Source organism: Diabrotica undecimpunctata, chromosome 1, assembly GCF_040954645.1.
Source record: "Diabrotica undecimpunctata isolate CICGRU chromosome 1, icDiaUnde3, whole genome shotgun sequence".
NCBI lineage: Eukaryota > Metazoa > Arthropoda > Insecta > Coleoptera > Chrysomelidae > Diabrotica > Diabrotica undecimpunctata.
Window position 1 is genome coordinate 150,522,831 of NC_092803.1, and position 144,179 is coordinate 150,667,009.

General features: G+C 32.0%; 5 protein-coding genes across 8 annotated transcripts in view; all 5 read left to right on the top strand.

The window, feature by feature from the left end:
- Positions 1-1,809: 1,809 nt before the first annotated feature.
- LOC140440821 (uncharacterized) lies at positions 1,810-18,777 on the top strand. The gene is made up of 4 exons (XM_072531187.1): positions 1,810-1,930; positions 11,297-11,332; positions 13,494-13,664; positions 18,568-18,777. Exons 1-4 carry the CDS (start codon positions 1,864-1,866, stop codon positions 18,639-18,641), a joined length of 348 nt encoding a protein of 115 aa, XP_072387288.1. The 5' UTR covers positions 1,810-1,863; the 3' UTR covers positions 18,642-18,777.
- Positions 18,778-24,600: 5,823 nt separating this feature from the next.
- On the top strand, positions 24,601-31,469 carry LOC140440832 (uncharacterized). 4 transcript variants are annotated; one of them, XM_072531197.1, is made up of 4 exons: positions 24,601-24,725; positions 28,037-28,135; positions 29,250-29,357; positions 31,306-31,469. In XM_072531197.1, exons 1-4 carry the CDS (start codon positions 24,671-24,673, stop codon positions 31,374-31,376), a joined length of 333 nt encoding a protein of 110 aa, XP_072387298.1. In that variant the 5' UTR covers positions 24,601-24,670; the 3' UTR covers positions 31,377-31,469. The 4 variants fall into 4 exon arrangements, with proteins under 4 accessions (XP_072387298.1, XP_072387305.1, XP_072387312.1 ...); XM_072531204.1 differs by having other exon boundaries at positions 29,256-29,357; XM_072531211.1 differs by having other exon boundaries at positions 28,037-28,129.
- A 12,609-nt stretch (positions 31,470-44,078) lies between these two features.
- Positions 44,079-67,502, top strand: LOC140432362 (lipase member K-like). The gene is made up of 7 exons (XM_072520210.1): positions 44,079-44,296; positions 47,969-48,291; positions 50,073-50,319; positions 54,228-54,383; positions 57,078-57,162; positions 63,114-63,256; positions 67,187-67,502. Exons 1-7 carry the CDS (start codon positions 44,153-44,155, stop codon positions 67,472-67,474), a joined length of 1,386 nt encoding a protein of 461 aa, XP_072376311.1. The 5' UTR covers positions 44,079-44,152; the 3' UTR covers positions 67,475-67,502.
- A 6,836-nt stretch (positions 67,503-74,338) lies between these two features.
- On the top strand, positions 74,339-127,443 carry LOC140435877 (uncharacterized). The gene is made up of 14 exons (XM_072524591.1): positions 74,339-74,520; positions 78,106-78,428; positions 84,942-85,188; positions 91,438-91,593; positions 93,682-93,766; positions 94,960-95,102; positions 101,873-102,158; positions 106,694-106,932; positions 109,479-109,801; positions 110,652-110,898; positions 110,963-111,133; positions 119,604-119,688; positions 125,588-125,727; positions 127,166-127,443. The coding sequence occupies exons 1-14, from the start codon at positions 74,380-74,382 to the stop codon at positions 127,415-127,417; spliced, it is 2,838 nt and encodes a 945-aa protein (XP_072380692.1). The 5' UTR covers positions 74,339-74,379; the 3' UTR covers positions 127,418-127,443.
- Positions 127,444-130,688: 3,245 nt separating this feature from the next.
- The window catches only part of LOC140432363 (lipase 3-like), a 26,277-nt gene continuing 12,786 nt past the window's right edge, over positions 130,689-144,179 (top strand). The window contains exons 1-4 of the mRNA XM_072520211.1: positions 130,689-130,942; positions 134,677-135,005; positions 139,416-139,662; positions 142,240-142,410. Of these exons, the coding sequence (XP_072376312.1) occupies positions 130,781-130,942; positions 134,677-135,005; positions 139,416-139,662; positions 142,240-142,410 (909 nt within the window). The 5' untranslated portion in view covers positions 130,689-130,780. The remainder of the gene's footprint in view (positions 130,943-134,676; positions 135,006-139,415; positions 139,663-142,239; positions 142,411-144,179) is intronic.

Below are 144,179 nucleotides of genomic sequence, written 5' to 3' on the forward strand. Positions count from 1 at the left end.
ACTCTTCTTCTATTCTTCTTTTCAATATACGACCATATAACCTTCCCAGCGAGCTAGTTACGCTAATGCCTCTATAATTTCCGCATTCTTTTCTGTCTCCCTTTTTATAAATGGGGCTAATGTGGGCCAAATTCCAATCGCCTGGAATCGTTTGGCCTTCAATTAAGCATTTATTAAAAATATTCACTAAGCTTTCCAAAAGAGCATCCGGTCCATGTTTCACCAACTCGATGGGAATGTCTCCAGGCCCGGGTGTTTTTCCATTTTTCATTTGTTTTAATTCTTTTTTCAGTTCTTCTTTGTTTATCTTATGCACCTCTGAGTTTTCTGTCATTGAGATATGGTCAGGTCTTTCCATAAATTCGTGCCTACTTTCTATTAATAGCGTTTCGTAATATTTTTCCCACTTTTTATTTTGAATCAGGTTTATATTTCCCTCATCTTTTCTTTCTTTTCTAATACTTTTTATGAATTTCCAAGCTTGTGTCACTTTGGTTACTCCTAAGCATCGGTCCATCTCTTCGCATTTCTCTTTCCACATTTCGTTTTTTCTTTTAGTGACTTCCTTCTTTGCTTCCCTGTTGAGTCTGCTGTAAATTCTGCGGTCTTCTGAGTCCTTCGTGGATAGCCATGTTTGATAAGCTTTTTTTTGTCTTTAATTAATTTTCCTACTTCTTGGTTCCACCACTCTGGATTTTTTCTTTTGTCAGCTTCTTCGTACCCCAATGCCTCTTTGGCCGCCTGCTGAATGCAATTTTTTATATCTTGATATTCTTTTTCGGCTGTTTCTCTTCGAGTTAAGTGAGTTAGTTTTGAGGCTAGTCTAAGTTTGTAGAAGAATTGTACTGATTCTTGTTTAAGGCTATCAATATTATATCTTATCTTTGTGGAAGCTGCTACCTTCTCCTGTTCAATTTTGTTCTTGTTTACTTTCCTGTAGTGTACGGTTATTTTTGCGACCACCATATAGTGGTCAGATCCGCATTCGGCACCACGATACACCCTTACGTCATTTGTTTGGAGCCTTTTGTTTTCTGGTTGGATGAGATAGTCGATTATAGATTTTATCTTTTTCTTTGGTTGTTCCCAGGTAAATTTATGTATATCTTTGTGCTGATAAAATCCATTCATTATTTTAAGCTGTAAAGTTTCACAAAGCTCAATGAGTCGCTCTCCGTTGTTGTTTATTTTGTCTTCACCATATCTTCCTACCACATTGTCTTGTAATTTTTTGCCTACCCGAGCATTGAAATCTCCTAATAGGCATATTTCTTTGGATCGGTTTACATGGGTCAACACGTCAAGCAATTTGTCATAGAATTCATCCTTAACTTTTGTATTAGAATCGTCACTAGGAGCATATACTCCTATTATAACTATCGTCTCCCCATGTTTCTCAAGATCCATCATAATGATCTGCTCGTCTATCTCTTCCCAACTCTTGATATTGTTTTTGAGTTTTGTATGCACGGCTGTTATTTATAGTATAAATTTATAGTATATGGTGTATAGCAGTATAATTATAGTAAAGGTACTTCTATTATTCTGTAAAATATTTTTTAATAAAAAGCAGTTTATGAATTTTCGACCTTTCAACCAAATCTAATTTGGCACGTCGCCGCTTTTATTGAGGTTTAACAAATATTTTCCTTTAATTAAAGACTTTATCTCGGCTTTACCTGCTAACGCACATCGTTTTCCTTATAATACCTTAATGCAATCTAATGAAAGGTGGCCAATAAAACTATTTTAAGGCACAGATCTGAATAAATTACTCCTAAAGTTCTATATAAGCAAAGAAAGCTGGGTTTCTAACAGTGCGTAAAAAAGTTTAGCGAAGATTTTTTTGGTTGCTTTTGTAAAATGAAATTTTCTTTTTCGATTTGTTTTCAAGTAGTTGTATTATTGTTGGCTTTCATATGTTTAATAGGTAAGATTATAACTTTTAATTTCTAATAATTTATTCTGCTTATAAATGGAATGTCTTGATTTCAAGTAATCAGACAGTTCTAATTTTTTGACCTTTTGTGATAGTTTATGATTGTATTTGAGATTTATGAGTTACATAATATGTATACTATGATATATTGTGTGGTCTTATGATTAACTTTTATGTTGTGGTCAGCTCCAACAAACCAGTTGAAGCCCATTTAAAACTCTCCCTTCTTAGGATCCCTTTGCTAATAAAGTATCACATCATCACAGTCGTTAACATCTTAGCAGATGTATTGCGGTTCATTATTGAGCTTCAGTAGCTCGGATAGATTGATTAATATTATTTCTTTACTCTTATATTATGGTTTATCTCAGTATACTGTTTGTTGAGAAGGTTGTTCGTAATATCTGCCCATCGCTGTGGAGATCTGCCGAATTGGTGTTGACTCTGAGGCCTTCCTTGGACTACCAATACTTCATTTTGTGATCGCTTAGATATGACCAAAGAAACTTTAAAATTATAGAGTAAACAATACTAGACAGACGTTGATTGGGTTTAATTTCATCTCGAGCCGAGATATTCGTGTGGCGAGCTGTCCATGGAATTAGAAGCAGTCGTGTCCATGTCCACATTTCAAAAGCGTCTATGCGTCGCCTAACTAACTCTTTGACTGTCCATGTCTCGCATACGTAGTAAAATAAGGAAAAGACCATAGTTGAAATAAGTCTCTTTTTTTGATTTTTGTCATAGTAATGTGACAGTCACGCCGTATCCTGTTTAGTTCAGTCATGGCTGCCCCTGCTAGTTGTAAGCGTCTTTAAATTTCGGGTTCACAACTGCCTGTATTGTTTATTAGAGCTCCAAGATATATCATAGAGGAGACTACCTCACATCCCGCAATATTTAGGTATATATTTTGGTTTTATTGTAGGTGGTAATCATGTGTCCAAACTTAGGACTTTCTACTCCAAAATTTAAAAAAATACGTCATTTCTTCTGGAGTTAGTATAGTATGTAGCTCTAAAGTTAGTATTGTCTGCGAAACTCAAGTTTCCAGACAATCTTCCTGACACCTCTTAGGTTAACAACTCCCTCCCAACTATTCAAAACTCTACGTAATCTAAACTGTATATATATATATATATATATATATATATATATATATATATAGATATTAAATACTAAGTGAAATAAAACGCATTCTTTGCATAATCCCTCCTCTAAAGTAAATTCGTCAGATAGGCATCCATCCATTTGAATATATGCCAGGTTATCTTGACACAGTTTGCCAACAAGGTGAATCAAATGTTTGGGTACACCCATTGTCGTCAATATGTTCCATAGTTTATCCCATCTAACATTATCAAAGGTCATACTCAACAAAACATATAAATATCGGGATCTGATATTCTCTTCTTACATTATGATCTGGATGTTTCTTACATTAAGGATTTGTTCTCTAGTACCAATACCCTTTACAAAGTTAGCCTGCTCAGGTGATATTTGGCAACTTATTTGTCAAGTTTTCTAGACGACGTGGCAGGATATAGAGGATTAACTTACTGACGTGAGTTATGGGAGCCGGCCGTGTCCTATTCATTCTCCTAAGAATGATAATCCAGGATTTGTGTTCTAATGAACTTTGTAATTAGATTAGCTTGCATTTTTATGTTTACTTAATTATCATTATACTATTCCATTTTTGCTAGATATATTTTTCAGTCTGTTTGTAAACTTTAAAGAAGGAACATTAAACCTTTATATAAAATTGTCAGGATCTTTTTCGATTTTTGTAAATTAATTAATAAAGTAATTATTTTTTAAAAATAGTTTTGCCTACAGGGAAACTATAAGTCGTGTGATATTAGAGCTAGTAGTCGATAGTTGTTACGAATATTTATTGGACTATTTTTATCTAGAGGTATGATGGAATCTCTCCAATCTCCAGGCCAGACGTCTGTGTTTCAGATTTCGTTACACAATTAATGTAATCATGAATGTGTTGCTTATGTGAGTCCATTTCAAATAGGTAAAAGAAATAAATTAGACTTACCCACAATCAATTTAATTTTACTATCAAAAACGACCGGTTTCGCTTTCTAAAATTTGCAAAGCATCTTCAGGTCAAACGATACAAAATAAATTAAATGATTCCGGTACAAGAATTTTTATATAATGATTCGTGATACATAGTTCAAACTATCCTGTATTGCTGATAATGGGTGATCTTTGGTCAATGTTGTAACTATCTGACAATTAACGAGGAAGTTTCTTGAGGGGAGAGATGTTAACAGATGATATACGAGTAAGGTATATGTGACTGATTTAATATTTATTAATGTAATGTAATATATTAATATTAATTAATGTAATATTCTCACTCCACTTACCGGAAGATCCTTCAAGAGATTAGTAGTAATGAATTCATAGCCTGCTACTGTGTTTAAGTCTTTTTAGAGCAAGTTCAGCCTCGAAAAAAATTATGTCAGGTTAAGATTCTCATACAATAAAGTATACTACAAATTATTTGAAGATTCAAAATAATACCTGCTGTATTTTTATATAATTAATAATATAGTGTGCTCCAAAAGTCGTTGGTCCGACTTACGACTTACAGACAGGGTGATCGAAGCATGTGATGAATATAAGCTAAGACTGAATGCTACTAAGACAAAACACATCATCATCATAAGTGGCTCGACAATGCGTTGTGGATCTTGGCCTGCTCACAAAGAAGTCGCCACTCCTGTCGATTCCTGACAACTTCCCTCCATCTTCTAACCCTTAGAATCTATAGAAGACAAAACATATGGTTGTGAGTAAGACGATATAACCGATGAACATCAGAGCGTAAGAAATAAAGTTAGAGAGAGTCAACAATATCATCTGTTTGGGTGCCAACATGAACGATAACTGGGATATCAGCAAAGAAATATGAATGCGGATTGGGAAGGCGTGAGACGCCTTTATAAACTAAAGACAATTTTTATTATATTATATTTATATTTTCATTATATTACATTAAATCTTAAAATCAGAATAATTCGCTGCTCCACATTGCTGTATGCCATGGAGAGCTGGACACTTACAGAGACAATAACGAAAAAATTGAAGGCCTTTAAGATATACCATGTAGTCCTTATGTATGGAATACTTTCATTTTTGGCGTTATTATGTACTATCTGAAAAAAACCTGAAACAGGTCGATTTTTATTCTTAAATTGACAATTTACAGTATGAAAATATTATCCCCAGCCAGCACCCTCTTTGAATTATAAGAACCCCGTCGAAAATTTTGAATAACAAAGGGGGTCGTGTGGCACCTTGTTAGAAAGTGATTTTAGTCCTCTGTTCAGCGTTAAGTTTGGTCTAATCATAACTGAGAAAATTGATTTTTAAGATGAAAAATTTTGATAATGTCTCTATCACAAAACTTTAGGTTGAATGAAGATAATAATGTCACATAATATTTAGAATGTATTTTTCAATGTAATTTTCAATTAAATTTAATGTTCAAAATGACCACCATTCACTGCTTGACAATAACCGAGGCGATTTTGAAATCTTTTAAATCAGCAATACTGTTTGGTCTATTAAAATATACTTTAGATTTTAAATAACCCCATAAGATGTAATCGAGAGTCAAATCGGGGATTTAGCGGGCCATTCGATCATTCCACTTCTTCTAATCCACCTATTGGGAAAAACCTCGTTTAAATAATTTCAAACTATACGTGCAAAATATGGAAGAACTCGGTCTTGTTGGTAGTAAATATATCGATCTATCTCATTTGGATAATTAACATCAGGAAAAATCTTCGTAATGTCGGCACTAAAAAGTTATTCAAAAAATCTAGATAAACCTCACCATCAACTATGCCCTCAAGAAAATAAGGACCAATAATTTTATTGTTAATGATACCAGTCCAAATGTTAATTTTTTTAGGATATTGCGTGAGTCTCACACACCCAGTGAGTATTTCCTCTGAGTTTGTTAACCGTTCCGTTTAACCTTTTAAACGCCAACGTTCCCATTTTGGGAACACAGTAAAAAATAAGTTGGATTCAGAAAATATTGAAATATTTTCAAATATTGTAACAAATATGCTTTCTGTATGTCCCATTCTTACTTTCTGTTAGCTGAAATGTTTTTTTTACTTACGGGATTCATCTAGAAACCGCGCAAAATGACGTCCAAATTCATATCACTTGCTTTTTTGTGCTAAAGTTGTTACTGGGAGTCGATATGTACCAAACTGTGATTTATTTTTGAATAGAAATACAGTAAATGAATTATATAAAGGAAATATTTACAAAAAACACATTTACGTAACTTATTTCTAAAGATATCACGTTCAGCATTCATTGTTCCCAAAATGGGAACGTTGGCAACAGCGAAACACTGTTATTCAAGGTTCCCTAGAGAATGACCGCGCGTAATTGTAACGGCTTGGATTAGTCGTCACGACGTTACGACGAAGAAAACACGTGGTGTTTATAATAATTTTGAGTTTTAGTTTTATTTCAGTGAAAAAATGGATATATCTTTGGATCCAAAAAGTTTTTATGGGTAAGTTGGTGGCAACAAAAAAAAGCATAATACTTAGATATATTTTTATACACTTAGATCATCTATACGAAGGCATAGATTTCTAATACATGCACTCGACGATGTGGAAGCTTCAACGTCCGCAGAACCAGTGGATATTGTTATTCTTCCACCTGATTCAGCTGATCAAGGTACTGAAAGCGACGAGGATACTATTGACGATCAGGTGTTAGATATTCCTGATATACCAGACGAAGTACCCGGTGAAGTAGAAATTCACGCTTATGAATCTTCCGACGAAGATAAGGAAGAAAATGTATCGGTTCAACGTAAATGGAAAAAGAGTGAGAAGGTTGGAATTCAAGCTCAAGCTTCCACACCACCAAGAGTAGGCGATGAACACTTGGGCAAATCTGAGTTCGAAATTTTTTCATTATTTTTTACATCTGAAATAGTTCAATTTATTCGTCATAATACCGAACTCTACGCTCATAGAGATAAAAATATTCACAACTTTACTGTTTCTGAGGAAGAACTTCGTCAGTTTTTGGGGTTACTTTTGATAAGCGGATATCACCATGTTCCTTCTGAGGATGATTACTGGTCTACTGCAGATGACATGCAGGCTCCAATTTTTTCGAAAATAATGAGTCGGCAAAGGCTCCGACTTATAAAACGTTATCTTCATATTTGTGATAATGCCAACCTTCCAGTTGGTAATAAAGTTGCAAAAGTTGCAGAATTATATGATATGCTGAAACAAAACTTCAAAAAATTTGGAGTTTTCCATGAAAATCTCAGCATAGATGAATCGATGATTCCGTATCATGGGCATCACTCGGCTAAGATGTTCATAAAAAATAAACCAATACGATTCGGTTTCAAAATATGGATGTTATGCGGACAAGATGGATTCCCCTATAATTTAGAGATATACTGCGATAAAACAATAGATAGAAAGATGCCTTTAGGTTCCCACGTTGTAAATAAAATGTTAGAAGTAATTGAGAACCCCAACAACCATAATGTATTTTTTGACAATTTCTTCACCAGTTATTCACTATTGTCAAGCTTGTGTGATAGAGGTATTCGGGCATGTGGAACTGTGCGTGAGAACAGAAAAAATAAATGTCCATTGGTATCATCAAAAACAATAAAGAAGCAAGATCGGGGAACATTTGATTACAAATCCGATGGTACAGTTATTTGCGTCAAGTGGAATGACAACGCTGCAGTTACAATAGCAAGCAATCATTTCTCCATCAGTCCGCTCCAAAATGCGACAAGAAGAGTAAAATCTGAAAATAGAAAAGAAGTTCCACAACCAAATTTGATCAAGAAGTACAATTTTGGAATGGGTGGTGTCGACCTTTGCGATAGAATGTGTGCTAGTTATCGTCCAAGATTAAGATCAAAAAAATGGTGGTGGAATTTATTTTCTCACTCCTTAAATTTAGCGGTGGTAGCAGCATTCCGTTTCTACCAACACGTAAATCCTGAAAGTACTATAACTCATTTGGATTTTCGAAGAAATGTTGCTATGGCGCTAATCAAAGTTGGAGCAAGCTCAAGAAAAAGAAAAGGTGGTCCAACTTGTCCAGTTCTTAGAGATATACGATTTGATGGAATAAATCATATTTCTAAAAGTACATCACAAGGTAGATGTACTGTATGCCAAAGAAACACACGCTTAGAGTGTACTAAATGTGAAAAGCGTCTACATAAAAATTTTTGTTTTGATAAATATCACTCACCTTGCTAACATATTATTTGTAACATTAGATTTATAGTTTTATTTTAAATTTTGTTAGTTTTGTTATAATATATGGAATAAAATATGTTTTTACTGCAATGATATTACTTTGTTATATGTTGTGACTTATAGATGCCAACGTTCCCATTTTGGGAACATGGTTTTTTTCTCAAAAACAGCATTTTATTTTTTTTTTCACAAAACAAAATTATAAAAGATATCCCAATAACATCTTTTTTATGGATAGTTGAAATTTGTTTACAGTTTTTAATGATTCGGCGTTTAAAGGGTTAAATGAAATGTTGCTTCATTAGAAAAAACTATTATGTTTATGAACTGCAAATCTGCGTTCATTCTGTCCATCATCATTTCACAGAATTCTTGCCTTCTATCGGGATCATCTTCATTTAACTTCTGAACCAACTGAACTTTGTAAGGGTGGTATTTTTCTTTATGCAAAACTCTCAAAATAGATGATTTACTTACATCATTGACGGCGGCCTGTTTTCGAGTTGTCTTATGCGGATTTTCCTTAATCTCTAGAAGTACATCTAACTTTTTTCATCAGTAAATTTAACATTTCTACCTGGTTTTTCAATATTTTTTACATGTCCAGTATAACGAAACTTCTTTTCAATTTTTCTAACTGTAGACTGCGAAACTTGTTGATCAGGGTATTTATTATTAAACATTTCACAAACCTTCTTTTGAGTTCTTGTTTTATTACCAAAACCAATCATAATTAAAATATCTATTCTTTGTGTCTCGGACAAATGAGTCATAATTAAATTTAATACACGCTCAAATATTATACTGACGTCTTTTAGTAACTTTAAATACCTAAATGACAGCAGCCTACTAGATTCATATTAATTTTTTATTTGGCTTATTGACTAATATTTTATTATCTTCAAAGTTTTTTCCCTAATGTTTAGCAGAACAGATACGAAAATACCTGATTATTTCTAAAGTATATTTTAATAGACTAGGCAATATTGCTGATTTAAAAGTTAGGATACCGGAAGAAACTAACAAAATAACCCCCGAGGTCATACAAAATGTTGTACGAGAATTCCAAAATCGCCTCGGTTATTGTCAAGAAGTGAATAATGGTGATCAAGTTGAATTTAATTGTAAAAATCAATTTTCTGTGTTATGATTGCACAAACTCAAACTTTATATTGTTGAACAAAGAACTAAAATCCCTTTCTAACAAGGTGCCACATGACCCCCTTTGTTATTTAAAATTTTCGAGGGGGTGCTTATAATTCAAAGGGGGTGCTGGAAAGGGATAATATTTTCATACTGTAAATTGTCAATTTAAGAATAAAAATCGACCTGTTTCAGGTTTTTTTTAGATAGTACATAATAACGCTAAAAATGAATTTATTCCATACATATGAACCGCATGGTATACCTACCATCGAATACTATGGATAAGTTGGGTTGATCAAATAAGTAATGAAATAGTTTTACAGCGAAGGAAAAAGAGCACAGAAGTAACAAAACAATAAAAATTCTATTTCGGACATGTAATGAGACATACAGAGAGGTATAATTTTCTACACTTGATAATATAGAGCAAGATCGCCGCAAGTAGAAGCTTAGGCCAAAAAAGAACATCCTGGCTTTAAAATCTCCATGAGTGGTATCAAGAAACAACCGTTAATCTATTTCTACGTTCGATATTTGAATAGAGTACTGAAAGAAAAATATTGAAAGTACTCGAACAGATCAATTTATTTTTACAGTTTTTCACATTCTGGTAAAATTATTTGTTTATTTATTAATCCAGATCAAGAGATAAAAAACGATAGAAATGGCCAGAAACGCTTTCCTAAGAATGTGATCTTTCTTTGTAAATGATTTTAAGTTCATACTGTAATACTGCATAGTAACATCCTACCATATGACATGAAAGCATGAACATTAAAAATCAGTACATTGTGAAAACTGGAAAGCTTTGAGATGTGGATATTTCGCAACAAGATTTCTTGGATCGATCACGTCAGAAACGAAGAAGTTCTAAGACAGATAATCATAGATCAAGAATTACTAAAATTAAATTTGAATTGCTAAATATCGTAAAGAACGGAAAAAAACTTATGTTGGGAACGTACATAGGTAGGATAATTATAACGTCTTACCACTTATAATAGAAGGCAAGATTGAGGGCAGGCGAGGTCCTGGTAGACGACAAATTACGTGGCTAAGAAACATCAAGAATGGACTGGGTTAGACTTTCAATCACTAATTAGAAAATCTCAATTTACAAAAGTCATCGCCAAGCTTCGCTTCTTCTTCAAGTGCCATCTCCGCGGCGGAGGTCGGCAATCATCATAGCTATTCGGACTTTTGAGACGGCTGCTCTGAAAAGTTCATTTGATGAGTTTCGCTAGAAGAGGGCAAATTAAGAAGAAGAAGAATTGACATGCTAGTTTCAAAATAGTTTTGTTAACAATTATTTTAACACAGTTAATATCAAAATACGGTAAGCCGCTACACGCTAAATACACGCTAGAATATTTTGAGTTTTACACAATTCCTAAAACATGCATCATTGTACCCTTTGAAACTCCGAAACCGGTCACCCCATTTTACAACAATAAGTAATTCTTTTGGATTGTGAGTATCTGTCTATTCTTTGCTAACATAGTTAATTGTGGTCTTACACCAACAACTCTAATTCCCACTTTTTTTCAATGCTGAATTTAAAACAGTATTAAGAAACGTTCGTATATTTACTGCAGTATTTTTATTTAATTATTTTTTTATACTCATTATTATTGGCTGTTACATCTACTAGGTTTAGTGGATAATCCAGGGTGTCGTTTATCTAAGGAGGAAAAGGAAGCGTCTCTATGTCCCTTGTACCCAGCTCTAGCCGTTCAGAAGTAGCAAGTTATTGGACTAGCATTTATCTTGCTGAACCAGTAAATATTACTATTTAGGAAGTTTCAGGCTTTCTGTGTCACAAGTACTTTAGAAGAATAGATTACTATGACGGAAAGGTAGTTTTCTTTGTGAAATTGGAAATAAATATTTGTATTTTTTTCAGAAAGTTATCGAGTTAATGCTGAACCGGCCAACAGCGGTAAGAAAAATCTTATTAGCAATACATATTTAGTTCTAACATATTGTTCTGAAGCTATTTTTCTTTAGGCTTTTGAATACAATTTACTATTCTTACACAATTTTACTTTAAAATAAGTTTATTTCGATTTATATCTATAACGTTTCGATTTATATCTATAACTAATGGTTCACTCGGACTAGGTAACAGTTTCTCCTCAAGCCATTTCAAAAACATATCTGCATTCATGTTTTCATGGTAATCAGCAGATTTTGAAGAAAAAATCAAATCTGCGTTTTCTATAGAACCTTTTTTCCCTCCTGCATGAAGAATGATGTGTCTTTTGCGTTTGCTATCTGTGTATTGTATTGATTTTATGCTGTCGTCTTAACAAATTCTTTTTATTCTACCCTTTGCAAATATCCATGTCTCATCTAAGTATACGAATGTTGCATTTTCAGATTTAAGTCTAGTATATTCTCTCGAAAATTTAATTCTTTTGTGAACCACACTACTCCTTTCGCATAAAAGTTACCCATTATTTTCTTTTTTGAGTTCAAATCCTGAATCTCTCAGTGTAGTACCGTACCTATCTAAACTGACATGATGATTATTTTCACGCATTTGAAATAATTGCGAACTTCAAATTTTTCTCCATCAGGTAAGTCAATGCTCCTAGAATGTTTACGAGTTGTTTTCTTGTCTTCGTGATGCTCAGTCACAGTAAGATCTTGAACATCTCTTACAGTCTTCATTAGTTATTTTTAACTTACTTTCACTTATCCCAAGTGCATGACAAACGCTTTGATTTATACATAATAATGACTTTAAAGGTCCACCATTGCCTCTTTCCATGGTAAAGTATTTATGCACATTTGCAATTAATTCATCAATATCCAACTTACATCTAGGCATGATGGTCACTTGAAACTACACGATTGAATTACAATATACAGAGTTTAGATCAATATGACAGAAACTTTCTAACTGTTGTGCTTAAGAGGTAAAATATAATATAACCGCTTACAAAGATCCTAAACACATTAAGCAAATTAGCCTAATGATTATTAGGAATGCCGATTGTAATTTAATTATGTTTGATAAAAAGTTTAGAAATGCTTGGAAACCGTACATAAACAAATTAAAATGTTACACTTTAACAGATATGTGGTCAATCTAACTACCACTATTTAAATTGACAAAATGTTCTAGTTTACTCCGAAGTATTTAAAAAAAAATTAAAAGTTATATTTTAGTACTTTGTATATGTACTTTGAATATAATTTATCCTTGGCACGGTAGTATTTGTTTCAGAAAAAAGTTATTAAACAAGTAGGTGAAAGAAATTTACGTTAAATAACATTATGCAAGAATACTATTAATTAAAAAAAAATGTAACAAAATATGCAAAACTATAAACAACGGTTAGTGCCACATATATTTATTTTATACCTAAAATTTAGCAAAGTGTTCAACACTATGGAAAACACCAGTGCAGTTTACCGTGCCTTTTCTACAAAAAAAGGTTTTCTGCAAATTCCGTTAATCGTTTAGAGGTGAAAATTGGTAAAATGTACTGTATATATCGATATTCTTTGTTTTGGTAAAAAATTTATTACTACTTCATACTTAATATTATTTAAAACTTTTTAAGTACATGAAGTACAGGAATACCAGGGGACGTAGTACTCATTTGCTATTTAAATTAACAATTTTACAGATAATAATCAATTGCACTGTGAGTCCCTTGCTAAACCCAGCCTGTTTCTGTGGTTATCTATTTGTGATCTTAAAATATTTGACAGTATTTTGGTTAGGTAGTTTATACCTAAAATTTTGTACAATTGTGGGTCTGTAGTCCTTTAAATCACTTCTGTCTCCTTTTTTCAAATAAGAACATCCTTACTGTTTTGTTTCAGTTAACATCTTATTTGTTGTATACATTCCTACTTTTATTTTTGTGATGTTTTTTACCTCAAAGGCATGCATTTTTTTTATAGCGTTACCGAAAATTTCCTTTTCATTTAGTGTTTTTTCTTTTCTTTAATATTAAAAATGAATTGCTTTTTTGCTCTTTTTAAGTTTTTATATGTCTATACAACATACTAAAAGAGATATATAAAAGTCTCGATCGTCTTATACTTATAAGAATATATTAAATATTTTTTCTATATCTTATTAGATACTCAAAGCTACCATCCAAAAATGAGTAGAATTATAAGGGTTGGTCGAGCTACTCAGCCTAATAGAGCATACAAGAAGATGAGGATTTTTCCAAGGGTAGGAAGAACAGTTCCTTTAAACGAAGACGACAAATTTTCATTACCTTGTACATTGGCTGTTTTAAACTATGGTAAGAATTTTAGCACAATGTCTCTTTATTTTACCTTTGTTTTACTGTGTTTACCTTTGCGTCATCCTTCTTTGATATCTTCCAATCTCCTTTGTACTAAATCATGTTACTAAATCTCACAAAATAATATTTTACCTTTAATTTTTGTTATGCTATTTGTTGCGTATTCCAGAGCCTTCTTAAACTTTTTGTTCAAAACTTTAGCAAGATGAAACAAGGAGTTGAGCAGGTATTTGTATACCGATAAATTTTTGTCACAACTTTGTTGGAGGGGCCCGTAATACATATTTATTTTAAATACAGTGAAAACATAGTTAGTCCATAGTATTGATAACCTATAGTTTTTCTAGAATCTCAAGATTAAATTATCGACAACGAACTCTACAAAACACTTAACATTTATCCACAACATAAAAAAACACATTCCCACTTTAATTTAAAATTTATATCTTAAAATAATTAGCTATGTCTAAGTGAGCTCAAAAATCATACAAATCGTATTACATACTGTATTTATGTATTCTATTACTTAAGATGCGAAACAAACGCGAGCTCCAATCCTGCATCACCTGTTACTCCAACAGTTTATTCATGATACGTCCCGAGAAGGAACCCTATATGTTTGACCTAAGGTGCGCTGCAAATTCAGTACAAAAATTCAATTAATTTATGGGTTGATTATGTCGAGTGTTATGCCGAGTATATTTTAATAATAATAATATATCGACGTGTGGTCAAAAATGTATTATCTCTATACCAAAGATGGAGATGTGAATCGTCTTCATCTGATTTTGTGGATAGCTAGTTATACATTCAAATTGACGACAGATTATAACGACACTTTTCACTTTCAAATTTACATAAGTAGCTACCAAGATTGATAAGTAAATCTGAATTTTTACATGCACACTTTTAATTTTAACAAATATTAAGAATATTTCTGCATTTTAAAATCTCAAGCCAAACTAAAAAAGTTTTAACTTAACTGTAATTGTCTTAAATTATTTAAATTATTTGAAGTTAAATTGATCACAATTTTTTTAATGAATCTTTTTATCAAAATTAAAAATGTTTTTTCTTCTGAACACTTTATTTATATTCCAAAGACTTTTATAAAGATGTTTAAGTTTAGTTAATAAAAAGATATGCAAATGATAATTAACTATTAACGACAGTCTGATTTGTAACAAAATTATTGTTAATATTTATAAAATACTTTTTTCTTAAAAAAAAATGCATTGTTTCGACAGAAAAACTTCAAGATTCTTTGACTATTATCATTCTAATTTTCAGGTTGAAATAAAAGTCGATAATGGGTAAAAGTGGTAAAACACAGACATTATTTACATTGAAGAAAATAACATAAAAACGAAAATAATCCACGAACGGTATATTTGAATAACATAAAGATAAACTTTCATAAAAAAGTCGTAGTATTTCCGTGTTAAATCTAAAACATTTTCTTTTATGGAGCAGAAATAGCACACATTCTATATATATATATATATATATATATATATATATATATATATATATATATATATATATATATATATATATATATATATAATATTGTTTTACCATTCTTTCATACCAAGACTGAAATAAGAACAACAAATAAATCACAAATAAGCCACAAATTGATGTTAATTGAAAAATCATGCAATTTTACTCACTTAGTCAATGGAGTAACCTGCTTCAGGATCTCAAAAGGGGTATCTGGGGGCAGGGCTTTCAAGATTGTCGGTACCGAATTGAAGGGGGAAAAGACACCCTACCCCCTTGCCTGAGGAGGAGAAACTCCGTTTAATACGGGAACTCTTTACTCAGGTGGAGGAAAGGGTTATTGGTTTAGTAGATGCGGAAACTTTTACTGAGTTGGAACTCGGTGAGTCTGTTGGACGGATGAAGATCCGAAAGACACCTGGTATAGATGGTCTCCGTTATGACGGAGACAGTAAGACTCGCCGCACTAAGATACCCGCAAGTTTTCCTGAGATTGCTTAACAAACTGCTTGAACAACAGCAGTTTCCAACAATGTCGAAGGAAGCTAAGGTTGTCCTTATCCCGAAAGGTAGAGGTGAAGAGAAAGCCTTCTTAGTTCGATAGCTAAATTGTACGAGCAGCTTGTAAAAGGCCGCCTTGAGTAAAAGCTGGAAGAAAAGCATGCGCTGAGCGACCGTCAATACGGTTTTAGGACCAAAAGGTCCACCATAGATGCGGTCACAGAAGTAACGTCTTTAGTTACGGAGGATAAAAAAAGATGGGTAGATCTAATCTTGCTTGGCGTCAAAAATGCCTATAAATTGGCATAATGTGCAAAAATCAGGTCCAGGCTGAGAGAATTGGGCGTTAGTGAGTACCTGGTCAACGTAATTGACAGATACTTTACTAACACGTCCATAAGAAAAAAAGATACCAGCATCAGTTTGTCGCATAGTGTTCCGCAAGTGTTAAGTACTAGGTCCCATCGTGTGGAATGTCCTGTACGACGGGGTGTTGAGGCTAAAGATGCCAAGGGGGTGCACTCTTGTAGCTTATGCTGATAATCTCGCACTGCTTGCGAAAGCGAGTCAGAAAACGGACATGGCTAATGCAGCTAACACAGCCCTGCGTTACATTGGTAGGTGGATCAGAGAGAACGATCTATAGCTAGCGCCTCAGAAAACTGAGGTGTTAGTTTTCAAAGGGAGCCGGGAAAAATCCTCTCTTCGCTTTATAGTGGAAGGTGTGGAGATTGCAAAGGTTAAATCGATTAAGTATCTGGGAGTCTGGTTGTCGGAAGAACTAAGGTTTGGAGTACACATCCAAAAGACGGTAGAGAAGGCGAACCAAAATCTGGAGGCGTTGACACGGCTGATGCCAAACATTGAAGGCCCAGGTAGCACCAAAAGAAAGCCGCTAAATGGAGTTTTCCAGTCGGTGGTAACCTACGCTGCCCCGGTGTGGTGTAGCGTACTGAACACTGCAATATAGGCTATGCAGATGAAGACTTCGCAAACGTGAATGCTCCTCAGGGTATCTAGCGCATATAGAACGGTTTCAAATGAGGCTCTATATGTCATTGGAGCGGTGATACCGATCGTTTTGTTTGTGCAAACAGCGAGCGAGGGTCTATGTGAGGAGGATGGATCTAAATATAGATAAGAATGAGAGATAAAGAACAATAGTAGAGTGGCAAACAGAATGGGCGAATGATAGCGGAAAGGCAAGGTGGACAAAGGAACTTATTCCCGATCTGAGGCCGTGGTGGGAATGTAAGTTCAGGAAACTAGACTACTTCCCGAAGTAGTTTCTGACCGGATATGGTAGTTTTGGCACTTTCACAAATAAAATAGGCAAATCTGCCTCGGCAGACTGTACTGTTTGTGGGGTACCGGACGCTCCCGCCCATATTTTTTACTGCCAGAGATGGGCAAATGAGAGAGGTGATTTCGAGAGGCGAATGGGTTTCGGACTGGATTAAAGAAACATGGTAAACATAATGTTGAGAGGAGAGAAAGAATGGAGAGAAGTACCCTGTCTGATTACTGGGGTGATGAAGAAGGTTTATGGCCTAACGTCTGAAATATTCTCTTATTTACGGTAACAGGTATGGTTGTTTATAAGTTTTTAGTTTTTTATTTTTTTTTATTTTAGTTGTTTATTGAGTGGCAAGACCACCTCTTTGGAACAGTGGTTAAGGTTTTAGCCGAAACACGTTTAATCCGGCACTATCCTGGGGTCTTCTAGTCTAAGTCAATGAAGCTTTACAATTATTTTTAGTGCAAAAATAAACAGTAATATTAATATACCTACTTATAGAAATTATTACGAAATTTAAAATAAACATTTCTTTAAGATATTTAATCAATGCATCCATAAATTAAACATTTTCGGTTCAAATTACTATAATAAGATATGAGATTTACCTTCCAGTAAAGACTACTAGGAGGTGTAAGTAATCTTGTCAAAAAAGTAAGGCATTAAAAATCACAATTTTAATTGCTTTCTCAAATTTGTTGTTCTTTATCTGTTGTTTACAAACATCTCTTTACAAACAAAATGCGTTCTCGTGACAAGATAAAATCGGATAATTGCAATGGTAAACTGTTCGTTACATTCAACAGAATCAAGATGTGTTTCTTCCAACTTTACCAAACTTTCAGAAAGCCTATCACTGTGAACACTGTTGACTGATAAGACATTTAACATAACTAACTCTATTATTATTATTATTAAATAATACTATTATTTAATATATATATATATATATATATATATATATATATATATATATATATATATATATATATATTATTAATACTAGATATTATTAAATACAATAAATTATTAATTATTATTAACTTCGTTCTTCCCTTTTCAATTTCAATTTTTTATCGGAACAATAATCCGTTATACATCTCGGAACAAAGCATGTTCTACTGGTGTAAGCTTTTTTAAAACTCATATTTAAATAATATTAACCACCAAAACTAATAATCTTATATTAACTACGAATAATTAATTATTTTCGAAATGTATACATACACTGTAGTAATACTAGCACCCTTCTCTACACCAGCGCCACCCTAGCGACAAACTGAGTTTTGTTTACTAAGCTAAATCAGGATAGCATCTTCGATTTTAAGCAGAGTCGTTGTAAACAATTCGGCAACCGATTCATGTCACCATAAAATGTTTGAGACAAAAATATAGCATTTCTCACAGAATAAACAGTTTTTTTTTATTATGAATATTTTCTGTGGAGTAATGCGTATCTGAGTTTATTAAACGAAACTTTTTCTCTACATATTTATTTTATCATTTGTTAGTTGAAATTTGGACATATTGTAGTTTATTAGAAGTTTTAGTTCTTAGTCTTATACTGCACTTTTCTTATCACATATTTTTTATTTTTAGATAAGTCTGAGAATATGGAACCAGAAGATGACTTGGAAGCATTTGTTGGACCACCATACACGAACCAAGAATAACTAATTCTTTAATAAATAAAATCCGTTATTTCGCAAAGTACTTGGTAAATGTTTGTAAATTTTGAATAATTTTGAATAGTTTTCAACTGTTTTTGAAAAATAAAATGTTAATAGAAGTAAAAATGTAATAAGTTTATATATTTTCTGATGACCTTTATTTACCTATGCTTTATTTCGTGGTTGGTAATTTAAAGTCAGCTAACTGAATCTTATAGTTCTCTTCCTTTATCAGAGATCTACAGGGCAGACAATTTACAAAAGACAAACCGCGGGCGCAGACAAACCCCGCGCCCGCGCCATTTGTTTAAATACAAAAAAGCTAACTCTTATCTAGACATCTGTAAACAGTTAGGAAGAAGATACATACATATAAATACATACATTAGTGATTATGTGTAAAGCCAAACAAACATATGGTGCTTAATGGATTATTAACAGTGATTAAAATTGATTCCTGCCACCGATATTCACGTCACTTATATACAACCGATAATCATTATTCTTATTAAAATATTTTCCAAGAATATAGAGTGTTTGTTAAATAATATCAAATTTTAATCAATGGAACACTGCAAAATGTTGAAATATAGAAAGGAAGAATTGGTCGAATAATTAAATTCCTTTCATATATCAACATAAATCATATAATAGTTTTATAACTAAAGTTACTATAGGTATGCCGAATAACCACTACTGTTTTTATTTTGAAACAGTATATGTTTTGAAAAAATTAAACAGATCTCTCAATACTTATTGGTGCATAAATTCACCTAGAATATATTTTTTTCTCTGGAAGCTGTCATTAAGACCTATTTGAAACAAATACAGCTTCCCGGACCTTGGTCGCCTCTCTGCTCGTTCTCTTGGTTCTATTTATGATTTCAGAAAAGTTACTAGTTTCTAAGTAATGGCCGAAACAATCAATAAAGAGAAATTTAGTAATTTATTTATTAGATTGCATTAAAAACACATAAATTTAGATTTCATATATATATATATATATATATATATATATATATATATATATATATATATATATATATATATATATATATATATATTACAGTTTCTCGTGTGACTTCGCTGTTTCCAATACTTTTCTTCATTCTTCTCTGTCTTTGATTGTCCTTTCTATATTTTTAATTTTTCTTTTTCTTGCTTTTATTTATATCCAGTCCCCTCAGTTTTGCTTCGTGTTTTCTGTAATGCCTTTTTATCTGTTGCTACTATTGTTATATTGTCCGCATTGTATGAACAATGAATTCGACCAATCATTAGATAGGTGTCCGCTGGTATAAATGGTATTAAAAACGAAGTTATAGCCTCTAAAACGTTGCTATCATTTATAATCTTGTATTTTTCACTTGGAATTTCATCAGGACCAGTCGCTGACTTGCTGTTTTTACTATTTTCTTTACAATTTCATAATATTTTTAATCAAATCTCTATTTGGCAGCAGTTTTTGTAGGTGCATCTTTTTTAACATTTTTTCATGCTTTATTGCATTCGATAGTAAGATCTCTTTTACATTTTCTGTACAAAAATGATGACACATTTTTAAAATCAAAATACCAAATTATGGTCAGTTTTGACATTTTGTATACCTAACGGCCACCCCATCGTTGTTACACAAATGGAGTCTTTCGCTGTGACTCTATAAAATATGAAAATGTTTTACTAATAACTTTTTCTATCGCTTTTTAATATAATAGTCAAACTGATAATTGCAAAAATTCAACATTGTATTTATATAAAATTTTATTTATATCATCTGATAGTAAAGTAAATTATTATATAAACCAAATAAGATGTTTTAAAGTAAAAAGTTGTATATTAAAAAATATTTATTATTTAGTTATATTTGTTATATTTAATATGTATTATATTATTTATTTATTTTTTATATTTTAAATAAATTCAATAAATTATTGTTTGCTTCTAACGCCACCTGTTAACGTATTAACAAAACATACGTTGTTTACTTATGACAAACCTGTCAAATTCAGATTAAATATTAATATTACAATATAAATAAATATCATTTGATAGTAAATTTAAGTATAATATAAACTAATTAATATGTTAAAAAATTAAACAGATGATTTAATGCTGTTATTATTCAGGTGACATTTATGACTTATATTAAATTTTGACAATCGTTACGAATCGAATCTTTTAGTAACAGATATGGTTTAATTTTTTACTTCTCATTTAATGTCTATATTTTGTTAGTTATTTTTTATGCAGTTTTTACTTTAAACCTGCTTAGAGTAAATATATGATGACTAGAAACGAATTCATCGAGAGTAGTGAATCGATGTCAAGAACCACAATTCTATGATGCTACTCGTGACGACGCCGTCCAGTGCCGCCTACTCTATCACTTTTTTTATCCCCAAGATTTGGGACCAGTATGATCATGCCCCAGACTTCGTCAGCTATATGAAGTATCGCTTAGGAAACAGTGCATGTATGTACTCGTATATGGGTTCGCATAGTCTGAGTTCTCTTCCACGTCACGACTTCACGGAGCATAAATGTTTAAAATTGCTATCAGCATTAAGTTATTTTTTACGGGGATATGTCAAAAATATTATATATAACAAAACCTTATAATCTAAATCATTTTTAAAATATCGACTGACAAACCCGTTCATCTATTTTTACATTAGTCTATATCATAACGTTTTACAACTACAGTTACGCCTACGTTATTAGTGACGTGCCTGCAGATGAGCACAGCTTCGTAAATATTAAGAAGGTAAGTAATAACGGTATAATTGCAGAAACAACGATATTATCAGTTTTGTTTTTTGTTTAGTGTAAAATATGAATACAAAAAATAGAGACATGCACAGACCTCTCTTGCAGCGGGAGTTAGAAGCTGAGTTGCAATTGTACCTGGAAAAACTTTGGCTAGATGAATCGGATACCAATTCTGATAAATCAGAAAGTGGATCTGAAACAGAATATGCCGTTTTCATAAAGTTGCTTGCTATGATAGGCTGACTGATCCTGAACATTCTCGCCTGTATCTTTAAAATATCTGTATCTCGCATGTATATTTAAGATATCTGTAAATAGCTTGTGCTTTGAGTGAACTCAAGCTTATACGGGTAAAGCAAGAATCTTTTTGGGATGTACTAAATCCAATAATAAAGTTGGTATTAAATATTTTTTTTAAATATAAGGCCTTTACATGTAGCTCGACATTATATGATACACATTTTTAGTAGATTTAATATAACTTTTTCACATTTAAATCACACGCAAAATATTGTCTTTGCTGACATTTACCTCTACAGTAGTGTGACTCTATGCATTTAAGAGAAATAATAAAATTTACGATTAAACCTTTTTTGGCCTGAAAAAATTTTGTGTTTCTGTCTTCGCCTCTGTTCTCTCGAGGAGTTCCTCCAGTCTTGACAAACGTATTTTTAACAAACTCTTACTACGTTAAAAAACTCGTACTCTTACTATCATTAGGTTCTCAGTGTATAAAGCATTTGATTGTATGTTGTTTTTGTGTATTATTTTGGTTTTCTGGTCTACGTCTGCGAACATTTTCAATTGCACAATATTTCATAAACAGGGCATCTTGTTTAAGCTTGTCTTTAAATTCATAAACGACTTATGAAGTGCCATAACGTTTTTCATTGATAATGTAGCACATTGGTAAATATTATTGTGGCCACATGTTGAAAACACTGGTAGATTTTTGGATGAATATCTAAGAAAAATGACTATGTTACAAAATTCATATCATTAGCTGACTCATATTAGTTACCTCAAAATTTTTTTCTGCTAATTTACTTTCTAGTTTTCAGGCTCTCTAGAACGTGTTCTACAATAATTAGTTAGTGGTAGTTTAACAACTTGTTGTTCTATTATTATTTTGTAATAATCTATTATACGAATAAAATTTGACAAAAACAAATGCATACACTGTTTGTTTAAGTTATTTAAGTTATTATAAATAAACGTGGTTATAAAATAATATCATGTGCATCACAGCGAGATATCTGATTGGCTAAGAGGGAGATTTCCTTGTTTGAAAGTTATATTGGGAAAGTATTAAGTAATATATGAAAGGCTGTGAGTTAATCTGTACGTTCCGTAATTTAACTTAGTTTGACAAAAAATAGAGATTTTGAATCGGTTTGAGAATCGGTTTTGATAATAGACGACTCACATGATTTCTATATGATGAGATAATCAAATAAAAGTTAATAGTAGCACTAATTTAATGAAAATTTTGACCATAAAAGTCAATATAAAGCATAAAATTCTAACAAAAAATGTGTTTAATAATTTGTGTTTTCTCCATCACCATTAATTACAGCTTGATACTGCCTTGGTATGCTTAAAATAGATTATTAATTCCATTTTAAGGCAATAGGATCTATTCCTAGTATGACCATTGTGCAGATAAGGATAAATCAGTCTCTGAAGCATATCCCATACATGCTCAATGAGATTAAGATCTGGCGATTGTGCTGGCTGCGGTAAACGTGTAATATCCTCATTGTTAAACCAATATCTTACTGTTGCTGCAGTATGTAGCCTTGAATTATCCTCTATGTAAAGCAAATCAAAAACTGGAGCAGTGGCAAATGGAAGGACAACAGGATCTAAGATTTGATCAATATATTGATATTCCTTTAAAGTACCTTTCACAAAAACGGGAATAGTTCAATGATGAAAAATTATTTCAGCCCTATGATAACTTGTATACCACTACATGAAAAATTACCTTGTACATTCCTGAGTCTATCATGTCGACCAATTCTTCTCCAAATTCTCACTCTCCTTAAATCCTAGCTTCATCACTGAATAACACAGAACTGCATTCTTTTAAGCCCCAAATGCACACGTTGTTGTGCCTATCTTAATCCGAGTTCACTATTTCCATAAATGTGAACCTTCAATTGACATCTGTTGTGTAATCCAGCTTCGTGTAGTCCATTCCTTAAAGTTTGGTTACATGCAGTAATATTGTGGGTATTTTCTAATACCCCATAGAGTTCTTGTGCAGTTATATGCATAGTTCAATGAGCTAATCCTAGCACATATTGATCCTGTCAAGTCGTAGTTGCACTTTGACAACTTCCATGCCTTTCAGCGACATTACCAAACTGTTCATATCGACGCCACAATCGCCAAATCACGCTCCCAGACACGTCAAAATGACATATAAAACCGGCTTGTTAAAGACCAGCCTTAATTATATTCATAGCACCTTACCATTTGAATATTTTTTAAATGCCGACTCTTCACGAATATTGCTGCGTTTAATAATTTTATTTTAGTCAAATTTTAAGTAAATACTCTATCTTTAAAATTTGAAGCACGTTTTCTTTATAATTTGAAGCAAATTAATCGTAATAATTTGAGGCGCTGTTCATCATAATCATCAACTCGTCCAGTTCTGAACATAGGCCTCTTGCATGCTTTTCCACTTAGTCCGATTTTGCGCCATCTGAATCCAATTTGTAGTCACTCTGTTTATGTCATCTGTCCATCTCGTTGGGGGTCGACCTCTATTTCTGTTAGCTTGTGGGGGGGGGGGAGGGGTTTGCCTTAATAAAATAGTGCTATTGACAGATTGATTTTTATGACATACCTTGATTTGTTCTTGTAAAGAACAAATCTTCAAACCAAATGGTATGTATTAATAAAAAAAATTAATATATATATATATATATATATATATATATATATATATATATATATATATACATATATATACAGTTGCAGATACAGTAGCAGAATTTTAAAGCACTACAAAAAAACCGAATATTTTAAGACTCACAATATACCTTAAATTTAAACAAAGCGACAGGTTTAAAAATCCTTTTACAACGGTATCGTATTTCTACAATCATGCCCTCGAAACGAATCCAATCAAACGATCACTTTATATAAATTTGAGTAAATCGTAATCTATGCTGTCGTTCCCTGTAGGTATAAAACCGCTCCTGCTGCGAACTGGACTTTTATTTCTCTGAAATCTGTTACAGTGCATCTAAATGAAGTTTATAGAGTTTTACTGGCTTTTCCTCTTATTTATTGTCAATATCGCAGGTAAACTAGTCAAGCATACATTTGTTTTTAATTTAAATGTTTTAAAAAGTTGCTATATTTTAATTAATTTTAGTTAATTTTAACAATTCTTTAATAGATTTAACATGTTTTTGTTTTGGAATTCTACAGGTTTTTCTAAGGTTAATATGATTAGGAACTATCTTCTCAGCATTTCTTTTGATATTAAATAAATTCTTTTCTTTTCTTACATTTTACTCTTATTTTTCTCTTATTATTTTCTTTGTCAATTGTTGCTCATATTTTTCTTTTTATTCTTTAAAAACTGTTAACATTTTTCAAATTATCAAGATTTTTTTATTTCAATTTTTTTTAAACTACGATGTTTGCAATTATTTTTAAGAGCCTTCTCTTTGCCTTAATTTCTAAAATTTTAGTGACTCACATATATTTACTTCTCTTTTTTTAGTCATATGTTTAATATGGTCTCTTCTCCCTAGATTGCCGCCTCCCTACAGAGGTTGGCAATCGTAACGGCTATTTTTATTTTTAAACTTGCTGCTCTAAACAAATCAATCGATCTGCATTGATACTAATCACGAAGGGGGCCAACAGATCTTCTCCCTTGAATATTTCCCTAAAATTTCATTTTTTGGTCCCCTCATCAAGTGTCCTAGTTACTTCAGTTTTCATGTTTATATAGTGGACAATAAGTTCTGTTTCTTTACCTACCCTCTCCAGTACTTAATTATTTGTAGTTCGATCAGTTTATGATATTTTTAATACTCTGCAGTATAACCATATTTCGAAAGTCTCGATTATTTTTAAATTGCATGTTTTTAATGTCCAAGTCTTATTACCATATAATAATATTGCAAATATAATAACATTAAGTGGCGGAGTGACTTCATTCGTAATAATGTTGATCTGGCAATCTCTATTTGCCTGTTTATTTTTGGAGTATGATCATTGGTTTCATTTACCGAAGTTCCCTAGTATTGATATTTTTCTACTTGTTCTATCACGTTATTATTTATTGTCAATATGTTGTGTATATTTTACGCTCTTTTGCAATTAGCATATATTTCGTTTTTTAGCGTTTACAGTAATTCCCAACTCAAGTTGCTATCAACAAGTCCTCACAGACACTTCGTCTAAGCACTAGCAACCCTAGTCTTAAGTTGCCATGTAATCAATTCCTTTTGTAACTTAAACATCATAATTTTTAATTATCAAAAATGTAACTCAAAGTTAATCAAACAACATGTAAAGCGTTTTTACCCATGTATTTAGTGGCTTCAAACATGTACATTCAGATGACAATGATGATGGAATAGTTTTCCGAAAACGTTGTAGTCCAATATTGTTTTATTATTATATCTTTTATATAAGAATTTTTAAATAATTTTTTTATGATACATGATATACAGTCAACTACAGGAATTTAGTTTCCTTGTGGATTTTTTGTTTATGGTATTTTCATATATCTGTATTGGTTTATTCAGTATATTTAGCTGTTTTATTCATTTATTACATTTCATTTTTAGAACCTTCATTTAAGCTGTTCCCTGGTCGTTCTTAATGTTTCTTTTTAAATTTGCTACTTCTTTTCTTTATGACCTTTAATTTTTATTCTTATATAAATACATACCTACTTGTATATGTTAATCTTTCATTCTGTCACTGGCTATCTGGATGTACTATTCATTCTCAGGCGTTCGACATATTCTTCGTTTGCAACATGTTCTTCGGAAAGTCTGCAGCCAAACTCTAGCTCGCAGGGCAAACGAACTTCATGACCCCACATCAGGCAGGTTGAAATCTGGCCTGTAGTTTTATTCACGGCTTATCGGTGGGCTATTCGGAATAAATGAATGTGCTGCTACCATACTATTTGATGTTCGGATACAACTTTAAACAGCTATTTACTCATCATTCGGTTCATCTTCTCGACTATTTCATCTGATGGAGGATGAGAGGGTGTTATTCTGATCTTATTGGCACCAATCAATTTACAAACGTTTTGAAAAGGGTCAACGTAAAGTTTCACCCTTGGTCGGAGTAGATTTCCAACGGAACACCGAATCGCGTGAAATAAGTACCTCTGCAACTGTAGCAGCTTCTTAATTTTATATCGCATAGGTCCAGTACGTTTCGTAAAATAATTAATAACAATCATCTCTTTCTGGAAATGGGCCGGCAATGTCAATTACCACTCTTTTCATAAGCCTTCCTACATTGTACTGTTTCATGGGTGCTCTCTTTTTACTAACTGGACCATTACTGGTTGCACACAGTTTACATTTCCGACACTATCTTTTTACATAATCTTTACTGGACTACATGGACTAATGTGTTGCCAACAAGGTCTCTACGTCTGTTGACGTATCCAAGCAAATACCTTCTACAGAGCTTTTAAGGCCGCCATTGATCATTAATGGGCTCGTATCACAGGGGGGTTGCATGGTCTCCTTGAAAGAACATTAGCATTGAAATGAACTTTTCTAGCTTTGTTTTCATGTTTCTTTGGCGTCATGTTATGAATTACTTTCCGTATCGTTTCTTCCAGATGTTCATCGTTTTGTTCGTCGCCTTCTTCAGATGTGTGTACTCGATAAATCCGTGAAGTTTGACTAGCTATTTCATGTTCCAAGACAATGACGAACGCTTCATCTAAAACGTCTTGCTAGTCGTAAAACTTTCTGTAGTTCCCTGCCTCTCAACTCATTGATAAAGGTATATACAGTAATTTTTTCTAAAATGTTGTCTGTCGCCGGATAAGCCAACCATACTATACCATCAACATCTACTTCAAATTTTTGCAAATTCTCACTTGCTCGTGGAATTATAATTTTTATTTATGCTTTGTAGGCTTGTTGTAGATGGGCATCTTCATAGCGTTTTTCTAGTCGAGTGAAAAAGGTCTGGTAACATCACCTCATAAAGCAGCAGTCAGGGAAACAGCATTTTCTTGTTTGGTCCAATAATTGGCTGTCGCAATAACCAAACGTCACTAAGATTCTCGTGTATGAGTCAACTTTCTGCCGAATTGCGACCATTATATGGGATACGTCAAAGATAAGCTTTTTCATTACAATATAAACACATATATTTTATAATTAGTTTGCTACTTTTTTCCTGACCATTCTTGTTATTTTTTCTGTCCTGTGTGTTACATACAGGCATATATCATACATCCATGAATTTTATTCTAACATTTTTAAGATACTCTGTATAGTAACTTTTAGACATCTGTAAAGAAATATAAACGTCCTCAAACGTAATATGTGATTTAATTTATGGAACTTATGAGATTATTTATACCAACAACACGTATAGTAAGTTATTTTTAGGTAACTTGGCATTACCGGACCAATACAAGGATCTTTTCATGGTCCAGTTGGATAAGGAGCCAAGAAGCTTTGATGATATTCTAAACCCACAAGGTATAAGTAAGTCAATAAGAACGTTTAGTTTTTTTTTAATTAAATTTTAGTTTTTAAACCTACCGAGTCCTTCCTGGATGTATATGGGGTCAAGGTCAGTACTAATCCAAAAGTTGCAAAATACACGGAACTTATTCCAGCCAAAAATTACAGAGAATTCTATACAGAGTCGCTATAGCAGTGAAAAGTAAAAGGTTACTATTTTTTATGCCGTGAATCTGCTAAATTTTAAAGATTCGCTTACAAGTTAGATTTCAATGAAAACCAAAATCCTTGTTTTTGTGATGCTAACGTTTAGCGTTTATACTGTCTTTCGGTTTGTTTTTTAAAAGATTTTTTTATGTTAAATATTCATATTTGTCTGCGTTTGTTTACTTTGGTAACTATTTGGAGTAAATTTTGCATTTTAGCCTTGTTTAAATATTAATTGTTTTGTGATTAAACATACTTAATCTATAAAGGATTCTTCCCATTTTATTTGTTCGGCTCTTATTCTAACATTTATGTCGAGGTACATTTCTTTATTGATCTATAATATAAATCCTAGATCACTAAATATATGATCTTGAAATGAATTGTATTTCTAAATGAACATTATAAATAGAGTGTCAAAAAATGGAAACGTTATTTCCTTAACCTTCCTCTATTGATCATACATTAAACAGCAATGATGTCTACTTGGTATTAACATTTAGCCACACTATCCTAGTTCTTAATCCTAATTTCTTTTTATTCTCTTGATATAAAGAAAGCAAGGATTAATGCCAAAGCTCTGATGCAATATATTTCTAATACAATTAATTAGTCTCTTTTGATGCCCACAGTAAAACCCCTCACTTCAGAAGCAGACTGAAAGTCTGCTTCTTCTGCTTCTCTAGTTTCATATTTTTTTTTATTATTTACTTTTAATTTAATCTCTATATTATGTTATTATGTATTTTATTTAATTTTAAGTAATATTTTTGGTAGTTATTTATTATTATTTTTATTATTAATTCTTTATTAAACCATTTATTAAGGTTTTTATTATTAATTTATTCAAATTTATTTTATTACCGGGGTGTTACAATTTTTAACCGTCTATGTAATAAATCACGCAGAAAATGCTGAAATGTTCTAGTTCCAGGACATCAAGATGTAAAACATGTAATACTACGAATTGGTCGAAATTCCCATGCCTGGAATGATCTTGGATTTGGTATTAGCAACGATGTAAGAAATACAGAAGGTAATTTAATGTCTTTTCGTAACATTAATTGCAGGTTTTTATAGATTTTATTGATTTTACATATTTGTTATAAGCTTGAAATTTTCAACACATATTTTTTTAAAACGGTATAATAAGACACGACCTATTATCAAATCGTTTTCTTTGTAAGTTGCAGTGAAGGACAATAAAATGGGGTGAAATCCCTTTCATACTGTATCTCTTGAAGATATCAGTCAGACAAGGGGAGAAAAAGAAAATTTCAGAGTGTTAACTATTCTATATATTGCAGAAACGTTGCGTTTTGTGTTTACAAAACAGCATTAGTCCATATCTGTGAAGTATAAAGCTATCCTTAGAGGGAAAACAGTTCTTGAAATTAAAGGGAGAATGTCGATTTAAAACATGGTATCTCTAAGCAAAGTAAAAGTACCTTTTTTAACCTTTTTTCCTGCTTTATCACATTCGTTAGTAAGATCATTTTTACGATTCCTGTACAAAAAATTATGAAACATTTTAAAAAACAAAATAACAAAAAAAAATTCACACTATATTCGGTTTATGAGAAGAATTTAAGACAAAAATATGCAATTAAAATGGTATATTAATTTTTACACACGATTATTTTTTAAATCTTAATTAATATAAATCAAATTTCACTTTGAACTAAGTTTGGAAATTAAAAGAACCGTAGGTTTAATAAAATGTAACTTTTCTTGCAAAAGTATAATTTTTTGAAATAAATATTAAATTTATATTTATAAGTATTATTACTACCATAGCTCCTACCATTCATTTTAAATACTACAACCCTAGTTAGTAGCCAATTTACAGAATTTTGAGAGGTACAAGTTATTTTGAAAAATATTAATACATAGGTAGTGTCGTTCTATGGAATTCTCAGAATTTTGTTTTAAAAGAAAAAATACAGTTTAATCTTTCTTAAATTGACGAAAACAAAACATACAGAATATTAAAAATAAACGAATTTATTTACATAGTCGACGGAGTAGTCGACGGAGTTAAAATCAGGTGATCTAGGCGGCCATGCCTGAGACCTCATGTGTTCTATCCACCTATTTCCATACGATACATGAATATGTTAACGAGTAGCATCAGAGAAATGTAAGATGTCCCATCGTACATAAAGTACATACCTCGGGCGGCTACATTGGGAAGTAGATTCGGCAAAATGTTCTGTAAGAAATTCAAGTTCATAGCACCTGTCAACCGTGCATTAAATAAATGGGGCCCTACTAGTTATCTGTCTACTCCTATCCAAAAATTTACTGAAAATCTATACTGCGAATGAGATTCGGGTTATCGAGTAGGGATTTTCTTGTATGGGTCATCATACGAGTTTGCGAGTTATTTATTCCATCATTCGTAAATAGTGTCCTTCCTACATAATAAGCAATCAATATTAAAAATTCACCTAGCACACTGTAATCGTGAAATTTGATCTCCTAAATGTGACAAGGATGTAAATTATTATTTTTTAATGCTCTGTCAACTTTTAGTTTGGAAACACCTAATTGTCTGTTTAGTTGTCTATTAGTTATTTTAGGCTCTGCGTCGACTGAATATGTCCTCTTGTAAACAACGTAATGCTCATTTCGATTTTGATTTAGGAAACGATCTATTTTCTCCATAACATTGATCCATACGTTTGATGATTCGGGACTCGACATTCTGGAAATGGTCTTTGATATGCTCTGCTGGCAGCCCTGTTATCAAACATTGAACATAGTAACAAACATTTCAGAACAATTTAATGAGAACAATAATTTGAATGTGGTTATAAATTTCTGTGTGTATATGAAACGTTATTTTTTATGTCTTAGTTCGTTATAAAAATTAAAAAAATTCGTTCTTTAAAAAATTACTTACATTTAACATACATATTAACTTGGCTATATCGCTACATATATTATTATCTGTAATGTTAATGATTTATTTGTGTTTTTAGACTTTGCAATAATACCCAGACAGCGGAACTATAAAACCAGAGAAGAAAATGATATTGTTAGGTCAAATTAAACATAAATAATGTATCAGAGAACACAAAATCAGCATGAAAAAAGTGTAGTTTCTAAATTATTTATACTAAATAAATGTTGACGTACAAAACTTTTATTTATTTCACTTAATTTATGTTTCCTTTTAAATCCTAGAAACCGCAAATAGTATGAGAATTGAAAATCTCTTGAAATGATTTCTTGAAAAGTCTACATGAATTGAATTCGTTGGATATTCTCCTGATATATTTAGATTATATAGAAGAACCTATGTACTGATTTAAGTAATCGTGTTTTTAAGTAGTTCCAAGGGGTTCAAAGGGATAGTAATGCGCATGACAAGTTGTTACTTCCAGATAGCACTACTTAGCCCCTCCCGCTTAATTCCTATGCTCAATTCCAAGAATTAAGGATAAAAATTACAATAGGTGTGGTATTGGCCACATGTAAGCACCCTTAAGGTAAGAGCGCATTTGACCGAATCAGCCAGCAACGGAGCGTCTCGCTACATCTCGTAATTAAATTCTGTATTGTGCATTTATCGGCAAAATCGCGTCAGCTGAGCCAGTAGATTTACATATTTTATGGAAGATGAATCTTGTTATTAGTGTGTTTTGCGAGAAAGAGAAATAACAAAATAACGCAGGAAATAAGGCATAAATAGTTCTTCAAAAGGGTAGTTGAGCATAGAACTAACAATCTTACATTATAAAAGGCGGTCTTATTATAAAACCTAACAAGATGCCTCGGCATAGGACAGATATACGACGACAACCATAGCATAGAAAAAACAACATGAACACTGAAAGTTTTTTCTTCGCCTTAGGTTCAAGAGCTATTTAGCCAGACAATTGGTTGAATACGTAAAAACAATTAACTCCTACACTTCCTTTAAATTCATGACAATTTACTAAACGTTCGTTAATTCACTCAATTTACTAACCTTTCCATTGAAAACACTATTGGGTGACTATACAAAAAGGATTGAACAGGAACACACGCTTCCCGCTAAGGAACTTTTTTTTACACAAACAATACAGGCAACGGTTAAAGGTATATGACATAAAAGGAAAGACAATAGGAAATACAACAACTTACGTCCTACCATTTCGGATTCACACAACACTGAAAAGTCAGTTTAGATTTTCCGTTTGGTACGTTTGAAAAATTCCCATAAAATCGATCTAATAGTTGGATTTCGACTACCTAAATAGAGAATAGAAGCAACGTTCTGCGGCAGTATGATTTTTTGTTGGGAGATGGCTTGAAATAAAAATTTTATGGCTTCTTGATTATACCGATATTGAAACATCCAGTGGTTAAGGTCGTCATAACCGCCATTACATTCACATATATCAATTTCGGAAAGTTTTATTTTATATAGGTAAGCGTTTACTGTAGTATGTCCAAAAAGGCATCTAACGTACACAGTATAAATGTAGAGTAGATGGAAGAGTTGAATATATGCTGCAGTATGTATTTTTGCTACTGTTAGTAAAGGATTGCCACTCAATTCCCCAATTAAGTCTAACATGTTTCTTCCTCGCTGAAACTAAATCCCATTTGGGCAACTCGTTGTATTCTATACTCACTAAAGTAGCGTCTTTAGCCAAATGGTCTACTTTTTCATTGCCTGGAATATTAGAGTGACCTTTAACCCACACAAAGTTAACAATTCTTTTTAGAGAAGTTAGGATCCTTAGCTTTTCAAGCGCATCTACAATTAGTCTGTTGGTATATATGTGTTTAGAGAAGTGTCTTAATGCGAGGAGGACGGACTGTGAGTCAGATAAAATTATATATATCCTTCGAAATATAATGTGCTATTAATTATCCAATCCAACGCCTTGACAATGGCTACCAATTCAGCTGTGAATGTTGAGCAATCTAATTTTAATTTGTATTAAAAATAATCTTGAATATTGTCTATGTAAATGGTACAGCCAAAACCAGCAGGCAATTTTGAGCCATCGGTATAAATTTTACAAGAATGGTTACAGTCTTCCAGCTTGTTCTGTACTACTAAATCTTCGTGAACAAATGAAACAGATGAAGGAATAACTCCAGCAGGTTTATATTCATATAGTATGTCATAATTGGAGCCAAAGAATGTAATCTCTTCTCCATTGAATGAATATTGTGCTAAATTGGGAAAAGCAACAGCTAGAGTTGGAGTGTTTTTATTTGCCCACCATTTGTTTGTTAGATTTTCAACAGAGAGATAAGATATTTTTTGTAATAAGTTGTTTTGATTATTAAACTGGCATTTAAGAATACATTTTTCTGCCAAAAATAGACGTCTTAAATGTAAAGGTGGCTCGTTACATTCTACCAAAAGGGCTGGTGTAGGAGTAGATCTGAGAACTACTAAGAATAACCTTAAAGCTTTGTATTGTATTAGATCCAATTTAATTAAACGAGATTTTGTCACTGATTCATAGAAAAAGCTTCCATAGTCCAAAATTGATCTGGTAATTGCTCTGTAAAATAATAAGTTTATTTTCGGGTCTACTCCCCAATCGTATCGATTAACGGTCTTAAGAATATTAAGGCTTTTTTCACATTTGGTAATGCAATTATTATTATGCCCATTACAGGTTAATTTTGAATCCAAGGTAACACCTAGGTATGTAAAACTGTTATATACAGGAATTTCCAGCTGAGAGAATTTTAACGTACTAACTTGCTAACCTGTGTCTCGTAAAAAATACTACACCTGACTTCTTAGGTGAGATGTCAAGCCCGTGACTATCAAAATACTGTTTGCAATTAGACATATTTACTTTAAGGGCATTAATACATTCTTGAAAAGTTTTTTTCTCAACATAGAAACAGAAGTCATCAGCATATTGTAAAATGTTAATTCCCATAGTATGTAAGTTTAATGAGTACATAGTAAGTAAGTACATAGTTAAATAGTAAGGGACTAAGAACTGAGCCCAGAGGTAACCCTTTGTTAACTATCCTTGGACCAATCAGTGAATTATTTAAACAAATATGAACTTGTCTATTTGTAAATAGATTGCCTAGGACATTAGTTAGCACATTTACTAGGCATTCCTAATTTAACAAATTGATCAAGCAGAAGGTCGAGAATAGCGTTATCATATGCACCAGAAATGTCCACAAATAAAGCAGCTGTATATTGGTTTTTAGAATAAGTTAACTGGATATCGGTTGCTAAGTGTGAAATGCAATCCATAGTTCCTTTCCCTCTACGAAACCCAAGCTGACCGTTGGGTAAAGATTGTTACTTTCCATCCACCATTCTAATCGATTTTTCATGATTCGTTCAAATGTTTTCAATGTACATGACATAAGAGATATCGGTCTTAGGACATTGGGATCATTAGCTTTTGGGATAGGTATTACAAGACACTGCTTCAAAGAATCACAGTTATCACCTTTAATTAGAATATTGTTAAAAATATTACGGAGAAATTGAAGTGCTATTGTAGATAAGTTATATACCATACGATAATTGATACCATCAATCCCAGGGGAGGATCTCTTAGAATACTTGATATTAGCAGTTAGTTCATTGATACTAATAGGAGATGACAAAAAATGTTATTTAAATTTATCTTCAGTGGAAGATATTGATTTAAACTCTATATCTTCAAAATTTAAACTACTATTTGATAATGGATTCTGTGAAAATTGGTGAAAAAAACTTGTTAACATGGTAACTAATTAATGTTTAAGTGTTGAAAAATCATTTTGCAGCTCTTTTCCAAACTGGAAGACCGGTCCTGAACAAAAGTTAGTATTGTATTCTCGTTTAATGGGCGGGAAATTTGGAAAAGAATCACTAGTTTTTCTTTTTTTTTTGCAAGGGTTTAGGAGAAGATTGTTGATCATGTGTTGACCTAAAGTTCAATTTAGAAGAAGTATTATGGACACGATGTTGTGGTGTAGAAGTTTTTTTAAAGCAGGAAGTTCTATAAATGAATCAGTTAATAGAGCAAATTTATTTTTTTGTATGAGGCTAGAATAGGCCGAATTGTTAATAATTTTTTTCGGCTTCTTTAAAAGGTATATACAAATTACACATAACTTCCTTGATTCTAGTTTGCTTTTTAAATTCTGGACACTCCTTATAAGTAGAATTGTGACTATTATTTTTGCAATAATACCCAAAAAATATTGCATGCTTTGATTCATTTTCTGACTCACAATTTCTACACCTTTTCTTTCCCCTACACTGTGAATCGGAATGGCCGTATTCGAGACAACGAAAACATTACATAACTGGATTAATATAAGTTTCTACAGGGCATCTAACTTTATTAATATAAATAAATTGGGGAATGAGTTTTTTTTTAAACGTAACAATGATCATTTGACGAGGAACACGTTCCATATTGTTATCTTTTTGTTAACTCGAAGTATCAACTGAACGAAGTAACCCACGTTTTTCTACAAGATGGCGCGGAACATATGCAAGTTAATTATTTATTTCAAAGAATGGATCTTTAACTAATTTATTGACAATACTACCCGAATTTAATTCGATTTTTATACGATTGCGACCAACCGTGCTAATTTCAATAATATTTTTATTGTACTTTTTTAAATTTATTAACCTTTCACCCAATTTCATTGGATGTAATCTCCCAATATTTAATTCTAAATGTTCAACGAAAACATGAAACTATCCCAAATCGTTATGATTAAATTTGTTAATTGTTTTAATAAACGTTGTTTATCATAATACGAGCTTTTGTCGGATTCCAAGTTTTAGTCGAGTGTATCGGTACTAGATAATTCATTTAATTGATTAATATTTTTATTGTTTATGCATGAACTCATATTAATATCCACAAGGAAACTAAGTTCCCAAACAAATGTAGAATGTAGATTATGTAGAAGAAATCCGATTTTTCGGTATGATATTTTATAAAAAATTAAATCCTGTCTACTTGGTATAAATTTACTACGATCACTTGCTTTTAAAAACTGGGGTGCTGATTATTCAAGTTTAATACTTATTTACAAATCCATAATTCGATCAAAACTTGACTACGGAGCCATAGTCTACAACTCCTCCAAAATAACTCATTTAAAGTCACTGGATATTATCCAAAATAGATGTCTACGTATTTCTTTAGGTAATTACTACACAAGCCCCATTCAAAGTCTCTATTGGGAAAGTGGAGAACTTCCTCTTTCTTTCAGAAGACAATATCTAAGCCTAACATATGCAGCAACAGTATAATCAAACCGAAATAATCCAATACTGCATAACGTCTTTGCTGGTCGATTTACAAATAAATTTTAACAAACACATCAAATTGATCATCCTTTTTACTTTCGTACACAATCATACTTATCCAAATTATGATACCTCTTCAATCCATAACCTTGCACCATGGACAATATCTATCGACATAAGTCGATAGCAGAAATCAGAGATATTTAGTAATTGTCATTAAACAAAAGTTTCATACACTATTAAACAGATGTGGCAATACCTATAACGTATACACGATGCGTCAAAAACTGGAGACAAAGTTGGAGCAGCAATTTATTTGGAAGACTCCTCAGTTAGTTTCAAATTGTCGTCAATTACAACCATCTTTTCGGTTGAATTATTCGCAATTCTAAAATTTTGTTAATACAAAACAAAAACAAAGGAAGATGTATTCCTCACTGACTTAATTGTACTGTGACAACCCCCTTCTACTTTATATTAAAAAGTTTAAAAAGAACATTTAAAATAAGAACATCCAAGTTCACTTTTTATGGGTGCCTTCTGATGTCGAAGTTGAAGGTAACGGAGTTGTAGATAAACTGGCTAAAAACGCCCCAACTAACCCGATGTCCGAAGAAAGTAACATATTGGTACAAAATGATTTAAAACCATAATTAAAACAAAAAATAATTCAAAAATGGCAACAAACTTGGAACAACACTCCATCAAAGTTATACGACGTCAACAAACATCCGCATCTTTGGAAACCAAAAATAAAAGACAGAAGAGAGTAAGTGATACTTACCCGTCTCCGTATCGGCCATACACGACTTACTCATGACTACTACAGTGCAAAAACAAACCAGTGCGTGAAGTGTGCAACAGTGTTCTAACGGTAAAATATTTTTTAATACACTGTCCCAAATGTTACTGTGAACGACTCAAATATAGCATACCCAACTCCCTAAGAGATGCCCTAAAAGAAAACACAGATACCCAAAAAATATTTTCTTATCTTAAAGACTCACAACTATATCAAAATATCTAAAACATACATTGTAATACACATACACATTATTATTGTAAACTTCTGTATATACACTAACTGTATCAACTGTCACATTAATCTTAATACGCTAATGACCCTGCGTGGATGATGTGTTATTAAAATAAAAAAAAAATGTGTAATTAATTAATTTAAAATTTTAATTCTATAAAGGGTTAAGCCTTGTAGAGGTGCAATCAAATTCTTTAAAAGTTATTAAATTATTCTAATATTAAAGTTTGTATTCTAAAAAAAAAGAAACTGAGAACCGGTTAAGTGAGACTTCACTTCACATTGTGGTACAACTATTTAAAAAGAATAAAATAAACGGTTTAGGTTTGATTTCGTTACAGTGTACCACCATTCGCTGATATGCACATTTCTGCCTCTTGGCTTCATTTCGATTTATATTCTCATATTTAAAAAGAATTCTTAGTAAAATTTGTGTTATTTGAGATTGAAAAATAGCCATGACAAGAAAGATATCTTGCACGGACTGACATGAGCATCGGGAAGTCTATTCAAATTATTTTTATAAGATTTGTTAAGAGTAGTCAGTTAACTTGCACAATGTATATCTAGATACATTTTAATAAAATAAAATTTTTGACGTAAGAAAATTGAATTAGGATGCTTTAGTCTGAACGATACTTTTATTTTTACGTTGGTAAATTTTCGGACCACGTGTAGTTATTGAAATAATTAAATTCTGTATTATAAGTACATGTTTTGAACCAGTTGAACTATGTTAACACTATTATTTAACAAATTAAGATACCATATAAGCCAAATACTGATTAATAATTTAGTTTTCAGAAAGATGGCAAAAAAATGAATGTATTTGTTAGTTAGTAAGAAAGAGATGCCCATTTGGATATATTCTGACGTGAATAAAAGTAATCCTTGAGGAAACGATATATTCATTAAGGATTTTTTTATGTGATGCTTGCTCCTATTTTTGCTAGAGACGTAGTAAAATATTTTCAGGTGCATTTAAACTAAGAGGCCAGGTGAAAGCAACACACTAACGTTAAAAAACTCAGCTCAATCCCTTGGTACATTCGCACTGCAACTATACACAGTAACCTAGGAGTACCAACCATAAAAGATCATATAGCTTCACTACAATAAGGCCAAAATTGGTAATTAAAGGCGGTATAGTCATATTATCAGTAAATTAAATCGGCTATAAATGAAGAGATGGAGACTGAAGAGGTCTGGACTAGAAGACCTAGTTACATAGGTGAAAATAAAGAACCGTCGCTGGACGGTACCCAGATTGAGCTAGATGTTCTAGAATTACTAATAGCTTGTTCTATAGCACATACCTTGATAATACCAAATGCCTTTTCATAGTCTACGAAGGCAAGCTACAGGTAGTTGGTACTCGTTTGCCTTTCCTATCAGTGTTGTCATGGTCAGCAGATGATCTGATGTACTATATCCTTTGCGAAAGCAAGCCTGTTCAACTAGTTAGGAATTATCCATTTTATAAGTCAACCGATTGTTAATAATTCTCATAAACAGTTTGTATTCTGACTGATATAGGTCTATAATTCTTTAGGTCACATTTGCCCTTTTTTTTTGTAAGAGTATTACATTATTCATTAGTCTGGCTTTGCGAGCTGTACAAGGTTATGTAGAAGTCTTCGACTATCTTTGTTATTTTATATTTTTGTCCTTAGCTTTTTTATTATTGGTTCCTTTATTTTGATAAATTGTTAAACATCCAGTGTTACTGGATGTTTAACAATTAAGATATTTTAGGCCTCTGTCAATTTTAATGACTTGCTCTATTAAGTTCTCGTTCCATTCTTCTACCTCGCATTTTAGTTTATTTTTAATTTCTACGTATTCTTGAGTATGGCGTTTATTTTCCGTTAGTAGTTGTCTATTTGTTTAGTTTCGTTGCTTTTTTTGTATTCTTTGGTTCTTGTTTTCTTTGCGATCTGTAGTCCTGCTTCCTGCTTTTATTTATGTTGTTGTTAATGTCGTCAATTTGGTCTTGATTATGTGAAGAATCTGATTCAAATTGACCCGCTAAGGCCTTTTAGAATTGCTTATAATGTATTCTTACTTTGGAGGTATCTATCTGCATTGTTTTTTTAAAGATCCTTTTTCTTTAACTATAAGATGGTTACTACCAGTTGTTATACTGTTTATTGTTGTAATGTCTTAAAACATTCTTTTATTGGTTGAGAGAAAACAGTCTATTTAATTTTTGGTAGTTTCGTTAGGTGAGCTCCATGTCTATTTTCTGTTGGATTTCTTTTTGTAAAAGCTATTTATAGCATACATGTTTTCTTCTTCCAGAAATTCCATAAGTATTTCTTCACTTGCATTTCTTGTGCCGAATCCAAAATTTCCAATCTTATTTTCGGAGTCTTCAATTTTCTTCCAATTTTTGCGTTAAAATCTCCCATTATTATTATTTCAGGTTCTTTGTTGTTGTCTATAGCTTTTTTAAAGTCTTCATAAGAAGTACTTATTTCATCATCTGTTGTTTTTTTAGCTGAAACTTAAACCTGCACAATCTTTATTCTGGTTTGTGAATTTAGTTTTAAGGTCATGTATGTAACCCTGTCTGAGATGCTATAAATTATTTGAATTTATAATTTTCCATTCTTGTTGAATAAAAAACCTACTCTACCGTATGTATAATTCTCCCTGCCTTTGTAGTAGAGCTTGTTGTCTGAATATAAGTCCACATACCCTTCACCTCTTCTTTTAACTTCTGATAGTCCCATTCTGTTCCAATTCATGTTCCAAAATTCCTTTTCTAGTTTGTAGAGTTTTTCATCTTTTGCCACGGAAAGTATATTGTATGTTGCTGTATGGAGTTGTTTGTTGTTTTTCTTCTTCTTTAATGTCGACTTGCTCCCCTTCCACAATCCTTGGGACAGACTGTTGTGGGATTGTGGAATAAAATTTCTACCCACCTTGGATACCTATTTTCCGTGTGTTTGTTAAAATCGACATTTTTGATTTTGATTTTTTTTAGATGCTTTGGTCATATTCCACCACGATGGCCAGGCGGGTTTAAGGGGTAGAAAAATGTGTACCGTTGATCGTTGCAACTAAGGTTAAGTGGTTTACTTAGTTTAGTCAAAATTCCTGGGAAAAACGGGTCAGCACCACTTACTCTTAATGGAATTACATTTCCTTAATTCCAGTTGTTACAGTTACTCCGCTGATACTCGGAAGTCGTGATAACAGGGTTCAACAACATGAATAATAAAATCTTCATGAGTAAACTAGCCACAAGACAAATAGCAATGAAAAAAGCAATAATTGGTATACAACTGTCAAATAAAAAGAGAAACGACTGGGTAAGATCAAAATCAAAAGTTGAGGATATCACAACAAAAATTGCCAAACTCAAATGGAGCTTCTTAGGTCATACTGCTAGGCAAAAAGCCCAATGTTGAAACGCCACAATATAACATAGGAGACCTTACAAAGATAAACAACCAAGAGGAAGACCACAGATAAAATGAGTAGGCGACATAAAAAGAATAGCCGGAACAAATTGCTCAGTATGTTGCTCAGGATAGAGATCGATAGAAGGAGTTCGGAAATGTCCAAAAATAAACGATAGAATGCTAAGAAGAAAAAGAAGATCTGCCTGTTTATGAGTATATTGTAAATATGCATTTAAAATAAAATAAATGTTTTATAAAATATGGAATCAGTATGCTGCTTTAATTAATAAATTTTTTTTCGACAAAAAGCTCAGCTGCAGGCCCTGACGATATTCCCTTTATCTTTTTAAAAAACCTTCACCAAAATACACACGAGAAAATACTCCAACTGTTCAATAACATTTGGTCTTCCCAAAAATTCTCATCATTATGGAAACAATCCATAACGATTCCTATCAAAAAAGGCGATCAATCCCTAGACACGCTAAACTCATACAGGCCAATCTCTCTCACCTGTACATTATGTAAACTTCTAGAAAAAATGGTTAATAAAAGATTACTTTGGTACCTTGAACAAAATAAAATCCTCGACCAATTTCAATCAGGCTTCAGACCAAATCGATGCACCATGGGCAATCTTATACTTCTGCAATCAACAATTGCGACTGCGCTATCTAACAAAAATGAAGTCATTGCAATCTCCCTTGACATCGAAAGCGCTTTTGACTCCATACCGATTTCTGTAATACTAAACAAACTAAACCAGAACAAGTTATCCGGTAATATATATTCGTTTATAAAAAATTTTCTCACAGAGCGATCCTTTTAAGTAATTACTAATGGTAAAACTTCCTGACAGCACACAACCACAAACGGTATCCCACAAGGGTCTGTCCTAAGCAGCACACTATTTCTCCTTAGTATTAACGATATTAGTTCATTCAAAAACGACCCTGTACAATACGGAATATATGCTGACGACATAATATTATTCTGTCATGGAAAGGTCACATCCAGCACACATACTTTACTACAAAACACGCCAAGTAAAATAAACAATTGGGCCAGTCAATCCGGCCTTAACTTCTCCCCATCCAAATCCAAAGTTATTCATTTTACCAGAAGACAAAACACGCAATCTCCAACCCTTACTCTGAATGGAAATTTTCTTCAAGTAGTAGATCAAATAAAGCTTCTTGGCATTATTTTCGATAAAAAAACTTACTTGGAGACCACACATTCGAGAACTTAAGGGGAGCTGCCTTCAAAAAATGAATCTTCTTAAATCACTAGCTCATTATAGTTGGGGAGCCGATGAGGAAACACTACTAAAAATATATCAAGCTCTTATTCGCTCCAAACTTGACTATGCTAGTGTTCTCTACATGTCATCAAATAACTCATTACTACGTTCACTAAATGTAGTCCAAAATACTTCCCTTCGACTCTGTTTAGGAGCATTCCGATCCAGTCCGGTGGAAAGCATTCATGTAGAATGTTTCGAACCCTCGCTTCATCTAAGACGACAACAACTTCTACTGCTCTATTTCGCTAGAGTTTTAGCAAATCCCACAAATCTCACAAGAAACCTCATCTGTAATAAACAATTACCAGTTACTAATAATCCTAGAATGATACCGTCCACTATACAGATGTTAATTCCTTATTTAGATATCAATCTATTGTCGATCAGCCCTTTCACGGTCCCTCAAACTCCTCCATGGATATGTAAACTTCCAAATTTCAATATCGAATTAATTGAAATTGAAATATCACCTTTCGTTATCAAACAAAGATTCTATGAAATACTACATCAATGCAACTTCGATAAGATCCTTTACTCAGATGCATCTAAGACTGAAGAAGGTGTTGGCTATGCTGTTACAACGACTACAACCACCGTCAACTTGTTTCGACTCTCCAGAAATTGCAGTATTTATACTGCTGAACTATTTGGAATACTACAAGCGGTGAAAACTCCACTCAACGATGATAAAACTATAGCAATATGTACGGACTCTCTGTCCTCCATGCAGTCCATAAAAAACGTACATTCTATCCACCCAATAGTTCAAGAAATTCAGAGTATATGTAATCGCCTTCAAACTAATGGAATTACAGTAACAATATTGTGGGTTCCATCACACGTTGGTATTCCAGGTAACGAAAAAGCCGATCAAGCAGCAAAACAAGCATGTTCTCTTAACGTAACAACAGACATTCAAACATCATCAGATTTAAAAAGAATAATCAAACATAAAATAATGGACCTTTGGAATGATCATTGAAAAAGAAGCAATACCAAGTTAAGCGTTCTACAACCAAACATTTTCTACCACCAGCTCCCACCAATAAAAAGAAAGGACAAATCTATCATTCGAAGATTGAGAATAGGGCACACACGCCTTACCCATCGACACCTAATGAATTCCAGTAATCAGATTTTGTGACAGTACTGGAACAACAGCAACTATGAAAATGTATTAAACTTTTTAAAAAACACAAAGTTATACAATTTAATATAAAACAAAATGTATTATAAAAAATGTATTGTAACTAATTTGTACCCAATGTAAAGTATTAATCATGTAAACATGAATGTAAATTGTACCTGTGTCAATGACCATTAGCTGTCGAGACATATTTTTCGAAATAAAAGAAAATTATTAATTATCTTCGATGCTAGTTATCATGTTTTATAAATTGTATCTAAATAATTCTGTGTCGTATTTTACCTCATATTACCCAATACCAGCACAATATCCTGAAGTACTAAATTTGAAGACTAAATCGACAATTACATTTTCTGCTTTAATCGATAATTCTGGGTGTTAATCGAGCAGGGAAACATAAAATAAAAGTTAGAATGTTTTAAACACTCAATTCAAATAAAATTGTACTTTATTTTTAATCTTGGTAGATACTAAACAATGTTTGCAAATATCTATCTATCAAATTTTAATATAATAAACTGATTTTTATAATCTTATCACTAATGACTACAAAAACACATGTCAAACTTTAAGATTCCAGATAATATGAATAATTGATAATACTCTTAAAATCTAGCAGATAAAAAAAATCATTCATTTGTGAACAAGCTGCGTTCATTATAAATATTGTATGTGTTTTTCGAAATGTTAATCAAACATATTGCAGTAGTACTAATTTTAGTAAACTCTGTATTTTCTGAACCAGTCGACGTATATAAATATCTGCCAAAAGAATGGAGAGGTATGCTCAAGAATGTTAAAGTGCATTCGGATATTGGGATGACTATTGTGAGTATATCCACTTAGATGCATTAAAAATTACTTAGTTTCATTTTAATAGTATTTTCTGGTATGGGCTGAACATTTTACTTAGTTCTTAGTTTCAATAATATCCGTAATAATATAAGTAGCTTTCAGCACAAGCTTGCTATTGCTCTATACTGTATATTGCTATATACCATACACCCTATGAGAGGTGATGAAAGAGCCTTCACAGCACATATATCTCTAGCATGTTATGTCCTACAATAGTAAGAAGTATGGAGTTTATAGCGCCGCACGTGTTTGGACTTAAACAAAAGAAATGGCGGCAAATTGAAAATGTATATTTTGAATAATTTGCTACCAAAAACTAAACTAAGGGCAAGTGAATATAACCACAAAATAACACTTAAAAACCCCATTCTATGCAAAAAATGTATTCTTTATCTAAAAATATAGTATACACCATAGTACTAAGTAAAAAGTTGCTCTACTAGGGTAGTTTTATTAACCCTAAAACTAAGTTAAAATATAGTTTTAAAATAGTTCTAAGTATATGCCCCAACAAGTGACCATGCGGACCATGAAATAGAAGAACTTTACGATGAGATTACTTTAGGCCTAATCGATATAAAAGCACACTTTACCATAATATGTGGTGACATCAACGTTAAAATAGGGAGAAAAGCAGGTGAGACAGAAAAATCACTGGAAAAATTTGGTTTTTTATAAACAGGAATGAGCGCTGTGAAATTTTACTTAGTTTCCTGTTAAAAAAAATTTATTCCAAATGAACAGCTTCTTCTACAAACAAAAAAAAAACATATAAGATGGAAGTGGCAGAGCCCGAATGGAAAAACTATGATCGAGATCGATTTTACGATTACCTAGAAGAGGCAAATCTTTAAAGATGTTTACAGTCCTGAACCAACTTTCAACGGGTAGCGACCACAGAATGGTGAAAGGATCTATAGAAATTGAACTTGAGAAAGAGAGATACCGCACGATCAAAAAGAAGCTTACAACTATCTGGACAAAGTATAATACTATAATGTTATCACATCAATAGCATTCTCGAAGGCCATAGCTATAGAAGAAAGAAAATACACTGCTAATAGAAATCTCGTAATGAAAAAAGTCTCCAAACACAAGGATTAATGGAAGAATGGAGAAAAATGCAAAGAAATAGAAGCAAACAACATTATGAACTTAGAAAAATAAGAAAAATAATACAAAATTGTATAAGGATGAACAACCGAAAGCATAAAAGTAAACAAATCTAACAAATGATGCAAATAACAAGAGTCTCAAAGTTCTAAGGAGAAAATTGACAAATGACAAAAAATAAATAATGAAATTAAAGGAAAAAGATGGAAATATGATCACCAACAGAGATGAATTATTAAAAGTAATAGAAAATTTTTATACAGAATTACACATCAGTCAACAAAACCTTGATGAGCAACTAACAGAAACGATAGAAAATTCAGGAAAAAGATTCGTCAACCAAGGATCAGAATTGATGCCAGATATCAACAGATGAAAGAAGATAATATTATCATAGTAGCCGCAAAGATTGGAGGAAATAGACGTTTAGAGAATATAAAAAAATGTTTAACTTATGTGTGCACCAAAGTAAAATACCTTAACTTCTTAACTTTTAACTTCTTTTACTTCTAAAATTGACCAGGACACTCTTTTGTCAACTCAGTAGCTAACTCCTCTATTTGTATCTGCTCTCAAAAAAGTATCTCAATCTCATGTCCTAACCAAAATTCCTATCTTCTCTTGGATACTTAATACTCTTAGCCTAAGCTTCTACCGATGCTACGATGGGGGATCTACGATGGGGGAAAGCCCGGCGGTAGAAGTGGAACTCTTTCGGTGTCCCAAAATTGATATTTTCAGCAAAATTCAGCTTGTACGTATGATTTTCAGAGGTCAAATCTTTTACGACTGTACACTTACTTTATGTATAAATTTGTAGATTTACTGGGGCTACTGTGGAATTGCCGGGATATTGAGGTTGCCAAAAAGAAGAGTTATAGAAACTAAGCATTGGTAAAAAATACGGAACAATTTCTACTCATAAGTACAAGTCGGCATTTTACGGTTATCGGAGAAACCCGTATAAATATAAATTTTATACATTTCTATCAAAAATATGCTAGTCTAATGTCACACAATTAGAACCAGTAACCATTTCTTTCTAGCATATCGAAATGGAAAATGTACAAAACAGTAGATTGTGGTGTTGGGCCTTTCACGGTTTTTTCCCAACTTTGGTTCAGAATAACATTTTTCACCAAAAAAGACATAATACTTTTCACTTTTAATACAAAACTTCTAGCGTGACTAATGTTGAGATAGGTCGTGGTTTGCGACCTCACATATCGACTGGTCAGAAAATTGTTCTGAATTCTCCGTTGATTGAAAATAGAACCCTTTTAAATATGCATCTCCAAGTTCGGTTTATACTGTAAGTAAATCCCTAATTTAAAATATTGTGTAAATTATTAAATAAATTAAGGGTTTGTTTTCCTTATGTTACAAGATTGTATAAACACGTTTTTAAAAATTCCATCGCTAATTGCACAATATTTACATTCGCCGCATCCAGAAGAAGATTAGGGATAAAGAAGACTTTCGTCAAGTTCAAAAATTAAGCAGAGAAGATCGGGCTAATAACCAATGGAAACAAAACTAAGTACGAAAACAAAGATAGAATCGGACAGAACATCAATACCGATGACTTTAACTTTGAGCGTGTCAGAGAATTTAAGTATCTTGGAAAAACAATAAATGAAGATACTAACAGATCACAAGAAACAAACAATACGGTAAAAGCCGGTAACAATGTCTGTATGCCGTTCACAACTTTATAAAATCGAAATAAATATCAAGACATACAACTATATAAAACAGTCATATGACCCGTAATTATGTATGGGAGCGAAATCTGGACGATAACAAAGCCAAACGAAGATCGACTGTGTGTTTGGAAAAGAAAAATCGCAAGGGCCAATGCTTGATGGAGCAGAAGGACACTATAGAATAAGAATTAACAAAGAACTCAAAGAACTAGAGACGCAAATCTAATAAAAGAAACATTAGAAGGCAGGGGCAGGACACCTAAGAAGAAAACGAAAGAATAGTGAGGCTGGTATCCTGGGAAGAAGCTCCAACTGAAAGAAAACCACGTAGTTTACGGTGGAGAGCCTAAGGAGGAGAGCTTAACGCTATGAACGTGGAGAATTGGATGGAGGCACGTTGTCAAATCGGCTAAAACCCACGAAGGCCACGGAGTAAAAAAGTAAGTAAGAAGAATCTACATTTCAAACATTTCGATGTAATTCGGCATCGCTTCTAGTTGATTAGGTTAGAAATATTCTTCATTAAAAGCAATATTGAGGATAAAAACTCACTACTGTTGCATAAGGATATTTAAACAATTTACTCAATACAAAAACAAACTGTGCTAACTAAACAATTGCGTTTTCAATATTCACACTGCAAAATGAAACAAATATTCATAATTTAGTTTTTGATATTTTAAATATATTATTGTCTATAACTTCCAATTCAATCATTATGTATTCGCCACTATATTATGTAATTTACTACATATATTGAATTTAAATGTTCCAAATATAGACTTAGATTTTATTATTCGTATAGCTTTGTTAAACATTTTTTTAGTACGACTTTTTAAGAAGGTACAATTACCATTACGAAAACCATTGGATAAGTACAGAAGACGGCTACAAACTTCTTTTGCATCGGATTCCTTATGGACAGAATCAAAGTGTTTCCGATACAAAACCTAGACCTGTTGTTCTTCTTATGCATGGGCTTGGATCAAGTTCTATTAACTGGATCATCAAAGGGCCAAATGACGGTTTGGGACTAGCGTTAGCTGATCATGGATACGACGTGTGGTTGGGTAACACTAGGGGCAATCTTTGGTCCAGGAATCACGAACGGTTGAATCCAGATATTGATGCTGAATTTTGGGATTTCAGGTAGGATATTTTCTAGATTGAGACGTAGATATTAGCAAAATTACCATCTTTTAATGAATTTTAAATTTAGTCTATTGTTAATAAATGTTTTTCATGACTATATCAACGTGATTAGCTAGCAAAATTTTTCGATAATTAGTTTTTTATTTATCTGAGAGTTTTTTTATCTATTATATCCAAAAGCTTTATATTTGTCGGGAACAATACCCCGGTTTTAGTAGAGAACATTCCAATACAACCGTTTAATTGTAATAAATTCATCTGTGGCATATAAATCACCGGGACCACCGGTATCGGTGTCAAGGCATTTGACTAGGTCAAATTAAACGATTTATCCACTTATTGTACGCAAGAGAGATACCTCTAGGGATAATCAAAACGATCAAAAAAATATCTACCAAAACAATATAATAAAAGTTGAATTCTCAAATAAATGAACTTTAATTAAATAAAAAGCATATATCGAGCACAGTTTTTTATTAAATCTTGCCCAAGTACTTTTACTCCTAGAGCATATTCAGGGACATTTTGTAAAAATTATAGGCTATTCAAGAATTTGGTAAATTTACATTTACACAACACAAACAAACAGTTGACCACACAAACAGACAAATGACAAACAGTTTACATTTTTTTTTTAAATTGAAGAAGGTACGTAGTGGATGGCAGCAGGAAAGAGAATGCAATAAAAGTAAAAGTAGAAGATCTAACTGATCCTATTGAAGCTGGCAATGGGATATGACAAGGAGGTTCCCTTAGCCCTGTATTGTTCAACCGGATTATGGATAAAATTTAAAAAAAGTAACGATTAAAAAGGGATACCAAATGGAGACAAAAAACTCAAAATAATCTGATATGCAGATGACGCAATACCACTCTCTCAAAGTAAAGATAATTTACAAAGTATGCTGCACCAATTTAATATAAGCGCCAGAAAATTTTACGTGTTAATTTCCCCAAAAAAAGAAAAAATGCATGGTTACAACAGCAAATTTACTAAGATGTGAATTGGAGCTGGAGGGTCAGATAATAGAACAAGTAACGGAAGTTTAAATATCTAGGCATCATATTATATAACTACGGAAAGCTCGAAACAGAAGTAAAAGACCAAGTGAATAGACTAAACAGAGCCACAGGTTACCTGAATGAAACAATATGGAGAAATAAAAATATCAAAAAAAAATGAAAGGCAGAATTTACAAAACAGGCATCACAACAATAATGCCATATGCGGCAGAAACACGACCTGACACAGAGAAGACAAAAAGGATGTTAGAAACAGCAGAGATGAAAATACTCAAAAAAAATTGATGGTAAATTAATATGGGACAGAGTTACACATACAGATATACGACGTAGATGCAAGGTGAAGAACATCTAGGACTCTGTAAAAAATAGAAGAGTATAATCGAACCATCATAGGAAGACGATCAGTAGGAAGACCACGTAAATGATGGAACGACAACTTACTGGATGCACATTGAAAAACAGACAGAGTCATGTATACATAAAAAGAAAAAGAAGATATTTAGAGGGGTGGTGTGTATGGAGCCAAGTATGATATTTAGTTTTGATAAGAAAACCATACCCGTGCGAGAAATGATATTTAGACCTCTGCTAAGATTTTTAAATGAAGTATGAAAAGTTATATTTTAGGAGATTATCAGTAATGGATAATATTGGAATGTTTTGTGTCCAAACTAAGTGTTCAAAATATTGGTGTTTTTCTTTTTTTGACTAATTTTTACTAGGCGATTTTCTGATCGGAAATTTTTTTTTAGTTTTGAGCTTACTGGAAGGTATGACGTAGCAGCCAAAATCGACTATATACTTGAAAAAACAGGCCAAGAAAAACTTTTTTATATAGGACACTCTCAGGGTACTAGTCAGTTTTTCGCATTGACATCTTTAAGACCAGAATATAACGACAAAGTAGCGTTGATGACAGCTTTAGCACCCATAGCTTACTTGGAACATTTGAGTTCACCTATTTTGCGACTAATGGCCGACAATATGTCTTTATTGCAGGTGAGACTATGCATAGTTTAATTTTTATCATGAATATTTTCTTAACAAGCCGAAAGTTATTAATAATATGTGTTACAAAGTAAGAGGCGCGCATTTAGTACTTCAATGTGCAGAGTGAAAAGTGCTAAATCGTCCATTATTATGCATAAATGTTGCGTCGCCTCCACGAATAACTATATACGGTAAAAGTATCTATCTAGTACGTCTATTAGGTAACCATGCGCAGTCAATCTCCCATAAATTCTAACTATCCATGAGCCTTAGTTTAGCCTCCTTATGTCATACCACATCCTCAACCGAATGAAAGTCGTTTGGCAGTATCCTCTTAAGCGTTTCTCCGTCGATACACTCTAACAGGTCTGTCTGAGCCCCTAGGGACTCACTTTAGAAAATTTTTAATGTCTTGGAAAACAAGACATTTTATATAACTCTAAAATGGAACAATTTCTTTCTTCTGTATGGATTGTATTCAAATATGGCTTCTTCTTCTTAAGCTGCCCTGCATTTATGCGTAGGCGTTCATCGTACACTGTCTTATCAGGTAAGATGTTAGATTTTTTACGTCCTAGATCTTCTTTACCCTCTATCTTTCCCTCTTGTGCTAGTTGCTAAAAAGTGTACCATTTTCCTCGTTACACGTACTCCAAATATGCAGTTTTTTTACTTGTTACACAATTAAAAATTCTTAATTTAATGGATTAGGCTCTTCTTAATATTTCCTCATTTCTGACTATGTTCTTCCATGATATTCTAAGCATTCGGTGTAAGCATCACATTATAAAAACTTTAACTTTGTTAATATATCTGGCTTTAAGCAGCCATTAGCAGACAAACAAAGTATTTATATAGCCTGACTTACTCGATTTCGTCTCCAGCTACATATATCTTTGCATTTGGGTAAGCATTGCCACCTATAATCGTTGCTTTTGTCCTCTTGATATTGAGATTCAAATCCAAAGCTTCACGTGCCAGAGTTAGATTATTTAAAAGACATTTCCCACTATCGCTGTGTCATCGGCAACATGTGTTATAGACTAATGCCGTAAGTTTAGAAGCAATTATTTTAGACACATTTCTCTTCCTGTCGTGTTTACACAATCAAATAACTATTGAAGGCCCTATCGCATAAGATAAAAGTATTTTCAGTGTGTCTAAGATTATTGATCAGTTCTTTTCATCACTGATTTTCACTCCAAAGTCTTTATTTTGCAAAGTCTATTTGAAAATTATGTTGTAGTAGATATATAAGAGTGGGGATTGAATGCATCCCTGTATGTTGCTTCTTTGGACGTAACATTTGTCGGTTAATCTCCCATCGACTTGTACGATTGCTTTCTGATTCCAATACCAGTTTTTTATGACACGTAGGTGTCTACCAGCAATGTCTTTAGTTCTTAACCCTCTAATGCATCAATTTTTGTTGGAGCTGAAAAATTCAGGAACGTTAGATTTTGCACTTATAAACAAAAATGTACTGAGACAAAAATTGATATTACTGCCAGGTGTACCTTTAAAAGGAAAAAACAGACATCCGCCTTGAGGCGGAATTGTGCAGAAACCATGCATTAAGACAACAGCATTTATTTTTTTTTAATTTTCAAACTAAGCAAATAAAAACATATTGAAATTATTATTTATTATGAAAATCGTAAAAACATGTTTTTGTGGATGAATTACATAAAGATAAATTGCATTTTATATAATATTGTTAAGTCTTTATTAATTCTAATTTATTGTTCTTATTTTAATTTACTAAAACACGATAATTTATATCAATTTATTAAACCACTGTACAACAATTTATTTGACTAATAATTACATAATTTATCTATCGGACGTTACAAAGTTCCGTCATATTTATACGAAAACATGGTTTCTCGAACCACATGGTTGTTGACCTTGTTTGCTTCGAATGCACGGGCCTATTTCCGGAACCTTCGAATGTACCGGTTTTTTATTAGTTGGAATTTTTGCTAGTCGAAGGGTCGTAGAGTCTAGAACATATTAGTAAATAAACAACATGTTTACAGGTTTTTAATATGACTCATATTTTTACGTAACAATATGCTTGGGTTTCGAAAATGCATTTTGGAAATTTGCACTGTTTTTTACCAGTACAATCCCGAAATACACACCAGTGGCCTATTTGATCGTAACGGATGTCCTCCGTCGGAAAATATGCTCTCTTTGGTGCTCTTGTAGTGGTTTTACATGAACAACTGGAAGGTCGGCCAACAGGTCGTTTGACTGGAGCCATGCCACACAAGCAGAGCGATTCAGCTGCTTGTGTTCTGAACACTGGCAACTAAATTTTTTCTTTGTGGGGATAAATCCTGTGATACAGTAGGTAAGCGTTGATCACCGCCACATCTATGAGATGTGCCCAAGCACGCCCAAAGACGTATAGAAATTGTCAAAGTATAAAATGTGATTTACGAAATTTGGAATGTGCTTTGATAATCTAACCACAACATTCGTGGCAGCACCAAGATCTGGAGTGTCGTCCAAGATTATGTTGTCTCCTGCACCAGTGTAAATTTCGAATGAATACAAAAATCCAGAAGTGTCACAAAGGCAAAAAAATTTGAAACCCCACTTATGTGGCTTGTTGGGCATATATTGTCGGTTACTTCCAGTGATCTTTGTAGCGCACATTTGTTCATCTACGCCCAACCTAGAAGGTATAGGGACTGATAGAAATCTGTCATTGAAATGTTTCACTAGCGGACGAACTTTATGCAGAGGATCGTATCCAGGGCTACCCTTTCACAGCTACTGAGTTGTTATTATAGTGTAGGCACCGTCGTATAGATTCAAACCGTAGCAAAGGTATAGTTTGACGAATTGGCTCAAAAGAGTGTTTTCCCCAATATGATCGGACATTTGGATAGCGATAAACAGACATATATAGAAGAATGCCAATAAATTTTCGAATATCGTCGGACTGGATGCTGAATTTTGTCTGTATATTATTTTGCCGAGCGTACAAGTTTGTTTGCTCCACTGGATGATCAACCATTGTGTCGTCAAGAAAATAAAGAAAACATTCATGTGGAGTGGCTAATTTTTATTTTTTTCTGGAAACTGCTTTTCGCCTTGCATTTATTTTTTTTGCAATAACTTTTTATTCTTCCATGCATAATGCGAAGAAAAATTTTCAATGTGTAGCTCATCTGACTTATTAACCTACATTCGTCGCATCTTGTTTTTTTAGTCTGCTTTTTCGAAATTTCTATAAAAATAGGCTTAAGCCGTTCCTCAGTTCCTCATTAAAACGCCTAACTTATATAATCCTCCTTGTGTTGTCTTCTTTGTTTCATAAGGTCTAGTATTTCTTCCTTTCTCCATTGTTATGTCTTGAATATATTAGTTACACCATGTTCTTCTAGTATTTTGGTCACATGTTCACAAAATAATAATTGTCATGTTTTCTCAATATTTTCGGTTCTTCTCATGTCTTTCTTATAATTGTTTACATCATTTTCAATTTTACCTTACTTGACATTTGAAATAGTAAAATTCTTTTGCTGATGTTTTTTTTTTCATTCATTTTAGCCTGACTCTTGCATCATCAACAAAGTATGTCGTAAGTCTACTGATGGAGTTTCTAAACATTTTGTTAATAAGAGTGGTCATAGCTGTGGACTATAGTCATGATCTATGTCTGGTATAACTTAAAGCTAAATATTTCTTGATGAGTTTTTACAATAACCTCTCCTTTTAACCTAAACTTCTTTTTTTTTTATTTACTATTACACTAGATTTAAATATAATCAAATCAATTATTAAATTCTTTTCCTAAAAATTAATATTACTAGATTTAAATGTAATCAAATTAATTATTAAATTCTTATTGTTTATATATTACTTTGTATATTTTATTTATATGTTACTTTTGTTTTTTTCAGACACTTATTAACCTTTTTAATATGCATGAACTTAGTCAAAGTCAACTTACAAACCTGTTAATAGGCTTGGTATGTGCAAAGGAATCTCCTCTTCAAGAAATATGTGCCACGTTTACATATTTAACATCCGGCTTTGATCGTCAACAATTTGACAAGGTAATTAAGTTATTTGATCGCTCTTTTTTTAATTAGTTTTAATTATTTTAATTATTTTTATGACATTATTACCAATTTATTTTATTATGTTAATCTATGCATACAATGAAGTAATATAACTTTAGACATGGGTTACAGTATACCTCCCATAGTAGAAGATAAGTAATTACAATTAGCAATAATTTAACAGCAGCCTATTAGCAAACAATGAAAATAACCAAACGTATCTAAAGTAAATTCAACTTCAAGCTACGGACAATGTAAACAAATGCACGCTGGAAGCACGCGTTTGTTCAGGCCCGGACTAGTAAATTAAAGATACAATACAAACAGACAAACTTTGATAAATACAGATAATAGCACACCAATTTTTTAAATCTAAAAATGATGTACAAGATCAAGAGCTACTAACCGCAAAATAAAGTATGTATGCAGAAAAAAGAAGTTTATAAAATTATCGTATTTGCGTTATTAACTTTCAGAATCTGATGTACTGCTGTCATCATGAATGTTAATAATGAGAGGCTCAATTTAGGGTTCAATTAAATTGTCCAACTCCCACATTTTTGGCTCTACCTCTTCTTTTACATTCTGACGCAGATTTTCCATTTTTTCATGGTTACAACAGATATAGCTTCATGGAATAAATTTTTAATGGCAGCAAATTTAAATGTTGTGCTATTGGCAGTAACATAATTCTTGTCTTGGGCCCATACAAGTTCTATTGGATTGAGCTCGCAGTGGTACTGTAGCAACCTTAACACTATTCTATTTGTGCTTGTTACCAGTTCATCTATGTACTTATTGTATTCGCCTTTAAGTTGTTTAAAGATTTCTAGAAGTTGCACTTTTAATAGCGTTTCTTCAAAGGAAATGTTTTTTAAACGAAGCTAATTTTGAGTATTTCTCTTTTTTGTAGCCACAATGGAAATTTTTTCTAATTTTCTGGAATGATAAGGGGCATTGTCTATCACAGTTACGGCATTTTTTTCCAGTGTTGGTAAAATCTTTTGGAGCCAACTTTTAAATGACTTCCCATTCATCTCCTCATGATAGTCTCCACTTTTGCTCGATTTAAAAGCCCACAGTGCATCGGGAACAAAACCATTCTCACTTCCGATGTGACAGATTATCAATCTTTTACCTTTTCCTAAAAGTGATATTAAAGATAATAATCAAAAAAATTCAAAGTTAATTTTAACTCGAATTACCTGAGGGATTTTTAGCTATTGTTGGCTAAGCCAAGTAATAAATTGTTCTATTTTCAGCTCTATATTGTCTTATCTTTTGCAGATAATCTCTTCGCCATAACACAATTTTATTTTTGTTTAGTAGCAAACTGTTTATTCCACGTTTTTGAAGTTTAAAATTTAATTTTCGTAATAGTTAGTAAAGTTGTAGGAAGTTCATTACAAAATAAATATTGATGAACCTTTCTTCTTATAGCTGACTTATCAAAATCATCTACAACATCTATTGATTTTAAACGATTTTGATTTGTTTTAGGTGTAGATACGAGTAATGTGTGGGTTCTTTTATACTCTTTAATAATATTGAAGACACTTTCGTCGAACAAACTCCAACTTTACTTGCAACCTTTTGTTGAATGCCCGGTAACGCCGAAGTAGGATTATCTTGTAATTCACATTAATACGTATTAACCATTATTTCTTTGGTTATTATATCTACGTGGTTACTTTTTGCCTCTTTTCCTAGGAGGACTTAGTTTAAGCAGTTGCCAATTTTCATCCGCAGACTCCATATCAACTATTTTTAATAAATTATTATACTTTTTCCAACTAAAATATAAAAATGTGGATTTTAAAAATTTACTATTATAGTAGAGGAAAAACACATCACAAATTTGTATAGGCCGTTATTAGGTAGTTTTACCTTATTAATTCTATTGAATATCATCTGTAAATTTTTAATATACAGTATAACAGTATATCTGCATTTTAAAAATTATTTATTGGTTAGCCAATTTTGATGCCTCCATTGTTCTTTTCTAGTACCTCTAGAATATTTGTTCCGTGTATATATTGAAAACCAGTGGCAAAAAATGCAGCCTTGTTAAATAATGTTTAAAAATGTTTATATATTGACTCACCATATTTCCATACCTTATGTGGGCTGTTTGATTCAAATACCTATTTTTAATAATCTTGAATGTCCTTAATGTCAAGTCCTAAAAGATGTAATAGTTGTATTGGTCCAGGCGGGATCTATTTTGAATGTTTTCATTTTCCATACGAATATTTGGAATAGGTGAGACTATTTTTTATTGGAATCACGTCAGGATGTCCCTTGTATCGATAATCTCTAATCTGTCTAACTGTTTGAAAGGTCTCTGCAAGCTATCTAAGGTCTAAGCAAACCTTGTGCTAAATTTTTGATCTAACAAAGTCTGAAAAAAATCTAATATTATAATTATTGTATTTTGTCCTCTCCCTAATAATCCTCAGTGGTTGATGGGGTTAATAATAAGAAAAAGGATCAAGGGAGACAAGAGCTTTCAACTGATTTAAATTATTGAGACTATTTACAGTGTGAATCTAGTTATAATTAGTTATATTACTAAACATGATAAAACTATGAATAATTGTCTTAGTTAAGTTACCAAAAAATTTATGGATTAAACTTGTATGGTTTTTTGGCATGGATATCTTTGACATATTTAATATATATTTTCAGAGCTTTTTACCATTATATTTGTCACACGTCGGAGTGGGGATGTCAATTAATATGTTACTGCACTTTGGACAAGAAATTGAATCACGTAAGCTTACAATTTTTATTTTTGCTTTTTGATCTTACGTAAAGTATAATTACAGGGGTAGATCTTATCCTAATTGGTTTATTAGTAGCTATTATTATTATCTAATTAGATTAAGTATTTTTTTAAATTTAAATAACTCTAAATTAAACTTAATACATTTATAAAAAGGATGAACTACCTTTAATAATTTGGCACTCTTCAGCTGTTACGCAAAACATTCAAAAATGTCAATTTTTGTTTTAGCATTCGTAATTTCTAATATAAATTATTTATTTTTTTATTAGTCAATAGACATCGCATCCTTTTACACTTATTTCAAGGTACAGTACGTTAAGTTTTGGATTAGATATTGCAAATACATAAAGCGATAAAATCGGCTACATTGCCTCCTACGAGGTAGTTGCAATTCTCCGATCCCCTCCACTCCGATACCTAGACTCCTAGACAGAAAACGAGAAAACTATTTAGTAACAACGCAAGGAATATGCAACTCCGTCCGTCGATTTTTGTTTGCTTACGTACACCCGGTTCATTTTTTTATAACATAAGCTCAATAAAAATACACTGACCATTATAAGGCGGTGCATTTGTATCGGTTTTTATTAATTTGAACAATTTTTTGTAATTGAATTAAAAATAAAAGCGCATTTCTTTCAAAAGATAAAACTATACTCTTATTGAAAATAAAAAACAATTCCTAATAAAATAAGAAATAATTCTTAAATAATTAAAAACTTGTGAGGATAAATGTAAGAGTTTTTGCTGTAATATCATTGGAGACATCTCTTATTTGGTTTCTTAATTTATCCAAATTTTGCACTCTAGCCTCAGGATGATCGCAAATGATGCTTTTTAAATGTCCCTAAAAAAACAAGTCCATGTGTGTAGGATCTGAAGATCGCGCAGGCCACTTAATATCGCCTTTTCCATTGATAACTCGATTCGGGAAAGTATTGTTTCATCAATCAGCCAATCCCGTCCACTGCTGGACATAGGCCTCCCTCAGTTCTTTCCAGTGTTCTCTACACTGGGCCGCTTGTAGCCAAAAGTAAATAGTATTAGTATTAAAGTATTGTTTAAGTACTCTCTAATTATTCGAGCGTTGTGAACTGAACAGTCGTCTTGATTTAACCAAACATTCTCCAGATTTACATCAGAAAGATTGAGAATAGCGGGAAGAACATGATTTTGTAACAAATCGAGATATAGTCTACTATTCAAGTTGCCCTCAATAAAAAAATGGACCTATTATGTAGTCTCCCAAAATGTCAGTCCAGACGTAACTTTTTGAGGATGTTGAGTTCGGTAAACAACACTTCTGTGCTGTTTTTTCCGCGCCCAATACCTCGTAATGGAAGGACTGTGTCTTTCTACTGACGGAACAGAAGATTCATTAGTAAATAAAATGTTTTTAATAAAATTGGGTTCATCATTAGCCTTCGTTATTAAAATTTCACAAAAGTCCATTCTTCGAAAGTAGTCGTTTGGATAAGGCTGCTGCGTCTTCAAATATTTAAAATTATTGTAACCGTGCTTTTTCCACACTTTCGTTACAGTAACATTACTAACATCTTACTTCCTAGCAACGCTTCTACTTGAACGTGTTGAATCTACCTCGATTGTTGCATAAATTTGTGTATCCCGGTATTCTCTTTCCTCAACTTTTTCTAGTGACACTTTTTGAGCTTGATATTTTCTGCAATTTTTGAGGCAATAAAAACTCTCAAAATTTTTGACTATATTATGAAATGACTGCAAGCAAGGAATTGGTCTTCCCTCAAAAAAAAACCGAAAATAAATCTACATATTCTTGTCCAGAATCACCACCACAAAACCATTTTATTATTTGAACCTTTTCTGCGGGCGTATAAACAGACATGTTGTTTACAAAAATAAATTAAAAATCTACGCTTTTATTGCTTTAAACAATCACTGTATAATGACAAACTATTGCCGACGAGGCAACGTATGTTCGTGGAAAGTCGACGGCGCGCAGTGTTGCCATTTATAGTGAGTATATCTAATTTAAAACTTAAAGCACTGTATATAATTAGGTATCGAAAATAAGGTAACATATTTTCAACAGCACTGGCATGCTCGTTTATTTAGTTTGAGTTTCTGTTTCATTGTCAAAAGGAAATCTATGAAAAAAAAACCTAGTTAGAAAAATTATATTTAAATGACTGTATTAACAAAAAACAAAACATTTAATTGAAATTGTTAAGTATTTAGTTTAATCTATGATAATTTATATATTAAATAAACAAAACGCCTTCATTGACTATCAACACATAACCTAATATTTCTCAAAGGATATACATGTTAAAAATGACTTACCTGAAATGTAATATTTAGTTTTTCAAACTTCCGCGAATACAAGCAAGACACTTAAATGGCATTTTACTAAAATATTAAGTAAATGGCCCTTCAAAATTTGAAATCAAATTTGATTGTCATCTAAAATATGCAAACACAACGTCACTTCGTAAACAATCGTGAACTTCGAGCACGGTCGTGTAATAACAAGAATAAAAACGGAGGTATTCATGTTTAGGATGCTTTTTACAGCATTCACTTAGTCTATTTGTTATACGTCTTTGTTCATACGCAGTTAATCAAACTCACATTTTTTATACACATTTAAGAATATGAGAATACATTGTTAACATTGATAATCGCAGTTTTTGTATAAATTGCTCCAAAATATCACTACAAATGATAATTTTAATATGCGTGTCTTGTAAAATGTGGCTTAACTTTTTATTAAACAAAATGTAAAAAAAAATCAAAAAATTCGACTGTTTCCTACTTTTTTTGCATATATTTCAAGAACTGTTAGTTTTAGAATAATTTTGTATAAAATATATTTCGTATAAAAGTTTTATAACGAAATTTTACAGAAGACAATGCTAGTTTTAAATTTTAAGAATTATTATTATACTTAAAAAAATATATATTAAAAAACACAAAAAACAGGTAAAAAAGGTTTTTTTTGTGAATTTTTTTTTAGAACAAAATCTACTTAAAACCTTCACATTCCAAGAAATTAAACTCTTTCATATGTTCAATCATCACACAAAATTTCATTAAAATGAAACCCATAGTTTTTGCATACTAATTTTGCCAGCTCAATTTTTTTTTAAATGAATAATTTTCAAAATTATGCAGGTCAAAATTTAAAACTTTTAGATACTTGACATATAAAAGAGCATTCAAGATTTTTCATTTTTGGAAATTAACTTTGGTCGATCATCAGATCCTAGGGAATTTTTTAAAAAATTATTTAAATTTTAGGCTTATAACCAATTTGAATAACTTCATCAATTGTTGATCGATTATAATTTTCAAAACAAATATTAAAACTGCGTCAAAAAATGCTTAAAAAAAGGTAAAAATAAAATGATCGGTTTATTAGTTCTGGAGTTATGATTGGTTAAAGTTAACTACGATTTACAATAAAAGTATAAGGTTCTAAGATCTATATATTTTAAACAGTAACCTTTACTATGCAAAGCACTAATTACATATAAATTTACATTAGCTACAGTCTACTAGAAGTTGGTTGAAATGTCAATTTAAAGTAGTCCATCCGTCAAAAAATTGAGGAGACAGCGGCTATCGCGGCTGAATCAAAATTGATTTTTGCGTTCGAAATCGTGTCGCTCTTCAAAATTATAATTAACTCTGCTTCTATTCAATTTTGATGTTTTTTTTAATTGTGGTCTCGCGAGCTAAAAAAATCAAATATTGCATTTGCAAATACGTATAAATAAAGTTTCTAGCTTCTTTTAACAACCAAAAATTAATAAAGTGTAATGTAAAAGTAGCTATATTTATCGCATATATTTATTATAAGGATGCTTTGTACATAAAATTATTTCTTATTTATTGTTATTATCAGTAGTAATATCCCTAGGACATTGATAACAGACGAGATAATTTCATGACAAATTTCTCAAGCTTGTTGCTTGGTAACAGCACGAAGCCGAAGGCTGAGCCTTCGGCTTCGTGCTGTTCGGCACGAAGCCGAAGGCTCAGCCTTCGGCTTCGTGCTGTTACCAAGCAACGAGCTTGAGAAATTTGTCATGAAATTATGAGGCATTCATCAATGTCCGAGGGATATTCGGCGGATAAATTTTCGAAAAAAAAATCATAACTCAACATAACGAAACATTTATTTATTAAAAGTACAGTTAGTGAAAGTACAATTATTAAAATTTAAGTTAACATTTAAGTCGACATTTTGAAATTTATTTGGATGAAGTTGTCAAACTCGATCGTGTTGTCATAGGGATTGAAAATGGCACTGAGTGCAATTATCAGTCTAATGTTGACATGATTGGGTGAAATTGTTCCACATGACACAAAATGACGAAATTTGAATGGTTGTTAGAACAGTCGAAAAATTATAAATTCAAAAAATTGTTTAAACTTTAAATATAGGTATATATATTACGAAAAATTACTGACAACATTGAAAAGGAAATTCATTAAAAAATATGATTTCAAAATATAAAATTTATTTTACTGGTAGCTATAAAATAATAAAAGCAATAAAATAGGTTTTTACCTCAATTAAAAAATAAATACTTTCAAAAATATTTAAAAAAACTATTATTTTTATTATATCAATTAAATTGTATTCCATTATATATTCAATATTCCAGTTTAGCTTTTTTACAATTTTGCTGAGTATCGCATTCTTCATGAAGACGTACTTCATCGTCTATCTCTTCGTCTTCTAATTGAAAACTTGAAACTTCTTTTTCAAGACATTCTTAATTTATTTTTCTGTAACTATCTTCTCACCATAATCAATTTGCACCTCGACTAGAACATTTCAAAACCATATTTAACGCAGCTACATGTTTTGGAGCAGCCTGTTTTGTGGTTAGAGCTAATCGTTTTAAATAAATTTTCTGGTAGTAGCGGCTGTAATGCCCGGATATGTCCTAAACATTGTTTTCCAAATTCCAAACCAAATTATTACTCAGTCACTGTTGAACTTGATTTTATATTCTATAGATTCTGCTGTAGATTAAGTAGATGGAGGCATTAATAAATTTCCTTTTTGAAAAATTTAATAAAGTTTCTTTTCAGGCATCCTTTCTTAATAAAAAATAAATATGGGAGAGTATTAAATTCAATTTTAGAACTTTTACCCATATACAATGGAGGTATTATTTTAAAACCTGCCTTTTTGATTTGCTCGCGTAAAGCATTTGGATCTTTAAAAGTTTTCGCTTAATTTTGTGAATTAGTATCACCAAAAAGTAATTTGATAATTTTTTGATTTCCTTGATAATAAAAAGCTGAGAAGATATCGCATCCGGAAAAAGTATGCCTAAATGCAACTAATGACCTTAAACTACTCGCGCTGAATGATTTACAGTCATTTACAGTCAGTTTGATTTTTTACCTTCACTAGGTCTCCAAAAGTATATATTCATTGTACTCTGTGCTCATTCTCTCAGACACTTTTGCATATCTGGGATCTGTCGAAGTTTTTGTTTTTGATTTATGTTTCATATTCATTTTAACTAACACTTAATGGTCTTGTTGCCTTTATAGCGTATTTAATAAATGCAGTTCTTTGATCGCTCTTGTGTGTTTGGTTTGGTTTTGGTCAGAATAGATCTCAATGAATTGAATTTTTAGAATGCTGTTTTAATTTTGGATATTGTTAACTCTTACATAAAATTCATATTTTTTGGCAAACTGCGTATATGACTAAAAAAATTTTAATATCTAATGATGGTATTCTAGGTTTTAGATCATTTAGAACTTTTTTTAAAAAATGACTTTTTTCCATAAAACTAAAAATAAAAAAGTTTCCCATATGGTACCCACTTAATTTTCAGATCGCTTTATAGAGAAAAATTAACACCAAAATAAAAAAATTGTAGCCCTTGAAGCTATGGATGTATAATTTTGAGAATTGTATATTACAGATCATTTTCGACGATACGATTATGGAAGAGAAAAAAATTTAAAGCTATACCATACCGCAACGCCTCCTGATTTTAATTTATCTGCAGTTACAGCTCCAGTAGCTCTATATTATGCTGAAAATGATTTTCTTTCATCAGTAAAGGTAAGTTTTGTGATAATATATTTTTAAATTTGACGTGAAACATTTTCCATGTATATATGTTTAACTTTTAGAAATAAATATATGATGCCTATTCAGCACTAGAATTTTTCAAAAAAGAATTTCTCTTGATTAAAAAATATAATTTGAAAAACGCTTATATTCTGTTCACTGTTCATTTAGACCCAGCTGTTTCATGTTCTCTAGGAGGTTTTTGGGAATAATACCAGTAGTAGATAGAATAATAGGTTTTGTCTGGGTACTTTCCATTCTCCATTGTCTCCTGATTTGTATTTCTAGATCTCTGTACTTGGCGATCTTTTCGTTGTATTTAACACGTAAATTATTGGTGTTGGGTATCGCCACATCAATAAGTGTTGTTTTCCTAGTAAATTTATTAACTAATATGAGATCCGGTCTATTATGCGCCACTGGTTGGCCTGTGAGCACAGTGCGGTCCCAGTATAGCTTGTAGTTGTCATTTTCAAGCATTCTGTCAGGGACGTATTGATAATAAGGAAGATGCTCGGTTTGGAGAAGTCCCAGTTTGTCAGCTAGTTCTTGATGGATAATCTTTCCTACTGAGTCATGGCGTTCTTTATAATCAGTACCGACAAATGCCTGGCAGCCACCGGTAAGATGTTGGATGGTTTCTTGGGCTTGACATCCATATCGGCATTTGTTATTTTGGACTTAAGGATTTTTAATAATATATTTTAGGTAATTTTTTGTTGGAATAAGCTGATCCTGAATGACAAGTAGGAAACCCTCAGTCTCGGGAAACATCTTTCCTGATGCCAACCAATAGTTCAACGCTGTATTGTCCACATATTCGTAGCTGTTCTCATTGCGATGTCGCCCATGCAGAGGTTTACTCATCCAGGTGCACATTTTTTCTTGCTTAGTCAATTAGTTTATGCGCATTTCTTGTTCACTAAGTTTAAGCGGCGTTGTATCATCTACTGCGCAGATTGCTCGATGTAAAGTAGATGTTTCAGCCTGTACCTGAAAATAAGTTCCTAAATTAGCAATTTGTTTACCCAATTGCTCACCTATATCCACAAGTCCTCTTACCCCTTGAAACCGCGGCAATGTTGTTTTTACTACTGTACTGCGTGGATAATGTTTTTGCGCCTTTGTGAGAAGTGTTCTTACTTTCGGCTGAAGACCCTCTATATCCGTTTTTGACCACTTTATAATACCAAATGAGTAGCTTGCTTTTATTATTACTGGAATTTAATATATCCAAATAGAAGGCTATTTATAAGAAAGTTGGGAATGGAGCTAATAAAAGAACATGTGGGTGCCAGAGTCTCGACGTCAGGTTTACATTCATATATTCAGTCTGCAGTTGTCAAATACGACAACTCTAAAGCTCTATCAGATACCCCTTCCAATAAAAATAAAAAAGGACACTGTAGGTATTGCAAAAAACGAAAAATAAGACATTTCTGTAAGTTTTGCAAAAATTAGTTGTGCATGCAATATATTGTAGCGCGTTGAATAGACTGTGTAGACAAAATGACGTAAAATCATTGTGTAATTTAGTGCTACTGAATTTTTCGTACCAATCTTTATTTTGTTTATATTTTACGTTTCTTAATTTTATCAAATATATTTTTAGTCATCTCTAATTAAAAATTGTTAAATTTTTTGTTATTATGTATTTTTATAATTTTTTAAAATAAAAGTGTAAAAATAGTAAGGTTTTGGTATTTATTTTGTAGTATATAATTCGACTAGCCACAAAATATATTTCTCTCAATTTGTAATTAAAAAACTTTTTGTAAAAGATTACAATAAAATTTTTGTAATATATCTCTATTACAAAAAATATTGCGTCATCATCTTGAGTCCTGATAGACCACCGTCATGCACTAATATATTTTTTTAGACGTCGTGTAGCGTAGTGTTAGTGTGTCCTGGCCTTAGTCCGCATTTAGCTTAAAAAGTACCTGAGTTTCTGATCTCCAATACATTCCATAAAGCTAAGTTTTTGGTTCTACTTAATGTAGCTTTATTAGCCTTATCAATTTACTTGAAAAACTCAACTAGCTCATTAATTGAAAAAAAAAAAATTTTAATAGTTCTATTGTACGCTTGTTTCAAACCAATAATGTGTGTAACTTAATTTTATGCTCATAATTGCTTGTATGAATTTTTTTTAAACAAAAATTTAATCCTTGTAGATCTGTTTATCCTAAACCCGGCTTGATATTCTCCCAACAAAGTGTCCACGCACTCATTCATTCTTCTTATCAGAATTCTACTAAATACTTATTATTATTATTATAATGTGACAAGTAAGCAAATTAGGAAAATATATTAATCAGACCAGTTTACTGACATTTCTTCTTTATGTTAAATACACCCGTTTATTTTAGCTAATTGCTTTTTTAATAGCTTTCTACTAACTTTTAACATTTCCAAACTTACCCCATTTGGTCCATGGCTTTTATTGTTCTTGCCTCGAATTGTTTTCAATATTTCTTGTTCTATTGGTCTGTCATGGATACCCTTACATTCTAAAATCATTTGTTTGTCTTTGCGTACCGAACAAACTTTTTCATTCCTACATTACATGATCAGCCTTACTTAGCAGTATTATTTTGTTTAATCTCACATACGTACTCTTGCTCTGATTTTTTTTTGTCTTTCTTACTCCCTAGTAGAAGGAATTAATTTTTTTGTTTCGGAACTTTTCTTCGACATCTTGCTTTTTTTTTCATTTTACTCTTTTTTTTAACGCTCTCTTTGTCTTCTTCATATATAATAGTAATAATAATATTCCCGTTTAGATTAATGCTTTTATGATTCTACCATGTTTAATTTTTCTACACTATTCTACTTTCTATTCTCCTTTCCAACATTACGCACACCACTGTACGTTAAGCCGTTTGGACACTTTGAACCCAAGGTCCTTTTGGTAAGCCGCTATATCCGTTTTTTCTTTATTCGTCAAATTCTACCAATACGTTACTATCGGACCAATAGGAGCGAAGATACGTTTATTTACCTAACGTTCATACCGTCATATTTAATTTTTGTTTAAAGAGCTTCTAAAAGTATTTTCTTGTACCATTTTCAAGTTATACATTGTATGTGTATGGCGTTAAACCACAATTTTTTATAATACAAATTACATTTTACGTTTTTTTTGTCATTTAGATTTCCACTTCGGAAATCCTTTTTAAAAAAGATTATTTCAAAATAAGAAGTTGTTATAACCTACAGTTTCTTAATTGGCGCTTTATTTAACCAAAAATTAACACGTGACTTACTTGGTCTCTATCTTGTAGGCAAAGAGCCATGCTGTCAGTTGAAAATTCTGAGGGTGATGTCCTCTCAGAATGATATTAAAATCACATTTTTGGGTGTTTATGTGTTAATAGAACGTCAGAGACACATACAATATACACATAATTACACTAAAAATCATAATTTGATATCATTCTAAGGAGACAACAGCATTTTCAACTAAAAGCATAACTATTTGACTACAAGATCGAGGTCAAGTAAGTCACCTATCAATTTTTGGCTTAACCATCGAGCAAAAAGACAATTGTCTTTTTGCTCGATGGGCTTAACAAAGCTATAATTAACAATATTCGTATAAATAGGTTATAACAACTTTTTATTTTAAAATAACCTTGTTTGAAAACAATTTTCGCAGTGGACATCAAAACGTCTAAACAAAAGTAAAATGTAATTTGTATTACAATTAATTTTGGTTTGGTTTAATCCTATATAAACAAAATATTTAATTTTTGTTGACGCCAAAATACTCCCCTCCACTCCCCCTTCTAACGAGGCCATATACGTTACGATAAGACGAGTAGACGAGACTCCCACCACAAAAGAGTCAAAAATGACCAGAATAAATATTAACGTTTGAAGATGCCATATATGTTTTTTAATTGTTTTTATTTTTAGGATGTAGAGAGATTAAAAGGCGAGTTACCAAATGTTAACAAGACACGCCTCATCGAAAACAGAAGATGGAATCATATCGATTTCATCGTTGCCAACGACGTACATGACGTAATTAACAAAGATATAATTGCACATCAACAGACATTTATTGATGCTGGAGCTTTAAGACCAAGTACAGGTGAACCTATAAGTTCCACCACAGAAAGAACCAAAGGTAGTTCAGAAAGAATTATTAGTCAAAGTATATATACATTAATTATTACTGTTATGTTAGTATTATATTATTAATAAAAATCTGTTTTTTGTGGATTTTTAATTATTGAATCTTATTTTCAGTCAAATTCCTCCTGTATTAAGGGCCAAAACAAACAAATTTTTGTTTTGAAAAATATTTTAATATACAAAAAGAGAAATCAAACGATTTCTACCTGGCGAAACAGAATTCAAATTTTTACCACTGTGCCTTCTAAAACTTGCAAAGCAAACAGCTTGATAAATTACTCGGCAAGGGAATCTAAAATTGCATTCCACATGCCGTTCATCATGGTCAAAATAATTCAGTTTCTGGTACTCCAAACGGAGTAAAGTAATAAAATATAATGACGGTATTACATTTTTGTTTCGATACAGGGCAGCGACAAGCCGCTTATACGTAATGTAATACCGTCAGTATGTTTTATTACTTTACTTCGTTTGGAGTACCAGAAACTGAATTCACTACGAATTTTGACCATGATGAACGGCATGTGGAATGCAATTTTAGATTCCCTTGCCGAGTAATTTATCAAGCTGTTTGCTTTGCAAGTTTTAGAAGGCACAGTGGTAAAAATTTGAATTCGGATTCGCCAGGTAGAAATCCTTTGATTTCTCTTTTGGTTTTTAGATGGCGTAGTTACGTCCGTATATAGTTATTTTGATAACTATTGTCTAGGACGGGAAAGATTTTTGTTTTGGTTCGGATCAGTGGCTATACCGCTCTGAAGAGACTCAAAGAGGCCGAAATACGTATAAGCGGGTTGTCGCCGCCCTGTATCGAAACAAAAATGTAATACCGTCATTATATTTTAATATACCTTACTTTTAAGGTACATCGTAATATTACATTCCAAAAGTATTATCCGAAATTTTGGTACAAAACTGTCAAAAATTAAGAAAATAACAGTTAATTTTCCAAGATGAAAAAAAAGCTACTTTGCGGTGATCGTAACTTATACCTGGAGCGTCTGTTTACAAAAAACCAAAAAGATTTCGTTAGTTTATAAGTTTCTCTTGGTTGCAACATTGAGATATTTTTCATTTATTTTTTTGTTCGGTTTTTTAATTTTAAAAGTAAAAAAAAAGAATTTTTTAAATTTTTGAAATTTTTTTGTTAAAATTTGACTAACTTGATGTTGTAAAAATAATTATAACAACAAATTGGACAATAGCTCTACATTGCAACCTAGTAATTTGTCTACGAACAAAATGTGTAAGATTTAAGAAGGATCAATGATCAATTCCCTCCCCTCCTGGAATCTGCGGAGGGGAGGGAATAATTTACTTTCTCTGCTAGGACCATCCAATAGAATCCAAGGGACCCCAAAGGAGTTCCTTCCCGCTACTCACTCTTACAAAAACAACAGCATTAGCAATGCGACTGGCACAAGGGTCCATGGAAAGATCGATTTCCACGTGACAAAAAAAGACAAAATAAGGAATCAAGACCTAAGGGAACGAACAGGTATCACTGATGTCGTCGAACGTATAGCCAAGCCGAAATGGAATTGGACAGGTAACATAGCGAGACTAAAAGACTCAAGATAGACCAGCAAACTAATTGACGAGCGCCCAAAAGAAGACAAACGGATGGACGACATTAAACGAATATCCAAGAAATGGCAACATGACGCACAGAACCGTGGAGAGTGGCGAAAAATGGGAGAGATCTATGTCTAGCAGTGGACAGAAGAGGTTCCATGATGATGATGATGATTAAAATCAAAATATGTTAATACATACCAAATACTTTCTCAAACATTGGAAATATTGAATTGACAATTGTGTAAGTTTTTAAATAATATTTTTCTAATGGGTCAATTCGCCAACTGCGTGCTGTCATTGCAAGGATCTAAAAAAATATTCAATGTAGTAAGTTGATTTTTCATTAAAGCAAACACTATTGGTTGTGTAAATTGATCGTTATTCCAGTCATTTGTCATAGGTATATCGATATGTTATTAAAAGTAAGTACTAGTTTCATCCATTGTTTGATCTTAGTTTTTATCAATATAGAGCTAATTTACAGCTTTGTGTTTTTACTTCATATAGTCCCCTGGGATAAGAGCATATAATAATAATCAGTAGCCAAATTCAACAGATTCTAAGGGACGTTAAGAAAAGAGGAGGGCTACGCTATTAAATTTGAGGTAGGGCTTGTGCAACTATGTCCAGGTTGTATTACTTCATTTCACTGCAGGACAGGACACAAGAAATATTACAGTCATTCGGGGTAACTTTGATCCACAGGGTCTAACTTTGCACCATTTATTTTTTTTATATTAAAATAAACCGGAATAAAAGCAAAAACTGGCCAGCCTGATAATTTATATGATTTCAGGCTAACTTTGCACCACATTGAACCTGGTTCAAAGTTACCCTGACGATTTAAAATTGCGGGAAAATTTATTTGTTGAATTTATTTTTCTACAGCTATTTTCTTATGGCATTTTAAATTAATTACTATTTAAATGGGAATTAGCCACAATTAAAGGTTAAAATACGTTTATTGAAGTTTCAATTTCCACTTCGGAAATCGTTCTCAAAATACAAACATTAGTAAATTAAACAAATTTTGTTTTTTGTTACTTAGTGAAAAATTCTTCAAATAATTTAATTTTATCTGACTCATCTATATTGACAATTCAGACATACATTATACCTTTTAAAGTATTTTATAGTTCCTCGAAAACATGTTGGGTTTCAGACAAGTGAATTTTCAGAACTTGACAAATAGTAAATCAGCCAATTTGAGCGTGATAATTTAAAATATAATGAAGATATACAATGAGAATAAGTTATTTATGTTTTTTAAATAACAAACATATAAAACCGAAATTTGGTGTTTATTGAAGGTAAGACATACATTATACATTTTAAAGTAGACGACTTTAAAATGATATTGCCAATATTGTTGAGTTGCGTTCCTGGGACGACTTTACTTATAAGATAGTTCATTCGATTACATGAAATCAACTTTAACTTAAGAATATCTGTCAGAAAAGATCATAACATGTAATTCGTCTTTAAAAAGACAAATACATGCCATGATGACAGTAAAATTCTCCTGTTAGTGAGTCCATAGTAAATTATGAGGGAAAAACCAGGAAAAACCTCATAATACTATCCTGACATGGTAAGTATTTGATCGTGCATTTAGTTTACCTTCAATAAACACCAAATTCCGGTTTTATATGTTTTTTATTTAAAAAACATAAATAACTTATTCTCATTGTATATCTTCATTATATTTTAAATTATCACGCTCAAATTGGCTGATTTACTATTTGTCAAGTTCTGAAAATTCACTTGTCTCAAACCCAACATGTTTTCGAGGAACTATAAAATACTTTAAAAGGTATAATGTATGTCTAAATTGTCAATATAGATGAGTCAGATAAAATTAAATTATTAGAAGAATTTTTCACTAAGTAACAAAAAACAAAATTTGTTTAATTTACTAATGTTTGTATTTTGAGAACGATTTCCGAAGTGGAAATTGAAACGTCAATAAACGTATTTTAACCTTTAATTGTGGCTTATTCCCATTTAAATAGTAGTGAATTTAATTTTGTAATTTTGTATTTCAGGATTTCCCGAAATGCCGAGAAAACAGATACACAGCCTACATACTGGGGTCCGTCGGTATGGAACTAAAAGCCGATATACAGAGCAACACCTACAAACAGTACTACAACAGGTTCAAAGTGGAATGCTGAGTGAAAGGCAGGCCTCAAAACAATATGATATCCCGCGTAATACAATTCGAAATAAATTAAGACGAAATCATTCAAAAAACGTAGGAAGACCTACAGTATTTTCTCAAGAAGAAGAAAAGTCGATAGCCAAGCATATTATTTCTTTAAGTGATAATAGAATTCCAATATCTTTGTTTGATGTGAGATGCATTGCACAAAGTTACCTAAATTCTCAAGGGAGGAAAGTATCACAGTTTAAGGAAAATATACCAGGCTGGGATTGGAGCCAATTATTTTTTGAGAGAAACCGCATAGAACTTGGTCAAGGGTTTGAAACGAATATTTCGAGAAGGAGGGCTCAAGTAAATGAAGAAATAATAAGTAAGTTTTTTGATAACTTGGAAATAGAAATTTTTGATGTGGCACCCAACAATATTTACAATTACGATGAAATAGGGTTCCATGATGTTCCAACAAAAAAAAAAACTTTTATTCAGAAGAGGGTGCAGGAATCCAGAGAAAATCATAAATTCAACGAAATCTTGTTTTACCACTTTGTTTTGTGCAAATGCATATGGAGAGTTTCTACCTCCTTATGTAATAATGAAGGGTAGTCTGAAGTGGTCGGATTGGAGTTTTGGTGCACCTAATGGTACGGTGACTGGTTTGAGACATATTTTCTACCATACGCCAACAAAAACGAAGATACAACATGTCAGCACATATTTCAATAAAAACAATAACACTTATAAGGGAACATAATGTTCGTTTAATATTTTTCCCTCCAAACTCTACCCACTTACTGCAACCACTGGATGTGGGGTATTTTGCCAGTCTTAAAACATATTGGCGCCAAATTTTAACCCAGTGGAGAGCGACCAAAGGAGGAAGAAAGACAGTAGCTATGCCAAAAATCAGTATTTTACCAACTTCTCAAAGCAACCCTAGACCTCGGAAAGGACACTGCAGTTCGTAATCTTAAAAAGGTGTTTGAGGCTTCAATATTGGAAAAGAACTTAAATTATACGTAGAAAAGATTCGTGAAAATGATTTACAAAACGTTACGAGGGCAAACAAATTCTGTCTTCCCATAACTGCTGGCAAAAGTGTTTTAAGTCGAAAAAGTAAACCAGTATTATTAAAACAGGAGTTCAACTACTAGCAATACTAGAAAATCTACACCAAGAGGTGGACCGAACCCACAAGATGTAATAAAACCACGAGGTGGACTAAAAACACGATGTGGACCAAAACCACGAGGTGCACCAAAAACACGAAGTGGACCAAAAATACGAGGGGGTTATAGATCGCAAGAATCTATTACGACCAACAGAACTGTTGAAGAAGCAGAATACATACCTGCAGTTGAGGACAATGTGCAAGAAAATGAAGACGTTGACGAGGTAAATCAAGAACAGATGCTGGATTATGGAAATCTGCACGGTCAGCAAATTTTGGAAGAAACCAATATGACTGAAATTATAGTCGAGGGCTCAATTGGCTACAATTTCGACATTGACAATATGCCAGTAGATATTGTACTGGCAGAAAGGACAGAACAAGATCAAATCGTCAGTAATGAAGATGAACACATAGTAAGTAGAATGAAGGAAAATAAAGTTAAAAATTGCAAGGAACGCAAGAGAGAACAGAACAAAGTGGAAAATCGGCAGAAAAGGACTTCGCATTCCCCTCAATCATTTTCCTTGGGTGCAATTCAAAGCAAGAAGGATCTGGCAGAAGCTATTAATTTTAAAAATCAAGAAATATATTCTGGATTGTGTTATTTTTGTACTTTTAATGTTTCTATGCATTTATTAGGTATAAAATGTAAGAAGTGCATAAGAATATTTCATTTGAGGTGCATTAAAAATAACAAACTTCACAAATCAAATTCCAATATGTTTATTTGTGCCACTTGTTTAAAGAAACTGTGATTTACCTATATATTGAAAAAATTAATATTTCTGTTGGTAAACTAACGAAGAATCTTTATTTAGTATTGTTTTGTATGACTTTAGTTTCCTAATAAATATTTTTAAATTAATTTTGGAGTACATATTGTAGAATCAACCCATGAACAGTCATATAAAACAGAATGGTAACCAGGCCTGGGCTAAACATTTTGTGCTGTGTAACAACTGTGTAATTTTTGTACATCCGAAGTAACCTAATGCACTCTTGCAAAGTTGTCCTAACTTTGAACAATGACAAAACATTATTTTTCTTGATTATACTTGTTACTGTTGCAAATTTTTAAGCTTATAAGACATTATCGAACTATACACGGTCAACATATAATATAAAAGGACAACTAAGGAGGTCAGTATGGATGTACAGATGTAATGACTGTGTAGGAATGACGCTTTGTTATTCAATGTAGATTTATTGATACATAATAAGCACATATACACCATGTTAATCACCAGATAGGCGTATCACAACTGATTTATCGTATGGCGAGATTTGGGCATATATTAGACTATAACAGCTCAATTAGTGCTAAACATAAGATCCACTATCCATAGTCCACTGCCTATAACGATTAATAGATGTCCAACCACTAAGATTAACTTTCTAAAGCCATGACAAAGCAATAACAGAACTAAGTACCTATACAACTACTACAAAGAAATCTCGACTGCGTACTTAAAAATGTTATTTTATTTCATTTGGTCAATTAGAATAATTATTTTTATTAGGTACTACTTTTTTACTAATTAACTACCACCAATCTAAAGATAAATAAGAATTTTTGTATTTTGTTAAACATACTTTTTAAATTAATATATAGTTTATTTCCATTTAGTACTGTGCGTTCTGGTGAAGGGCGAATTTACCTCTGAGGACTTTTGAGCTAACTTGAATTATTAATGGAAACGCTAATAGTAGCTAACTTGTATTTTCTATGCAGAGAAATGGATCAAAAATATTAAAACTGACATAACGTTTTATTAAAAGTTGGTATCTACAGATATAACGAGTAACAAGTTTATCATATAAATAAAAAATACACTAAAATCCATGTTTTTCTAAATATTATGCCTACTTCAAGTACATTTTGAAAGGTATTATATACAATTGATTGTTTATTTAAAGTGGATATTTAAGTGTTATTAAATAGTTTATATTATATCTTTAATATCTTAGATATAACTTGCAAATACAAATAGTAAATAATCAGCTGTGTAGTCATAAAACTAATTATTATAGTGATCAGTTTTACTTACTTCTGTTACGATGCATCTTTTAAAAGCAATATTTATTACTTTATTTACCAGTGTAGTTAGCCAAAAATTTGATTTATCATATTATTTGCCACATAACTGGAAAGATACCTTTAAAGATCTAAAAGGTCTTTCACAGGATAGTTTTAATATTGTAAGTAGTCTAATGATTTTATTACACCATAAACAACTGTAGACAATTTTGTTTACAGTTTCTTAACATTGCTCTTTTTATATACAAATTTTATAATATACAGCGGATCCTTAAGTACTTGTACAAAAAGAAACAGTAGATTCTACATTTTGAAATATAACGATTTAAGCCAACTTGCTTTAATAAAATGTTGATATTAAGAAAGATACAGGGTGTTAAAATGAAAATTTAAAATTTTATTTTTCGCTATAACTATTCGCGAATTTAAGTATAAGAAATGATAATTTAATGCAAATAATAATGTAGTTAATAGAGGGCGCCACATATGCTACATATCTGTCATAAATTTGTACTTAACTTTTTTGCTCTTTAAGTTAGCTCTATTTGTGTCCAAAAATATTAAACATACATTATTTTAACAAAGAAAAGGTAAACTTGTTATTAACTTTAAAATTCAACAGTTTTCAAGATAATTTTACCAATCTGCTGCATAATTCTGATTTAACGCAATTACTACAGGTAGCGAAGGAAAAGTAGACAAAAACGTCAATACTTCTGAATTTTCATATAAAATACCTTTTTCTTCAAACGTCAAATAATGATGACATTACTTATCTAACTTGATCCTGTCAAAGTTTGATGTCTCCGCCGGCAGCAGTTTTTTTTCCCATTTCTTTACGGCGGAGGGAAAAATGTTGTCATGGCAACAATATGAAACATGTCACAAAGCAACAATACAAATGTCATTAACAACAATTAAACATAATTTTTATTTATAGTAATATTAAAAGTACAATTAGTTAATGAGGCATTTTCAAAATTGAAACCGTGCAAAAATGTTCCCGACTCTTGAAACGCATTGGTAATTGTTGATGATACTGATGGTCGAGAACAACTTTCAGCAATCATTCCCGATGTTGGCAAATCATGAGGGTTTAAAAATTTTTGAGCATTATCGTTCTTATCGGACTTGGAGGGCCCCAAACGTGCTACTGCATCATTAGCCACGGACTCAATTTCGTTTAGGTTTTCCATTTTCGCACTAAATTTGCGCTTGCGGTTGCAACAACAATAAGCTGTCTTTAATAATTGCAAACAACTGTCAAGCAACTGTAACCAGGGAGACGCAAATCCCACCGACGACTTAATTATTTTAATTTCTAACATCTAGACGACTTTAATAGTTGTCACAGTTAATTTCGAGTAAAAATAGCGTATGAATTGTACTATTTATGGTTGAAAATTGCTACGTTTGAAGAAAAAATAGTATACTTTATTCGGCAAAGAAGCGACTTTTCTTCACTTGCCCGATATTACGCGCCGAACGAAGTGAGGCGCGTAATATCGGGCGCGTCAAGAAAAGTCATGCTTCTCCGCCTCATAAAGTAATATACTATTAACAAACGTTAATAGTTAAAGAAATATTAAAATAAATAAATATATCCAGTAGTATAAATAATAATAGGATTTGACAAAATAATATAATAATAGGATTTTACATCAAACATTTTACGTAATATATTAAATTGAAGTCATAATCAAATCATTTTATTTACAAACCACATTAAAAAATAGTTAAACTAAATAACATTAAACTTTTTATCAAAGTAAGTGTTCGATATGTCCACCATTTTATTCAATGCAGTTATCAATGCGTATAAGTTATGTATATTGTCATTTTTTTAAATACTTATGAATATTGCATTTTAATTTGTATTTTATTATAATATTGAATTATGTGGCAGTGTATTTTATTGTATTTTTATATTAATAATAAAATTAACTAACCAACTACCAACCAACTAACAATTAAATAACTACCAACCAGTGGAACAGGCCGGATTCAGGAAAGGATACAGCACAATCGACCATCTACATGCACTTAAAAACTTAATTGAGAAAACCAATGAATACAACCTTCCGCTGTACTTAGCATTCATAGATTATGAAAAGGCTTTCGACAGCATTGAACAGTGGGCGGTGGAAGAAGCTCTGGTCAATAGTAGCATAGATTCAAGTTACCGACAATTGATACATGATATTTACCAAAACGCAACCATGACCGTAATACTGGACGACAAATTAATAACGGATAATATAAAAGTTAAACGAGGAGTCCGACAAGGAGATATAATTTCACCTAAACTGTTTACCTTGGCCCTCGAAGATATAATAAAATCAACAGATTGGGAAAACAGAGGAATATGTATTAACGGAAAGTACCTAAATCACCTTAGATATGCGGATGATATACTCCTGATCTCCTCGGAATGACAAGAACTAGAATTAATGCTGAATGAACTTCATGAAAAACCACTGCAAAAAGGCCTAAAAATTAACTTTAACAAAACAAAAGTAATGACAAACACGGAAGACCAAGAGGCAATAAAAATACAAACAGAAAAAATAGAACAGGTAAATGAGTATATCTATCTAGGACAAGCAATCAGAGCTAACAGAGAAAATCAAACAGCCGAAATATCGAGACGAGTAAGAATGGGATGGGCAGCGTTCGGCAAACTTTCTTACGTTCTAAGAAATCAAATAATCCCTCTATACTTATGAAGCAAGGTATATAACTCCTGTATAATACCGGTGCTCACCTACGGAGCACAGACATGGACATTAACACAGGCCAATTTGGATGGGATAAGGAAGGCACAAAGAGCGATGGAGAGACAAATGTTGGGTATATCACTTAAAGATAGAAAACGTAACCAGTGGATCAGAACCAGAACAAAGACAGTAGACGCGATAGAACAAGCAGCAAAACTGAAATGGAAATGGGCTGGACAATGGAACAATTCCATCGAAAAGTGGCGTCCATACAATGCAAAGAGATCAAGAGGCAGATCACAGATGAGGTGGAAAGATGACATCAAGAAACAAGGAGGTCCCGCATGGCGGAGAACAGCTCAAGATAGGGAAAGATGGAAAGAACTGGGGGAGACCTACATCCAACAATGGAACGATAGAGAATAGGTTCAAAAAAAAAATTAAATGAACAATGAATTTTACTGCAGAGTATGTGTAAAAAATATTTTGCATTCAACTCCTTTTATACATATATGAAAATAAAAATATATATTTTCATTAAAATATTGATTCAATTCTTCATTTACTTACTATACTATTACAGGTCAAATGTTTATATACAGCAAACGATGCACCATATACCTGTATACCTAATTATTTTTCTCTTTCTGCTTTCTTATACCTATAGTATTACATATGTAATGATTGTGCAGATTGACTCCCATATAAATTTGAAACGACGAACGCGTGTATAGAAGTAGAACTTCTACCGGCAGTCTCACCGTTTTCTACCACACCCGTTTTTTTTTTCATCTATTTATTTCATTTTCTTTTATAGTTGGATTATAGTAGAGATTTGAGAATGTATGTAACGTTTTTGTTTAAGAAGATAATAGTTTGACATACAGGACTGGATCAATCCGAGTCAAAAAAGAAAAAATATTTAAGTGTGAATAAGTTTTATGATTTTGTTAATGAATTCTTAAACTTATTTCATTCTTTATAAAATAATTTATCCTTAAAATCAGTGTCAATTTTATTTAATTCTAGCACACCTTGTTAAAAGACTTAAATTATCCGATTGAGAACCACTGGATTACTACAGAAGATGGTTATGTTCTACAAATTCATCGCATTAGTGGACGAAATCAACCTCACTTTACGAGTAAGAAGCAAAAACCAGCAATTCTTTTAATGCATGGACTTGGTGGCAGTTCCATAGATTGGGTGATTTGGGGACCAGAAAAAGGTTTAGGTCTTGTTTTAGCAGATGCTGGATATGATGTATGGTTAGGTAATAATAGAGGTAATCTTTGGTCAAGGAATCACATTCGCTTGAATCCTGATATTGATGAAGAGTTCTGGGATTATAGGTAGGTATATACAGTGATGAGTGTCTTACCACCCGGCTTTTTAACGTAAGAGATAGAAAACACAGTTACCTTGTGAAATAAAAAGAGATGAAACTCGTAGAGGTGAGAAATAATCGGAAAAACCTATAATTTATATTACATTACATTACCACTATCGATAGTCTCACACCTTTAGACGTTAGATTCGAGCTAAATCACCTCGGTCATAATTATTATGAGTAACGTCGAATGTGTGACATATTTCCATTTTTTAATTTCGCATAAAGTAAAAACTGATTGACCATAATAAAGCAAAAATGTGAAAAAAATAATTTAATTAATAGTGATAATTTAATCTAAAGTTTTAAATTATTAACCAAGAATAATTTCTACTATGATTTGAAGAGTTTCATACACTCTTGTCACGGAATAATTATAAATCCTTCGTGGAGTAGTGGTAAGAATTCGACATTGCGATATAGACATCGCAGACGATTGGAGTTCAAAACCCACATGTGGTTTTCTTTTTTTTTTTTTTATTAATTTGAAATTATGCAAAGATCGTTTTGCTTTGAATCACTAAACAAAACTAAACAAAAACTAAAGTTAAAACAAAAAATCTTATTGACAAAACAGTATCGTAGTACTTTCGAAAATAAAGTAAAAACTTTTAAAGAATGTTTAAATAAGTAAAAATTCTACAAATATAAAAAATTAATTATAAAAAAATCCATGGCCACTAATCAATCGATTAGGAAAAGTCGCACTGAGATATTCACTGACGATGCGAGAATTATCTGCAGGACAACCATCGTGTTAAAACCATATGGAATCGGAAGGTATTGGTAAATTACAAAGGGCTGGGACAATTTCATTTTGCATAAGTTCCAAGTATTTCCGCCCAGTCAACATACCGTCTATAAAAAATGGACCAATGACATGATTCCCTATTATGCCTCCCCAAACATTTACTTTTCGAAGACGCTATGTACGAGCGACATAAATCTGACGAGGATTTCCTCGAGATCAATACCTAACATTGATTGAATTGTGACGGCCATGCAATGAAAACGTACATTAATCGGTGAACAAAACGTTCTCTAAAAAATGTTCATCTTGATGTGACATTTCCATTGCAGTTTGACAAAATTCTAAACGTCTATATTGATCCCCAGGGAATTGTTCGTTGGATTTATGAAGTTTATAGGGACGGTATCGATGTCTTTACAAAATTTCACCTACTCTAAATCTTGGAATTCCACATTGTTCTCCGAGACGAGGTGTTGATTGGGTAGGATTTTGCTCAATACTTGCACAAATCAAAGTGTCCTTTAGTTCCAAATCTGGATTTACCTCCCTTCGTCTGCGAACTGCTCTTGGATCGAACACGGATCCATAAGTAAAAAAATTACGTATAATAGACTGAATTGTTGATCGTGCTGGAGCCGGCCTATTTGGAAACATATTTACAAATTGTTGTCTAATCATGTTGTCTGATAATCCATTCACATGCCAGACAACAATTTGCACTTTTTCCTCGACCGTTAAAATCCTTTTCACGAATTGTTTTACAATAAATAGTTTCTGTTTACCGTAAAAAACACTTCTCGATGTGTTATTATTTGATATGGTTAGCTATAAAGCAGGTAGCTGTTCGCGCGCATCCATTCCAATGTCGCCAATTGTTTTGAAAATCATTACCTGTACAGAGGAATTGATATTAACACTGAGAATTTAGTGATGGATTTGGTGAAAATTGGAATAAGAATAAATTGTAAATATTGAGTTTTTCGAAAACTTGTTACCTAATATGTATCATATTTTCTATTATTTTTGATTGAGTAAAACAAAAATTTTACCCTTGGTGTGAATTGAACCCCAGTCTTCTTATCAATAGACAACGTCTCTAACTATTACCCAAATCCACATACAACAATAATTGTTTTCGGACTGAACATACCTATTTAGTTTAGTGAAATATTTCAGTTGAGTTATTTTTATTATTAAATAAACTTAAAGATTTATAATTTAAAATCGCTACTAATTAATGTTTTTTACTATAATATATCTTAATATATTTAATCATTTATTCTAACATCAGAAATTATTAAAATAAAATATTTTTGAGGTCATCCGTATAATTATGACTGAAGTCAAATAGACACGTCTAATAACTAGCCTTATCTCGTACTATCTCACAACTTAATCTGTCTTCTATCCTTTCCGCTATTTTGCCGGGTGGTAAGACACTCATCACTGTATTTCTGTAGCTTGGTGCTTAAACCACTAACGCAAAATTTTTTTATTTTATATTGTTTTGCGCTTGATATTTTTATACATATATACATATTTTATACAAATGAATTTAGATCCAAATATAATGAACTATATACTAGATTGGAGTTTATTAGCTTTATTTCAGACATTTAGGATCATTTATTTTACTTTGGTAATTGAAAAACATTTATTTTTGAAAGCCTTTTTACAATACAGAACAAAAAACAAACAACAGGCATACATTACACTATAAACGAATCAGAAATAAAACAAATACTTAGTATAAGTAGTAAGTACTAGTATAAATACTAGTTAGATAAATAAAAAGGGAACACTGACAGAGCTTCTCAAAACAGATAAAAAACAACTTCTACGGAACACAGAAAAAAATATGGAGAATGATTAGAGGACAAAAAAAAAGAGATGAACGAACTGATAAGTACGAAACACATTTAAAAGGAAACATGGGTAGGTTGCTTTCGATTCCCTTATTCTGGTGACGATAAGGTGACAATAATGAACTACCAACACTAGAGGTGACGGCAAACAAAGAAATAAAGATTGAGGAGGGAGACGTAAAGGAAGCATTAAGGAAATTAGAAAACAAAAAAATCACCAGTAGGATGCAGAATACCGAACAAAACTCCTAAAGTACGGAGGACCAGATCTGACCAAACAATTACTAAAACTAAACCAAAAAATACCAGAACAAAACAGAATTCCTCAAGAATGGAGATCAAGCATCCTAATACCTCTCTTCAAAAAGAAACACAAATTGGACCTGGAAAATTACAGAGAACTTAATTTATTGAACATAACACTAAAATTAACAACCAAAGTAATAATAAATAAACTAAATGAAATTATAACACTAGCAAAAGAACAGCAAGGTTTTAGGTCGGGAATCATGCAACGACGCTATATTTATAATAAGGCAAGTGCAAGGGAAATCGTTAGAATAAAACAAACTCGCCTATTTTGTTTCGTGGACCATAAGAAGGCATTTGATCGGGTCAAATTAAAGGACCTTATCCACTTATTGTACGCAACAGAGATGCCTGTAGGAATAATCAAAACAAGCGAAAATATCTTTCAAAACTACACAATAAAAGTAAAAGTAGAAGAAGAAATAACTGACTCTATTGAAGCTGACAATAGGATAAAACAGGGAGATTCCCTGAGTCCTTTATTGTTCAACCTGATTATGGATGAAATAATAAAAAAAGTAATAACTAAAAAAGGATACCAAATGGGAAAAAACAGCTTAAACTAATCTGCTATGCAAACGACGCAATACTACTCGCTTAAAATTGTTCTGAAACTATTTTCTTGTGGCATTTTAAAGTAGATACTATTTTATTGGGAATAAGCTACAATTGAAGGGTAAAATAAGTTTATTGACGTTTCAATTTGTCAATGAACTTACTTTAACCTTCAATTGTGGCTTCTTCGTCTAGCCATTCACGTCCACATCTGAAGATAAGCGTCTTCAAGTCTTCCTTTCCATTGTTTTTTATTGTACGCTACTTGTAGCCAATTTTTCCCGGCAGTCCTTTTCAGATCATCTGTCCATCTCATAGGAGGTCTGCCTCTGGGTCTTTTGTGTTGGTATGGTCTCCAGGTTAAAAATGATCTGTGCCATTTGTTTAGATCGCTCCTAGCTACATGTCCAGCGTATTCCCATTTCAACTTTAATGATTTTTGCACCACATCGGTGACTTTAGTTTTCTGTCTTATCCATGTGTTTGTTTTCTTGTCCTTAAGTGATATACCTAGCATTGCTCTTTCCATCGCGTGTTGAGTGACTCTAAGTATATTCATATTCTTTTTTGTGATTGTCCATGTTTGTGCCGCATAAGTTAATATCGGAATAATGCATGCATCAAAAACTTTAGATCCAAGATGTAATTGAATTTGTTGATTTCTGAGTATATAGTTCAGTTTACCGAATGCTGCCCAAGCTAACTTTCTTCTTCTTTTTATTTCTTCAGTTTGAATTTCCATATTTATTATTATTTTTTGTCCTAAATATATATATTCTTCAACTTTTTTTATAACTTTATCGTTTATTATTGTCACGGTGTCTTCGGAGTGCATGACTTTTGTTTTGCTTAAATTCATTTTCAGTCCTATTTTAGAAGATTCGGTATGTAGTTCTAAAAGCATGGTTTGCATTTCTTGTATGTCAGTAGCTATCAGGATTATGTCATCTGCAAATCGTAGATTACTGAGGTAGCGGCCATTGATGTTTATTCCCTTATATTTCCAATTTAGGTTTTTAAAAACGTCCTCCAAAACTAAAGTGAACAGTTTGGGTGATAAAGTATCTCCCTGTTTGACTCCCCTGTTTAATGGTACAGGGTTCGTGTATTCATTTTCATTTGGGTAGTATGTAGCTGTAGCTTGGTTTATAGTTTCTTTTATTAAGTTAATATATCTGCTGTCTATTTTACAATTTTGTAATGTAGTGTCTATGGTATCGAAAGCTTTTTCGTAGTCTACAAATGCTAAGAAAACTGGAAACTTGTATTCGTTACATTTTTCTATTAATATTTTTGTGGCTTATACCCAATAAAATAGTATCTACTCTCATCAAGTGAAGATGATTTACAACGTATGTTGCACTAATTTAATATAATCAGAATTTAATTTAACATGTTATTTTTCCCAAAAAAAATTGCATGGTTATAACAGCAAATTTATTAAGATGCAAATTTTAGCTGGAAGGTCAGATAATATACCAACTGATGGAGTTTAAATATTTAGGCATCACATTATCTAGCTACGGAAAGCTCGAAACAGAACTGGAAGATCAAGTAAATAGAGCAAACAGAGCCGCAGGTTGCCTGAATGTAACAATATGGAAAACTAAAAATATCGGGAAAGAAACAAAAGTATTTACAAAACAGTCATCACACCAGTAATAAAATAAGCAGCAGAAGACAGGACAAAAAAGATGTTAGAGATAGCAGGGATAAAAACACTTAAAAAAATTAATGCTAAAACACTTTACATACGACGTAGATTCAAGGTGGAGAACATCATGAACTGGGTAAGAAATAAAAGAGTAGAATGGAACGATCATATAAGCCGAATGACAACAAATAGAGTAGTAAAGACAGCAAGAGACGGTTCACCAATAGGAATACATTTACTAATTAAATTATATCGTATACATATAAAATCAGTCAATTCATAAACATATTTTTTACTAATAAAGTTCTGAAAAGGACCGTTTTAACTCAACAACCCTTTCACCTCTGATTGTAAAGGATCCTCCTCCGCCGACACATCAATGAAGCCAACCACCAGTGGAACCCACACAGCAAAAAAACCAACAACCAAAGAAAAAAAAACAAACTACGTCCTGAAGAGGTGAAAAACCTAAAACAGGACAAGAAATCATAAAACGAGAAAACATCCAACCCACAAAGAAGGACCATTGTGACAATGCGACAATAGGAAGACGATCAGTAAGAAGACCATGAAAACGATGGAACGTTAACTTACTGGAGGCATATTGAAAAACAGGCAAAGTCATGTCTACATAAAAAGAAAAAGAAGAATTCTTATTTCATTTTGTATCTAACCGTTGATTTTATTAAATTAATAAGCTTATATCTAATCGATTCAATAGTCATTGCTATTTTTACTTTAAACATCAGAAGGTTTTGGTCGGGGTCGATATTGCCACCTGGACGAGCGGCAACCTTTTTAATAATATTTTGATATCTGTGATTAATTAACGTATAATTTATCTGGTTTCGTACTATTTATTTGGTTATTACTACTATCAACTTTGCCTCTTTCACCTTTATTATTAATTAAAGTCACCGAGAATCATAGTAATTCCTTTAGGTCTTAGAGATCATAATATACAGATCTGGTACATGACTGTAGAATTGTTTTACTTAATTGTTATCTTGTATAATCTCAATATACAAAAAAAGTTCGTATAGACTTTTATCTTACGTTTTTTTATTTTGTTGTTTATTTATTGTTTCTGTGAATCGAATTATTTTGAATTTCAAAATCTTCAATCTATCTTTAATCTGTCCGTTATTACAGCTGGTTTATCATTGATTTTTACGGTTGATCGTAATGTAGATGCGACCGTTCTTTCAAATTGATGATTCTTTGTTATTTACCGTGAACATAATTGCCAATCTGTAACTCTAGAAATTACAGATTGGTCTCGAAAATTTTACACATTAACTATGATCCAAATCAAAACGCAAATGCATAAATAATTTTTAGCTTTGAAAAATGCGGTTATTATGACCTACCAGCCACAATAGACTACATTCTTCAAAAAACTGGGCAACAAAAATTGTTCTACGTAGGATTCTCTCAAGGTACAAGTCAATTCTTTGCAATGGCGGCTTTAAGGCCCGAATATAACGACAAGATAGCATTAATGTCAGCAATGGCCCCAATTGCTTATATGGGACATTTAAGCTCACCCTTATTGCGCCTAGCTGCAACGTATGTAGAAGCTTTAACGGTAAGTATGTGTTTTTTAGTATTCTATACACGCAAAAATTTAAGGTGAAAGAAAGGTACTTTTTCAAACAAAGTGTAATTAATACCTGGTATTTTTGTCCCATTTTTTCTTCCATCTTGCCATCACTACGTTTAGATGGTTAAAAAACTATTACGTGTGTTATTTAGTTAAAACGATTTATTTTACAATATTTTTTTAAACAATTATTTGTTTATTGTAATAAGAAAACTTGACATTTTTCTCACAGTGCTAGAGATTGACCCTTGCATGATATACGTTTTCATCTCTTTTTCTTTAAGTTTACAGGAATGGAGGTGTTTTTCAAGATATATGCTAATTTGCCGAAAGCGTCCCATGCCAGTTGTGTTCTTCTTTTAATTTCAGCATCTTGATTTGGTTTTTCTAGTTTGATAACATGACCTAGATATACATAATGTTCCACATTTTCTATGGTATGATTTTGTATTGTTATATTTGTCTGGTCTCGGCTCAGTATTTTTATTTTGCTGTAGTTCATTTTTAAGCCTACCGCCCCTGAAACTGCATTTAATTGTTCTAATATTATAACATATCATTTAGTTCTTGGATATTATCGGCTATTAAAACTATGTCATCTGCGAATCGCAAGTGGTTTAAGTATGATGCGTCGACGTTGATACCCTTATTGTTTCATTCTAGTTTCTTAAAAATGTGTTCTAGAGCAAGGGTAAATAGTTTGGGAGAGATGGTGTCTCCTTGTCTTACTCCCCCGATGGTGTCTTATGGGATTAGTTTTTGTGCTTTCGTCCAGCTTTATCTGCATGGTGGCATTTTCATATATGTTTTTAATTATGTTAGTGTATCTTGAATCTATACGTGCATTTTCTAGAGATTCAAGCACTGCCCATAATTCGATGGAATCGAATACTTTATGGAAATCGACGAACGCCATATGAATTGGAACATTATACTCAGTGCATTTTTCTATCAGTGTTCTTACGGTGTGCAAGTGGTCTATGGTATTAAAATGTTTTCTGAATCCAGCCTGCTCGATAGGTTGATAGAAATCGAGCTTATGTGTTAGGCGGTTTATTATGATTTTAGTTAGTAATTTATACAGATGTGAGAGCAATGATATTGGTCGGTAATTCTCGATGTTTGCTTTGTCTCCTTTCTTGAATAGTAAAATGACTTCGGAGTTGTACCATTCTTGAGGAATCTTTCCTTCATCAATTACTTTATTAAATAAAATATGTTCTATTCCTGTTCCTGTTCTATTTTTATTCCACCGATTTTCAATATTTCGACTGTAATTTTATCCTCTCCCGGACATTTATTCGTTTTTAGTTGATTTAGGGTCATTCTTATTTCATAGTCGGTTATGTCCGGTATTTCTTCTGAGCCGGTGTTAATTATTGTTCGTTCAGTACGTCGTTGTTGTGGTTGTATATTTCTGAATTTGTTGTGCTGAGTATAATTTAGTGTAGAATTTTTCAATGGCCTCGCATATTTCCTTTCTGTCTCGGACGGTGACGTTTTTCTCATTTTTTATTTCTATGATTTTTCTTGTGCCGTTTGAGTTTTTTGTTTTGAGTACTTTCATATTGCAGTTATCTTGTATTATATTTTTTATTAGATTGTTAGTATAGTTTCTATGATCGTTCCTAATTTCTTTCTTCACGTTTTTGTTTAAACTTTTGAAGCTGTCCGAAGTTCGATCTGTTCTGTTTCGTCTTTGTTTTAGTAATTTAATTGTATTAGGTTGAAGTTTAGATGTTTTGGCTGTTTTCGTGTTTGAGCATATTTTCTTAACCGATGTTGTTACAGTTACTTTTATTTTATTGGCTAGTCCGTTTATATCCCTTTGTCTCAGTGTCTCTACTGATTTTAGTCTTGTGCTTAGCTCTTTTTGGTATTCTGTTTGTTTTTGAAATAGGACATCGGTGGTTGGGTATCGTTCTCGTTTAATAAGTTTGTTTCGTTCTACTCTCGTCTGTATTTTAATATTCGCTCTAACCAATCTATGGTCACTTCCGGTATAGAATTTGTTTAGTACTGTACTGTTTTATTTATTACGGTAGGTAAATAATATATCTGGCGGTATATACTTTTGTTGCTTTTGGTTGCAGGTGTATTTGCCAATAAGGCTGGATATTGCCATATGTCCCTTCCAAAGTAGTTTAAAATCGATTTTGTTCGTAAAATCTAATTGTTGGTATTTCAGCTTCTGTAAAACAAAACAAAAAAGTAGCTTTGAATTTTTGCTGCCCTCATGGTGGCAATTGCGTACATATTTTTTCAGAGCTCGCTGTAAATTATAATTGTTAGTTATAACCACACAGAACATACTGCACACATTTCTTATTGGGTATTTAACGTTTAAGATTAATTATAATAGAAACATCTAATTATATTTTAGAAATATAAATAAATAAACAGCAATCTACCAATGGATATTTTATTTCCAGTGACAGGCATCTTGATAAAATAAATTTAGTTACATGAAAATTATATGCGTTTTACACTAAAGTTTACATGTCTTATAATTGTAGATTTTCTTACCATTTGAGCGCCACCGCCACATCAAAGGTGGCGGGATTGTAAGCCTGAAAGAGTTAAAGGATCGTTATGTAAAGATCTGGTGTCCATAAATATTCTAAATGTATTTCTTCAGTGCATTGAATCCAAAATTTTCATTTTTTGTATTGTTTTTAAATATTTTGTTACTTTTTAATTAGGATATTCAATATTTTTTTGGTATTAAAGTAATAGAGTAAGATCCCAGAGCGATCAGACATAACTTATTTTCACACAGATGAAACCGTAGAGTCTGAGTAGCGTCTCGTGTGCTTTGAATACTTGCGTATTTATGAAACTTGCTGAGTGACACCTGGGCAGGTACCAGGTGAGAAAGGTAACTAAAAATAAGAGCTATTTAACTTAAATTTACACAACTGATTTTTATACATATTTTGTAGAATATTATTTTGAAAATACTGTAATAAGTGTCAGACACTTGTCATGGACCAGAACTTTTTTCAGACGCTTTAAAGCTCCACTAAAATTAAATGAACTTTACTTACTTTTACATGTCTGATTTTTAAATAGAGATGCAAAAATATTTAATCGGATCGAAAACAGTAAGTATTCTTAATGTATTTGAATTTTTTACTCTGAGGCTCATGCGCACAGCACTCTCGCGCTCATACTTCTGGTTAACTAATTTTTGTGTTTGAGGGATGTTTGGTCATTTTAATTTGTCTGACTGATTAAATATAACTTTATTATAGTTCCATTAATAACATATTTAAAAATCAGACATGTAAAAGTAAGTAAAGTTCATTTAATTTTAGTGGAGCTTTAAAGCGTCTGACAAAAGTTCTGGTCCATGACAAGTGTCTGACACTTATTACAGTATTTTCAAAATAATATTCTACAAAATATGTATAAAAATCAGTTATGTAAATTTAAGTTAAATAGCTCTTATTTTTAGTTACCTTTCTCACCTGGTACCTGCCCAGGTGTCACTCAGCAAGTTTCATAAATACGCAAGTATTCAAAGCACACGAGACGCTACTCAGACTCTAAAGTTTCATCTGTGTGAAAATAAGTTATGTCTGATCGCTCTGGGATCTTGGACTATAAGTAACTGTCAAGTAGCGATTAGTTTGGGGAATCTTCTTGATAGATTAGGTTAATTTAGGATAAAAGTACCGAAATAAAATATTTCCCATAAAAGTAAATTAAAATACTGCAAAAATATTTGAAAAATACGAAGGAGGAATAAACTTGCTATTATCTTACGAATAATACGTATTATTTATAATTTTTCTTAGATAAAAATACCTTTATTCGCAGCAAATATTAAGGCAGATATGTTTTCATAGCAATTTGCTCTTTTTAGTAGATTAGGCTAATATAAGATTTAAGGGTATTAGTAAGAAACTTACTACGAATTTTAAATTTCTACTTCTTTCCTACTGTCCCCTCCCGAAAAAGATTTTCTTAATTAGGCTAGTTTCCCTGTTCCAAGAGACAAAATAACAAAAAAATTTAATAAATAAAAAATAAAAAAAAATTGGGTGAAGCTTGATTGAAAGGTTGTCGTATTTCCCCTTATTTAGTATTTAGAATTATTCATTTTGGTATCAAATTGAAGAAAACAGGTTGTCCTGTGCTTTTATATGTGTATTTATAATGTATTTAATCCAATAAGTGATCTTCTTTTTATTGTGGCGTATATCCTTTCCGAAAGTTGACGATCAACATTGTTATCATTACTTTACTGAAGCTACTCGGATTAGTTTGTGTTAAACCAGTTTCTTGTATTTTAAACTCAAGACTTATTTCGTCCACACGGTTCTTTTTTTCCATACATCTTGTCTTGAAAAACAAGTATCAGCAAACATAATATTATCTAGATATTCAAATTTAAGCTCTTTGATTTTATGAATTATCTCGTATGACTTTACCATTTCACGTACAACAATATCTATTTATACTAAATTTGTTTCTGGAGTTCGATATTTTGTTGATTATTTATTTTTTTAACTTCATCAGGAACATGTTACAAAATTAACTAACAATTAGATACAAACATTCACAATATTATACCTTTCCAATGTATAATTTATTTTATACAGTGGTAAGGTATAGCCATAATTTATTTTATAAAGCAAATTATATGGGAAAGACACATGTTACTCTACGAACGTATAATAGTTCAGTCGTCACAGAGTTGATCCCCAAAAATCATACGAACAAGGTAAATTTATCCGAGAATATTAATTTTGTGATCCCAATAGAGATGCAAAATAGTTTACCACTTTTACCCCCGGGTTTCCCCGTAACACCGCCATCGTAGGGGGGTAAAAAACTCAAAAAAATGATGAATTTGCTCAGATAATTTTAAACAAAAATGTTAATTGGCATTTTTTGTGTAGAATGAACTGTTCTCTCAGAATCAATACTTGAAGCGACCGTCGATTTTTAATGTCAGTTACGCGCGCGAAATCAATGTTCAATAAAATTTGTATCAACTCGACGGTAAAAATTCAATATATTTTGATACAAGTGTCTTATCGACAAAAATCAAGATGCGTTTTTAAGGTAAAGAATGCAGCTTTGCTTAGAAGTTTCCGTATTTTGCTGAGAATAAACTCAGTTTTTATAAAGTTGTTAAATAAATAAACGCGGCGCGACTTTTGTCATTTTTTACGATTCTCGTGAGATCAATAAAATTGATCTATTTCATTGACCAGTCGTAGTAAAATTTTCATTTTTAGAGATCAATATTTAAAACCTATGACATGAAATTTCACTTTTGAGTTGTGGCAACAAATACGAGGCATTTAAAATATGAATAAAAAATGCAGAATTTAATGTTTTACATTTCAAACGATTGTACGTCACGGGAAATTCCTCAAAGAAGACGGTTTTGAATGAAGTTTATAGCAAAAGTTTATTTCTGGTGAAAAACGTACTAGTATAATTAAAAAAAGTTTTAAACGTTTTATAATGTTTATTATGGGAAAGTTTAAATCCAGCGTTTTTTTAAACATATTTTAAATGCCTCACATCTTGTGTCAAAACTAAAAACTAAAATTTCATGCTGTAGGTTTTGAAGGTTAGGTTCTAGTAACCAAAACTTATTAGTAGCAAGTCAATGAAAGGGATATATTGTATTAATCTCATGAGAATCATAAAAATGGAAAAAATCGTGCCACGCTTATTTATTTAACATCTTTATAAAATCTGAGTTTATTTACGGCAAAACACAAAAATTGAATACTAAAGCTAGACTATTTACTTTAAAACGCATCTTGATTTTTGTCGATAGGTCACTTGAATCGAAAGATATCGAATTTTTACCGTCGAGTTGATACAAATTTTATTGAACATTGATTTCGCGCGCCTAACTGACATTTACAATCCATGGTCTCTTAAAGCGTTGTTTGTGAGAAAACGGTTCATTCTACACAGAAAGTGCTAATAAACATTTTTGTTTAAAATTATCTTAGCTACATTTTTAGGGCCAACGAATTTTATTATCAAACCAAATGTTAGATATTTTTAGTTTTTCATTATTTTAAAATATTACAATTGATTTATTTGTTTTATAATTAATTGACATTTTGTTTTTGTTGATGTGGTACATTTCGAGAAATAGTCTTTTTTATAGTTGATTGATGATTTCCTTTTTTATTTTAATAATCCTTTCTATGTAAATAAAACTATAATAATTATATATATATATATATTTTTTTGTAGAAATTGACAGAGCAGCTGCATCTTTACGAAAGTAGTTCTAACGGTTTTATTTCTGAGTTATTGAGAACACTGTGTGCTAATGGTTCTCCAATACAAGATCTTTGTGTAACATCTATGTTTATAAACTCCGGATTTGATTCTCACCAACTTGATACGGTAAGATAGAACTTATAATTTATAAATTTTAGATCATTTATTTCATAAAATTATACTGAATAAAGTATTATGAAAAACACAGCTTATTTACAAATAGAAGGAGAAAGGTTTTGGTATCATTTAATTACAAATATATGAGAATCTTATGGATACAACAAGTCAGTTGGGCAGTAAATATAAAATTATTTACAGTTTTTTAATGAAGGTTTTAATTGGTACATGATTTTTTATTTCTGTTCTACCATACTTTCTGTAGTTTTTCACTATATTTGCGTCCCTCAAATCACGTAATCCATTAATCCATATCTTCTTTAAATTGTAGTATTGGTCACATAATAATATTCAATATTCTGGATTTTGAATCTCCTCTTGTTAATAAAAGTTGATGATTTGCCACTCATAGTACCAGCGATCGTTGATGTACCAGCGTTGAAGAAGAACATATTATACAGCACTCTGTTGGCATTACAAAAAGATATGATGCTTATTTCTACTTGCATAATCGGTCTAAAGTAGTACTGGTACTAAACTAGGACCTTTTAACCAGCGTGAAACAACAAAACTTTTTGGTTTTAAAACGTAAGATCATCCGGATGATCTTTGCACCTTGTAGAGACAGGATAAATGAAGAGTGGATGTTGCAGTTTTGCAACTGTATATAAACATTGTTAAAATACTAACACTCTTTTTGTTAGTTTTGGTATTTCCCGTAGTTAAGATTTCGGTTACAAAAACTCAGACACTAAACTACATTCGTTTTACATATTCCCATCCGTCAACAAACGCTCGTGAAAGCCAAACAGGGTCGTACTGAGGTATATTTTATTATTTTTAAAAATATTTACTTTTGAAACTATTAGTGTAAGAATTTCTTGAAATTTAATCACTGTGAGCAAAATTTAATGTTCCATTAAAGGAAAATGTGCTAAAATAAAATATTCATTAACTGAGAGATATATAACAAAAAACATTTTGAATAAAAAAGCAACACACTACAATTTAAATTTAAACAGACTGGCAAGTTTGAATCTGTAACATGAGAATCCGTCTGGCTTAAGGCAATAAATTGTATTTAATAGCCTCTTGACGAATGAGAGGGCGAAGATCAATACGTGCTCATGTTTACAGATGAGAATTTGTTAAATAAATAAACATTATCGAACAAATAATTTTTTGTTGATACAATGATGCAAACAATAGAGTGTTGATTTATATAATGTTGTTAACAAAGAGCCATAGAAAAACGAGTATATTTCGTTAAAAGTGCAGATCGCTTGGGTAATTATCTCGTACACGTAGCGCCCACTTGAAAAAAAAACAATTCATTAACCAACCGCCGTTTTTCAACGAGAGTAGTTCCATCAACCAAACCACATAGACGTGTGTTGGATTTCTGGGGTAGCGCTCAATACCTCGACATCTGTATTGTTAGACAATCTAGTTTTAGTTACGTGCTATTGCTCTGCTGTATACAAAGCCATTCTACATGGTAAAGTACAATACGACATATCTCGTTGCTGTTACACATCAAGTATTTTACTTGGTATTGAATTATTTAATATTGTGTAGCGATTTTAATTTTTTAATTGAACTTTATTTTAAACATTTCACTTTCGTTTTAAAATTATTAACTTTATAGTATATTTATGTCTTTGTTGCTAATTGTTATGCAACATACATCTATGAATAGTTTTATTGATATATATATATATATATATATATATATATATATATATATATATATATATATATACACATATATATATATATATATACACATATATATATATATATATATATATATATATATATATATATATATATATATATATATATATATATATATATATATGAACCTCATTTATCCTCTGTGACGCGTCTGATAAATTTTAGTAGTATTTGCTAAAAGTTCTTAATCATTTTTGAGTTCATTCGATTTTTCATTTCGTTTTTGTACGGACAATGTCAGATTGCAGTAACAACACAACAAAACTACTGCAATAAAATTTAAAATTCAATAGTTCAATGCATTTCAAAACTGTATTTTTAATGCAACAATGATATTATATAAACACTTTGCTTTTTTAGAACTTGGTGCCAATGTATATGTATACATCTGGAGCTGGAATGTCTTATAATATGCTAAAACACTATGGACAAGAGATAAAATCAGGTAACTTGCACAGTTATAAGTGTATTAATAATTTAAGACATTCGTTTTATTTAATAACTATTTAAAGTCGATAGACCAGAACTAGTACTAATACAAAGGTTAGTTTATTTTAAAAAAGGACACGATCGTGGATGTGACGGCCGGGGTTCACCAGGGATCTGTCTTGGGCCCGAAGCTATGGAACCTGGCATATGACGGGTTTATAAACTGTGAATAAGGAAAAGGTACAACCCCCTTCGCATTCGCGGATGACCTCGCTGTACTGGTAGTGGCCCGGGATGAGCCAGATCTCAAATACTGGGTTCGGAACGCAGGCCGCGTCGTAAAGAAATGGATGACGCAGCACGGACTGAAACTTGCGGCAGAGAAAACCGAACCCATCATTCTGAAGGGGAAAAGGAACAGACAAAGTGTTGAATTACAATGTGCAGGAGCATGTCTAACGCCCAAAAAACAAGTAAAGTAACTAGGACATGGCACCAGAATGGAAAATGAGGGGAGCACGTGCAGGAGGTGGCCCGGAAGGCTGTGAATAGTGCAGCTGTGATGGGGATGGTGATGCGAAAGAAACGAAATCTGAAAGGAAGAGGGTCTTACACGATGTTGTACAATTTATCGTCCTCTACGTGGCACCAGTGTGAAGCGAGTCGGTAGAGATAACGGCCTATAGGAGGTTCATGACACGAGTGGACAGAACAATTCTGTTTCGATACAGTACTGTGTCTGCGGCAGCCTTGTGGACCATCACTTGATGTGTTCCGTTGCATGTTTTGGCGGTGGAAAGAAAAGAGCTCTATGAGAGAAGAGGCCCAAACCTTACTATGGCCAAGAGAAGATAGGTAAGGTAAAGGTCAATTAAAAGATGGCAAGAAGAATGGAATAACACGGAGGATGTGGCACAGTGGATCAAAATTCTGATCCCGAACATAAGAGATTGGGTGGACTGTGGCCACAGGCGACTGGATTATTTCCTAATGCAGGTGCTCACAGGACACGGGTGCTTTAGGGCCTACCTCTCTAGATTCGGAATGGTTGACACAGATAAATGCCTATACTGTGAACACTCGGACACTGTGACATATACGATATTAGATTGCAGATGGAACAGATTCTTACAGTTAGAGATAGATAATTAGATTCTTACAGTTCAGTGCAAGCTACAGATGAAATATTAGCATCATGTATTGTTTTAGGTCATTTTCGCAGATACGACTATGGATCTACAAAAAATCTTAAACTGTATGGCTCTAAGATCCCTCCAAACTTTAATGTCTCTTTAATTACAACTCCAGTGGACTTGTATTATGGTGAGAATGACTTTCTTGCAGATGTAAAGGTATATTAAATTAAAATAATAATATATATATACTAGTAATTTTGCTCGTCACCATGCGACTGGGGACCCAATCAGTTGCCATTTACAGTCACTCCACTCAATTTTTTCTGTCTTCCTCCTATTTAAGACTGGGACGATAACAAAATGATATTTTAATCTGATGTACAACTTTTATAACAAATAAATCACTTTTGGAAAATCGCTAAACGTTTGCGTAAAGTCGTCTTATGAAATCGATCTATGTATACAAACCAGCGTAATTCTAGTTTGGCAATTTATTTATTGGGAAAGCTGGAGTTTTGTATTATATTTTTTACCGATCACCAAATTCGCAAGCAATTTTTTAAGATCAATGAAACTTTCAAAAGAATTCAAAACTAATAAACTTCTTGCATAAAAGGGCCGGTCTCCTCACCTCCAGATTAATGTTGTCCTATCTGAAAGATAGTTATCTGGACTATAGACATTTATTCATAAAATAATATGTACCCGTCTTTTCAAGTCATATTATGTTGCGGTTACTTATCTGCAAGATAAATGTAAAATTTATTTCGGAACACACCAATATTTAATTAATTGTCAAAAAAATCACACTAAGTTTTTAATAAGTATTTCTTTTGATTTTGATTTTTGATTTAAAAATTTAATAACGAATAAAAAAATAATACATGTTTAGTAATTCTTCTGAGGTTTCTCCATAACACTGTAACGATTATTTTGCCTACCACATAGGGTATTACTATAAGGGGTTGAAAATTGGGGACCGAAATTATGGGGCTAGAGATAGGGAAAGCAAAACAAACCGAAACGTTGCGAACGGCCACTCAGGGTTTCTCTGGAGAGCTGGATCGTGGATAAGTTGAATGACAAGGAGGCTGGAATGGGGTAACTACTAAAAGTAAAACAAAAGGGGTGCTTACATGAGTCTCCTGGAAACACAAAACACCAGAAGATTCTCAAGCTATTTAAAATACGTATTCCGCTTAGAAGAATCTACCTGTTGCATGAAAGAAAAGGCTCTTCCTTCCTAAAAACACAAAAAGAGTTTAAAAACTTTTTTTAAAAGAAATAAACAAAATAGTTTTGGGGAAAAAGTTTATTATTTATTGTTATCTCACCACAAACAGTTACAAATATAAATAATAACAATAAAATACAAAATATCAAAAACAAACTTACTATTTTACTATTGGTTTACAAACTCTTGAAATTGGAGCTACTATAAGAACTTACAATTATTAATGAGCGACAATTTGTAACGGAAAATATTTGAAATCAAAAATAGCTTTTAAATGGAACTATGCATAGAGGATAACCTTTAAAAAAAACAAAAATAAAACAAAATCTGAAATATGATTAGTTATGTATCAAATGTCAAAAAATAAAACTAGCTGTCAGATGTCAATACTAAATTTTAAAACTTGACAACAATTAATACGACAGCTAGGCCACACCCTAACATTAAAATGAAAGCAATTATTTAACAAAACAGATTAAAATTTATGTGGTTATAATCTACAAATGTTATAATGTTACTAATGAAAAATGTTTATTTTTAAATGAAAAAACTTTAACCATAAAAAGGTACCTGGTATTTCACTAAATGTTAATTTCTTTCTTTTTAAATTTTTGGGGTTAGAACTGGATTTAGATTCTCTGCCACACAAACAATGCATCAACTGCGAAATAGCCTGGTATGACAACCAGGGACAAACAAAACGAGGATGGAAGCTGCTGGGCAAAATGGAAACATGTGGTTATCCTTCAAAGTTATTGTAAACGCCGTTTTACAAATATCTTAGATGAGAGACGGCATAAAAAATAAAACACAGTGATAACTCGTTCAAAATTGACACATTACATTGAGCATAATTCACTCTTTTTAACAAATTTGCCGGCTTCTTAACGCCGACACTCGCCGCGTCCTGTCTCAACAAAATCTCTTCCAAACCTTATGTACTGCACATAAAACCTCAGACTGCTACTATTATACACATTTTCCCATGATAAAGGACGAAAAACGAAAAAATTACGAATTTGAAGAAAAATTCGGACTCCAATAAAACTAAACGCTTTTAACAGCGGCCGGCCTTACTGAGAGTGATGTAATTATCTTTAAAATTCATTAGCTCAACTCGGTATAAACAAAACATAACTGTTAAATTCCTATTTATTTGACGCGCATAATATCCTAAAGGGACTCTCGATCAAAGAATACCGAAGAAATATGCATCTGTGATAATTATATAAACAAACTTTAAAATGTGTTTATGAGTTTATGTATACAAAATTCAGCTATGGAAAAAGATTGAAAATACTTTTTGGGTGTTTTAACTTATACAAGGTAATTAAACACTAAAATATTATATAAGGTTAGCTCAAAAATCTTCATCTTCAGATAGTTTAATAATGTCTTCATTTAGCAATTCATCTTTAAAATTGTCTTAATTTTGATCCCTCGCTAGATTATACTCGTAAAATGTTTATGGAAATTAGAACGGTTAATTTTTTTAACTTTAAGCAACTTCCACTGGATAAAATAGTACTTAAACCCTCTCGTCCATACATAAAAAGTTCTGTTACATATCTGGTTTTAATATGGAATTCATTCTATATATTTTCTTCAGGGATTGTTTAGTGCATTCTTTAACACTTTAGCTCCTGGGCCTATTTATCTGCATAAGTTGTCACAGCCAGACCACTTTCTTTTTCATGTTCTTTAATAAAATGGTCTATATGTATGAGTTAATTCATATAATGACATTTTTTTTATTTAAAAAGGGCTTTGTTGGGTGTGTTTATTTTCGATACACGCAGTTCACCTAGACGACTTTTCATAATGTCATTACCCATAGCCTATATTTATTGAAATTGATACACATTATTTATGAAACTTTATTACGAAAAAACATAAGCAAACATCTAAATAAATTATTTTAAATATACATTATGTGTTTTAAAAAAACAAATGTTACAAATAAATTTTTTTTCTCTAAATTCAGTACCAGTACACCTAGTGTTGCACTGTTTGGAATTCTTAGATGCATGTGCGCGACCAAAGGATTTTGCCAGTGTGGTGTAACATATAACACATCGTCCTCTTTTGTCATATTCTTCCAGTCTATGGTGTGTTTGTTGAGGGTTTGTAACATTATTGTCTTTGCAAATGACAGTCACTAATTCTTCGCGAAATTGTGTTACATCTATTTTTTTGTTCAAAGCTTTGTTGTACAGAATTAAAGCATTCACTACGGCTGTATTTGTCAATAACTCTACTCCCACTTTCCGGTACCATTTTATTGAACGTCTGATGGGATTACTGTAGGAAGCTTTTTGATCAGAGACGTCAATGTAAGATTTAACAGAATTATATTCTACTATTGTAGAAGGTTTTCTTTTTATTCCTAATTTTGTACGAACGTCGACCATTTCTGGACAAGATTTTGTAGTCAAAAATGTTACCTCTCTTTTGTCGATCCATTTTCCTACAATAACTTTTGTGTTGCTCTGTAGCACCATCATATCTCCTTTATTTAGCTTTGCTTCCAACACAGACTTAGGATTGTATTTCCTATTTTTACGATGTGTTCCAATTAGATGAATATTGTTATAATTTAGTTCGTGTGCCAAATTGACACTAATGTAAAAATTGTCTGTAACCAAAGTTCTTCCTGAGTGTAGAAAAGGTTGCATTAATTCCATGACCACTAGGGATGCTAGTGATTGTTCCTTTGGTCTTTTATGATTTCCGCCATAAATTTTTGCGTGATATGTGTAGCCGCCTTTTCCGCAGAGTTTGAAAACTTCTACTCCATATTTATTACGTTTGCTAGGTATGTACTGTACAAATGACCAACGTCCTCTAAAGGGAATCATCAATTCATCAATGCAAACGTATTTGCCTGGTACCAAAGCAGATTGACAACTTCTTTAGAACGCCTGCAACAATGGATCAACTTTAAACAACCTGCTTCCTTCAGGACAAGCTTCATTATCTGAAAAATGGAAGCAAGCCTTAAATATACACCTCGACATGTTTGTCGTCTTGTATATTGAGCAATGATGGATAAAATTAGTGCTCCAGTAATCTCGTAGTCGTGGTTTTGTATTCAAACCCATCCATATCAAAATTCCCAAAAATTTTAATATTTCTTCTCTGTTAGTATCATTCCAGTTACTGAGATATGAATTTGTCTTAACGTTTTGACGATTTAGAGCATCAATAATTTTTGTTCGGCATATCGATTTGTTTCCTGCACTAAAATATTGAGTATCTCATCTGTTAGGAGTAGTCTATAAAATGTTAAAGGTGTATCATTTTCCCCACTTTCTACAACTGTGCCAAAAGAAGTATTTTCATTTATAACGTCGAATGTATTCAAATTTCCATCAACATTGTTCCATATAACATTTGCCTGTAAATTCCCTATATGAGGATTTACCATATCTATATTATTTAGATCTTCAATTTCAGATTCACTTTCGCTTATTTGCAAATTTAACTGTTCATCTTGAATTCTAGGTTGACTTGTAACATTATCATCCTAAAATATTTCAAAATTAGATATAACATTTGACATTTATATGTAACTATAAACTTACCTTAAGTGTTTCCACTTTCTGCCGTTTTGTTTGTGGTTCACAATCTGAAGAGTATTCACTGCTATCGGAAATATCAGTGTATAATGGATCGACATCTGAGTCATCAACTTCACAATGACTTATTTCGCTAAGATTTTCAGCCAGATGCTCAAGTTCGTGTAAAGGAAGGTATCTATTGTTATTTTTAGACATTGTACATAAACAAACCTGACTACAATAAAGGTCTAACAGTAACTGGTATGCCATTCGACGATTTTGTGTCTCCAAATTTTATCTACAATGTTGCCGATTTTAGTATGCTAGGATTACCGAACTAACATTGAAAATTGGTTACCACAGCCTAAAGGAATGATAATACACGTATAAATACATTACAACTGCGTTCGGACCACATAGACAGTCGCTTGAATGCGTTCTACTCTTGTATATCAAATTCATACACATAGGCTCAGGGAGAGTACCTTTGTGTATTATATATGAAACACATAGGAGTCAAAGTGTTAAAAATGGCTTCACTGTATAATCAGAATCTCCAAGTAACAACCCATTTCTACTATCTCCATTTAAACTTCAAGAATACAGAATGATTTATACCTACCTATTAGGTACCTAAAAAACATATCTAAGAAGTATAGCGAAATTGCCAGAATATAAAATCAATATTCCATATATTATATAGAAGATTTATTGAAGGTTTTGAAAATTTCGTACTACATTTTGGATATTTTGTATACTTACTCTGGGTCTTTTTTATATATTATAATTTAATGGAATTTATTTCATTTTAGAATCCTATACTACTATTATTTAATCAATAGGACCAAGATCTCTTAAAAAACGTAAATTAATCCATTTTTTTAATTATCAAGATTATGAAAACATTGAATGCCTAAATTGATTAAAGAAAAAGAAGTATACACCTACTTTTGTAATTTTTTATTAACAACTATTTACAATATTTTTTCAGAATATAGACTACTGTCGGTTTAGTTAATCTAAACCTTTTAAAATAGTCTTTATCGTTACAAAAATTAAAAATTCCGATTCTGCTTTAAATATTATATTCTCGCACTAAGTTTATAAACATTAAATAATTAGATTATACCGATCACTGAATCTATTTTCATTAAATCTTCTGATACCGGATCCATGTCTCTCACCCCCAATAAACTTATATTTTTGATTTCGCAATAACCTACAACAGTACTTTCTTTGGCAAATAAATATTTTATATTTTATCTCTCATAAGTTGATTTATGTCAGTTGGTAGTTCAGATTTCTTTCCTAGGTGGCGCTAGGTGTTTAAATCTAAACTAACATAAAGCGTTAAATTATTTTGTTTATTAAATCTTATTTTAAAATCACTGCAACCAATATTTTTGGCAATTTTGCAAAAAAATTAATCGTATGATTAATTAAATTAAAAGGTAATTAATATTATTAGTGTTTTTATCATCATCACTCTTTTAGCCTTTATCCCTATGTTGGGTTAATTTTACTAATTAAATTTCTTTATAAGTATCTTTCTTGGGCATTTTAAACCCCTATTACCTATTCAAAAATTATAAGAATATCGAAAAATCAGAGAAATGACGAGAATCTTCTAATAAGGGGAACCAATGTTAAACAAGTGAACAATATGCATATTTTTAAACAATAATTAACTCCACAAATGATTACTTTTAGAAAATCAAAATCAGAATATTAAGGCTAGAGCAAATTTCAACAAAATGAGAAAAGTAATTTGCACACGAGATTAAAACTTGGAGCTAAGAGTTAGGTTGGGTGGTGCTTAGTAAGTTTTCTCGATTTTGTTTTATAGAACGGAAGCTTGGAACTTGAATGTGATATCAATGAACAATCTGGCAGTTCTGCGTCCTGCCTATCGTGGTTCTTCTAGTTAATATGTTGCAGTATTCAATGGTCTATAATACGCACTTTCCAGACAATGAAAAGCACCCTCCATTACTAAATTTGTTGTCACGTCAATTTTTCAAATTAGTTTCTAAACAGTAGATAAAAATATTTCTTATCAAAGAAACAAGAAGGAAGCTGCATTCATTGTAGTACATCAAACAGATTATATTGTATATGTGTAATATTTGTAGATTTTTAGTATACGAATATAAGGTACTGGTGTAATAAATATATGTTATTTGCTATTCTAGGATGTAACACGACTTAAAAATGAACTACCAAATGCTGTGGGACACTTAATTCCTTATAGAAGATGGACACATCTGGATTTTAATATTGCTAGGGACGTTAATGAAATCATTAATAAGAAAATTATAGCCCGACAGCAGTTATATATTGATAACGGTGCTCTAACAACAATAACATCAGCAACAACAACAACGGAAAAATCGAATAATAAAGCGCACTATAATTGCTTTAAAAATAATGTTTATATTTATGTATTAATTTATCTGTTTCATATATTAATTACATGTTGTAGTTAAAATTTATTGTTATCTTGTGGAAATAATATATTTATTTTATCTATTTATGTATTTATATTGTTTAAAGTTCACTACATTCGCAAAAATACTTTCAAAAGCCAATATTTCTTGTGGTGTGGATAAAATGCTATAATAGAGAAAATAATAAATAAGAGATTCATATGGTATCTGGAATCAAAGAAATTAATCCGAACAGAGAGAGTGACTTCTGAAAACATCCTTCTATTGCAAATAATCTTGTTGATGTGGAATCGGAAATACATGAAGCTTTCGCAATAAAACAACACTGTATCGGAATATTTTTCGATATTAGTAAGACCTATAGTTCTATATAATTCTAAACAAAATTGTATTTAGATTATATATTCAAATACATATCAAACTTATCAGAAAATAGACAGTGTCAAGTCAGACTAGACGACGTATATTCTTTAACAAGAACTCATGAAAATGGTATACCACAAAGCTCAAACCTTAGCACAACTTCTTTTTCCTATAACAATAAACTCCATTACAGTAAAAATTAAACATCCTGTATAAGTTAGGCTATATGAGACGGTTTATTTAGGTATACTTTGCAGCAGAGAAAATAACCTAAAAATAATCCCTAACCATGTCTAAAAACCATAAATCATATTAAAAAATGGTCATTCACTAGATTTCAGTTCAATACTCTCAAAACCAATGCTATGTATTTTACGAAAAGTCACCAAATACAAGCAAAGAACTTATATTTATACTAATATTTAAATTAAGAACATATTAATTATGTAGAGGAACTTGGATTCCTCTACATAATTAACATAACAGGTACATTTATAACTATTAAAAAATACATGTCAGCATGGAATATATTTTTTACAATTCCTTTCAAACAATAATGTGGCTCCTACCCTCCCACATTACTACATATCTACAAGGCCCTAGTACACTCCAAACTTGACTACGGCTTAGTAGTTTACAACTCCTAAAAACGTACTTAAAAACAATAGAATCCATTCAAAATAAAGGTCTTTGCATGTCCTTAGGAGCATACCGCACAAGTCGAATCCAAACTCTATACCGAGGAGTCATATACGGTGCAAAACTATCTTCTAATAGTAATCTAACTCCAGAATTTGTTAGTTTGTTTTCTTCTTTCGGATAAAAAATTTCAGATAGAAAAAGTTTCTTGAAGAAAAAAAGAAGTAATAAAGAAGTTTAGAATTTTCGAGATGTCATCGAAGAATCCTAAAATTTGACAGTTTGTTACAGTTGTAATTAAGTTTTTGAAGTTTGGAGTTGTCAGTCTGTTAAAGTATTGTAAACGAGTTGGTGATGGAATAAAGTTATTTTTAAGAAGTGTAACATTATATTTTATTAAATAAAGGACCCCGCAACCATCATTACGGAAAACCGGCCTCGGTTAAATTAAACGAAAGTTCGACACATGATAGTTCTCATTGCATAAATTAAAAAAGATGGGACCTAGGTCTGAAAAACTTATTATTCTGAAGCTACAGCCTTCTGAAGTTATTGGATTTAGGCACACAATGTAAGTCGAGCGCACTTATTCACAGTCAAGTCAACGAAAATATTGATTTTTAAAGAACAGAGACATTTTTCTTGATGCATAATTGCACGTTGAATCTGTAATCAAAATAAATGCGTCTTATTCTAGTCTTTAGAAAACCGCCTAAAAGTCTTCGAAAAACTGAAGAACGGTGATAGAAAATGTGCAGCTAGAGCAGTATAAGAATTATCATGTTTTCACTAATGCTGCACCTTATTTTTATAGAAAACTACTAAAGTACTTTCAAAAAACTGACGGATAAATACAACGACAAGTGCTGTTAGAGTGGCACAAGATATCTCACGTTTTCAAGAATGCAGAATACATACCTGACCTCAGCATGGTAATAGCAACATTTGATTTTCAAAAAACGCTAAATCATTAAAAAATAAAAATGAAAACCCAGCATTGACAGTTGCTGCATGAATAATACCTAAAATATCGCGTTTTTACTTATACAGAATTTGTTTAAGATTTGTTTAAAAGAAAAATATTAGATTTTAATTGTTTATGGTAAGTTAAATTTGGGTTTAAGTTATCTTCAACTATCTCTATGTTAAGATTCTGCTGATTTCGGTTAGACACATCATAAGTCGTATTAAGTAACGACTTGTCAGGATACTTAAAATTAAGTTGATGTCTTAAAAAACCTAAAAATCATAACACACTGGTTAGATGAGCACAAGTACCTACAGTTCTCGCCCCAGATTGATAGGATTAGTAGTATTGGCTAATCGGGTCTTCTGCAGACTCATCTTCATCATTATCTTCATTAGCCATGAAGAAAATAAATATTTGGTGTTTTGTAGCTTGTGAAAACCTAGAAAATATTCAAATCTATTCAAATGAATCCGGGTTCCTCTATGATTATCTATAATTATTTTATCTTGAATGTAAGACGTTGTAAGTTTAATCTGATATATCCCAATCGTAAGGTCTTTTAGATATTCTAACAGGAAAGTGAGCAAAATCATCATCATGAAGCCTTCTCCATTGACATGTTCTTTTAATCATATTGTCTGTCTCAACTCTAGTCTGTACGACATTAGGAATTAATAATCTTGTTGATAATCGTTAAGCTTCAGCTGTAGCACCTTCCGTGTGGATCGGTGGGTGATACTTATTTAATAGATTGTTGTTTGGAAGCAACATCTTTTTGTATGTTGGTACCAGCTATCTACAATTTTTTCTCCTTATCTACATACAGGTGGGAGTTATTGTCTCGTGCAATAAAGGACTCACTTGAGTCGGGGCAGACACTGTTACTTAAAAGAGTGATAACCTATGTATAATGAACACCTTTTTCAAACTACCTAAACGAAGATTATATACATGGAAATTTCCAACAGACACTCCCTGTAATATCGTCAGAAACCAAATTGACTACATAACTATCAGTGAGCGTTACAGAAATGCAGTAAAGTCTGTAAAAACTTTTCCTGGTGCCGATGTTCCATCTGTTGTTAGCCGAAATAAAATTAAAACTTAAACGGATAAAGCAACAATGATCCTATAACAAACAGGATATGGATTTTATTAAAAACAATAGCCAGATGATTGCAAACAATTTAGAGAGCAATTTTGAGAATTATGAACAACAAGAATCCATCGAGGATCACTGGAACCAAATCAAAACGATTATAAGCAAACTTATAAAAGTCAAAAAAAAGCAACAGTGAATGAACGATGAGATTTTGAATTTCATGGAAAAAAGACGCAATTTTAAGAACCAGAACATCGAAATGTATAAAGTAATTAATAAAGAGATAAGGACTAAAATAAGAGCTGCAAAACAAACATACTTCGAAAACAAATGTTTAGAAATTGAAGAATTACAGGGAAAACATGATTCATTTAATATGTATAAAAAAATAAAAGAACTGACAGGTCAAAACAAAAAACAGGCAAATAACATCGTTGATAGAGACGAAAAACTGATTATCACTAATTTGCATAAAATTGACAGATGGAAAGAGTATATTGAGGAACTGTTTAGTGATGAACGGCCCGAGCTTGAAATTAACGAAATAGTTACAGGACCTGACATAACTATGGATGAAATTGAACAAGCAATACGATTAGCAAAGACCCGAAAAGCGACGGGACCAGATGAAATGCCGAGTGAAATAATAAAACTCTTCGAAAGTTCAGGTAAAATATCTCTCCTTCATCTGTTTAATAAAATTTATTTCATGCGCGTAACTGGCATGTAAAATCGACGGTCTCTTCAAGCGTTGTTTCTAAGAAAACGGTTCATTCTACGCAAATAGTGCTAATAAACATTTTTGTTTAAAATTATTCCAGTTACATTTTTGACTTGAAACATTTTTTTCTAAGGTGTACAGATTCTTGGTAAATCTTTTTTTTTGCGTTTTTACCCCCGTAAATCTTTTTTTAGGGGGAAGCCCGTAGGTTAAAGTGGTAAACTTTTTTGCATATTTTTTTGGATCCCAAAATTAATATTCTCTGTAAATTTCAGCTTGTTCGTATGATTTTTAGAGGTCAACTCTCTGACGACTGGACCATTATTCAAGTTTAATAGAACTATAGACTAATATGACTCCAAATATAACAACCACAAGCATGACGTAATTATGTAATATTTTTTAACTTTAATTTACTTATCTACAAAACTTCTTTTATGATCGTTAATGCACGGTCTTTTGGGGTTTACAATTACTATTTAAAATAAATTGCGCCGATTTTTGATAAACTCAGTTTTGGATTTTTAAAGAATTTTTGGAACGGCACTTTTCTGACTAATACTATAGTTATTTTATCAATAAAAATTGCAAGACATGTAAAAGCATCTTAAACTATCTTCCTATTTTGTACAATTGATTAGTTTTAAAAAACAATACGTTAAAAAAACACATGTGTATTATTTTTTTACATTCGAATCTTTTCATTCAATCTTTTATCTTCGCGATAGCCGTAAGTTACAAGTACTTTCATGCAGATAACATTCAAATAAGGTACATTTTATCTTTTTGAAAAATATGATTGTAAACCAGGCATTGATCGATCGACCATTTACAAAATATCAATCAAAATGTATATTCTTAAAACATTATTAATATTAGCTACCGTTGCACAAGTGTATTGTAAAAGCAAAAGCTTGGACGCCATTGGTAATTTTGTTAGAAAATACAGGGAATCTTTTAATGTCAGCGATTCTAAATTTGACCAAAATTCTGATGTAGGACTTGATATTGTAAGTTATTATTCAGATTATTTATATATATATATATAAAGAAACCAGTTTTAAAATATTGTAAACGTCTTCCGAAAGACTATCGTCTCTGTATCTATCTACTAGCCCTCTTCCAAGCTTCTCCTCTTACTCTCTCTTTCTCTTTCTCCCTCTCTTTCTCTCGCTCTCTCTCTCTCCCTTCGATTTCATATTTTTTCTGATCAAATTTCTTCAATCCAGCTTTTTTTGTCTAAATCTTCTCTTTTTTCTAGGTTTCTTATATTTTTACATTAAAATTTTTTAAAATGTTCTTTCCTCTGTGATTTTTTTTATTTGATTGTCGTACATCTTTGTGTGTTTAATTGATATGATTTCTCATATTGTCTCATGTGGCGTACTTTATTCCTTTATTTTTTATACAAAACGGTATTTATTACCAGAAATTATATGACTTTTTTGCCTAATAATATTTTTGGCAATTGTTCTATCGAGTATACCAATATTTGAAATATTATATTACGCCATAACAAACAGTACACTTATCAAAAGTAATTAAAGTAGTAGCCTAAGATCCGATATAAGAAAGACCTTCACCGACCTGTTTAATGAATAAAAATTATTTGATATTATTGAAGTTATACTTCTATACGCACGGTCGGCGTTGGAAATTTGCACGGGAGTGAATCTGTGAAACCATTAAACTCCATTCGCTTAGCTCGGGCACATTTTTGACAGATTCATTGTCGGAAACCTACAACACAACAATTTATACTTCTCAGTATTAATAGCTCAAGTATGCTACTATTGCAGACTTCTTTCTTAAAAAAAAAGAAAAATTATTCTAAATAGTGGAAGTGTATACTAAACCCATCAAATTTTGAGTAGTATATATTTAAAAAATATATTTTAGTTGTTATAATTTAACATAACTATTTATTATATGGTGCAGATAAATAAATATTGATTGTCGGTAAAAGTAAAGTAAAGTTCGTGTAACCTTCTGGCTAGGGTCTAGTGTTAGGGTTTTCAGGTCGCGCAAGCGTCCCTAACATGACTTAACGACTACTTTCGTAGCCGGGACTGACGGCTTTACGTGCCCTCCGAAGAACGGTGGCAGCTCAGTTAAATTAGAAATTGAAAATTTTGTCGGTGCCGGGATTCGAACCCGGGCCCTTCAGCTTGTTCCTTTTGTATATATATTTAATATTATAAATATATTATATTATATATAATATTATATACTTATATAATATAATATATATTAATATTATTATTTATGTGATATGTTTTGTATTATTTATTAAATGTTCATAATTATTTTAGAATTTTGTATTTCAAAATAATCACTGTATGACAGACAACTGTCAATTTTGAAATCCGTTAGTATCATGTCTAATTGGCAAATCTTTTACGTGTTTGGTTCATACGCTGGTGTACGTAAGTTCGAATCCCAATATGAATTTCCTTTTTTATTTTTGAAATATTTAAAATCCTCACGTTAATGTTATTAAATATATGTAATATACGCAAAAATGCTAAATTTTAAAATAAAATGAAAATTTACAACATAGTCCGAGTTGTTGGTTTTTTATTTTTATCTTCGTAAAGTAAGTTATGTATATTGGCAGTTTTAAATACTTATGAATATTGCATTTTAATTTGAATTGTATTATTATATTGAATTATGTTGCAGTGTATTGTATTGTAGTTTTTATATTAATAACAAAATAAACAATGAATTTTACTGCAGACTATGTATAAAAATTTTTTTTGCATTCAACTCCTTTTATACATATATAAAAATAAAAATATATATTTTCATTAAAATATTGATAAAATCCTTTATTTACTATACTCCTATTACAGGTCAAATTTTTATATACAGCAAACGATGCACCATATACCTATATACCTAATTCCTTTTCTCTTTCTGCTCTCTCTTACCTATAGCATTAAATATGTAATGATTGTGCAGATTGACTCCCATATAAATTTGTAACGGCGAACGCGTGTGTAGAAGTATAACTTCTACCGGCAGTCCCACTGGACTGCCACACCCGTTTTTATTTGGTAATGTCAATGAAAAATTATTTGGTAATTTGTGTTAAATATTATAAAAAACAAGACGTGCCCGATATATTTTTATTCAGACTATAATTGATTAATAATTAAAAAATGACCAAAGGTATTTTATTCAGTACATAAATGTTATTATTCTAAACAATAAATGTAAATAAGGCATTTATAAAATATTGATTCCAATTAGTGATTTTTATTCTACTTCTGATTCATAAAATTTTCATAATTCCTTGGCTACATTCGCCATTATGTTCCGTCATTTCGATTCCGGAATTAGTAAAAATAGTTCCTAAAATTTTTGTTGTAAAGATTTCCAGCATGGTGGTATAGTGTTGGAGTTCCAAAATTTATTATTTTGTTACAACTTGTTATTAAAACTGTTACATTGTCTTCTTTCGCAGCATAAGATTTCATAAATGCGATTTTTTTTAACCGTTTTATACTTCAAAATTTTAATGAACTAGATGTTGTTTAACTTTTTGTTTTAGTATCATTTTCTGCGAAAATATAAATATCCAGTGGAAACCCACTGGGTAGAAACTGAAGACGGTTATGTTCTTCGAATGCAACGATTAGTAGGCGGTAAAAATGGAGTTTATTCTGACAAAGATAATAAACCAGCTGTTCTTCTCATGCATGGTCTATTAAGTAGTTCTATGGATTTCGTTAATTGTGGACCAAATAGATCAATCGCGTTGATGTTGGCAGATGCAGGATATGATGTTTGGTTGGGGAATAATAGAGGAACTACTTGGTCTAGGATGCATAAGACATTAGATCCTGATAATGATCCGGACTACTATGATTACAGGTAATTTATTGTATAAAAAGTAACTTATATTAAAGTAACTTATATCAAAGTAAAGATAAAATTAGAACGACTCTTAGTAAAATAACAAAATATGAAATGTTTGGGAATAGTTTTTTAGATGATTTTATTGGCATATAGTTTAGTTTTGGTTATATAGGTTCCGCATTACTATAAACTTCAACACTACATAGTCATTTTGTGCGATGAAATAGAAGAAATTTTTTATTATTATCTACAAAAGGACTACAAAAAGATAAGAAAATCATGTGATGCATGCGACAAAGAGCCGAAAATAACAAAGTAGTTAGAAGTAGGCAACACGAAATAACATGGGCAAATAACAAAAATTAACACCACGGTAGTAACAATTAGGAAAGATACCAAGAAAAAAAATTAGACCGAACAATTAGAGATGCTATTAAGTCCTATTAAGAAAAAGTAATCAGTAAACATTAAAAAAAAAAAAAAAGAAAAGTAAACTAATATTGACACATTAGAATGGACCAAGGAAGAATATCAAAAATACGATGGATATTAAAACGTATCATCGAAGGATAAAGGGAAAGCAGATGAAAAATAAATTTAACAGATCCTAGATATAGATAGATAAAAAAGAAAACATCAACAATTAATAAATAAAGCAGTTTTAAGAGAGAAAGTTAATGATATCAATGTTCAAAACGAGATCATCAACTCTACATAACATCAAAAAGATAAAAATACTTGTATCAACTAATTAGATTAAAAAAATAGAAAAATCTTCATTTAAACATATTTTGGTAAAAAAATTTTACACATTACCATTGTATTATTTTTTTTTTGCCTGTTATTTTTTGGTCTATTCTTTTAGCTTTGATACATGCGGATACTACGATCTACCAGCAAAAATTGACTACATTATTGAACAGACAGGTCAGAAAAAAATATTCTACATAGGCCACTCTCAAGGAACATCACAATTTTTTGCTATGGCAGCTTTAAGGCCAGAATATAACGAAAAGATCGCCCTAATGTCAGCCTTAGCACCAGTTGCATATATGACGCACATGGCTTCACCATTACCGAGGTTTTTAGCTCAATACCAAGAACTTTTTGAGGTAAAGAAGTTAACTTTTTATTACAGAAACATTAACGAAAGTTCGTTATATATATTTTTTGTAGTTTTTGTTGGTGGATATTCTAAAATTTTACAATTTATTGCCTCATTCATGGATCTACACAGAATTTGCTAAACTCCTTGTAGTTATAGAGCGAACGCTTCCACAAGTCAAAGAAATGTCTGCTATCGTGATGTTTCTTTTATGCGGATTTAACAACAAACAATTCGATAGGGTAAGTATGATAGAAAAAGTGTTTATAACACTTTTTAAGTGTGATTATTTTTGGAACATACTATTAATTGCATAATTTATACTGTATAAGCGTAAACTTCAGTCAAGGTGTACATCAATAGTAATTTCACATGTACGTAGTAAAGTTTGTTTAAATTATTCACAGAACAAAAGGCACTGCTATATTTATACTATCCATAGCATGTTTCCTAATTACCATCGGAATGCGCTGTACAGGAGATAACAATTTCCTCGCTCAGTATGTACTCTGTGGAGTTTATAGTTTAGCCGTAATCAAAGAAAGCCAAAGGTTTGGCATATATAACGATTTTATTAAATCGTTTTCGGTCATGGCCACCTAAGTAGGTGGCACTTTTGTACGCTGACAACTGCAGTGGTAAAATTTTAGGAGACATTCGTTGGACTTTCCGAGTTTAAATTTCTATCAGCCCGAGAGTCTGATGAAGCAGGGATGCTGAAATTAGCGATAACACTGTTATAAAGCCTGGCAGAATGTTGATGTTGAAAAAGTCCGATTCTTCATTTAGCGTTTCTTTATAAAATAACTTAAAGGCTTGCACCTAAGCCACTGTATTCTTAACCACGATACTGGCTCATTATCGCAATTCACTTTTCTTTGTGTGATTGCTTTTTTGAGATTGCAGGCACTTTTAAAATCTTCAATAACCATCTGTGTAAAGTGTAACAGTTTATGTCTTCGTGACTTTATTATGATAGAATACCAATCGTTTGGGACAAAAAATGCCTTTCCTCTGGAGTAAGTTTCTATTGATCCAAAGTCTGCATCGTTGTGTAGGTAAGAATGACCACTCACCATAAACTTTAGATTAATTGTTTCCGCCTGATTGGTGTCACTAAGTACTATCTTTAATAAGGATAAGGCAACGTTCCAGTTCCTATTTTGTCCGGTACAAGTATCACTGTAGGCAACAATATGCTTAAAGTGCGATGCGCGTGTTTCAATGTGCTTAACTATACACGATGCGATTTCCTGCGAACCTTGAAAAGCAAGCGTCTCATCCTACCCATACATGAAGCCTAAACCAGTTGAAAGCTCGTGACAGCCAAAGTTGTAAACGTACATAGGTATTGCGTTTATAGTACGTTGTGGACGTACTGAGCTTGGGAAAAGCGAGAGCCTTGTCTAGGTGAAACGTAAAAGAGTAATAGGATTCATCATTCTGGGCTTGTTCTTTATCAGACTTCATTGACGTTCGAGCACGCTCTGCTTTCCTTAGATGTAGTTCATGTTGAGTTTCCAAATTACATAATTCTATGTCGTCGGTCAAGATAGGTTTTCACATTTACTAGAAGTGTCTGTATGTGGTACATGGAAATGAAGCTTAAATTTATTGTTAAGTGTCCTGCGATAAATGTCGATAGAAACAGGAATGATATTTCTGTCGTCACAGGATACCTTGTACAAATTATACATACGAGTAACATTAAGTTGTGATGATAAATATTTTCGGTTAGGATTTTTAGCTCTCGTGTAATGTGACTGATATGCTGGGAAGCTATTGATGTGTTCTCGAACTATGTTCATGCGTTCGATAGGAATTTTTTTGATAGAAGCGCGACGACCTCTGCAATCAGATCCAGGTTCGTTTCCATTTTGCAATTTTTTAATAGCCGTCGACATGCGGCCATCAGATATCTTAAATATCTAAAGAAAGCACTTTTTACAGACATTGATGGTTTGCCCTTGTGCTTGTATGTAATATTGATTACTAACCGACTTTGCAGAACGTGATTGATCTTTGGGACGTCTTTGTAGGGGAATGCTTTGCTTTATTAAACCACATATACAGGAATTTTGTGTACTAAAGGAACCTAACTGCCAAAATGATTTAAAATACATGAGCACGTGCTTCTTCTGGTATTTGTTGCAAACATTTCTTTTTGCAAAGTGTTAGTAAATACCTTTCCTGCTACAATTTTACCACGTTTAGTCGTATATTCTTTACCTGTATTTCTTAGTATTGCTCGTTTTTTACTACACTACCATTCATTTGCCTTTTCCGAGTTCGAGGTGGTTTTTCATGTGCTTGTTCTACCTCCGATGTATCTTGTATTATAGATGTATTAAGTACACTGTTCTCGACATCAGTTTCTGAAATAAAAAAACATTGTTAGTGACAACCGACATCTTTCAGATGTAATTTTACATCTACATGAAAAGTAAATACTGTAATAATAAATATAAATATATTGGGGGTGAAGACACCGCTGTCCCCGTTCTAATAATATTGGGGGGGGGGGGGGGGGGTTAAGCGTGATAATTTAGGATTGAAGCTGTAGATGAATCGACTAAACCCCTCAAATGAAATATCTCCACTCTGATAAGGCTGTCACCATTGTAGAAGACGTCTGTCTCAATGTCCTTATCAATGCCTCTACAATTTTTTGGAGATACTTATCCCTGCGAGCGGGGCAAGGCTTACTGGCTCCACTAGTCTGGACTGACTGGTTTCGCCCTCGCGGATTTACAAGAAGGTAGGAAAATCTTCAGGAAGGGAAGGGAATAAGGACTTCTCGGTCTCAGGTCCTGCAAAGAGTGAGAGGCTATGGGCTTACGTTAGAAGCCGGAGCACTGCATAAGCGAAATGTGTATCTCTTCTAGTCTCGACCTGTAACGGCTAGGAATAACAAAAACAAATTTCGAGTTTACAATGTATTAACTAGACTGTACACTACAAAATATCAGTTATGACCAAAATGTTCGATCAGGCGCGAAGGGAGACGAGAAGAGACAAGCAAGGAATTAAAGGTCGGACAATTCCGTATCATTAGATATACCTGGGTTAGTATATAGATCTTAGTTACCTCCGCGTATCTAGGCTCTAGCTAGGGAATACGCCTCCAGTCTACAGGGATTTGAGATTTGCGAACCTTCGAATCTCCAATTGCCGACACTTATGCGTCACACTATCCCGTCGAGTTAAATAGCGCGCTCACTCGGCGCCTCTCGCGTTGGCCACCCTCAGGCGCCGAGTTCTTACTGAACTGCTGACCAACTTCTGCTTGTTTTTATGTATTGCAAACTCCTACCTTAGATTCTTTTTGTCACGTCCATGTGTTAAACTGGATCACGCTATGTAAAACTACTTAGTCAGCTCAATTCTTCTCACTTGTTTAACAATTCGTACCTTGTATTAATTTCCAACAAGGTCTAAGTGTCGTAATTTTTTAAACATTCAGGCTTGTGTTAAACTGGGTCAATTGTTTTGTTTTTAATTTGAAATGTATACGTTAAACTGTATAAACTTCTTTATTAATTTGTAATATATAATAAAGATGAAGTTAACTTCATCTTTCATCACTAGATGTCTCTAGTAGCATACCCTGGTAATTATTTTTCTATAATTGCCAGAGTAGTCGGTGCGTTTTGGTTTAGTTTGAGTTTTCTTACAAGCTCTCTCTGATGACGGGAAGACCCAGAAACACGTGTCAGAAAGTGGTAAGAAACTCAAATTAAATCGAAACGCAACCATTTTCGAATATATAATAATTACTTAAAGAATTATTACTCTTTACTAATCTTTCCTTCTTTATTTCCTTGCTGTTTACATTACAATACAGATCACGACAATTTTGTCTAAAAACAATGCGTGTACTAACCACTAACTTTAGAAATAAAGTTTAAATACCAATTTTGTGGTTATGTTACACTTTTCATCAGTATACGTAAATATAATTTGACTTACCTGTATTTTCTGAGTCCGATGATAGCTATTCGTCCGATCCTGAGTAAGAATAAACACTAGGTTCACTATTACTGTCACTTAATACACTGGAAACGTCATCAGCCACACTTAACAGCACTCAACGACAGCATCCACAAAAACTGCCACTTGGCTGATATAAAAGTGGTGTAAGTCAGACTTACACCACAATTTCACTACGATATGAGTAGTTTCGCTTGCCGATCAAACCCATGCTGCCATCTATGAGACAAGCGAAGAATTTTGATCTACACCTTCTTGCTAATAGATTTGAATATAGACAAAACGAATATGAGCGTAACTCAATAATGACAAATAACTGACTTACACCACTTTTATTTTAACTGCCTCATATGTATATATATATTATGATTTGCAAATTTGGACCTTTTATGTTTAATTGATGTAATATGCCTTAGGCTTAATGTGCAAAAACAAATAAATTTATTTTAATTAAAATTTTATCTCAGGGCTCCTTTTATCGTTAATAACAATAAGAGGCTTTAAAGTATAATTTAAGCAGTTGCCTTTGAAGAAAGGATTGACTATAGGAAAATAAATTAAACCAAATAGTTTTGTGATACTAAACAATTAAATAATTTATTAAAAAGAATAAAAAAAAATTATTAAAGTCAGAAAATTTTACAATTAATCAAAATCATATATCATATGCACTAAGTCATTAAAATTCATATACAAATTATCAATAATTGTTTGGACTAGTATTCAAATAAAAGATCTCTTCTCTGTATTTTCTTTTTTAACCCGGCGTCACCTAGGTGAAAAATGTGTGTATAATAACCCAAGTGGGGTATTATAGACCCCATTTAAAATTGATTGGAAAAACTTAACAAACATTTCGAAAACGAATTTATTTTTTTAAATATCTTATTTGACTATCTATGTTTTCATAAATAACAGCAGTTTTTACCACTGGATTAAATTTGTCCGCGTATTAGGTAAAATTTACAAAATATTAAAATTCCTGCAAACAAAAAACACTAGATACATAAAAAATTCACAAACAAAAGATAATGATTCAAAATAAGAGATTTTCCAAAAAAGTTTTTTCAAAAGGTTCAAATAAAAATATAAAAAAGCAGGACATTGGATATTCAAGCTTGAAAAAAGCTAGGAGTCCCGGAACTGGATACATTCGTTGCAAATGCGATGAAGGTGATCTAAACAATAAAAATTTTGGCATTGATTGCACGTTTGTTTAGTTTTCCGGTCAGATTTTCTGAAACACTTTTGACACCATCCACGTCCCGTACGTTGCTTTTTCGGTGGAGTTTGGTCACTTTCTTCCAAAACTTGAACTATTTTGTATCGTAAATGTTTTGTAAGTCGCGGATTACTTTTTCGTTCTTCCATAATTGGCGTAACTAATTATAATCCCAGATCTTCCAGGAATATACGACGTTTCTTTGAATAATCACTAGTGTTTGTTCTGTAAATTACCTGGCTGTTGGTTCCAGCTGTGTCCATTAGTAAAAAAAATATTCTTAGTGGCCACCTTCTACAATTACGAGCTACACTGTAACTTCCTGTCAACTCACCCACCGTATCAACCCCTCTTTTTGTAAAGTTATAGAAACTTATTTATTAATTATTTCTGGTAAAAGTGTCTCTCCGGTAGATTTATCTATTTCATCATGGTGATGAAGTGATGATAATAAAATCACCTTTTTCCCTTTTTGTGGTACAAAGGATACCATAGTTATATGTTCCTTAAATCCAAATACCGAGGACTGTGGTTGTCTCTTCTTAATCTGTATAAATTTTGGGGAAATCTCTCACTTGTTTTTCCTCAGAGTTCCTACTGAAGTTAAACTATGGCGTTCACGCAAAATTTTCATAAGTTCGTAAGAGGTATACCAATTATCGAAAGTAATATTTCGATTTTTACCAGAAATTGGCGCACAGTGATACAGTCTTTGGACAATATCAATAGGTTTATTGCTCATTTGGTACGGCCCATCTGGCTGGGTTCCCGTATAAATTTCCATATTAAAAACATTAAAAATACGGGAGTCTACTAGGGCCTTAATTTTTATTCCGTATTTCGCGGGCTTGTTCGGAATATACTGTCAGTAGGAGCAACGCCCACGAAAAGACTTTAACTTCTCGTCAATAGTCAAGTACTGTCCTGGTGAGTAAGCTTGTTGACAATTTGGGACAAATTTTTCAAAAACTGCTCTAATAGGAGCCAACTTATCAGACTGATGCCTTTCTTGTCGATTGTCCAGATTATCAAAACGTAAGCACTGCAATAAAAATGTAAATCTATTTAGTGACAACACTGAACGAAATATATCGATTCCTGTACCATTTGTTCGCCAAAGGTCTTTTAGATTACGATACTATATACACCCGCTAGGTAGAGGAGGCCAAATAATACCTTTATTTCAACAATATTTTTTCCTGCTACAATATGCATTATCTTTGTAGGCTAACGCTTTTTTATCTATCAATACATTGGTGCAGACCGTGATACGTTCAAGCATTTCTTCGTTACAAAAGAAGCCAGTAATCTAAAAGAGTCTTAGCGTTTTTAGCATATGGTTTGGATCCTGGTAAGTTCGAAATTATGTTCTCTGCCCTCGTTCTAATTGCTTTATTACTATGGTGTTTTCTCCATTTTGTTTTGGACCTCCACTACCTAAATAATAAGGATATTCTTTATCTTTTTTTCGCTTATTTTCAGATTTCAATACTTCTAGTTCCTCAATTTCTTTATTTTGTTCACCATCAGACTGATTACTAATGTGATCAATTTCGTTTTCATCGTCGGAGTCCATAATTTCGTACTTATCATCTTTGAGTTCCTGCCAAAGTGCCAATAGTTTGGCTTGTTCTGTTTCGTAATTCATTCTAGAGGAAAAAGTTTATATGTACAATAAATAACGCCACGAATTAAAATTGTCTTAATTACCTTGCGAATTTAAATTGTGTCTTCGTCACCCAGTTGGGGTCTAATCGAATTGCAGAAGACTGTACTCACTTTGACGATCAACTTACAACTGAAGAATACCCAACGGCAACATGTTTTAGGAAGCTATAGGCAATCAATAAAACATCCGTGTATCAACCATAGAATTCTGCTAGTTCTAAGTGTGTTGGCGGTACGATTAGACCCCACCTGGGTGACGCCGGGTTAAATTAAATTAAGACAAAAATTTCTTTCAAGAAATATTACTTCTTTTAATTTTTTTATATCTGAATTAAAAGAATATATTTGTTGTAAAATAAAGTCTCTGAATAAAATATTAAAAAAAACCAAATTACTTATGATCGTGGTTGAAAGTCTTTGTTGATTATATGGCAAACTAACCTTTTATTTCCAAGAATATACACCAGTACACTATACACCTGTTTGTTTATTACAGGATGTACTTTCATTGTCCACTGCTACCAATCTCTGGGGGCTCGTTTCACAGACACCACACATCTTTCACAATTAATATTTGACAAGACCGATAGCATAGCTTTATAGCATAAAGTTAGTACCGATATACGAGCTTAATTTTAACACCAATTAGATTTGTATTCTAGTTTTGTCAAAGTGACATTCAGTTTTAATAACGGAAACGCCAAATATACGTTCATTTTTTCATTCAAAAAAATCTTGTTTAAAGACGAGTCTTCTTTTTTTTAACTGGCCATAACAATATATCTGTTACCGTAGGGTACTTTACAGAAAATAGGCACATAAGTGTTCCATACAAAACAAAATACCATCAAAAAGTCAACGTCTGGGCTGGTATTTTAGGTGACACAGTAATTGGCCCTTTGTTCATTGTGGGCACTTTGTGTCATCGGAAATACCTTCTTCTTCAAGTGCCGTCTCCATCAATGGAGGTTAGCGGTTATGGTGGCAATACCTAGATCTGAGAAATCACACAATTGCAGCAGTTCGAGCATTACCTATTAATATGGATGAAATTTGGTTTCAGCAAGATGGCTGTCTAGCTTACAATGCACGGGAGGTGTTATATTTTTTAAACATTACTTTTCAAGATAGAGTTATTAGTACAAAAGGTACCATAAAAATGCCACCTCGCTCTTCTGGTCTACACCGCGACTTTTTCGTACGGGGTTATGTAAAGCAACAAATTTTTTGACATGATCATGAACGTGCCGGAAATTTAGAGGAATTATGTCAAAAAATCATTAAGGCCTTTCAAATCATAACAGACCGAAATGTTGTCGAACACCCGAAGGCAATTATACATTAGATTGGGCTACTGATTGGCTGAACGTGGTGGACTTTTTAAAAAGTTGATTTAAGATAGTTTTAATTAAAATTATAAAATTGTTATTTTTTAGAGTAAATTGTTTTAATTTATGCTGTTAAAAAATTTTCTTATTTTTTATGAATTGAGATTAAAGAAACTGTTGAATTATTCTAAATATAAACCTGCTTTTAAATCTTGTAATTACATCGTTGAAATGTTTCTCCAGACCATCTAAAAAATAAACTTTCTTTCAGCAACAATGTACAGACAAGACTGCCCATAGTGCTTGCGGGTTTATCACCGACAGGTAGTTACATGTTATTCTGTCTGACATAAGTTCGTTACGTTTTCTTAATACCCTATAGTCAGATAATTTTTTTCATACCAGTATATATATATATATATATATATATATATATATATATATATATATATATATTTACTTATAAACGTATATGACTTAACACGAGTATTACTTCTGTTGTAGGATCTCATTCCAATAATATTGTCGAATGCGCCTGCCGGTATATCTACAAAAATGCTACTGCATTATGGACAGGTAATTCGATCAGGTATGCAACATTTATATTAATCTATATAGTTATTTAAGGTATTTAAAACTTGAAACACGCTGTGTTGAATTTTGTCGAGAGCACAATCAGATTATTTTTAATACTTAATTTAAACTAGCTACTCAAGAGAAGATTTTATACATAAAAGATACTACAAAACTGCTAATGAAATATAACAAATCAAATATATTACATTACATTTAAAATACTTATTTACTTTCTTGCTTTTAGATTATCTTCTTCGTCTTCAAAATTTAGGTTTGAGATCTTTTTGCTATTATTTTAGCAATGATCGATTTTTGCCCTCTTGTTTCCTTTCTCTACGTAAATTGGTGTATTTCTTTATATTGGAAGTGTCCATTTAACATTTTTAAGTTGTTTTGCGCGCATATTAAAATAATTCTCTCTCCGTTTTTATTAATTGCTTCTTTATTTTACGTGAGTATAATTTTGTCGTCACTTTTTTTTCTTCCGATTCTTGCGTTAAAATCTCTTAACAAAATTATTTTTCTTAAAAGTCTTATCTTAATTATTTTATTATTTAGCTGTTGGTAAAATACACCGTTCGTGCATGTTTATCATCGTTTAAACTTAGTTCAATTAATGAGCTTTCAAAAGAAAGTTACAAAATGAGTTTGAAAGTTATTACTTCCGAAACAAAAACTATGCCATTCAATAGAACTCTCCAAGAATAAATTATATTTAAGAATATTGAAATAGACATCACCATAACATAACCAAGAGGTATTAAAACAGACCGATACGGTTTCCGAAAAGGCAGGTCTACTAATGGATATGTTTTTTAATATTAAAACAAACTATCTAAAAATAAACAAAATTTTATCTAGAAACGCATATTTAGTCCAGTCGTCAAAGATTTGACCCCTAAAAATCATATGAGCTGAATTTGGTCGAAAATATCAATTTTATGAATCCAAAAAGATGCAAAAAAGTTTACCACTTTAATCCCCGGGTTTTCCTCCTAAAACCTCCCACGTAGGTGGGTAAAAACGCAAAAAATCGATTTACCAAGAATCTGTGCACCGTAGACAAAAATGTTTCAAATAAAAAATGTAGCTGAGATAATTTTGAACATAAATATTTATTAGTACTTTTTGCGTAGAGTGAACTGTTTTCTCATAAACAATGCTTGAAGCGACCGGCGATTTTGAATGTTAGTTACGCTCGCGAAATCAATGTTAAATAAAATTTGTATCAACTAGACGGTAAAAAATCTATATCTTTTGATCGGACTGTCTTATCGACAAAAATTAAAATGCGTTTTAAAGGTGAGAGCTTTCGTATGCAATTTTTGTATTTGCCCGCAAATAAAGACGGTTTCTATAAAGCTGTTCAATAAATAAACTTTGCGCAATTTTTGCCATTTTTTACGATTCTCTTAAGATCAATAAAATTTATTACTTTTATTGACCGATCGTAGTGAAATTTCCATTGTTGGAGACCAGTCTTTAAAGCCTATAATATGACAATTCGATTTTGACTTTGGCAACAAATATAAAGCATTTGAAATAGGCCTAAAAACGCAGAGTTTGAACTTTGACATTACAAATAATCGCACGTCACGGTAAATGCCTCCAAGAAGACGGTTTAGGCTGTACATAATTTATAGCAGAAGTTAAGTAATTCTGTAAAAAGTATTGGTGCAAAAATAGCAGTTTTAAATGTTGAAGATGGTTTGTAATGTGAAAGTTTAAATTCAGCGTTTTTCAAGCATATTTCAAATGCCTCACATTTGTTGCCAAAACTCAAAACTAAAATTTCATGCTATAGGTTTTAAAGATTAGGTTTTAGTTATGGAAACTCTATAGTTGGTGGTCAATGGGATATATTGTATTGATCTCATGAGAATAATAAAAAATGGCAAAAATTGCGCCACGTTTATTTATTAAACACCTTTTAAAAACTGAGTTTATTTGCGGCAAAATACAAAAATTGCATACGAAAGATGTTCTCTATACTTTTAAAACACATCTTGATTTTTGCCGATAGGATACGCAGATCAAAAGATATTGAATTTTTGCCGTCGAGCTGATACTAATTTTATTGAGCATTGATTTCGCGCGCGTAATTGACATTTAAAATCGCCGATCGCTTTAATCGTTATTTCTGATAGAACGGTTCATTCTACACAAAAAATTTTAGTTAACGTTTTTGTTCAAAATTATCTTAGCTACATTTTTTATTTAAAACTTTTTTTCTATGGCGTACAAATTCTTGGTAAATCAATTTTTTTCCGTTTCCCCCCTCTACATGAGGAGTTTTAGGGGAAAGTTCGAAGGTAAACTCTTTTGCATTTTTTTAGCGTCCTAAAATTGACATTTTTGGCAAAATTTAGCTTGTTTATAAGGCATTTTCGTCTATGACGACTGGATTAATTACATTTATAGTTTTTAAAAAGCCTTCTCCAGGGTTCAAATTCTTTTTGAAATTATGAAAAAATACCTAATATACCAGATTAGAGTAGTCAAAAGTAAGTATAGAAATACAAATACATGTGACGATTAAAATGTCAAAAGAAAAAAAGAAAAAAACCAACGAAGAACCAAAATAAAAGTGTAGGTGTTGACAGTAGATTGACAGCACCATAAGAGAGTGGGATAAAACAATACGAATACAAAACAGTACAAATCAATCAATATGCACAAATAACAAAAATATTTTTTGCCAAGTACAGTGGCCACGATGTACAACAGCATAACGCACATTTAACACTGACATCTCTGTTTGTAAATTAAGCATACCATTACACTTCACTGATGTAACCATCGACGTCATTTTTTACAAGACAGTCATGACGCGTTAACGGCTAAAAGCAAATTAAGATAACTCCGATTACTCCTTTAAATTTGTATTTAGATCAGACCAGAAACCTTAATAAATGAAGAATATGTATATCAATTACGAATATTTTTAAATTACTGAAAACGAATTTTCCAACACGCAAGGCAAGAGCGATGTTTAACTGCCAAAAATCCCTAATGGTGAATTTTAAACACATCGATGTGTACTCCAGGTGAGTAGATCAGTATTTGATAAATCACATACCTCGAAAGAGGTCAACCTCAAGAATTCTGGGGAAAGTAAAAATTCGTTTTATAAAAGTAGTATAAAGATTATTTAAGTTTACATCCCATCCTCATCTCATTAAGACGAAGAAGTTAAGGATATTTACGACGAAATGTCAATAGTGCTGAACAAAACACCTACGCAATATGTTAAAATATGTGGTACTTTTAATGTAAAAACTGTTTTGAAGAGACATCTATAGGAAAATTCGATTCAGACCAACGTAACGAAAGAGAAGAAACTCTGGTTGGTTTTCCTCTTCAGAATAACTTATTTCAAAAGAACAGCTCCTTCCACAAAAAAAAACAAAAAAGAAGATGGACTCGGCAAAGCCCGAATAGCCAACCCAAAAACGAAATAGACTATATAATAAGCAACAAATGAGAAATTGTTTAATATGTGACTGTCCTAAACAAATTTTATACGGGTAGTGATCATCGAATGGTACGCGCTAAAGTTAAGATATATCTAGACAAGGAAAGTCATCGATTATTGAGAAAAAAATGAAATAAATACATGGATAACAACACAGTGACGTCAAAATATATCTACAAGACATTGATATCAAACTAAAATCAAATACAAGGATACCTCCTACTAAAGATATAAATGTTCTCAATAAATGCATTACACAAGCTATCCGAGAAAGCCAAAAGTAACATTGTCCAAAAATAAAGAACAAAGAGAAACTCAGCAGTGAAACCAAAACCCTAATGAAATAAAGAAAACATATAAAAGCGAACATAAACACAAGTAAAGAAAAAAAGAAGTACACAAAGCAATTATAAAAGATTTGAGAAAATATCCAGCAAACGATACTGGCAAGTAAAAAATTGACGGTACTTCAAAGAAAATTAAAAACTAAAAATTGTCAAATAATCAAATTAAAAAATAAACAGGGTGAAATAATAACCAATAGAATAGAGTTGTTAAGAACTATAAAAGATTTCTATCAATAAGTATACAGTAGTAGACAGGACATCGAACTAAAGATAAAAAAGGCAACTGAAAAGACCATAATAAATCAAGGTGCTGAAATAATGCCAGATATAATACTTAGTAAAATTAGATAATTAATGGATAAAATGAAAGAATTAATCACCAGAAGATGATGAACTAGTAATTGAATTCCTCAAGAACGGGGCCTCTGATCTTCAAAGTACAATAACTAACTTTTTAATTCATGCTTACGAGAAAAGTCGATATTGTCTAATGGAATAATGTAGTAAATATTCTGCTACAACAACAAAAAAAAAACAGATTAAACGATATGTACAAACTCTTCACAAGAATCCCAATAACGAGATTGGATAAAAAACTAGACATTTACCAAACCATAGCAAGTAGAATTTTGATCAAGATTTGTCACCAACGATCACATGCATTACGATAAACGATAAAACAACTCATTGAAAAATTTATAGCATGCAACAAATCTCTGGTACTAGTGTTTATAGATTTCCACAAAGCGTTTTACTTGGTAGAACTACATATTCTAATTGAAGCATTAAATGAAAATCGCATTGATAGCCGTTATTCCAAATTAGTATGCAATATTTATAGAACTGCGATAAATGTAATAAAGCTACACGAAAACAGTAACCAGATAAAAATTCGAAGGAGTGCCAGACAGGAGGACACACTATCACTAAAGCTTTTTATCACTGCCCTAGACGTGCTCTTAAACCTCTGGATTGAGATCATAAAGGGATAAGTGTCGACTGGGAAAGACAACACCACCTGAGTTATACTGATGACATAGTTTTGATAAAAAATTACCTGGAAGACCTAGAAGAACTGGAAAGAACCTGCGAAACAATCGGTTTAAAAATAAACATCCACAACACAAAATACATGACGAATCTGGTGCCCATTAACAATTTAAAAATTCAGAAAGACGAAGTAGAACTTGCTAATATATACATATACCTTTGTCACAAAATTAGAATAGGCAAGGACAACCAAACAAGTCAGGTATTAAGAAGAATAGCACAACGAAGTGCAACATAAGGAGCTCTTAGATACGTATTTAAAGCATACATAGCAACATACCGATTAATCTGAAGCAAAAGTCTTTAATTAGTAAAAAAAATTTTATTTTAAAATTTTTAGTAAAAGGTATAAATAAAATACCCAAACGGGCTATATCACAAATATATATTTGTGATATAGCCCGTTTGGGTATTTTATTTATACCTTTTACTAAAAATTTTGAAATAAAATTTTTTTTGTGATACATGGTATACAGCCAGCTACAGGAACTTAGTTTCCTAGTGGGTCTTTAATTAGTGTGTTCTGCAGTAATAACCTACGGTACAGAAATACTGTCCCTAACAAAAAACAATGCTTTTAAAGTGAGAGTAGCACAAAGAAGGATGGAGCGTTCGATGATAGTAGTAACAATAAAAGACAAGATCACAAACGAAGACCTACAAAAAAGAACAGAGTTACAGATGTTGGGGAGAGATCTTGCAGATTGAAATGGCCACATGGGAAGGATGAAGGATGGAAGGTGTACAGGCAACTTAATCGAATGGAGATTAAGGACACATAAATGCAACATAGAAAGACCACTTACACAATGGCAAGATACTTTGCAAAACATGACGAAACATTGGATCCATACTGTACAAGACCGCGTACTCTGGATACAGATAGGAAAGGCCTATGTCCTGCAGTAGACCTAAAACGGGCTGATGATGATTGTGAACTTAATCTGAATTTTTATGGAATAGTCTATAATCTAGCAATTCTGTGCTTTACATTGTTCTTTTTGTATGTAATTATTAACATTGTAATTTAAATTTTGTAGGAAAATTTAGAAGATATGATTATGGAGTCGTCAACATTAAAAAGTACAAGTCCATATCACCACCAGAATACAATGTTTCAGCAATTACAGCACCCATTGCTATCTACTATTCCCAAAATGACTATTTTGCAGCAGTAAAGGTAAATTTAAATTAATATTTTAAGGAATTAATGTTCACTAGATCTGCATTTAAAACAAATATTCTTTTTATAACGAAGGTAGTGGAATATCATAAATATAGATGAAAGTAAACTAAGCAACATAAATTCATTACACTTCCTCAAGGTAATAATTAAAGATAAAAAATAACTAACCTAACCTAACCAAACTGCTACTCCAATTCTGCCACTTATCTTTGACAAAATAATTTACTTAATTCTGATCTATTTATTATTTTTTCTCTCCAATCGTTCAGTATTATCTTTAAAAGATCTTAAATATTTTCTGTCTACTTTTACCTTGGCGGTCATTTTCCGCTTTTGATAATTGAGCTTCTCTTTACGGCCATCTTTACTTAATACTTAAGTATTAAAAGTAATAATGTATGCTTTATTATACTAGTAAAACAGCAAAATGTAAAAAATTCTATAATAAATAAATGGGAGCGTGTTAAAAAAAATTCGACCAACTCGATTTATTGTTTAGGTGCGCAGATTTTGCAGTAAAACCTTTTTACACTGGGCATGTCATGTAACAGCCGCCAATACCAATTATCTTATTTCAAATAAAACACCCTATATATTATTTAATTTTTGGATTCCTCAGAATATTCTAGACATATGTTATGTACAATGTCCTATATACTATCTATATTCTGATGAGGTATTGCCGAACATTGATTTGGTAATGGGGTTGTTCTGGTACTTGCGGGCTTTCTGGATCAGGATATAAGTTTATCCAAGTTGGTACGACATTATTTTGGAGAAATGCTAAATAATTATCGCCATTGAAATTGATATTAATGGAAAAGGTGTCTATGATATAGTATGGATCTCCAACAATTTATGCCCATATATTAACCTTTTCAGGATATTGTGTATCTTTCTCTATCATCTAGTAAGGATTTTTCTTAAACCAATAGCGGTGATTGTAACGATTAGCATGTTCCTGAAGAGTAAAGGTACACTTCATTTTTGAGGGATGCATTTTATTTTGTTTTAATGTTCAAATAATCGATGAATAGCTAACATCAAACATTCTGGCTATTTTTTGATTAGAAGTATGTGGGTTTTCCTTAAAAACAAGCATTAAATCCAATTTGGCATGATCACTTCTTGAATTGGCAACTGCTTTTTTTGGCAATATGTACATTGTACATGCCCAAGCTCGCTATATTGTCCCTTGGAATATAGGCGGCAAATTTCAAAATGTTTCATCAAATAAGCAAACAACATCCATTTGTGTTCGTGTGTTGTCTCCATAACCAATTATCTGTAGAATTATTGTTTGGTGCATTTATGGTAAACGAACCATTACTATAATATAAATTTATTTCATCGGCAGCAGTCATAATGTCAGTCATATATATGCATAAATAGCTTATCTTGTTAATTTAGCCTAAAATTATTATTGTCGTAGGACGTTCAACTCTTGGTCAATCAGTTACCCAATGTAGCAAAGCTAAGAATGATTGAGGACAGACGATTTAATCATGTTGATTACATTTGGGCCAAAGATGTTGGTACAATTATCAATGAGGATGTGATAGCCACTCAAAATAAGTACATACCAGCTGAGCCGCCACATGATAACTCGGCAAATGCCATTTTTGGAAAAATTGTTTGGTATCCAATCATAACAATGGTTCTCACTGTATTATTGTACCAATAAATAAAATGTTTAGTATGATCTTGTAATATTTACATTTTTATTTATATTTGTGTTTAGTTCCAAAGTATATGATTAAAAATAATATTTTTTACAAATTTTATGTGGAAAATGGTTATACTTTAAAGAATTGGCTGGAAGTACCATGAAAATATGTAACCTACGTAATTTTTTTTAGATTAGTAATCATTCTGGCTAAATATAATTACTGTACAGTTTTGTTTTCATTAATATTAAATTACTAGAATTTTTTATGAAAGTATGGATCTAACAAAGAAAATATTCGTAAATTTACCTTATTTTTTTAAGCAATTAAATAAGAGAGAAACTTTACATAGTGATTTTGTTAACAATAATAGCTGACCCTGCAAACTTCGTACCGCCTGAGAATTAATAAATAATGACCGTAGGCGCAAAATTTCGGGCCAATGCTTTTTAAATGCATTCATTTTTTTCGAATCCTGAGAAAACTAGTAAATATTTAAAAAAATTTAAGAGCAGCATGAAAAATTACAATATTACCGAGGGCCGAAAGTCCCTTAGAATAAACAAAAAGTTTCTTTTGAAAAAGAAATTAAAATATATTTAGAAATTAAAAATCACACTTAATTTTCTCCTTTTTTTCGCCTCTGCAACTTACTAAAATAAACATTATAGAAGTTTTCAGGGACTTTTGGCTCTCGGTAATAATGTAATCTTTCATTCTGCTTCTAAATTTTTCAAAACTACTTATTAGTTTTCTCAGGATTCGAAAAAAATGAATGCATTTAAAAAGCATTGGCCCGAAATTTTGCGCCAACACTCTTAAATTATTACTTGAGTTTTATTACCTTATAATAACTCAATTACTTAAGTTTAATAAAAGGTATAAAATGAGCTTTTATCTAGCTAAATCCAAACAAAAATCTTTGCTGTCCTAGACAATAGTTATCAAAATAACTATATACGGACGTAACTACGCCATCTAAAAACAAACGATTTCTACCTGGCGAAGCCAAATTCAAATTTTTACTACTGTGCCTTCTAAAACTTGCAAAGCAAACAGCTTGATAAATTACTCCGCAAGGGAATCTAAAAATTGCATTCCACATGCCGTTCAGTATGGTCAAAAATGAATTCAGTTTCTGGTACTTTAAACGGAGTAAAGTAATAAAACATAAAAATAGTTGGAGAAAATTACCGGCGTTTGAGGTGGAATTATGTGTGATTCCACGTGCTTTCAATCTTCAACTAACTTATACCGCCGGTATTCTTTGGGTTTTTAAGTGGACTGTATTATTTTTCTATGGTACGTAAATAATACTAGTAACTTACAACTAACCTTTATTTCTTTACGTAGTATAGGTAACACAACCTAGTGGGTACTATATGTGACAATATACGTGGTTACACAAATTTATTAGTTTCACAATCGCGGAGACAAATTTTCTTATTGCTAAACACTTGAGAGAGAGACACGCTCTGAGAATCAAATCACAAATTTTGTTATTAAAGCACCTTCTTCCGCGAGAGTTTCTAACAGACCGACCAGGGTTTTTCTTGGGACCGTCGGTCGCCGGTGTCGGGAACAGATCATTTTTAACGGGGTTTAGTAAGTACCGTTAGAGTTTATTGATGGAATGAATAGGGCGTCTTGGCATACAGGGTGGAGTACAATTATGAACAAAGGGAAATATACTATTTTGAAAATTACAGGGTTGTAAACAAAATCAGTTTACAACCAATAGTAATAAAACATTATGTTTTATTACTTTACTCCGTTTGGAGTACCAGAAACTGAATTCACTACGAATTTTGACCATGATGAACGGTATGTGAAATGCAATTTTTAGATTCCCTTGCCAAGTAATTTATCAAGCTGTTTGCTTTGCAAGTTTTAGAAGACACATTGGTAAAAATTTGAATTCGGTTTCGCCAGGTAGAAATCGTTTGATTTCTCTTTTTGTTTTTAGATGGCGTAGTTACGTCCGTATATAGTTATTTTGATAACTATGGTCTAGAACGGGAAAGATTTTTGTTTGGATTCAGAGCAGTGGCTGAACCGCTCTGAAGAGACCTAAAGAGGTCGAAATACGTATAAGCGGGTTGTCGCTGCCCTGTATCGAAACAAAAATCTAATACTGTCATTATGTTTTAAAAAATATTTATAGGACAAATAGAACAGATTCAAAAGACAAAACAGACATTTTATTTAAAAAGAAGGTAGTTTGTAGGTTGTGCACTACATTACTTGTGTAAAGCAAAAACTGGCTAACAGGAATTGTTTTTTGTTGTGTAGTAAATTTTGATAGGAAAAATTGACATAATTAATGTAAGTGTAAGTGTAATTGTAAGTGTAGGTTATAGTGTGACAGCTCTTCTTCTCTAAGTATCCTAGGAAATTTGGGGAATTCCCTAAATAAAAGAACAATTCGACAACTTGAGCCAGACATATGACTCTCTCATCATACAAAACAAATAAAAAAACCCTTACAAGACATTAACTTCATTCCTATTTTTTTTTTCTTTTTGGTAAAAAAAAGGGAAAAAAGGAACAAATGAATCATTTAAAAAAAAAGGTCGGTCCCTTTTCGTTTACCAATTCCTTCGATAATCGTAACTCCCTGCATTCCAAAGAAACACATGTACGAAAACAAGCCACATGTGAAATTATGACACCCTACAACCGAGAGAAAACAATCGAAGAGATTAGTGTGGTTTGACCCTTGAAAGCTGAAAGAGTTTAAACCAACATTCAAATGAAGCCATCGGTCAAAATTAAGTGAACAATAGTGCTCTTTTATAGTTTTTCTTGTGTTTTTTGTTTTTTTTTTCTCGTTTAGTTAGTAAGTTTTAATGTTAAGTTATCGTAGAGTTTTTATAACATCTAAAAAAACCTGCAAATTGTTTTTGTAAGTATTAACCCTGTTCGTTGTTTACTTATACTCTAAGATCATTTTTATTATTTATAGTGAACTGATGATGCTTTTAACAATAAAAGCGAAGCGTATTCAAGAAAATCAATGAAGTAGTTGACGACTTACATTTGCCAATTATTGACCGATCAAACCTCTGATATTCAACTATTGAATATATTTTAAATATATGTATATATATATATATATATATATATATATAAATTATTATTGATTTATTAATGATAGGTAAACAACTCTTATATGAGTACTATCTTTCGATTTTATCTTTTGTTTCGTTTATCTTGGTTCTTGAATTTCAAATTGTTTACGTAATTTTTTTAAGATCTTTGATTTTCATACAATAAAAGTGTTTTTCTTAGATAACATAAACCACTTTCAAATATCATCATAATATTTTTCAAATACCAATAATATCAATTATTTTTTGTTTCCGGATAATTTAGTGGAAATGTTTAAACTAAAAGTAATAATTTTATTTTTGGCTATATCGGATGTTTTTTGTAAAAACACTACCTTAGATGCTATTGGAAATTTTATAAGAAACTATAGAAAATCTTTTAATGTTAGCGATGCCGTCTTCGAACCATATTCTGATCTAGGACTTGATATTGTAAGTAGAGTAAACTTTACATATATATAACTACATTTTTCTTTAAGTATTATTATCATTAAAATCAAAAATCATTAAATTATTTTAGTCTTATAATCTTTTAGTTCATTTAATAGTTTTTTTGCCGCATTTGAATTTTTCCATCATAAAATTTAGCTGTATTTTGCCATGGATATTAAGGTGCGATTTATTTCGAAGAATAATTCACATGTTTCCATAAATTGGTAACATTAATATGCATATACTATTATATATTTATTTAATTCCTAAATGAACAGTCGTTATATTGTACAATTTTTGAAAAAAATTATCTTGCGTAGACACGTGGACCCATCTTGCATAACAAGTCTACATTTACCAATTTAAACTCTTAAATCCAAATTGCAAATACAATAAGATATACCTGTAAAAACGGTAAATTTCGACCATATATTTTTCATTGTTGTCACCTATATTCTATAAGAGCTCTTTTAACTCTTTATTTGTTTTTTTTATTACATATTTATCCACTTTTATTCACACGAATTGGATTGGTACTCCGGCCCAGCAGGATAGTAGTCTGTAGTTCCCTCCATTTCACCTCCTCCTTTAGACATATCTTAAAACCTATTTTCACCAGTAGTGCCCTCTTTAGTAATGATGAAGTTACACCTTGAAGTTGAGGTAACGATGTATTAAGATAATGCATATCTCGTTTCAAGGAACTTGCTATATGTTGAGGATATTGTACTTAGATTCAGTAAAAAAAATATTTACAAAATACTCAAAGATTGAATAAGAAATTGGATTAAACATTAAGTGTCATTACTTAAACCATTATTACCAAAGAAGACCTTAAAACTACAGCAAAAACAAAGAAACATATAACAAATAACTAAATACATGTACGCAATACGTATTCATGTCGAAAATTACAATAGATCAGTCCAAAGAAATAAAAAACAGAACAATTACTTGAAAGCATTTAGTGAATTTTTCTATAGATTTTTTGCTTTCTACCCATACGATATAGTCAAGATTTTGCCTTCAAAAACGTAATACCATCAAACAAGACTTAAGAATAAAATACTCTTAGTATTTAACAACACGTGTCTTCATTCAATATGTACAGGGTTTCTCATTATATTTTGACCCCCCACTTATTTTCCTTAATTTCGGGAATACAAATAAAAGTTATATTATTTTATCTGTACCGACCAACAGTGTAGAAACAGACCAAATTTTGTATACAGGGAGTGCCCAATAAAATGATTCTTCAATATTTCAAATGGGGCACCCTGTATTTTTTTATAGTTTTCAGTAGCTCTGCATTTCCTGATTCCAAATAAATAACATTGTGTAGCATTAGTTTTGTTCTATAATGGCGTATGGTACTACTATACTATACTAAGATAAGAAAAAAATATATTTAGAAAAATTATATTTAGAAAGTCAACAAAATTAATGACTTACAGTACTACATTTAAGATTACAATAGATGCTTAAAGTGCCCTCCATTGTGATCAATGCACAAGTAATATGTTCGTCTCAAATTTTCTAATGCATCAGATATTGTGTTATTAGTTATGACCATTTAAATTTTCAATTTCCGCGCGAACTTTTGCCGTGATAGTGTTAATATTTGTATTTGAATCAAAATACACTTTTTCTTTTAAAAACCCCCATAAAAAGCTATCACATGGTGTTAAGTCGGGACTATTTGGTGGCCATGTAATGGTACCCTTATTGCCGATCCACACATTAAATTGATTATTTAAATGTTCTTGAATGGCTACGACATTATGTGGCGGTGCTTCTTGTTGCCATACCATGCTATTTAATTGATTTTGTGTATAATTTTGATTTAATAACTTATCCACTTCTGTAATGACTGTGTCCAAATATGATTCCCCACTTAATTTATAATCATAAAACAATGGTGCAACTATTTTGTTTTGAAATATTCCGCACCACACATTTATTGATTTTCTTCCCGACTTTTTTATTTGCTTAATTTTTCTTTTTCTATCATTTTTCTGTCTCCACTAATATTCTTGGGATTATTTCTTCTATTAAAAATGCCTGAAGTTGAAAAATTGGATTCATCTGTCCATAAAATGTTATAAAAATAGTTAGGATCATTGTTCAAATTTGTGCATGTCTTGACAGAACTGTAAACGCTTTCTCTTATGAACATCGGTAAGTTCTTGTACCGGTAATATTTTATACGGCTCATAGTTGTGCTTTTTTAAAACTCTATGTATCGTCGCACGACTTTTCTCTAATGCATTAGCACTCTTTAGACTAGTTTCGGAATTTTCTAAAATAAAAATGTTATTATGGATTTAATCTATTATTTAAGTATTAAATTTTTACCTTCAAAGTAAAGCAAAGTATTAAGATCTTCATCATCATTTCCTACGATAGTACGTTTCTTCCGTTCAAACATTTTTTCATTTATGCCATGACGATAATTATATAAAAATGTATTTGCAGAAGGAGTCTGTCGATCTGGATAAATCAGCCTATATTCTCTTCTTGCTGCTTGCTTGTTTTTATTATTTTTTACATAAATTGAGAATATATCTACTTTTTCACCTGCAGTATAATCCATTTCGGTATGACGACTGACAGTTTATAATAAATTAATAATTCTTTCATTTTGAAATGTCAGTTTCATAGCCACCTATGGTTACCTTCTTATAGTACCATATGCCATTATAGAACAAAACTAATGCTACACAATGTTATATATTGGTAATCAGGAAATACAGGGCTACTCAAAACTATAAAAAATATAGGGTGTCCCATATGAAATATTGAAGATGCATTTTATTGGGCACTCCCTGTATATAAAATTTGGTCTGTTGCTACATTGTTGGTCGGTACAGATATAATATTGCAACTTTTATTTGAAACTTTTTTTGTATTCCCGAAATTAAAGAAAATAAGTGGGGGTCAAAATATAATGAGAAGCCCGGTACAGGGTGTCCCAAATTGGTGTTTTGTAGGGTATACCGAAAACTAGAGGAGGTAGAAAAAAAGTAGTTAAGATGTCATGACTTCTTTTTTTGTTAAAGTAACGATTTTCAGAGAAGAAAAAGAAGACTCTGGGTCTTCGATAACATCGATGAAGACATGAAATATGAGAATACGTGCTTGGCGGAGAAATGCGATGGATAGGGACGACTGGAGGGAAGTTCTTGAGGAGAATAGGACCCACGCAGGATTGTGAATCCAGAATGATGATGAAGATACCAACATATCTTCTCTGTCATTTCGTATTTCCAGATCATTATTTTCCTATGATATCTTCCTGTTCTCTTTCGCCAATCTTCGCATTAAAATCTCCATGACAATATTAAGCTCGTGTTTCTTTGTAGATGCTATATTTTTCAAAATCCTGAAAATATATTTCTTTCTCTCCATAGTCTTGTGTGGGTACATATTCTTGTGAGATATTCACATTTATTGTTGTTATTTGTATTTGTAACAGTATTTCCTGTATAAAAATAGGAAAACGTTTTTTACAGCTTTTTCTGTTTACTTCATCACCAATACTGCTACACCACTTTTGTGTTTTGAACTGTATTTTTCTGAATAGTATTCAATGTGATCGACTGTAGTTACTTTGTCAGACGCAAGCCATCTCATTTCACTTATTTGATTACTTATGATAAGGCATTGTAAACGATTTTTTATTATTCAAATAGTAACCATTATTTATAGTTAATTATAATGGTTAAATGTTTTAGTATCAATTCTTGGCCAAATATGACTATCCAGTAGAAACTCATTGGGTCAAAACCGAAGATGGTTATATCCTTCGAATGCAACGGTTGTTGGGAGGCCAAAATGGAACGCATGCTAACACAACAGATAAACATAAACCAGCTGTTCTTCTTATGCATGGTCTACTAAGTAGTGCCATGGATTTTGTAAATTATGGCCCAAATAAATCAATTGCGCTGATGTTGGCAGACGAAGGATATGACGTTTGGTTAGGAAATAATAGAGGAACTACTTGGTCTAGGATGCATGAGACATTAAATCCTGATACTGATGTAGAATATTATGATTACAGGTAAATTTTTGTTTCTCTGACAATTTCCTTAATAAATGATTAAACTAATTCGTAGACTGTATTCGTAGACGTAGACCTGATTCGTATGTTAATTAATAAAAGATTCTATTTAGTTAAAGATGCGACTTATGTTTCTTTAGCTACAATGTTTATAAATTAAAATATTTTTGACACTGCTGGTATATATATATGGTATTTTAGTAGCAGATTTTTAGCCAGTAAGATGTTCTCCTTCCAACTGATCTTTTAGATTTTTTGCTCACATTGAATGTTAGAATTAACCATATTTTTACATTTCATAAGAAATATGTTATTATAAATATGTTAAAATCGTTTTTATTTTAGAACTTCAATCTTTCTTTTTTATGTTCCTTAATACTTTAACATTCTCTATTTCCTTTCCGGCCATCTCTGATGTAGTACATGTGACAATAAAGTCATCAAAGTAAATATCAATCTAAATAAAACTGTTCTCCATTTACTCAGTGTCTATACCGCAGACATACCAAAATCATGAGATGTGTTTTATGGTGAAACACAAAATAGAAATGACAAAGCCAAACATTCCAACAAAATTATTTTGCTGGGTTATTTCAATATCAGAATAGGCAGCCATGAAATATCTGGACTTACACTTTACTTTAAGAAATGTAAAAGTAACGGAAACCGCCATTATTTATATATTACTTTATATGGGATTAAATCGCAGTGAATTGTATTGAGAATTACATTTTATATCTTTTATTGTAGTATATTGATAGCCTCACCTCATAATTATTTATATGAATAATAATTAAAATAAAAAAAATTGTACTTCTCAATCATAATGAGCTATAGAAACTGTGTACTGACTTTTAGACAGCAGACTCAGTAAAACAGGTTTAATTTAAATAAAAACTTATTCGAAATAAATAAATAAAAACATAAAATTACATTGTAGATAATATGTACAAAATTTAAACGTCAATTATAGCATCAACGGTGTCGACGCATGGCGCGATGACTCACTGTTGAGTGCCTGAGAAAAATAAAATATAATGTCATAAAAATGGAAACGAAAATAGGGTGTGTTAATACACACCGCTAAAGAAAAGGAATTATGGGTTAGAGGTGGACGGATCAATTAACACCCAATAGAAGGAGAGGGAAGTGACTAATCAACACTTAGGCACGGAACAAGTCTATCTCAGAGCAACACTAATAGGTTAGGTTAGGTGGTGGACCAGTAAGGAGCTGCTACTAGATCAACACTCCAGCAGAAGCGGTTGGCCCTTGGTCAATATCCTAGGATCAGTGGAGTTGTTACCAGATCAACACTTTGATAGAATTCTGGACTGTTGGCCCTCAGTCAACACTCAAAGATCCAGTGAAGCTCCCACCAGATTAGTACTCTGGCGGAACTCGATTATATAATAAAATAATAATAAAAAAAACGTTTATTGCCTAATTAAATAGAACATATTACTTATAAATTTTTATATTAAAGATATTTTAGTCGTCTTTGGCGTTTCGCAAATGCACCGCTTTCTGTGTGGAACTGTATGATTTTTTCTATTAATAACTCCTGGACATCTTCTGTAGGTACTTTATTATAAGGCATCGTACCTACTTCCCTATTTGGTTGTCTTCAGCAATTACCTGGCTAAATCCTGATCAGATAATCGATCGAAGTCTGAAACAAAAATATTTTATATAATGGGTATACTACCTTGTGGCATCCCCTTGTAGACTTCTTTTATCCTGTACATCTTTTGGTCAGCTGAAACTTGAAAAGTTCTATTAGGTAAATGTGAGTCTAGCTCTGTCTAATCTAGCTCTGTCTATTTTGTAGATAAAGGCTTTTGCCATACTGTATCGTAGGCTTTTCTATGTCGAGTATGGCCATTCCTGTTTTATGTTTTCTGTTGAAAGTATTTTGGCATTACTGGTGACTCTTGCTAATTGTAGTTCACAGTTTCTTCCTGATCTGAATCCAAATTGGTCTTCTTGGACCACTCTTCTTCTTTTTGCTTGCTTCGTCAGCCTCTTGGAGATGATTTTTTCTAGAATTTTTCCAAAGCACTATAGTAGGGATATTGGTATAGCTTCCAGGTCTTCTTCCGTCCTTTCTTGGCTTTTGTAAAAGTATGATTTTTGCATATTTCCAGTTATTCGGAAAATGCGCTTTCTCTAAGCAAAATTTGTAGATGTAGAAAATTTCCTGTACTTCTGAAGCTCTATTTCATTTTATTTTACGTATTATTTTAGCAACTTCAGTTGGATTAAGATTATCTTCTTCTACTAAAAATTCGTTTCTTTCTGTTATTTTGTTATTGTTATTACTGTTATTGCTATGCCATTTGTTCTCGGTGAGACTTCTCAGTTTTGTTCTTATTTCTTCTTTCTTTATTTTAAATTCTATTCTTCTTGCTCTTTGGTAAGTTCTTCTGGTCCTGATTCTTTCTTTCATTATCTCTTCCAGCTCGTTCGGGATGTTTAGACCTCTGTTGTTAGTGTATACTTTCGGAATATTGTTTTCCATTGCCTGTTGTATTTTTCTTGTGATTTATACTATTTTTATTTCCACTGCTTCTTCGGATTCCAATTCTCTTTTTATGTTTATTTCGTTAAGCTGTCTTCTGTAATTCGACCCATTTGTATCTTTAAAATTTTATCATTTAAACGATTTTATTGTTGGTAAGTTGATTCTTGAGATCATTATTCCGGTTACCGGTTTGTGATCGGAACTGCATTCGTAGTGGTCTCTCTATGAGTCCTTTTGTGACAAAAATGTCGAGTATAGAGTCGTTAAATCTTGGTAATGGGCTAATTCTAGTTGGTTTATCCGGTACGAATATTTCTATCGTCACAATATCTTCAAAGATCTTTACCTGTAGAAGTGATGTCTTCACAGCCCCAAACTGTGTGATTAGCGTTCAAATCTTCAGCAATGACTACTATTTCGGCTACTATATATTGAGTTCATCATGTGTTCTAATTCTTCATGTGCGAGATTATCCCTGCATTATCTATAAACTCAAAAAATATTAATATTTCCTATTTTAATACATACATTCTTAACACTTTGCGTGTTTAATGCTATCTGCTTCGATTCGAGAATATTTTTGATATAAATTGCTACTCCTCTGTTATTTGCATCTCTAATTCCAATTCCGTCGTAGTTTGTAATGCTAAAAGGTTAAGTTTTTATCATTGTTAAGTTTCAGATAGGCATATTATGTCCGGATTATATATGATGACTATTTCCCTTAGTTCATTGATTCTTATCCTCAGGGAGGCTATGTTGTACTGTAGGATTTTTAAACTTTTAATCGGCATTGTAGCCTCGTCTTTTATAAATATTTTTGCTGTATCTGCGAAGCTGTTTCTTGCAATTGAAATTCTTTCTTCATGTCCTGTTAATACATAACTTGAATTTTTTCTTTTTCTGACTGTACTTTTTTAGTAATATCATCATTAGAATTAACATTATTTACGACTTCATTTGTTACAGCTATGTTAGAAAGTCATGTTTCAACTGCTTGGCAATTACAGCATTGAGTAGCTCTTGCAAGTTTGCTATAGGCATCTTAACGTACTCTAATGTTTTGTAGTTCTAATATCTCCTTAACTTTCTTAATATCCTGAGTTTTCGGAACTTGGAGAAGGTATAAGAATTCTGTTTTATTTACATCTTTTGGTTTCATGGCTATAATTTTTGCTGTAATTTCGGAGTGGTTAAGTTCACTCTCCATTTTTTGAATATCCATTCCTGGAGCTGCTCGCATTACTACCTTCTTTGTGATTTCTTCTTTCCTGGAATAAGTATAAATTAGCTATTTGGTTATTTAAATCATCCTTAATTTTGTTGTAATCCTCCATCGTTTTTGTGAATATTCTGGTTTCGTTCCTATCGACAGAGGTAAAACATTAAAGATGACAAAATGACGTTAAAATTTAGTAAAATAAAAAACGTTATAAAATAAATAAAAGACAGTAAATTTTCAAGGCCAGAAAATATCTGCTGAATTAAAAAAATTAAACAACAAAAACTTTATGAAGTTTTCACTTAATGCATAATTGAATAAATTAGTACGTACCTAATGGATGAAAAAATGCTTTTTAAAAAATTATATAAGTATTATATACATTTATGAAAATCTTAACAATTAAAAGAACCGATACATTTTTTAAAATTATATTTATTGCAGAACGTAGTATTTTTATTGAACATTGATCATTGATTCATCAAATGAAAACCACTTAACCGCAAAAAACAAGGAAGACCCAAGAAATCTGCGATAGAAGGAGAATCCTCTGCATCCTGGTTTCCTAAAAGAACCTTATAACTAGGAATACAAATGATATCTGCAATATTGAGAGAATCAACATAATAAATTACTTCTTAATTTTGTTTTATTTTTCTTTTAGTTTCGACACATGTGGTTACTACGATCTGCCAGCAAAAATTGACTATATAGTCAATAACACTGGGCAGAAAAAGATATTTTATATAGGACATTCTCAAGGAACATCTCAGTTTTTTGCCATGGCAGCTTTAAGACCAGAATATAATGAGAAGATCGCTTTAATGTCAGCACTAGCTCCGGTTGCTTATATGAATCACATGAGTTCGACGAATTTGAGGATTGTGAGCCAATATCTTGATATTTTAGAAGTAAGTTTTAATATAAAGTGTGGTCCATTTAAACTAAAAATAACTCTTAAAATTGTTTAAAAAGTTGTTAACCAATTTTAACCAATATAACTTCTAAATACAATGTAATAAAAAGTTTACTTCAGGGCATAATTTAAAATGTTTATTCAAATTACCAGGGATTTTTTAAGAGATTTTTGTATAAAACGCACATACGTCACTTGATTTAGAGTTATGATTACTTAAAATATTACAACTGATGATAAATAGAAATATAATTCTAGTTTAAATCCCAATCCACGACCTAATTGGATACATTTTTTGTAGAGCTTAAAATATTTTTAATTATATTTCCTAGTTATTTTGGAGTAATATTTTCCAGATTTAGCCATACGGCTCACACTCCCTCCAAGGGAAAAATTCACTCATCCCAGATACCTACGGTATCAAAGGGATTGAGCTCTGGTGGGACTCTTTCCGTGTTATCAAGCCCTCGGTGAGTGAGTGAGTGAGTGAGTGCTGGAGTATCTCCCAAAAATTTTCGTAAACATCTGGACGTCGCGAGGAGTACAGCTTTCTGCATGGCCTTATAAAGATGTTCATTTAGACCCAGCTGTTTTATGTTCGCTAGGAGGTTTTTGGGAATAACACCATTAGTAGATAGAATAATATGGACTGTCTGGGTACTTTCCATTTTCCATTGTCTCCTGATTTGTATTTCTAGATCTCTGTACTTGGCGATCTTTTCGTTATATTTAACACGTAAATTATTGGTCTTGGGCATCGCCACATCAATAATCGTTGTTTGCCTAGTAAGTTTATTAACTAGTATGAGATCCGGTCTATTATGCGCCACTGGTTGGTCTTTAAGCACAGTGCGGACCCAGTATAGCTTGTAGTTGTCATTTTCAAGCAATCTGTCAGGGACGTATTGATAATAAGGAAGATGGTCGGTTTGGAGAAGTCCCAGTTTGTCAGCTAGTTCTTGGTGGATAATCTTTCCTACTGAGTCATGGCGTTCTTTATAATCAGTAGTGACAAATGCCTAGCAGCCCCCGGTAAGATGCTGGATGGTTTCTTGGGCTTAGCATCCATATCGGCATTTGTCATTTTGGACTTGAGGATCTTTAACAATATATTTCAGGTAATTTTTAGTTGAAATAACCTGATCCTGAATGGCAAGTAAAAAGCCCTTAGTCTCGGGAAACATCTTTCCTGATGTCAACCAATAGTTCGACGCTGTATTGTCGACATATTCTTGGCTGATCTCATTGAGATGTCGCCCATGCAGAGGTTTACTGATTCAGGTAAGCATTTTTTCTTGCTGAGTCAGATGGTTTATGTGCATTTCTTGTTCCCTCAGTTTAAGCGGCGTTGCATCATCTACTGCGCAAATTGCTTGATGTAAAGTTAATGTCTCAGCCTGTACCTGAAAATAAGTTCTTAAATTAGCAATTTGTTTATCCAGTTCCTCACCTATATCCATAAGTCCTCCTCCCCCTTGATACCGCGGTAATGTTGTTCTCTCTACTGCACTGCGTGGATGATGTTTTTGCGCCTTTGTGCGGAGTGTTCTTACTTTCCGCTGAAGACCTCTATATCCGTTTTTGACCACTATATAATACCAAATGAGTAGCTAAGCGTGGAACAGGCGTACGTGTTTAATATCTTATACAAATTTTCACTATTCAGATATGAACGATTTAGATGTCTTACTCTTCGCACGAACTCCGAAGTTAATTCAGTTTTCATTTGTTTATGGTCAATTTTCCGCGCTTGTTTTACTCCGAGATATTTGCACATATCATTTTCACCCATTGCCTCGATGTTTTGGCCACTTATCTAGTCCAAAATGCATACTAATATCATTTGAGAAAGTTTCTACAGTTTTTAGCATCTGATCTAGGTGGTTTCGAGTGGAAGCTATTAATTTCAAATCATTCATGTACAACAGATGAATAAGCTTCGCCTTAAGCTGGATATATTATTATTATTATTATGTATTATATTATTATTATTTCTACACATGCCTGTTCGTCTAGATCTCATGGGCGGAAATATTAACCTTTTTGTTTGAAAACTTTCCAAAGAAATTTAAGTGTTATCTATATTTACCGCTGAAATTTATATATTTTGAAATGTTAAATTGACATTCCCTTGTGTGTTTACCCACATTATTCAAAAATATCTATATAAAACATAGACTAAAAAAAATAATCATTTATAAGTTGCTATATGCCACGACCAAAATAAAATAATAAAAGAAAAAATATTGAGCGCCTGTTAAGGACTTAATGAATGTAGAGCTGTATACTGATTAGCTTAATATTTTTTACGAATATTAACGCGATCACCCTATATACTTCTCCAGCTGATTCTCCAAGGGAAAGTAAATGGTAAGAGAGGACCGGGAAGAAGACGCATTTCCTGGCTTCAAAATTTACGAAAGTTGTATAACACGACAACCACTGAACTGTTCCGAGCTGCAATAAATAAAGTAAAGATAGCCGTGATGATCGCCAACATCCGGAACGGATAGGCACTTTAAGAAGAAGAAGACCCTATATACTGTATATAATATTTAGTTTTTTGTTGCAGTTACTACTAGTGGATATTTTAAATATTCATAGTCTACTATCGTATTCTTGGATTTATACAGAACTTGCCAAATTATATATTGTGTTAACTGATGTTATACCAGCAGCCCAAGAGATCGGGGCATTAGCAGCGTTTTTCTCTAGTGGGTTTAATAATAGACAATTTGACAGGGTAAGTATATAAATTTTATTGAACCTAATTTTAATCACACCTAAAAATCTATAAATCGTCTACTGTGCGGTATCTGTTTCATTAAGACCATACAACTCAGTAAACTAAAACTTTTAAAATTTAATTAAAAAAAAGTATTGCCGCACAGGACAACACCCTACTATTATACACTGCACTGAAAGGGTTATTAATACAACTATTATCACTTTGATTTTAAGTAGACCCATCGACCTGCTTCTAAAACACAGCTGCAAAAATCGTGAAATTGGAATCTTACAAAACACGTGGAACAGACTTTGAAGCAACGAATCGCATAGCCAATTAATCCAAGTATGACTCCATCATCATCATCATCATGACTTCCTTTCTTGACTGTCCCTTGCCACTATTTTCCATTGTCTCAGTTCCATTTTCTCCAGATCCTCTTTGACTGCATCTTTCAACCATTTTCTAGGCCCTCCTAAAGATCTTCCTCCAACTGGTTTTACCAATCTTAGTCTATTAGTTAAACATATAAAAAACTGTTTACACGAAGCAGCATTTGAAGCAATGGGATACTATATAAAATCCAAGGTAAACAAACCATAGTGGTGGAATAACTAAATAGAGGAAGAAATAAAATGTAAAAGACAACTATACCAACAATATTTAAGTTCTAAATCATTACAAGACAAAATAAAATATAAGGAAAAACAAGCAGAAGTACGAAGGAAAATCTCTAAGAAGAAGAACGAGTCTTGGGAAAGAAACTGTCAACGAATAAATACTTATCTAGAAGGAACCAGAAGCACAGAAAGCTGGAAACTGATAAAAAAATTCACAAAAGAAAAGAATAAAGAAGTAATACAGAGCATAAAACCTGAAGACTGGGAAGAGTAGTTCAAAGGACTTTTGGTAGAGAATAGAGTCGAATTTCAGGAACGTAGAAATCAAAACCAAGATAGAAATTCAATAGTTGGCTCGCCAATAAGATTAACAACAGAGGAACAAAGCACCCGGACCAGGAGATATACCCGGAGAATGCCTTCGACAACTTTTTCAAGAATGCATAAACACAAGCGAAATCCCTACGGAATGGAAGATATCATACCTCAGCACTATACATAATAAGGGTGATAAAAATAATTGTGAAAATTACCGAGGAATAGCTGTAACCGGATCTATGAGTCGAATATATGGAAAGGTGTTAAAGAACCGAATCGAAAGAGAATACTTAGATTATGAAGCAGAAGAACAAGCAGGATTTCGTACGGGTCGATCCACTATTGACCACATTTTCTCCTAGACCCAGATAATAGAAAAAAAAATGGCAAGGAATCAAGAGATTCATATGTTGTTCGTCGACCTACGGAAATCCTACGACAGCGTTCCACTGAAGAAGCTGTGGCAATCAATGGAAAGGACAAATATTAAGATAGAATTAATAAAAGCCGTCAAAGTGCTACACAACCAACCAATAACAAAGATAAAAGCAGGGACACAAATAACAACAGGATTTATAACATCAAAAGGATTAAAGCAAGGATGTTGCTTGTCTCCCACTTTATTTAAAATATACCTCGAAAGTGCTTTAAAAAGATGGAAACAAAAATGCAGAACAATGGGGATACCGCTCACCAATACTATGGTATATACGCTTAACTTTGCAGACGATCAAGTAATAATGGCTTAAGATTATGACGATTTAAACTATATGGCACGAAAATTAATTAAAGAGTATGATATATGGGTTCTAGAAGTAAATAAAAAGAAAACCGAATACCTGTGCA

Coding starts and splice junctions, on each gene's coding strand:
- LOC140440832 (XM_072531197.1), top strand. CDS start 24,671: ATGAAGTTTATAGAGTTTTACTGGCTTTTCCTCTTATTTATTGTCAAT. Junction 24,726..28,036: donor ATTTATTGTCAATATCGCAG/GTAAACTAGTCA, acceptor AGTTATTTTTAG/GTAACTTGGCATTACCGGAC. Junction 29,358..31,305: donor CGATGTAAGAAATACAGAAG/GTAATTTAATGT, acceptor TTGTGTTTTTAG/ACTTTGCAATAATACCCAGA.
- LOC140435877 (XM_072524591.1), top strand. CDS start 74,380: ATGCATCTTTTAAAAGCAATATTTATTACTTTATTTACCAGTGTAGTT. Junction 109,802..110,651: donor CCGGACTACTATGATTACAG/GTAATTTATTGT, acceptor CTATTCTTTTAG/CTTTGATACATGCGGATACT. Junction 111,134..119,603: donor ACAACAAACAATTCGATAGG/GTAAGTATGATA, acceptor CTTCTGTTGTAG/GATCTCATTCCAATAATATT.
- LOC140440821 (XM_072531187.1), top strand. CDS start 1,864: ATGAAATTTTCTTTTTCGATTTGTTTTCAAGTAGTTGTATTATTGTTG. Junction 1,931..11,296: donor GGCTTTCATATGTTTAATAG/GTAAGATTATAA, acceptor TATTTTTTTCAG/AAAGTTATCGAGTTAATGCT. Junction 11,333..13,493: donor TGCTGAACCGGCCAACAGCG/GTAAGAAAAATC, acceptor ATATCTTATTAG/ATACTCAAAGCTACCATCCA.
- LOC140432362 (XM_072520210.1), top strand. CDS start 44,153: ATGTTAATCAAACATATTGCAGTAGTACTAATTTTAGTAAACTCTGTA. Junction 44,297..47,968: donor CGGATATTGGGATGACTATT/GTGAGTATATCC, acceptor ACATTTTTTTAG/TACGACTTTTTAAGAAGGTA. Junction 54,384..57,077: donor ATCGTCAACAATTTGACAAG/GTAATTAAGTTA, acceptor ATATATTTTCAG/AGCTTTTTACCATTATATTT.